At 43.2% G+C, this 144179-nt stretch overlaps 3 protein-coding genes across 3 annotated transcripts; 2 read left to right on the top strand and 1 right to left on the bottom strand.

The window, feature by feature from the left end:
• Positions 1–11456: 11456 nt before the first annotated feature.
• Positions 11457–53991, top strand: ddx41 (DEAD (Asp-Glu-Ala-Asp) box polypeptide 41). The gene is made up of 17 exons (NM_001140327.1): positions 11457–11604; positions 11939–12037; positions 12377–12527; positions 12732–12806; positions 17806–17866; positions 18883–19019; positions 19435–19507; positions 24174–24327; positions 28555–28691; positions 29586–29748; positions 36289–36420; positions 37103–37174; positions 40941–41037; positions 41195–41344; positions 45909–45980; positions 49627–49737; positions 53448–53991. The coding sequence occupies exons 1-17, from the start codon at positions 11578–11580 to the stop codon at positions 53582–53584; spliced, it is 1848 nt and encodes a 615-aa protein (NP_001133799.1). The 5' UTR covers positions 11457–11577; the 3' UTR covers positions 53585–53991.
• Positions 53992–54158: 167 nt separating this feature from the next.
• dok3 (docking protein 3) lies at positions 54159–86492 on the top strand. The gene is made up of 6 exons (XM_045717817.2): positions 54159–54766; positions 54969–55179; positions 55446–55546; positions 57994–58090; positions 80284–80453; positions 84390–86492. The coding sequence occupies exons 1-6, from the start codon at positions 54710–54712 to the stop codon at positions 85638–85640; spliced, it is 1887 nt and encodes a 628-aa protein (XP_045573773.1). The 5' UTR covers positions 54159–54709; the 3' UTR covers positions 85641–86492.
• Positions 86491–88578, bottom strand: atoh1b (atonal bHLH transcription factor 1b). Its single transcript, XM_014185826.3, has one exon. The coding sequence runs from the start codon at positions 88310–88312 to the stop codon at positions 87461–87463; it is 852 nt and encodes a 283-aa protein (XP_014041301.1). The 5' UTR covers positions 88313–88578; the 3' UTR covers positions 86491–87460.
• Between the last annotated feature and the right edge of the window lie 55601 nt (positions 88579–144179).

A 144179-nucleotide genomic window follows, 5' to 3' on the forward strand; every position in this document is an offset into this window, starting at 1 on the left:
GACACCACCACCATGTGTGGGCTGGTTATCTATACTGTCATAGACACCACCACCATGTGTGGGCTGGTTATCTATACTGTCATAGACACTATGTGTGGGCTGGTTATCTATACTGTCATAGACACCATGTGTGGGATGGTTATCTATACTGTCATAGACACCACCACCATGTGTGGGCTGGTTATCTATACTGTCATAGACACCATGTGTGGGCTGGTTATCTATACTGTCATAGACACCATGTGTGGGCTGGTTATCTATATTGTCATAGACACCACCACCATGTGTGGGCTGGTTATCTATACTGTCATAGACACCACCACCATGTGTGGGCTGGTTATCTATACTGTCATAGACACTATGTGTGGGCTGGTTATCTATACTGTCATAGACACTATGTGTGGGCTGGTTATCTATACTGTCATAGACACCATGTGTGGGATGGTTATCTATACTGTCATAGACACCACCACCATGTGTGGGCTGGTTATCTATACTGTCATAGACACTATGTGTGGGCTCGTTATCTATACTGTCATAGACATCACCACCATGTGTGGGCTGGTTATCTATACTGTCATAGACACCATGTGTGGGCTGGTTATCTATACTGTCATAGACACCACCACCATGTGTGGGTTGGTTATCTATACTGTCATAGACACCATGTGTGGGCTGGTTATCTATACTGTCATAGACACCACCACCATGTGTGGGCTGGTTATCTATACTGTCATAGACACTATGTGTGGGCTGGTTATATATACTGTCATAGACACCATGTGTGGGCTGGTTATCTATACTGTCATAGACACCATGTCTGGGCTGGTTATCTATACTGTCATAGACATCACCACCATGTGTGGGCTGGTTATCTATACTGTCATAGACATCACCACCATGTGTGGGCTGGTTATCTATACTGTCATAGACACCATGTGTGGGCTGGTTATCTATACTGTCATAGACACCATGTGTGGGCTGGTTATCTATACTGTCATAGACACTATGTGTGGGCTGGTTATCTATACTGTCATAGACACCATGTGTGGGCTGGTTATCTATACTGTCATAGACACCATGTGTGGGCTGGTTATCTATACTGTCATAGACACCACCACCATATGTGGGCTGGTTATCTATACTGTCATAGACACCATGTTTGGGCTGGTTATCTATACTGTCATAGACATCACCACCATGTGTGGGCTGGTTATCTATACTGTCATAGACACCACCACCATGTGTGGGCTGGTTATCTATACTGTCATAGACATCACCACCATGTGTGGGCTGGTTATCTATACTGTCATAGACACCACCACCATGTGTGGGCTGGTTATCTATACTGTTATAGACACCACCACCATGTGTGGGCTGGTTATCTATACTGTCATAGACATCACCACCATGTGTGGGCTGGTTATCTATACTGTCATAGACACCACCACCATGTGTGGGCTGGTTATCTATACTGTCATAGACATCACCACCATGTGTGGGCTGGTTATCTATACTGTCATAGACACCACCACCATGTGTGGGCTGGTTATCTATACTGTCATAGACACCACCACCATGTGTGGGCTGGTTATCTATACTGTCATAGACACCACCACCATGTGTGGGCTGGTTATCTATACTGTCATAGACACCACCACCATGTGTGGGCTGGTTATCTATACTGTCATAGACACCACCACCATGTGTGGGCTGGTTATCTATACTGTCATAGACACCACCACCATGTGTGGGCTGGTTATCTATACTGTCATAGACATCACCACTATGTGTGGGCTGGTTATCTATACTGTCATAGACATCACCACTATGTGTGGGCTGGTTATCTATACTGTCATAGACACCATGTGTAGGTTTGTATTATTTCAGCTTTTATTTCTTTCATCACATTTCCAGTGGGTCAGAAATTTACATAAACTCAATTAGTATTTGGTAGCATTTCCTTGAAATTGTTTAACTTGGGTCAAACGTTTTGGGCAGCCTTCCACAAGCTTCCTACAATAAGTTGGGTGAATTTTGGCCCATTCCTCCTGACAGAGCTGGTGTAACTGAGTCATGTTTGTAGGCCTCCTTGCTCGCACACGCTTTTTCAGTTCTGCCCACACATTTTCTATAGGTTTGAGGTCAGGGCTTTGTGATTGCCACTCCAATACCTTGACTTTGTTGTCCTTAAGCCATTTTGCCACAACTTTGGAAGTATGCTTGGGGTCGTTGTCCATTTGGGAGACCCATTTGCGACCAAGCTTTAACTTCCTGACTGATGCCTTTAGATGTTGCTTCAATATATCCACATCATTTTCCTCCCTCATGATGCCATCTATTTTGTGAAGTGCACCAGTCCCTCGTACAGCAAAGCACCCCCACAACATGATGCTGCCACCCCCGTGCTTCACGGTTGGGATGGTGTTCTTCGCCTTGCAAGCATCCCCCTTTTCCTACAAATATAACGATGGTCATTATGGCCAAACAGTTATATTTTTGTTTCATAAGACCAGAGGACATTTCTCCAAAAAGTACCATCTTTGTCCCCATGCGCAGTTGCAAACCGTAGTCTGGCTTTTTTTATGGCGGGTTTGGAGCAGTGGCTTCTTCCTTGCTGAGTGGCCTTTCAGGTTATGTCGATATAGGACTCGTTTTACTGTGGATATAGATACTTTTGTACCTGTTTCCTCCAGCATCTTCACAAGGTCCTTTGCTGTTGTTCTGGGATTGATTTGCACTTTTCGCACCAAAGTACGTTCATCTCTAGGAGACAGAACGCGTCTCCTTCCTGAGCGGTATGACGGCTGCGTGGTCCCATGGTGTTTATACTGGCACACTATTGTTTGTACAGATGAACTTGGTACCTTCAGGCGTTTGGAAATGAACCAGACTTGTGGAGGTCTACAATTTTTTTTCTGAGGTCTTCGCTGATTTCTTTTGATTTTCCCATGATGCCAAGCAAAGAGGCACTGAGTTTGAAGGTAAACCACCTCCAATTGACTCAAATGTTTAGCCTATCAGAAGCTTCTAAAGCCGTGACATCATTTTTCTGGAGTTTTCCAAGCTGTTTAAAGGCACAGTCAACTTAGTGTATGTAAACTTCTGACCCACTGGAATTGTAATACAGTGAATTATAAGTGAAATAATCTGTCTATAAACAATTGTTGGAAAAATTACTTGTCATGCACAAAGTAGATGTCCTAACCGACTTGCCAAAACTATAGTTTGTTAACAAGAAATTTGTGGAGTGGTTGAAAAACGAGTTTTAATGACTCCAACCTAAGTCTATGTAAACTTCCCTACTTCAGCTGTACACTGTCATAGACACCACCACCATGTTTACATTTTTTTATTTTTTTTTATTTTATTCCACCTTTATTTAACCAGGTAGGCTAGTTGAGAACAAGTCCTTTATTTAACCAGGTAGGCCAGTTGAGAACAAGTCCTTTATTTAACCAGGTAGGCTAGTTGAGAACAAGTCCTTTATTTAACCAGGTAGGCCAGTTGAGAACAAGTCCTTTATTTAACCAGGTAGGCTAGTTCAGAACAAGTTCTCATTTACAACTGCGACCTGGCCAAGATAAAGCAAAGCAGTTCGACACGTACAACAACACAGAGTTACACATGGAATAAACAAACATACAATCAATAACACAATAGAACAAAAATCTATATACAGCATGTGCAAATGAGGTAGGATTAGAGAGGTAAGGCAATAAATAGGCCATGGTGGTGAAGTAATTACAATATAGCAATTAAACACTGGAATGGTAGATGTGCAGAAGATGAATGTGCAAGTTGAGATACTGGGGTGCAAAGGAGCAAGATAAATAAATAAATACAGTATGGGGATGAGGTAGGTAGATAGATGGGCTATTTACAGATGGGCTATGTACAGGTGCAGTGATCTGTGAGCTGCTCTGACAGCTGGTGCTTAAAGCTAGTGAGGGAGATATGAGTCTCCAGCTTTAGTGATTTCTGCAATTCGTTCCAGTCATTGGCAGCAGAGAACTGGAAGGAGAGGCAGCCAAAGGAGGAATTGGTTTTAGGGGTGAGCAGTGAGATATACCTGCTGGAGCGCGTGCTACGGGTGGGTGTTGCTATGGTGACCAGTGAGCTGAGATAAGGCGGGGCTTTACCTAGCATAGACTTATAGATGACCTGGAGCCAGTGGGCCTGGCGACGAGTATGAAGCGAGGGCCAGCCAACTAGAGCATACAGGTCGCAGTGGTGGGTAGTATAAGGGGCTTTGGTGACAAAACGGATGGCACTGTGATAGACTGCATCTAATTTGCTGAGTAGAGTGTTGGAGGCTATTTTATAGATGACATCACCGAAGTCGAGGATCGGTAGGATGGTCAGTTTTACGAGGGTATGTTTGGCAGCATGAGTGAAGGATGCTTTGTTGCAAAATAGGAAGCCGATTCTAGATTTAATTTTGGATTGGAGATGCTTAATGTGAGTCTGGAAGGAGAGTTTACAGTCTAACCAGACACCTAGGTATTTGTAGTTGTCCACATATTCTAAGTCAGAACCGTCCAGAGTAGTGATGCTGGACGGGCGGGCAGGTGCGGGCAGCGATCGGTTGAAGAGCATGCATTTAGTTTTACTTGCATTTAAAAGCAGTTGGAGGCCACGGAAGGAGAGTTGTATGGCATTGAAGCTCGTCTGGAGGTTAGTTAACACAGTGTCCAAAGAAGGGCCAGAAGTATACAGAATGGTGTTGTCTGCGTAGAGGTGGATCAAAGAATCACCCGCAGCAAGAGCGACATCATTGATGTATACAGAGAAGACAGTCGGCCTGAGAATTGAACCCTGTGGCACACCCATAGACTGCCAGAGGTCCGGACAACAGGCCCACCGATTTGACACACTGAACTCTGTCTGAGAAGTAGTTGGTGAACCAGGCGAGGCAGTCATTAGAGAAACCAAGGCTGTTGAGTCTGCCAATAAGAATGTGGTGATTGACAGAGTTGAAAGCCTTGTCCAGGTCGATGAATACGGCTGCACAGTAATGTCTCTTATCGATGACGGTTATGATGTCGTTAAGGACCTTGAGTGTGGCTGAGGTGCACCCATGACCAGCTCTGAAACCAGATTGCATAGCGGAGAAGGTACGGTGGGATTCAAAATGGTCAGTAATCTCTTTGTTAACTTGGCTTTTGAAGACCTTAGAAATGCAGGGTAGAATAGATATAGGTCTATAGCAGTTTGGGTCTAGAGTGTCTCCCCCTATGAAGAGGGGGATGACCGCGGCAGCTTTCCAATCTTTGGGGATCTCAGACGATACGAAAGAGAGGTTGAACAGGCTAGTAATAGGGGTTGCAACAATTTCGGCAGATAATTTTAGAAAGAGATGGTCCAGATTGTCTAGCCTGGCTGATTTGTAGGGGTCCAGATTTTGCATCTCTTTCAGAACATCAGCTATCTAGATTTGGGTGAAGGAGAAGTGGGGAGGTTTGGGCGAGTTGCTGAGGGAAGCGCAGGGCTGTTGGCCGGGGTCGGGGTAGCCAGGTGGAAAGCATGGCCAGCCGTAGAAAAATGCTTATTACCATGAAAGATGCTTTCCTAACTGCCTGTGTATATTTGTTCCTAACTTCCCTGAAAAGTTGCATATCACGGGGGCTGTTATGGGTTGGTTATATATACTGTCATAGACACCGTGTGTGGAATGGTTATCTATACTGTCATAGACACCATGTGTGGGCTGGTTATCTATACTGTCATAGACACCATGTGTGGGCTGGTTATCTGGTACTGTCATAGACACCATGTGTGGGCTGGTTATCTATACTGTCATAGACACCATGTGTGGGCTGGTTATCTATACTGTCATAGACACCACCACCATGTGTGGGCTGGTTATCTATACTGTCATAGACACCACCACCATGTGTGGGCTGGTTATCTATACTGTCATAGACATCACCATCATGTGTGGGCTGGTTATCTATACTGTCATAGACACCACCATCATGTGTGGGCTGGTTAGCTATACTGTCATAGACACCATGTGTGGGCTGGTTATCTATACTGTCATAGACACCACCACCATGTGTGGGCTGGTTATCTGTACTGTCATAGACACCACCACCATGTGTGGGCTGGTTATCTGTACTGTCATAGACATCACCACCATGTGTGGGCTGGTTATCCACCCTGGTATTGTGCTCTCATGACCTCAATCGAACTGCTCTGATTGTGCCAACCTGTCCCCGCTGTATGACATCATCCGCTGAACCATCGCTGGTCATTCATTAACGGTTTGCAGGTTTCCTATTCCCGGGTTGCATCCCAAGAGCCCCATTGAGTAAGTCATGATGGCGTAGTTTATCAAACTATGTAGGAATCAACAGCAGTGGATGACATGGAACCCCATGGATCAATAGATTCAATACCTCACGTTGTACAATGCTATTGATGACATGAAATTAGATTTTTTTTTTTTTAAACAAAGAAAAAAATATTTATCTGACTATTGTGTTTAACACTTAGAATCATATCTTTACAAGATGTGTTTTAAATTAATGTAGTGTATGTGAACACCTGCTCGTCAAACCTCTCATTCCAAAATCATGGGTTTTAATATGGAGTTGGTCCCCCCCTTTGATGCTATAACAGCCTCCACTCTTCTGGGAAGGCTTTCCACTAGATGTTGGAACATTACTGCGGGGACTTGCTTCTATTCAGCCACAAGAGTATTAGTGAGGTCACTGATGTTGGGGCGATTAGGACTGGTTCACAGTCGGCGTTCCAATTCATCCCAAAGGTGTTCAATGGGGTTGAGGTCAGGGCTCTGTGCAGGCCAGTCAAGTTCTTCCACACCGAACTTGACAAACCATTTCTGTATGGACCTCGCTTTGTGCACGGGGGCATTGTCATGCTGAAACAGGAAAGGGCCTTCCTCAAACTGTTGCCACAAAGTTGGGAGCACAGAATTGTCTAGAATGTCATTGTGTGCTGTAGCGTTAAGATTTCTCTTCACTGGAACTAAGGGGCCCGAACCATGAAAAACAGCCCCAGACCATTATTCCTCCTCCACCAAACTTTACAGTTGGCACTATGCATTCTGGCAGGTAGCGTTCTCCTGGCATCCGCCAAACCCATATTTGTCCGTTAGACTGCCAGATGGTGAAGCGTGATTCATCACTCCAGAGAACGCGTTTCCACTGCTCCAGAGTCCAATGACAGTGAGCTTTACACCACTCCAGTCGACGCTTAGCATTGAGCATGGTGATCTTAGGCTTGTGTGCGGCTGCTCGGCCATGGAAACCCATTTCATGAAGCTCCCGATGAACAGTTCCTGTGCTGACGTTGCTTCCAGAAGCAGTTTGGAACTCGGTAGCGAGTGTTGCGACCGAGGACAGATGACTGTTACGAACTTCAGCACTCGACGATCCCGTTCTGTGAGCTTGTGTGGCCTACCACTTTGCGGCTAAGTCGTTGTTTACCCTAGACTTTTTCACTTCACAATAACAGCACTTACAGTTGACCCGGGACAGCTCTATCAGGGCAGAAATTTGACGAACTGACTTGTTGGAAAGGTGGTATCCTATGACGGTGAGCTCTAAAGTAGGGGCCATTCTACCGTCAATGTTTGTCTATGGAGATTGCATGGCTGTGTGCTCGATTTTATACAACTACTCGCAACGGTGTGTCTGAAATAGCTGAACCCAGTTGGAGTGTCTACATACCTTCACATAACTGCCATTTAGTTCATCTCCCATTGGTTGTTGGCGACGTTTCTGCTATCAGAGATTATATCTTCCCCCATGGTGGTCTGTGAAATAATTATGTACTGTGGCCATGTTCTCAACATTGTATGCATCTCAAATTGCACCCTATTCCCGATTTTTTTTTTATAGTGCACTACTTTTGACCAGGCCCCATTGGGTAGGGCACTATATGGGGAATAGGGTGCCATTTGGGATGTTACCCATGGCTGCCTCATACTGTTGTTTTGATCACTCACCTCCCTGCTGATACAGGATTGTATTCATTAGGTCTCAAACGGAAGACGACAGGAACAGACGACTTGGACTTGTCCAATAATAACCGACTGGTTTTGTTTTCAGTTGAAAAATGTCCTCAATCATCACCCGATCTCAATGTTTGTACATGAAATAAGTGATTGTAGGGCCTTTTACAACACATCTACAATGATGACCTGTCTCTCGAGGATTTCAACCATAGATGACCTGTCTCTCTGAGGATTTCAACCATAATGATGACCTGTCTCTCTGAGGATGGGTGAGGATTTCAACCATAATGACCTGCTCTCTGAGGATGGGTGAGGATTTCAACCATAATGATGACCTGTCTCTCTGGGGATGGGTGAGGATTTCAACCATAATGATGACCTGTCTCTCTGAGGATGGGTGAGGATTTCAACCATAATGATGACCTGTCTCTCTGAGGATGGGTGAGGATTTCAACCATAATGACCTGTCTCTCTGAGGATGGGTGAGGATTTCAACCATAATGACCTGTCTCTGCGGATGGGTGAGGATTTCAACCATAATGATGACCTGTCTCTCTGAGGATGGGTGAGGATTTCAACCATAATGACCTGTCTCTCTGAGGATGGGTGAGGATTTCAACCATAATGATGACCTGTCTCTCTGAGGATGGGTGAGGATTTCAACCATAATGATGACCTGTCTCTCTGGGGATGGGTGAGGATTTCAACCATAATGATGACCTGTCTCTCTGAGGATGGGTGAGGATTTCAACCATAATGACCTGTCTCTCTGAGGATGGGTGAGGATTTCAACCATAATGACCTGTCTCTCTGAGGATGGGTGAGGATTTCAACCATAATGATGACCTATCTCTCTGAGGATGGGTGAGGATTTCAACCATAATGACCTGTCTCTCTGAGGATGGGTGAGGATTTCAACCATAATGACCTGTCTCTCTGGGGATGGGTGAGGATTTCAACCATAATGATGACCTGTCTCTAAGGATGGGTGAGGATTTCAACCATAATGATGACCTGTCTCTGAGGATGGGTGAGGATTTCAACCATAATGATGACCTGTCTCTCTGAGGATGGGTGAGGATTTCAACCATAATGACCTGTCTCTCTGGGGATGGGTGAGGATTTCAACCATAATGACCTGTCTCTCTGAGGATGTGTGAGGATTTCAACCATGATTAAAATATTTCATAATACTCTGACCCTTCTGGGGTCGTACACCTCAGTGAGAACTTCTGCTTGTCACTCCGTATCTGATCCTGCAGTCCTGAACTTAGATGAGTTCCCTTTCTGATCACAAAACGATCGCTAGTTGAAGTGATGTTACGAAGGAAGTGGTGCTTCGATGTTTAAAGGCTTTCCGTCATATATTCTCTTCTTGGTTTTCTTTTTTCTTCCCGAAAATCTTTTAAGGTTTATATGCAACTAACTAGAAGACATTATCTGAAATGTGTGGAATGTGGATGTTTATTATTCCATTAGGCCTAAGCCAAGTTGGCTTCTTTTCTGTTTTATTTTTTATTTTTTATTATTCACTTTTGATACTGTGAAAACCTTTTTCATTCAGAAAGATTAAAACATTTTGCCGTTTTGACAAAATAAAGTGAGGTGTTTTGCTTTCCGAGTGGTTTTAGGTTTTAGGCTAAGGTCTCATGATATGATGCATCATGTAGGTGCCACTGTAGCTCAGTTGGTAGAGCATGGCGCTTGCAACTCCAGGGTTGTGGGTTCGATTCCCACGGGGGGGCCAGTATTTAAAAATGCAATAAAATGTATGCACTCTACTGTAAGTCGCTCTGGAAAAGAGCATCTGCTAAATGACTAAAATGTAAAAAATACATTTGTTTCAGAATTGTCTAATATCGATAAAGGTTATTTTAAACCAAAGTCATCATGTTAAAGTCCAGACTAGCGGAGGATGGCAGACACGGGGGGCCAGACTTGGTCTAGCTGACACCAGCTTTCCATGTCTTCCCAACAGTGTGTAGTCATGAGGGTGGCTACTCAAACTTCTTACTCCAGCCATATAGAATGATTGAGACCATAAGGCTGTTTTTGAGGGCTTCTACCATTTTAAAGTAGTCCACTGAGTGGGACTCTCCAACTTTTTGGGGTTGATTCCATGACCTTTATGAAATGAGTTACCTCATCAGTTGGTTAACATAACCTTTATGAAATAATGAAGCCTTTGTGTTTTTTTAAATTATTACATAAATTCTTATTTTCAGTGTTTATCCCAAAAAAAAAACTACAAAAACGCCATTCATTTTCCTCATAGCCTTTGTCCAACGAAACAATGCGGAGTTAATACCTACTCACAGCCGCCATAAGAGGAAGTACGGTCTATTGGGATGCCACAGATGGTACAATGAGCCAGATGTTTCACCGGATGTATAAATCTGAAGCATCCGGTTGGCGTCTCCACCTCACGACCAAATATGGTGATGAGGAAGCCCAGTGGCCGGCAGAGGGCGAACATGGATTTTGGCTTACATTCTGCTCATTTATGAAACATTTTAATGTCAATACAGTTTTCTGTTACCAAAACTAGAATATGTTACGAACACAGTGGACTAAGTTTTGTATACTTTACCCTTTTGCCAAAGTTTCAACAAATGTGCGTTGTTTAGGAGCGGAAGGGAGAATTTAGTTATTGCACTTCAAGCTCATGGACATGAACGAAGACGGAGCAACCGGAAGAATTCAGTTTGAGTTGTCAGGCACGGACAGACCAAAGACAGTACAGTATGAATTTAGGTTAAAACTTGTTCTCCAATAGAAATCCCCGATCACACTTGTAGGTGATGTCATGGCGAATTTCCCAGTTAAAGGTTAAATTAAAAAATCAGGGTCCAAAGATTATAGATATACTGACAAGATACATGTCTCTTCGCCTGAACAATGGGAGTCGTTATTCACAAAGCAGCACGGCGGGCAGTCCAGTGGCGGATACGTCTCATTATTGTAAACTTATTTTGAATATTCGGTGAAGGTTGTGACGTCCACCGCCTGTATTCAATGTATAGAGAAGTTACTAAGTTACTAGCTTCATGACATGCATAGCCTGGAGATATAACGCTTTTTTTCTCTCTCCCTCTCAACGTTGCCAGAATGTCACATTTTTATAAATACACTCGTAACAACTTAAGAATGACGAAACTTCAACTCGACCCAATAAACCTCACGTAGCAAATAAACCATTACATTTTTGTTGTTGTTGACACTCTCATTGACCTCCATACAAAAACTCCATGTTTTGCTGGGCGAAAAAAAAACGACACATGTTGGATGGAAACAGATTTTCCTTCGAGTTTTCTTCCTCTGTCAGATGTGCAGTCCGTTAAATCGTTAAAACCTCTGGATTTAGATACTCTGCGGTCAGACTGCACAAAGCGAAGATTTTTTACTCCGGAAACGTTTTTGACGCTGGTTGGATTTGTCGTTCCCTGCTCGCCGTACACAAACATTCTGACTACGTCTTTAGTGTTTTCTTACAGCGCAAACCTGAGGTATATTTTCATGTATTTGGTGAAATAAAGTTGACCAAAGTAGCATTTAACAGGCTACAGTAGCAACTCATAACATAACACAATAAAATGGAGACAGAACACCGGTCTAAAAAGGTAGGTGATGTTAAATTTGTATGGAAAATAAACCTAGCTAGCATTGTTAGCACACTATCTAGCTTGCTAGCTAGCATAGATCCCGCTGTAACTAACCCATTCATAGACGCTAGGCTCATTTTAAATCAAATGTTATTTCTCACATACACATGGTTAGTAGACGTTAATGCGAGTGTAGCGAAATGTTTTAGTAGCCAAATATACTTATTAACTAACTTACTCTATTCATCTGTGATGTAGCTTTGTATTTTGTTTGCTAACTAGCTAATCGTTTAGTTAGGCAGCTGAATAAACCACTTTCTTTGTAATTGTTGGTGTACTTTTGTTTCCACAGAGATCCTATGGGGAGGAGGAGAAGTCTGGATCCGATCATCCATCTGAAGAGGATGACTATGTCCCATACGTACCAGTCAAAATCAGAAAGCATAAAATGGTAAACACATTTTTTACATTTAAAAAAACAACAACATTTTTAGTCATTTTAGCAGATGCTCTTATCCAGAGCGACTTACAGTAGTGAATGCATACATTTCATAAAACATTTTCCGTACTTGTCCCCCGTGGGAATCGAACCCACAACTCTGACGTTGCAAACACCATGCTCTACCAACTGAGCGTGTGTGTGTGTGTGTTCCGCTGACAGACATAAATTAGCTTTGACTGGGCAGCGTCAGAATGATTTGTACTGTAGATCCACCAAACACAATGACCCATAACTTTCCCTCCCTTCCGTCTCTCCCTCCCAATCAACCCCGTCACTCTGTGCCCCCAGCAACTGAAGATGCTGCGTCTGCGAGGGAAGGTAGTAGAGGAGGAGCAGAAGGATAGTGGAGGAGAGCAGAGAGATGAGGATGAGGGTCTGGGACCGCGCTCTAACGTCTCCCTGCTGGATCAACACCAGGTCCTCAAGGAAAAGGCTGAAGGTAAGTGGTACAGTGGCAGTTTGAAATGTCATCATTTCACAGTTAGAATTGGCATGATCATTGTTCAGTGTGGTGAATTATGAGTTTTTTTTTGTCCATGGGTAGTAGAAAACAGAAGGTATACCGGTTATGCATTCTAAAATGTATCATGATCTTGACTTGTCTTTTTGTTAAATGCTAAAATATGTCTGTTCGTGTCCACAGCTCGTAAAGAGTCAGCCAAGGAGAAGCAGCTGAAAGAAGAACAGAAGATTCTGCAGAGTGTGGCAGAGGGAAGAGGTAATAGATGTTACTGTACATACTGACCCCTACAGAGGTAATAGATGTTACTGTACATACTGACCCCTACAGAGGTAATAGATGTTACTGTACATACTGACCCCTACAGAGGTAATAGATGTTACTGTACATACTGACCCCTACAGAGGTAATAGATGTTACTGTACATACTGACCCCTACAGAGGTAATAGATGTTACTGTACATACTGACCCCTACAGAGGTAATAGATGTTACTGTACATACTGACCCCTACAGAGGTAATAGATGTTACTGTACATACTGACCCCTACAGAGGTAATAGATGTTACTGTACATACTGACCCCTACAGAGGTAATAGATGTTACTGTACATACTGACCCCTACAGAGGTAATAGATGTTACTGTACATACTGACCCCTACAGAGGTAATAGATGTTACTGTACATACTGACCCCTACAGAGGTAATAGATGTTACTGTACATACTGACCCCTACAGAGGTAATAGATGTTACTGTACATACTGACCCCTACAGAGGTAATAGATGTTACTGTACATACTGACCCCTACAGAGGTAATAGATGTTACTGTACATACTGACCCCTACAGAGGTAATAGATGTTACTGTACATACTGACCCCTACAGAGGTAATAGATGTTACTGTACATACTGACCCCTACAGAGGTAATAGATGTTACTGTACATACTGACCCCTACAGAGGTAATAGATGTTACTGTACATACTGACCCCTACAGAGGTAATAGATGTTACTGTACATACTGACCCCTGCAGAGGTAATAGATGTTACTGTACATACTGACCCCTGCAGAGGTAATAGATGTTACTGTACATACTGACCCCTGCAGAGGTAATAGATGTTACTGTACATACTGACCCCTGCAGAGGTAATAGATGTTACTGTACATACTGACCCCTACAGAGGTAATAGATGTTACTGTACATACTGACCCCTACAGAGGTAATAGATGTTACTGTACATACTGACCCCTACAGAGGTAATAGATGTTACTGTACATACTGACCCCTACAGAGGTAATAGATGTTACTGTACATACTGACCCCTACAGAGGTAATAGATGTTACTGTACATACTGACCCCTACAGAGGTAATAGATGTTACTGTACATACTGACCAGGTAATAGATGTTACTGTACATACTGACCAGGTAATAGATGTTACTGTACATACTGACCAGGTAATAGATGTTACTGTACATACTGACCAGGTAATAGATGTTACTGTACATACTGACCAGGTAATAGATGTTACTGTACATACTGACCAGGTAATAGATGTTACTGTACATACTGACCAGGTAATAGATGTTACTGTACATACTGACCAGGTAATAGATGTTACTGTACATACTGACCAGGTAATAGATGTTACTGTACATACTGACCAGGTAATAGATGTTACTGTACATACTGACCAGGTAATAGATGTTACTGTACATACTGACCAGGTAATAGATGTTACTGTACATACTGACCAGGTAATAGATGTTACTGTACATACTGACCAGGTAATAGATGTTACTGTACATACTGACCAGGTAATAGATGTTACTGTACATACTGACCAGGTAATAGATGTTACTGTACATACTGACCAGGTAATAGATGTTACTGTACATACTGACCAGGTAATAGATGTTACTGTACATACTGACCAGGTAATAGATGTTACTGTACATACTGACCAGGTAATAGATGTTACTGTACATACTGACCAGGTAATAGATGTTACTGTACATACTGACCAGGTAATAGATGTTACTGTACATACTGACCAGGTAATAGATGTTACTGTACATACTGACCAGGTAATAGATGTTACTGTACATACTGACCAGGTAATAGATGTTACTGTACATACTGACCAGGTAATAGATGTTACTGTACATACTGACCAGGTAATAGATGTTACTGTACATACTGACCAGGTAATAGATGTTACTGTACATACTGACCAGGTAATAGATGTTACTGTACATACTGACCAGGTAATAGATGTTACTGTACATACTGACCAGGTAATAGATGTTACTGTACATACTGACCAGGTAATAGATGTTACTGTACATACTGACCAGGTAATAGATGTTACTGTACATACTGACCAGGTAATAGATGTTACTGTACATACTGACCCCTACAGAGGGAATAGATGTTACTGTACATACCTGACCCCTACAGAGGTAATAGATGTTACTGTACATACTGACCCCTACAGAGGTAATAGATGTTACTGTACATACCTGACCCCTACAGAGGTAATAGATGTTACTGTACATACTGACCCCTACAGAGGTAATAGATGTTACTGTACATACTGACCCCTACAGAGGTAATAGATGTTACTGTACATACCTGACCCCTACAGAGGTAATAGATGTTACTGTACATACTGACCCCTACAGAGGTAATAGATGTTACTGTACATACCTGACCCCTACAGAGGTAATAGATGTTACTGTACATACCTGACCCCTACAGAGGTAATAGATGTTACTGTACATACCTGACCCCTACAGAGGTAATAGATGTTACTGTACATACCTGACCCCTACAGAGGTAATAGATGTTACTGTACATACCTGACCCCTACAGAGGTAATAGATGTTACTGTACATACTGACCCCTACAGAGGTAATAGATGTTACTGTACATACCTGACCCCTACAGAGGTAATAGATGTTACTGTACATACTGACCCCTACAGAGGTAATAGATGTTACTGTACATACTGACCCCTACAGAGGTAATAGATGTTACTGTACATACCTGACCCCTACAGAGGTAATAGATGTTACTGTACATACTGACCCCTACAGAGGTAATAGATGTTACTGTACATACTGACCCCTACAGAGGTAATAGATGTTACTGTACATACTGACCCCTACAGAGGTAATAGATGTTACTGTACATACTGACCCCTACAGAGGTAATAGATGTTACTGTACATACTGACCCCTACAGAGGTAATAGATGTTACTGTACATACTGACCCCTACAGAGGTAATAGATGTTACTGTACATACTGACCCCTACAGAGGTAATAGATGTTACTGTACATACTGACCCCTACAGAGGTAATAGATGTTACTGTACATACTGACCCCTACAGAGGTAATAGATGTTACTGTACATACTGACCCCTACAGAGGTAATAGATGTTACTGTACATACTGACCCCTGCAGAGGTAATAGATGTTACTGTACATACTGACCCCTACAGAGGTAATAGATGTTACTGTACATACTGACCCCTACAGAGGTAATAGATGTTACTGTACATACTGACCCCTGCAGAGGTAATAGATGTTACTGTACATACTGACCCCTACAGAGGTAATAGATGTTACTGTACATACTGACCCCTACAGAGGTAATAGATGTTACTGTACATACTGACCCCTACAGAGGTAATAGATGTTACTGTACATACTGACCCCTACAGAGGTAATAGATGTTACTGTACATACTGACCCCTACAGAGGTAATAGATGTTACTGTACATACTGACCCCTACAGAGGTAATAGATGTTACTGTACATACTGACCCCTACAGAGGTAATAGATGTTACTGTACATACTGACCCCTGCAGAGGTAATAGATGTTACTGTACATACTGACCCCTGCAGAGGTAATAGATGTTACTGTACATACTGACCCCTGCAGAGGTAATAGATGTTACTGTACATACTGACCCCTGCAGAGGTAATAGATGTTACTGTACATACTGACCCCTGCAGAGGTAATAGATGTTACTGTACATACTGACCCCTGCAGAGGTAATAGATGTTACTGTACATACTGACCCCTACAGAGGTAATAGATGTTACTGTACATACTGACCCCTACAGAGGTAATAGATGTTACTGTACATACTGACCCCTACAGAGGTAATAGATGTTACTGTACATACTGACCCCTACAGAGGTAATAGATGTTACTGTACATACTGACCCCTACAGAGGTAATAGATGTTACTGTACATACTGACCCCTACAGAGGTAATAGATGTTACTGTACATACTGACCCCTACAGAGGTAATAGATGTTACTGTACATACTGACCCCTACAGAGGTAATAGATGTTACTGTACATACTGACCCCTACAGAGGTAATAGATGTTACTGTACATACTGACCCCTACAGAGGTAATAGATGTTACTGTACATACTGACCCCTACAGAGGTAATAGATGTTACTGTACATACTGACCCCTACAGAGGTAATAGATGTTACTGTACATACTGACCCCTACAGAGGTAATAGATGTTACTGTACATACTGACCCCTACAGAGGTAATAGATGTTACTGTACATACTGACCCCTACAGAGGTAATAGATGTTACTGTACATACTGACCCCTACAGAGGTAATAGATGTTACTGTACATACTGACCCCTACAGAGGTAATAGATGTTACTGTACATACTGACCCCTACAGAGGTAATAGATGTTACTGTACATACTGACCCCTACAGAGGTAATAGATGTTACTGTACATACTGACCCCTACAGAGGTAATAGATGTTACTGTACATACTGACCCCTACAGAGGTAATAGATGTTACTGTACATACTGACCCCTACAGAGGTAATAGATGTTACTGTACATACTGACCCCTACAGAGGTAATAGATGTTACTGTACATACCTGACCCCTACAGAGGTAATAGATGTTACTGTACATACTGACCCCTACAGAGGTAATAGATGTTACTGTACATACCCTGACCCCCTACAGAGGTAATAGATGTTACTGTACATACCTGACCCCTACAGAGGTAATAGATGTTACTGTACATACCTGACCCCTACAGAGGTAATAGATGTTACTGTACATACCTGACCCTATCACTGTCAATGGGGGCCACTGTTGTTCTAGTTCAGAATCACTTCAAGGGTGGACGTCAACAGGGGCTGTGTTGCAGGCTTTTATTCCAGCCCAGCTCTAATCGTTTGTTTCTCTTTCAGCTCTCATGTCGGTGAAGGAAATGGCTAAAGGCATCATCTATGACGACCCCATCAAAACAAGGTGAATGACACCGATGTTTTGACAGTACCTACCACAGACCGGGGGAAAAAAAGGCTTGTTATTTGATGTGTTTCATGTCATGCTGAAGGTTAATAATATAGCATAGCTTGACATGTTTAGTTCCCGTTGGTTGGCTCTGCGGTATCATCCAGTAACAATACATTCTATACTGAACTAAAATACAAACGCAACATGCAACAATTTCTAAGATTTTTACAGAGTTACACTTCGTATAAGGAAATCAGTCAATTTGAAATAAATTCATTAGGACCTAATCTATGGATTTCACATGACTGGGCAGGGGCGCTGCCATGGGTGGACCTGGGAGGGCATAGGTCCACCCCATGGGGAGCCAGGCCCAGCCAATCAGAATGACTTTTTCTGCACAAAAGGGGCTTTATTACTGACAGAAATACTCTTCAGCGCCTCTCCTCAGACAATCCCGCAGGTGAAGAAGCCGGATGTGGAGGTCCTGGGCTGGTGTGATTACACGTGGTCTGAGGTTGTGAGGCAGGTTGGATGTACTGCCAAATTCTCTAAAACGATGTTGGAGGCGGCTTAAGACGGCTTATAGTAGAGAAATTAACATTGAATTATCTGGAAGCAGCTCTGTTGGACGTTCCTGCAGTCAGCATGCCAATTGCACGCTCCCTCATAATTTGAGATGTCAGTGGCGTTGTGCTGTGTGACAAAACGGCACATTTTAGAGTGGCCTTTTATTGTCCCCAAGCACAAGGTGCACCTGTGTAATGATCATGCTGTTTAATCAGCTTCTTGATATGCCACACCTGTCAAGTGGATGGACTATCTTGTCAAGGGAGAAATGTTCACTAACAGGGATGTAAACAAATTTGTGCGCAACATTTTAGAGAAATAAGCTTTTATCTGCGTAATAAAACATTTCTGGGATCTTTTATTTCAGCTCATGAAACATGGGACCAACATGTTGTGTTTTATATTGTTGTTTAGTGTAAAATGTACCGTAAAGATAACATTATTGTTGTTGTTGTTTATAGTTGGTTGGCTCCACGGTACATCCTCAACATGCCCCCTGCGAGACACGACCGCGTCAGGAAGAAGTACCACATCCTGGTCGATGGTGACGGTATCCCTCCGCCGATCAAGAGCTTCAGGGAGATGAAGTTCCCACAGGGTGAGAGAGAGACACACACCACACACACACACACACACACACACACACACACCAAGTTCCCACAGGGTGAGAGACACACCGGACACACACACACACTAAGTTCCTACAGGGTGAGAGACCACACACACCGGACACACACACACACTAAGTTCCTACAGGGTGAGAGACCACACACACACACACACACACACACCAAGTTCCCACAGGGTGAGAGACACACCGGACACACACACACACTAAGTTCCCACAGGGTGAGAGACACACAGACACTTTCAACTTTCATTAAAAACCTTATTTTTTTCCATTTTTGTTTTGCACCCTTTTTATTAATGAAGTGGTGATATGTTTTTGTCGTGGTTAAAAAATGATTGACTAGTCATTCCTTCCCCAACCCTCTTTTACTATGTGTTCGCAGCAATCTTGAAAGGTCTGAAAAAGAAGGGAATTGTTCACCCAACACCCATTCAAATCCAGGGGATTCCAACCATGTGAGTACAGTAGTTAGTAAACCACTGTCCTCGTTCCTTATGATGTGTTAGTACAGTAGTAAACCACTGTCCTCGTTCCTTATGATGTGTTAGTACAGTAGTAAACCGCTGTCCTCGTTCCTTATGATGTGTTAGTACAGTAGTAAACCACTGTCCTCGTTCCTGATGATGTGTTAGTACAGTAGTAAACCACTGTCCTCGTTCCTTATGATGTGTTAGTACAGTAGTAAACCGCTGTCCTCGTTCCTTATGATGTGTTAGTACAGTAGTAAACCACTGTCCTCGTTCCTTATGATGTGTTAGTACAGTAGTAAACCACTGTCCTCGTTCCTTATGATGTGTTAGTACAGTAGTAAACCACTGTCCTCGTTCCTGATGATGTGTTAGTACAGTAGTAAACCACTGTCCTCGTTCCTTATGATGTGTTAGTACAGTAGTAAACCACTGTCCTCGTTCCTTATGATGTGTTAGTACAGTAGTAAACCACTGTCCTCGTTCCTTATGATGTGTTAGTACAGTAGTAAACCACTGTCCTCGTTCCTTATGATGTGTTAGTACAGTAGTAAACCGCTGTCCTCGTTCCTTATGATGTGTTAGTACAGTAGTAAACCACTGTCCTCGTTCCTTATGTGTTAGTACAGTAGTAAACCGCTGTCCTCGTTCCTTATGATGTGTTAGTACAGTAGTAAACCACTGTCCTCGTTCCTTATGATGTGTTAGTACAATAGTAAACCACTGTCCTCGTTCCTTATGATGTGTTAGTACAGTAGTAAACCACTGTCCTCGTTCCTTATGATGTGTTAGTACAGTAGTAAACCACTGTCCTCGTTCCTGATGATGTGTTAGTACAGTAGTAAACCACTGTCCTCGTTCCTTATGATGTGTTAGTACAGTAGTAAACCACTGTCCTCGTTCCTTATGATGTGTTAGTACAGTAGTAAACCACTGTCCTCGTTCCTTATGATGTGTTAGTACAGTAGTAAACCGCTGTCCTCGTTCCTTATGATGTGTTAGTACAGTAGTAAACCACTGTCCTCGTTCCTTATGATGTGTTAGTACAGTAGTAAACCACTGTCCTCGTTCCTGATGATGTGTTAGTACAGTAGTAAACCACTGTCCTCGTTCCTGATGATGTGTTAGTACAGTAGTAAACCACTGTCCTCGTTCCTTATGATGTGTTAGTACAGTAGTAAACCACTGTCCTCGTTCCTTATGATGTGTTAGTACAGTAGTAAACCACTGTCCTCGTTCCTGATGATGTGTTAGTACAGTAGTAAACCACTGTCCTCGTTCCTGATGATGTGTTAGTACAGTAGTAAACCACTGTCCTCGTTCCTTATGATGTGTTAGTACAGTAGTAAACCGCTGTCCTCGTTCCTTATGATGTGTTAGTACAGTAGTAAACCACTGTCCTCGTTCCTTATGATGTGTTAGTACAGTAGTAAACCACTGTCCTCGTTCCTTATGATGTGTTAGTACAGTACTAAACCACTGTCCTCGTTCCTTATGATGTGTTAGTACAGTAGTAAACCACTGTCCTCGTTCATTATGTGTTAGTACAGTAGTAAACCACTGTCCTCGTTCCTTATGATGTGTTAGTACAGTAGTAAACCACTGTCCTCGTTCCTTATGATGTGTTAGTACAGTAGTAAACCACTGTCCTCGTTCCTGATGATGTGTTAGTACAGTAGTAAACCACTGTCCTCGTTCCTGATGATGTGTTAGTACAGTAGTAAACCACTGTCCTCGTTCCTGATGATGTGTTAGTACAGTAGTAAACCACTGTCCTCGTTCCTTATGATGTGTTAGTACAGTAGTAAACCACTGTCCTCGTTCCTTATGATGTGTTAGTACAGTAGTAAACCACTGTCCTCGTTCCTTATGATGTGTTAGTACAGTAGTAAACCACTGTCCTCGTTCCTTATGATGTGTTAGTACAGTAGTAAACCACTGTCCTCGTTCCTTATGATGTGTTAGTACAGTAGTAAACCACTGTCCTCGTTCCTTATGATGTGTTAGTACAGTAGTAAACCACTGTCCTCGTTCCTTATGATGTGTTAGTACAGTAGTAAACCACTGTCCTCGTTCCTTATGATGTGTTAGTACAGTAGTAAACCACTGTCCTCGTTCCTTATGATGTGTTAATACAGTAGTAAACCACTGTCCTCGTTCCTTATGATGTGTTAATACAGTAGTAAACCACTGTCCTCGTTCCTTATGATGTGTTAGTACAGTAGTAAACCACTGTCCTCGTTCCTGATGATGTGTTAGTACAGTAGTAAACCACTGTCCTCGTTCCTGATGATGTGTTAGTACAGTAGTAAACCACTGTCCTCGTTCCTGATGATGTGTTAGTACAGTAGTAAACCACTGTCCTCGTTCCTTATGATGTGTTAGTACAGTAGTAAACCACTGTCCTCGTTCCTTATGATGTGTTAGTACAGTAGTAAACCACTGTCCTCGTTCCTTATGTGTTAGTACAGTAGTAAACCACTGTCCTCGTTCCTTATGATGTGTTAGTACAGTAGTAAACCACTGTCCTCGTTCCTTATGATGTGTTAGTACAGTAGTAAACCACTGTCCTCGTTCCTTATGATGTGTTAGTACAGTAGTAAACCACTGTCCTCGTTCCTGATGATGTGTTAGTACAGTAGTAAACCACTGTCCTCGTTCCTTATGATGTGTTAGTACAGTAGTAAACCACTGTCCTCGTTCCTTATGATGTGTTAGTACAGTAGTAAACCACTGTCCTCGTTCCTTATGATGTGTTAGTACAGTAGTAAACCACTGTCCTCGTTCCTTATGATGTGTTAGTACAGTAGTAAACCACTGTCCTCGTTCCTTATGATGTGTTAGTACAGTAGTAAACCTCTGTCCTCGTTCCTTATGATGTGTTAGTACAGTAGTAAACCTCTGTCCTCGTTCCTTAAGATGTGTTAGTACAGTAGTAAACCACTGTCCTCGTTCCTTATGATGTGTTAGTACAGTAGTAAACCACTGTCCTCGTTCCTTATGATGTGTTAGTACAGTAGTAAACCACTGTCCTCGTTCCTTATGATGTGTTAGTACAGTAGTAAACCACTGTCCTCGTTCCTTATGATGTGTTAGTACAGTAGTAAACCACTGACGTTGTCCTCGTTCCTGATGATGTGAACATGATTCCTGGCGATACAAAGCTATACGATGTTTAACTGGTTTCTTCGCTTCTCCGTTACTGTAAAGCTCTAAAACAATTCTAGTAAATAAGGCTATATCAATACGATGTGATTGGTTGGTCGGCTATATCAATACGATGTGATTGGTTGGTTGGCTATATCAATACGATGTGATTGGTTGGTTGGCTATATCAATACGATGTTATTGGTTGGTTGGCTATATCAATACGATGTGATTGGTTGGTCGGCTATATCAATACGATGTGATTGGTTGGTCGGCTATATCAATACGATGTGATTGGTTGGTCGGCTATATCAATACGATGTGATTGGTTGGTCGGCTATATCAATACGATGTGATTGGTTGGTCGGCTATATCAATACGATGTGATTGGTTGGTCGGCTATATCAATACGATGTGATTGGTTGGTCGGCTATATCAATACGATGTGATTGGTTGGTCGGCTATATCAATACGATGTGATTGGTTGGTTGGCTATACCAATACGATGTGATTGGTTGGTTGGCTATATCAATACGATGTGATTGGTTGGTTGGCTATATCAATACGATGTGATTGGTTGGTCGGCTATATCAATACGATGTGATTGGTTGGTTGGCTATATCAATACGATGTGATTGGTTGGTTGGCTATATCAATACGATGTGATTGGTTGGTCGGCTATATCAATACGATGTGATTGGTTGGTCGGCTATATCAATACGATGTGATTGGTTGGTTGGCTATATCAATACGATGTGATTGGTTGGTTGGCTATATCAATACGATGTGATTGGTTGGTTGGCTATATCAATACGATGTGATTGGTTGGTCGGCTATATCAATACGATGTGATTGGTTGGTCGGCTATATCAATACGATGTGATTGGTTGGTCGGCTATATCAATACGATGTGATTGGTTGGTCGGCTATATCAATACGATGTGATTGGTTGGTTGGCTATATCAATACGATGTGATTGGTTGGTTGGCTCTATCAATACGATGTGATTGGTTGGTTGGCTATATCAATACGATGTGATTGGTTGGTTGGCTATATCAATACGATGTGATTGGTTGGTTGGCTATATCAATACGATGTGATTGGTTGGTTGGCTATATCAATACGATGTGATTGGTTGGTCGGCTATATCAATACGATGTGATTGGTTGGTCGGCTATATCAATACGATGTGATTGGTTGGTCGGCTATATCAATACGATGTGATTGGTTGGTCGGCTATATCAATACGATGTGATTGGTTGGTCGGCTATATCAATACGATGTGATTGGTTGGTTGGCTATATCAATACGATGTGATTGGTTGGTCGGCTATATCAATACGATGTGATTGGTTGGTCGGCTATATCAATACGATGTGATTGGTTGGTCGGCTATATCAATACGATGTGATTGGTTGGTCGGCTATATCAATACGATGTGATTGGTTGGTTGGATATATCAATATGATTGATTGGTTGGTTTCCTCTGTATCTCTGTGTGTGTTCAGTCTCTCAGGCCGGGATATGATCGGTATCGCCTTCACTGGGTCAGGGAAGACTCTGGTGTTCACCCTTCCCATCATCATGTTCTCTCTGGAGCAAGAGAAGAGACTGCCCTTCTGTAAGAGCGAAGGTCCCTACGGTCTCATCATCTGTCCCTCAGTAAGTCCTTCACACTGTAATGTTACGATAGAGGTTAGAGAAGAGACTGCCCTTCTGTAAGAGTGAAGGATCCTGATCTGCTCATGAATACTTTCTCTTCCTTAGAAAATACATTTGACTGGTGAAAGAGATGAGGTTTCAAACCTGTTTTGGATTCTGATGTTCCTCTCCCTACAGAGAGAGCTGGTTAAACATGTTCCTCTCCTCTCCCTACAGAGAGAGCTGGTTAAACATGTTCCTCTCCCTACAGAGAGAGCTGGCTAAACATGTCCTCTCCCTACAGAGAGAGAGAGCTGGTTAAACATGATCCTCTCCCTACAGAGAGAGAGCTGGTTAAACATGTTCCTCTCCCTACAGAGAGAGAGCTGGTTAAACATGTTCCTCTCCCTACAGAGAGAGAGCTGGTTAAACATGTTCCTCTCCCTACAGAGAGAGAGCTGGTTAAACATGTTCCTCTCCTCTCCCTACAGAGAGAGCTGGTTAAACATGTTCCTCTCCCTACAGAGAGAGCTGGCTAAACATGTCCTCTCCCTACAGAGAGAGAGAGCTGGTTAAACATGTTCCTCTCCCTACAGAGAGAGAGCTGGTTAAACATGTTCCTCTCCCTACAGAGAGAGAGCTGGTTAAACATGTTCCTCTCCCTACAGAGAGAGAGCTGGTTAAACATGTTCCTCTCCCTACAGAGAGAGAGCTGGTTAAACATGTTCCTCTCCCTACAGAGAGAGCTGGTTAAACATGTTCCTCTCCTCTCCCCACAGAGAGAGAGCTGGTTAAACATGTTCCTCTCCCTACAGAGAGAGCTGGTTAAACATGTCCTCTCCCTACAGAGAGAGCTGGTTAAACATGTTCCTCTCCTCTCCCTACAGAGAGAGCTGGCTAAACATGTTCCTCTCCTCTCCCTACAGAGAGAGCTGGTTAAACATGTTCCTCTCATCTCCCTACAGAGAGAGCTGGCTAAACATGTTCCTCTCCCTACAGAGAGAGCTGGTTAAACATGTTCCTCTCCTCTCCCTACAGAGAGAGCTGGTTAAACATGTTCCTCTCCTCTCCCTACAGAGAGAGCTGGTTAAACATGTTCCTCTCCCTACAGAGAGAGCTGGTTAAACATGTTCCTCTCATCTCCCTACAGAGAGAGAGCTGGCTAAACATGTTCCTCTCCTCTCCCTACAGAGAGAGAGCTGGTTAAACATGTTCCTCTCCTCTCCCTACAGAGAGAGCTGGCTAAACATGTTCCTCTCCCTACAGAGAGAGCTGGTTAAACATGTTCCTCTCATCTCCCTACAGAGAGAGCTGGCTAAACATGTTCCTCTCCCTACAGAGACAGCTGGTTAAACATGTTCCTCTCCTCTCCCTACAGAGAGAGAGCTGGTTAAACATGTTCCTCTCCTCTCCCTACAGAGAGAGCTGGCTAAACATGTTCCTCTCCCTACAGAGAGAGCTGGTTAAACATGTTCCTCTCCTCTCCCTACAGAGAGAGCTGGCTAAACATGTTCCTCTCCTCTCCCTACAGAGAGAGAGCTGGCTAAACATGTTCCTCTCCTCTCCCTACAGAGAGAGCTGGCTAAACATGTTCCTCTCCCTACAGAGAGAGCTGGCTAAACATGTTCCTCTCCCTACAGAGAGAGAGCTGGCTAAACATGTTCCTCTCCCTACAGAGAGAGAGCTGGTTAAACATGTTCCTCTCCTCTCCCTACAGAGAGAGCTGGTTAAACATGTTCCTCTCCCTACAGAGAGAGCTGGCTAAACATGTTCCTCTCCTCTCCCTACAGAGAGAGCTGGCTAAACATGTTCCTCTCCTCTCCCTACAGAGAGTGAGCTGGCTAAACGTGTTCCTCTCCCTACAGAGAGAGCTGGTTAAACATGTTCCTCTCCCTACAGAGAGAGAGCTGGTTAAACATGTTCCTCTCATCTCCCTACAGAGAGAGCTGGTTAAACATGTTCCTCTCCTCTCCCTACAGAGAGAGAGCTGGCTAAACATGTTCCTCTCCTCTCCCTACAGAGAGAGAGCTGGCTAAACATGTTCCTCTCCTCTCCCTACAGAGAGAGAGCTGGCTAAACATGTTCCTCTCCCTACAGAGAGAGCTGGCTAAACATGTTCCTCTCATCTCCCTACAGAGAGAGCTGGTTAAACATGTTCCTCTCCTCTCCCTACAGAGAGAGAGCTGGCTAAACATGTTCCTCTCCCTACAGAGAGAGCTGGTTAAACATGTTCCTCTCCTCTCCCTACAGAGAGAGCTGGTTAAACATGTTCCTCTCCCTACAGAGAGAGCTGGTTAAACATGTTCCTCTCCCTACAGAGAGAGCTGGTTAAACATGTTCCTCTCCTCTCCCTACAGAGAGAGCTGGTTAAACATGTTCCTCTCATCTCCCTACAGAGAGAGCTGGTTAAACATGTCCCTCTCCTCTCCCTACAGAGAGAGAGCTGGCTAAACATGTTCCTCTCCCTACAGAGAGAGCTGGTTAAACATGTTCCTCTCATCTCCCTACAGAGAGAGCTGGCTAAACATGTTCCTCTCCTCTCCCTACAGAGAGAGCTGGTTAAACATGTTCCTCTCCTCTCCCTACAGAGAGAGCTGGCTAAACATGTTCCTCTCATCTCCCTACAGAGAGAGCTGGTTAAACATGTTCCTCTCCCTACAGAGAGAGCTGGTTAAACATGTTCCTCTCCTCTCCCTACAGAGAGAGAGCTGGCTAAACATGTTCCTAACCTCTCCCTACAGAGAGAGCTGGCTAAACATGTTCCTCTCCTCTCCCTACAGAGAGAGCTGGCTAAACATGTTCCTCTCCTCTCCCTACAGAGAGAGGTGGCTAAACGTGTTCCTCTCCCTACAGAGAGAGCTGGTTAAACATGTTCCTCTCCCTACATAGAGAGCTGGTTAAACATGTTCCTCTCCCTACAGAGAGAGCTGGTTAAACATGTTCCTCTCCTCTCCCTACAGAGAGAGAGCTGGTTAAACATGTTCCTCTCCTCTCCCTACAGAGAGAGAGCTGGTTAAACATGTTCCTCTCCTCTCCCTACAGAGAGAGAGCTGGCTAAACATGTTCCTCTCCCTACAGAGAGAGCTGGTTAAACATGTTCCTCTCCTCTCCCTACAGAGAGAGCTGGTTAAACATGTTCCTCTCCCTACAGAGAGAGCTGGTTAAACATGTTCCTCTCCTCTCCCTACGGAGAGAGCTGGCTAAACATGTTCCTCTCCTCTCCCTACAGAGAGAGCTGGTTAAACATGTTCCTCTCCTCTCCCTACAGAGAGAGCTGGCTAAACATGTCCCTCTCCCTACAGAGAGAGAGCTGGCTAAACATGTTCCTCTCCTCTCCCTACAGAGAGAGCTGGCTAAACATGTTCCTCTCATCTCCCTACAGAGAGAGCTGGTTAAACATGTTCCTCTCCCTACAGAGAGAGCTGGTTAAACATGTTCCTCTCCTCTCCCTACAGAGAGAGCTGGCTAAACATGTTCCTCTCCTCTCCCTACAGAGAGAGCTGGCTAAACATGTTCCTCTCCCTGCAGAGAGAGCTGGTTAAACATGTTCCTCTCCTCTCCCTACAGAGAGAGCTGGCTAAACATGTTCCTCTCCTCTCCCTACAGAGAGAGCTGGCTAAACATGTTCCTCTCCTCTCCCTACAGAGAGAGAGCTGGCTAAACATGTTCCTCTCCTCTCCCTACAGAGAGAGCTGGTTAAACATGTTCCTCTCCTCTCCCTACAGAGAGAGCTGGTTAAACATGTTCCTCTCCTCTCCCTACAGAGAGAGCTGGCTAAACATGTTCCTCTCATCTCCCTACAGAGAGAGCTGGCTAAAAATGTTCCTCTCCTCTCCCTACAGAGAGAGAGCTGGCTAAACATGTTCCTCTCCTCTCCCTACAGAGAGAGCTGGTTAAACATGGTCCTCTCCTCTCCCTACAGAGAGAGCTGGCTAAACATGTTCCTCTCCCTACAGAGAGAGCTGGCTAAACATGTACCTCTCCCTACAGAGAGAGCTGGTTAAACATGTTCCTCTCCCTACAGAGAGAGCTGGCTAAACATGTTCCTCTCCCTACAGAGAGAGCTGGCTAAACATGTTCCTCTCATCTCCCTACAGAGAGAGCTGGCTAAACATGTGCCTCTCCTCTCCCTACAGAGAGAGCTGGTTAAACATGTGCCTCTCCTCTCCCTACAGAGAGAGCTGGTTAAACATGTTCCTCTCCCTACAGAGAGAGCTGGCTAAACGTGTTCCTCCCCTCTCCCCACAGAGAGAGCTGGCTAAACAGACCCACACCATCATAGAATACTACTGTAAGCTGCTGGAGGAAGAAGGGGCTCCACATATGAGATCAGTCCTCTGTATAGGAGGCATGTCTGTCAAAGACCAGATGGAGGTGGTCAAACAGTAAGTACTCTCAACCAGTCAGTCAACTAGTCAGTCAACTAGTCAGTCAGTCAGTCAGCCAGCCAGTCAGTCAACTAGTCAGTCAGTCAGCCAGCCAGTCAGTCAGCCAGCCAGCCAGTCAGTCAACTAGTCAGCCAGCCAGTCAGTCAACTAGTCAGTCAGCCAGCCAGTCAGTCAACCAGTCAGCCAGCCAGTCAGTCAACCAGTCAGCCAGTCAGCCAGTCAACCAGCCAGTCAGACAGTCAGTCAGCCAGTCAGTCAGCCAGTCAACTAGTCAACCAGTCAGTCAACCAGTCAGTCAACTAGTCAGCCAGCCAGTCAGTCAACTAGTCAGCCAGCCAGTCAGTCAACTAGTCAGCCAGCCAGTCAGTCAACTAGTCAGCCAGCCAGTCAGTCAACTAGTCAGCCAGCCAGTCAGTCAACCAGTCAGCCAGCCAGTCAGTCAACCAGTCAGTCAGCCAGTCAACCAGTCAGTCAGCCAGTCAACTAGTCAGTCAGCCAGTCAGCCAGTCAACCAGTCAGTCAGCCAGTCAACTAGTCAGTCAGCCAGCCAGCCAGTCAGCCAGCCAGTCAGTCAGTCAACTAGTCAGTCAACTAGTCAACCAGCCAGCCAGCCAGTCAGTCAACCAGCCAGTCAACCAGCCAGTCAGTCAACCAGTCAGTCAACCAGCCAGTCAACCAGTCAGTCAACTAGCCAGTCAGCCAGCCAGTCAGTCAACTAGCCAGCCAGCCAGTCAGTCAACTAGTCAGTCAACTAGTCAGTCAGTCAGTCAGTCAGCCAGTCAACTAGTCAGTCAGCCAGCCAGTCAGTCAACTAGCCAGTTAACCAGCCAGTCAGCCAGCTGTGTGAGGGCCAGTTTGACCTCTGACCCTGTTGAACCCGGTGTTTTGTAGCGGCGTCCACATGATGGTGGCGACGCCCGGCCGTCTGATGGACCTGTTGCAGAAGAAGATGATCAGTCTGGATATCTGTCGTTATCTGGCTCTGGACGAGGCTGACAGAATGATAGACATGGGCTTCGAAGAAGACATCAGAACTATCTTCTCCTACTTTAAGGTATGGATATAAACTGGTTTAAACCAGTTGGATATAAACTGGTTTAAACTAGAGGTCGACCGATTAATCTGAATGGCCGATTAATTAGGGCCGATTTCAAGTTTTTATAACAATCTGTAATCGTTGTTTTTGGACACCGATTTAAAAAAATATATATATATTTTACACCTTTATTTAACTAGGCAAGTCAGTTAACCTCTTGAGGACCCCTTCGAGATAAAATCCCGTTAACGGGATTGGTTGGACAACAACCAGTGAGATAGCACGGCGCGAAATATATTTTTTTTTTTTAATTAAAAAAATTAAAATTCAGTATTATACGGCATTTTAAAGATACTCTACTCGTTAATCCAAACACATTGTCCGATTTCAAAAAGGCTTTACAGTGAAAGAAAAACATTTAGATTATTTTAGGATAGCACTTCAGCAAAAAAAAAACAAACACATTTTCCAAGCACGGATAGCCGTCACAAAACCAGATATACAGCTAAAATTAAACACTAACCTTTGACAATCTTCATCAGATGACACTCCTAGGACATCATGTTAGACAATACATGCATTTTTTGTTAGATCAAGTTCATATTTATATCCAAAAACCCATTTTTTTACATTGGCACGTGACGTTCAGAAAATGTTTTCTCCCCATAACATCCGGTGAATAGGCACATTAATTTACAGAAGAACTCATAAACGTTGACAAAATTTATAACAATTATTTTAAGAATTAGAAATAATCTACTCCTTTATGCAACCACTTTTGTCAGATTTCAAAATAACTTTACGGAAAAAGCACATTGTTCAATATTCTGAGTACAGAACTTAGCCTTCAATGCTAAGCTATACAGTTAGCCTACAACCACGGCGTCGACAAATCTCTAACAATATGTTCGAAATATTTTCTTACCTTTGCTGATCTTCGGCGGAATGCACTCGGAAGGGCTCCCACTTCCACAAGAAATGTTCATTTGTTCTGCAAAGTCCATAATTTATGTCCAAATACGTCCGTTTTGTTTACCCATCCAGAACACTTTACAATGCCAATGTGGCGTGGACGCAAATCCATAGACGAAATGTTCAAAAGTTCCATTACCGTTTGTAGAAACATGTCAAATGATGGTTACAATCAATCCTTTAGGGTATTTTTTTACGTAAAATTGCGATAATTTTACAACCGGGCAATAGGTATTCATCCCAGAAGAATAATAACAAACAGCGAAGTCACGTGCACGCGCGTCACGAGACACCTGTCCTCAGACTGGCCAGTGATTGACTGGGCCACAATTTTCTGCCCGGTAACAGGTGACGGATGAAACCAGTTCCTAAAGATTGTTGACAGCCAATGGAAGAGTTAGGAGGTGCAACGTAAATCCTATGTCACTGTAGTTTTTCAAGGGATTCAAAAGGAAAAACTACATTTCTAATTTCTCCCACTTCCTGATTCAATTTTTCTCAGGTTTTGGCCTGCCATATGAGTTCTGTTATACTCACAGACACCATTCAAACAGTTTTCTAAACTTTAGAGTGTTTTCTATCCAAATCTACTAATAATATGCATATTCTATTTTCTGGGCCAGAGTAGTAACCTGTTTAAATTGGGTACGTTTTTCATCGGACCGTTCATCCAGCCTTGAAAATACTGCCCCCTAGCCCCTCTAGTTTAAACCAGTTCTGGACACGAGGGGTATTTTAACCCCAGATCGCTCCTGAACACATTACAACATATCACTGTTTGTGTGTAGTGACGACTAGTGGTATGTTTTCTAACTGAACCAAACAGCAATGCTTTTAACATCACCCTTCATACCTCAACTAACCGGTGCCCCTGCACATTGACTCTGTACCGGTACACCCTGTAAATAGCCTCCACATTGACTCTGTACCGGTACCCCCTGTATATAGCCTCCACATTGACTCTGTATCGGTATCACCTGTATATAGCCTCCACATTGACTCTGTACCATAACACCCTGTAAATAGCCTCCACATTGACTCTGTACCGGTACCCCCCCCTGTATATAGCCTCCACATTGACTCTGTACCGGTACCCCCTGTATATAGCCTCCACATTGACTCTGTACCGGTTCCCCCTGTATATAGCCTCCACATTGACTCTGTACCGGTACCCCCTGTATATAGCCTCCACATTGACTCTGTACCGGTACCCCCCTGTATATAGCCTCCACATTGACTCTGTACCGGTACCCCCTGTATATAGCCTCCACATTGACTCTGTACCGGTACCCCCCCTGTATATAGCCTCCACATTGACTCTGTACCGGTACCCCCTGTATATAGCCTCCACATTGACTCTGTACCGGTACCCCCTGTATATAGCCTCCACATTGACTCTGTACCGGTAACCCCTGTATATAGCCTCCACATTGACTCTGTACCGGTACCAACTGTCTATAGCCTCCATATTGACTCTGTACCGGTACCCCCTGTATATAGCCTCCACATTGACTCTGTACTGTAATACCCTGTATATAGCCTCCACATTGACTCTGTACCGGTACCCCCCTGTATATAGCCTCCACATTGACTCTGTACCGGTACCCCCTGTATATAGCCTCCACATTGACTCTGTACCGGTATCCCCTGTATATAGCCTCCACATTGACTCTGTACCGGTACCCCCTGTATATAGCCTCCACATTGACTCTGTACCGGTACCCCCCTGTATATAGCCTCCACATTGACTCTGTACCGGTATCCCCTGTATATAGCCTCCACATTGACTCTGTACCGGTACCCCCTGTATATAGCCTCCACATTGACTCTGTACCGGTACCCCCCTGTATATAGCCTCCACATTGACTCTGTACCGGTACCCCCTGTATATAGCCTCCACATTGACTTTGTACCGGTACCCCCTGTATATAGCCTCCACATTGACTCTGTACCGGTACCTCCCTGTATATAGCCTCCACATTGACTCTGTACCGGTACCCCCTGTATATAGCCTCCACATTGACTCTGTACCGGTACCCCCTGTATATAGCCTCCACATTGACTCTGTACCGGTACCCCCTGTATATAGCCTCCACATTGACTCTGTACCGGTACCCCCTGTATATAGCCTCCACATTGACTCTGTACCGTAATACCCTGTATATAGCCTCCACATTGACTCTGTACCGGTACCCCCTGTATATAGCCTCCACATTGACTTTGTACCGGTACCCCCTGTATATAGCCTCCACATTGACTCTGTACCGGTACCCCCTGTATATAGCCTCCACATTGACTCTGTACCGGTACCCCCTGTATATAGCCTCCACATTGACTCTGTACCGTAATACCCTGTATATAGCCTCCACATTGACTCTGTACCGGTACCCCCTGTATATAGCCTCCACATTGACTCTGTACCGGTACCCCCCTGTATATAGCCTCCACATTGACTCTGTACCGGTACCCCCTGTATATAGCCTCCACATTGACTCTGTACCGGTACCCCCTGTATATAGCCTCCACATTGACTCTGTACCGGTACCCCCTGTATATAGCCTCCACATTGACTCTGTACCGGTACCCCCTGTATATAGCCTCCACATTGACTCTGTACCGGTACCCCCTGTATATAGCCTCCACATTGACTCTGTACCGGTACCCCCTGTATATAGCCTCCACGTTGACTCTGTACCGGTACACCCTGTAAATAGCCTCCACATTGACTCTGTACCGGTACCCCCTGTATATAGCCTCCACATTGACTCTGTATCGGTATCACCTGTATATAGCCTCCACATTGACTCTGTACCATAACACCCTGTAAATAGCCTCCACATTGACTCTGTACCGGTACCCCCCCTGTATATAGCCTCCACATTGACTCTGTACCGGTACCCCCTGTATATAGCCTCCACATTGACTCTGTACCGGTTCCCCCTGTATATAGCCTCCACATTGACTCTGTACCGGTACCCCCTGTATATAGCCTCCACATTGACTCTGTACCGGTACCCCCCTGTATATAGCCTCCACATTGACTCTGTACCGGTACCCCCTGTATATAGCCTCCACATTGACTCTGTACCGGTACCCCCCTGTATATAGCCTCCACATTGACTCTGTACCGGTACCCCCTGTATATAGCCTCCACATTGACTCTGTACCGGTACCCCCTGTATATAGCCTCCACATTGACTCTGTACCGGTACCCCCCTGTATATAGCCTCCACATTGACTCTGTACCGGTACCCCCTGTATATAGCCTCCACATTGACTCTGTACCGGTATCCCCTGTATATAGCCTCCACATTGACTCTGTACCGGTACCCCCTGTATATAGCCTCCACATTGACTCTGTACCGGTACCCCCCTGTATATAGCCTCCACATTGACTCTGTACCGGTATCCCCTGTATATAGCCTCCACATTGACTCTGTACCGGTACCCCCTGTATATAGCCTCCACATTGACTCTGTACCGGTACCCCCCTGTATATAGCCTCCACATTGACTCTGTACCGGTACCCCCTGTATATAGCCTCCACATTGACTTTGTACCGGTACCCCCTGTATATAGCCTCCACATTGACTCTGTACCGGTACCTCCCTGTATATAGCCTCCACATTGACTCTGTACCGGTACCCCCTGTATATAGCCTCCACATTGACTCTGTACCGGTACCCCCTGTATATAGCCTCCACATTGACTCTGTACCGGTACCCCCTGTATATAGCCTCCACATTGACTCTGTACCGGTACCCCCTGTATATAGCCTCCACATTGACTCTGTACCGTAATACCCTGTATATAGCCTCCACATTGACTCTGTACCGGTACCCCCTGTATATAGCCTCCACATTGACTTTGTACCGGTACCCCCTGTATATAGCCTCCACATTGACTCTGTACCGGTACCCCCTGTATATAGCCTCCACATTGACTCTGTACCGGTACCCCCTGTATATAGCCTCCACATTGACTCTGTACCGTAATACCCTGTATATAGCCTCCACATTGACTCTGTACCAGTACCCCCTGTATATAGCCTCCACATTGACTCTGTACCGGTACCCCCCTGTATATAGCCTCCACATTGACTCTGTACCGGTACCCCCTGTATATAGCCTCCACATTGACTCTGTACCGGTACCCCCTGTATATAGCCTCCACATTGACTTTGTACCGGTACCCCCTGTATATAGCCTCCACATTGACTCTGTACCGGTACCTCCCTGTATATAGCCTCCACATTGACTCTGTACCGGTACCCCCTGTATATAGCCTCCACATTGACTCTGTACCGGTACCCCCTGTATATAGCCTCCACATTGACTCTGTACCGGTACCCCCTGTATATAGCCTCCACATTGACTCTGTACCGGTACCCCCTGTATATAGCCTCCACATTGACTCTGTACCGTAATACCCTGTATATAGCCTCCACATTGACTCTGTACCGGTACCCCCTGTATATAGCCTCCACATTGACTTTGTACCGGTACCCCCTGTATATAGCCTCCACATTGACTCTGTACCGGTACCCCCTGTATATAGCCTCCACATTGACTCTGTACCGGTACCCCCTGTATATAGCCTCCACATTGACTCTGTACCGTAATACCCTGTATATAGCCTCCACATTGACTCTGTACCGGTACCCCCTGTATATAGCCTCCACATTGACTCTGTACCGGTACCCCCCTGTATATAGCCTCCACATTGACTCTGTACCGGTACCCCCTGTATATAGCCTCCACATTGACTCTGTACCGGTACCCCCTGTATATAGCCTCCACATTGACTCTGTACCGGTACCCCCTGTATATCGCCTCCACATTGACTCTGTACCGGTACCCCCTGTATATAGCCTCCACATTGACTCTGTACCGGTACCCCCTGTATATAGCCTCCACATTGACTCTGTACCGGTACCCCCTGTATATCGCCTCCACATTGACTCTGTACCGGTACCCCCTGTATATAGCCTCCACATTGACTCTGTACCGGTACCCCCTGTATATAGCCTCCACATTGACTCTGTACCGGTACCCCCTGTATATAGCCTCCACATTGACTCTGTACCGGTACCCCCTGTATATAGCCTCCACATTGACTCTGTACCGGTGCCCCCTGTATATAGCCTCCACATTGACTCTGTACCGGTACCCCCTGTATATAGCCTCCACATTGACTCTGTACCGGTACCCCCTGTATATAGCCTCCACATTGACTCTGTACCGGTACCCCCTGTATATAGCCTCCACATTGACTCTGTACTGGTACCCCCTGTATATAGCCTCCACATTGACTCTGTACCGGTACCCCCTGTATATAGCCTCCACATTGACTCTGTACCGGTACCCCCTGTATATAGCCTCCACATTGACTCTGTACCGGTTCCCCCCTGTATTGTTATTGTTATTTTACTGCTGCTCTTTAATTATTTGTTACTTTTATTTTCAATTTTTTTTACTTGTATATTTTTTTACTTAACACTTAACTTCTTAAAGCATTGTTGGTTAAGGATATGCATGTAAGCATTTCACTGTAAGGTACGTGTAACAGATTTGATTTGATTTGCAGGGCCAGAGACAAACTCTTCTGTTTAGTGCCACCATGCCCAAGAAGATCCAGAACTTTGCCAAGAGTGCCCTGGTCAAACCCATCACCATCAACGTGGGCCGGGCCGGCGCTGCCAGCTTGGACGTCATTCAGGTGCAACACACCAGCAGAAAAATAATTCATCCACTGCCTGGTCAAAAGTAGGGCACTACCTGGTCAAAAGTAGTGCACTACCCTGGTCAAAAGTAGTCCACTGCCTGGTCAAAAGTAGTCCACTGCCTGGTCAAAAGTAGTGCACTGCCTGGTGAAAAGTAGTGCACTGCCCTGGTCAAAAGTAGTGCACTGCCCTGGTCAAAAGTAGTGCACTACCCTGGTCAAAAGTAGTGCACTACCCTGGTCAAAAGTAGTGCACTACCCTGGTCAAAAGTAGTGCACTGCCTGGTCAAAAGTAGTGCACTGCCCTGGTCAAAAGTAGTGCACTACCCTGGTCAAAAGTAGTGCACTACCCTGGTCAAAAGTAGTGCACTGCCTGGTCAAAAGTAGTGCACTGCCCTGGTCAAAAGTAGTGCACTGCCCTGGTCAAAAGTAGTGCACTGCCCTGGTCAAAAGTAGTGCACTGCCCTGGTCAAAAGTAGTGCACTACCCTGGTCAAAAGTAGTGCACTATATGGGGAGTAGGGTACAATTTGGGACGCATTCTAATAACTTTTTTTAAAGCAGGTTTTCACAGGAATATCGTAAATGAAATAGGTTTGTGTACTTTTTGATATATATATATATATATATAGCTATTAAAATGTTTACATTGATTGTTTTTACATTGCATTTCATTTCAGGAAGTGGAGTATGTGAAGGAAGAGGCTAAGATGGTTTACCTGCTGGAGTGTCTACAGAAGACTCCTCCTCCGGTTAGTAACCAACCCCTCCTCCTAGTAACCAACCCCTCCTCCTCCGGTTAGTAACCAACCCCTCCTCCTCCGGTTAGTAACCAACCCCTCCTCCTCCGGTTAGTAACCGACCCCTCCTCCTCCGGTTAGTAACCGACCCCTCCTCCTCCTCCGGTTAGTAACCGACCCCTTCTCCTCCTCCGGTTAGTAACCGACCCCTCCTCCTCCTCCGGTTAGTAACCGACCCCTCCTCCTCCTCCGGTTAGTAACCGACCCCTCCTCCGGTTAGTAACCGACCCCTCCTCCGGTTAGTAACCGACCCCTCCTCCGGTTAGTAACCGACCCCTCCTCCGGTTAGTAACCGACCCCTCCTCCTCCGGTTAGTAACCGACCCCTCCTCCTCCGGTTAGTAACCGACCCCTCCTCCTCCGGTTAGTAACCGACCCCTCCTCCGGTTAGTAACCGACCCCTCCTCCGGTTAGTAACCGACCCCTCCTCCGGGTAGTAACCGACTCCTCCTCCGGTTAGTAACCGACTCCTCCTCCTCCGGTTAGTAACCGATCCCTCCTCCGGTTAGTAACCGATCCCTCCTCCTCCTCCGGTTAGTAACCGACCCCTCCTCCTCCTCCGGTTAGTAACCGACCCCTCCTCCGGTTAGTAACCGACCCCTCCTCCTCCTCCGGTTAGTAACCGACCCCTCCTCCTCCTCCTCCGGTTAGTAACCGACCCCTCCTCCTCCTCCACCGGTTAGTAACCGACCCCTCCTCCTCCTCCGGTTAGTAACCGACCCCTCCTCCTCCTCCGGTTAGTAACCGACCCCTCCTCCGGTTCTCTGCTCTTTAATCAAAAGGTAAGATGGTAGTGTTGTTGTGTAATCAGAAGGTAAGATGGGAGTGTTGTTGTGTGTTGTTTAATCAGAAGGTAAGATGGGAGTGTTGTTGTTTAATCAGAAGGTAAGATGGTAGTGTTGTTGTGTAATCAGAAGGTAAGATGGGAGTGTTGTTGTGTGTTGTTTAATCAGAAGGTAAGATGGGAGTGTTGTTGTTTAATCAGAAGGTAAGATGGTAGTGTTGTTGTGTAATCAGAAGGTAAGATGGTAGTGTTGTTGTGTGTTGTTTAATCAGAAGGTAAGATGGGAGTGTTGTTGTGTAATCAGAAGGTAAGATGGTAGTGTTGTTGTGTGTTGTTTAATCAGAAGGTAAGATGGTAGTGTTGTTGTGTAATCAGAAGGTAAGATGGTAGTGTTGTTGTGTGTTGTTTAATCAGAAGGTAAGATGGGAGTGTTGTTGTGTAATCAGAAGGTAAGATGGTAGTGTTGTTGTGTGTTGTGTAATCAGAAGGTAAGATGGGAGTGTTGTTGTTTAATCAGAAGGTAAGATGGTAGTGTTGTTGTGTAATCAGAAGGTAAGATGGTAGTGTTGTTGTGTGTTGTTTAATCAGAAGGTAAGATGGTAGTGTTGTTGTGTGTTGTTTAATCAGAAGGTAAGATGGTAGTGTTGTTGTGTGTTGTTTAATCAGAAGGTAAGATGGGAGTGTTGTTGTTTAATCAGAAGGTAAGATGGTAGTGTTGTTGTGTAATCAGAAGGTAAGATGGTAGTGTTGTTGTGTGTTGTTTAATCAGAAGGTAAGATGGGAGTGTTGTTGTGTGTTGTTTAATCAGAAGGTAAGATGGGAGTGTTGTTGTGTGTTGTTTAATCAGAAGGTAAGATGGGAGTGTTGTTGTGTGTTGTTTAATCAGAAGGTAAGATGGGAGTGTTGTTGTGTAATCAGAAGGTAAGATGGTAGTGTTGTTGTGTAATCAGAAGGTAAGATGGTAGTGTTGTTGTGTGTTGTTTAATCAGAAGGTAAGATGGGAGTGTTGTTGTGTAATCAGAAGGTAAGATGGTAGTGTTGTTGTGTGTTGTTTAATCAGAAGGTAAGATGGTAGTGTTGTTGTGTAATCAGAAGGTAAGATGGTAGTGTTGTTGTGTGTTGTTTAATCAGAAGGTAAGATGGGAGTGTTGTTGTGTAATCAGAAGGTAAGATGGTAGTGTTGTTGTGTGTTGTGTAATCAGAAGGTAAGATGGGAGTGTTGTTGTGTAATCAGAAGGTAAGATGGTAGTGTTGTTGTGTGTTGTGTAATCAGAAGGTAAGATGGGAGTGTTGTTGTTTAATCAGAAGGTAAGATGGTAGTGTTGTTGTGTAATCAGAAGGTAAGATGGTAGTGTTGTTGTGTGTTGTTTAATCAGAAGGTAAGATGGTAGTGTTGTTGTGTGTTGTTTAATCAGAAGGTAAGATGGGAGTGTTGTTGTGTAATCAGAAGGTAAGATGGTAGTGTTGTTGTGTGTTGTTTAATCAGAAGGTAAGATGGGAGTGTTGTTGTTTAATCAGAAGGTAAGATGGTAGTGTTGTTGTGTAATCAGAAGGTAAGATGGTAGTGTTGTTGTGTGTTGTTTAATCAGAAGGTAAGATGGGAGTGTTGTTGTGTGTTGTTTAATCAGAAGGTAAGATGGGAGTGTTGTTGTGTGTTGTTTAATCAGAAGGTAAGATGGGAGTGTTGTTGTGTGTTTAATCAGAAGGTAAGATGGGAGTGTTGTTGTGTAATCAGAAGGTAAGATGGTAGTGTTGTTGTGTAATCAGAAGGTAAGATGGGAGTGTTGTTGTGTGTTGTTTAATCAGAAGGTAAGATGGGAGTGTTGTTGTTTAATCAGAAGGTAAGATGGTAGTGTTGTTGTGTGTTTAATCAGAAGGTAAGATGGTAGTGTTGTTGTGTAATCAGAAGGTAAGATGGTAGTGTTGTTGTGTGTTGTTTAATCAGAAGGTAAGATGGGAGTGTTGTTGTGTCATCTGAAGGTAAGATGGGAGTGTTGTTGTGTGTTCTTTAATCAGAAGCTAAGATGGTAGTGTTGTTGTGTAATCAGAAGGTAAGATGGTAGTGTTGTTGTGTGTTTAATCAGAAGGTAAGACGGGAGTGTTGTTGTGTGTTCTTTAATCAGAAGCTAAGATGGTAGTGTTGTTGTGTAATCAGAAGGTAAGATGGAAGTGTTGTTGTGTGTTTAATCAGAAGCTAAGATGGTAGTGTTGTTGTGTGTTTAATCAGAAGGTAAGATGGTAGTGTTGTTGTGTGTTTAATCAGAAGGTAAGATGGTAGTGTTGTTGTGTGTTTAATCAGAAGGTAAGATGGTAGTGTTGTTGTGTGTTTAATCAGAAGGTAAGATGGGAGTGTTGTTGTGTGTTCTTTAATCAGAAGCTAAGATGGTAGTGTTGTTGTGTAATCAGAAGGTAAGATGGTAGTGTTGTTGTGTGTTTAATCAGAAGGTAAGATGGGAGTGTTGTTGTGTGTTCTTTAATCAGAAGCTAAGATGGTAGTGTTGTTGTGTAATCAGAAGGTAAGATGGTAGTGTTGTTGTGTAATCAGAAGGTAAGATGGTAGTGTTGTTGTGTGTTCTTTAATCAGAAGGTAAGATGGTAGTGTTGTTGTGTAATCAGAAGGTAAGATGGTAGTGTTGTTGTGTAATCAGAAGGTAAGATGGTAGTGTTGTTGTGTGTTGTTTAATCAGAAGGTAAGATGGGAGTGTTGTTGTGTAATCAGAAGGTAAGATGGAAGTGTTGTTGTGTAATCAGAAGGTAAGATGGGAGTGTTGTTGTGTGTTTAATCAGAAGGTAAGATGGTAGTGTTGTTGTGTAATCAGAAGGTAAGATGGTAGTGTTGTTGTGTGTTTAATCAGAAGGTAAGATGGGAGTGTTGTTGTGTGTTGTTTAATCAGAAGGTAAGATGGTAGTGATGGCGTTGTTCTCTGTCTCCCAGGTGTTGATGTTTGCTGAGAAGAAAGCAGACGTGGACGCCATTCATGAATATCTCCTGCTGAAAGGAGTGGAGGCTGTGGCTATCCACGGAGGAAAAGGTAAGATCACTAACCCCTCCTAGTCCTCCTACCTCAACCCTAACATGTCCCCTGCCCTAACATTGTGCCCTAGTGCTGAAAGGAGTGGAGGAAAATGGTTAAGACTACCTAAAATAAGAGGTGCTATTTCATTCCCTCTCTGCGATGCATTTTCCAGACCAGGAGGAGCGTACCAAGGCTATCGAGGCCTTTAAGGAAGGGAAGAAGGACGTGTTGGTAGCTACTGATGTGGCGTCTAAAGGTCTGGACTTCCCTGCTATACAGCATGTGGTCAACTATGATATGCCAGAGGAGATAGAGAACTATGGTAAGACTTCTCAATCAATCAACTGTTTTTACTATTTAACATTTGAGTCATTCAGCAGACGCTCTTATCCAGAGCAACTTACAGTTACCACAATGTGCTTCAGAGTAACCATGGCCCAGAGAGATGATAACCTGGCCTAGAGAGATGATAACCTGGCCTAGAGAGATGATAACCTGGCCTAGAGAGAGAGAGGGTAACCTGGCCCAGAGAGATGATAACCTGGCCTAGAGAGAGAGGGTAACATGGCCCAGAGAGATGATAACCTGGCCTAGAGAGAGAGAGGGTAACCTGGCCTAGAGAGAGAGGGTAACCTGGCCTAGAGAGAGAGGGTAACCTGGCCTAGAGAGAGAGAGAGGGTAACCTGGCCTAGAGAGAGAGAGGGTAACCTGGCCTAGAGAGAGAGAGATGGTAACCTGGCCTGGAGAGAGAGAGGGTAACCTGGCCTAGAGAGAGAGGGTAACCTGGCCTAGAGAGAGAGAGAGGGTAACCTGGCCTAGAGAGAGATGGTAACCTGGCCTAGAGAGAGAGGGTAACCTGGCCTAGAGAGAGAGGGTAACCTGGCCTAGAGAGAGAGGGTAACCTGGCCTAGAGAGATGGTAACCTGGCCTAGAGAGATGGTAACCTGGCCTAGAGAGAGAGAGGGTAACCTGGCCTAGAGAGATGGTAACCTGGCCTAGAGAGAGAGAGGGTAACCTGGCCTAGAGAGAGAGAGGGTAACCTGGCCTAGAGAGAGAGAGGGTAACCTGGCCTAGAGAGAGAGAGAGGGTAACCTGGCCTAGAGAGAGAGAGGGTAACCTGGCCTAGAGAGAGATGGTAACCTGGCCTAGAGAGAGAGGGTAACCTGGCCTAGAGAGAGAGGGTAACCTGGCCTAGAGAGAGAGAGGGTAACCTGGCCTAGAGAGAGAGAGAGGGTAACCTGGCCTAGAGAGAGAGAGGGTAACCTGGCCTAGAGAGAGATGGTAACCTGGCCTAGAGAGAGAGGGTAACCTGGCCTAGAGAGAGAGGGTAACCTGGCCTAGAGAGAGAGGGTAACCTGGCCTAGAGAGTCGGTAACCTGGCCTAGATAGAGAGGGTAACCTGGCCTAGAGAGAGAGGGTAACCTGGCCTAGAGAGAGAGGGTAACCTGGCCTAGAGAGAGAGGGTAACCTGGCCTAGAGAGAGAGGGTAACCTGGCCTAGAGAGAGAGAGGGTAACCTGGCCTAGAGAGATGATAACCTGGCCTAGAGAGAGAGGGTAACCTGGCCTATAGAGAGAGGGTAACCTGGCCTAGAGAGAGAGAGGGTAACCTGGCCTAGAGAGAGAGGGTAACCTGGCCTAGAGAGAGAGGGTAACCTGGCCTAGAGAGAGAGGGTAACCTGGCCTAGAGAGAGAGGGTAACCTGGCCTAGAGAGAGAGGGTAACCTGGCCTAGAGAGAGAGGGTAACCTGGCCTAGAGAGAGAGAGTAACCTGGCCTAGAGAGAGAGAGGGTAACCTGGCCTAGAGAGAGAGGGTAACCTGGCCTAGAGAGAGAGATGATAACCTGGCCTAGAGAGAGAGAGGGTAACCTGGCCTAGAGAGAGAGGGTAACCTGGCCTAGAGAGAGAGATGATAACCTGGCCTAGAGAGAGATGATAACCTGGCCTAGAGAGATGATAACCTGGCCTAGAGAGATGATAACCTGGCCTAGAGAGAGATGGTAACCTGGCCTAGAGAGAGAGAGGGTAACCTGGCCTAGAGAGAGAGAGGGTAACCTGGCCTAGAGAGAGAGAGGGTAACCTGGCCTAGAGAGAGAGAGGGTAACCTGGCCTAGAGAGAGAGGGTAACCTGGCCTAGAGAGAGAGAGAGGGTAACCTGGCCTAGAGAGAGAGAGAGGGTAACCTGGCCTAGAGAGAGAGGGTAACCTGGCCTAGAGAGAGATGGTAACCTGGCCTAGAGAGAGAGGGTAACCTGGCCTAGAGAGAGAGAGAGGGTAACCTGGCCTAGAGAGAGAGAGAGGGTAACCTGGCCTAGAGAGAGAGAGGGTAACCTGGCCTAGAGAGAGAGAGGGTAACCTGGCCTAGAGAGAGAGAGGGTAACCTGGCCTAGAGAGAGAGAGATGATAACCTGGCCTAGAGAGAGAGATGGTAACCTGGCCTAGAGAGAGAGAGGGTAACCTGGCCTAGAGAGAGAGAGGGTAACCTGGCCTAGAGAGATGATAACCTGGCCTAGAGAGAGAGAGAGGGTAACCTGGCCTAGAGAGAGAGAGAGGGTAACTTGGCCTAGAGAGAGAGGGTAACCTGGCCTAGAGAGAGAGGGTAACCTGGCCTAGAGAGAGAGAGAGGGTAACCTGGCCTAGAGAGAGAGGGTAACCTGGCCTAGAGAGAGAGGGTAACCTGGCCTAGAGAGAGAGGGTAACCTGGCCTAGAGAGAGAGGGTAACCTGGCCTAGAGAGAGAGGGTAACCTGGCCTAGAGAGAGAGAGGGTAACCTGGCCTAGAGAGAGAGGGTAACCTGGCCTAGAGAGAGAGAGAGGGTAACCTGGCCTAGAGAGAGAGAGGGTAACCTGGCCTAGAGAGAGAGAGGGTAACCTGGCCTAGAGAGAGAGGGTAACCTGGCCTAGAGAGAGAGGGTAACCTGGCCTAGAGAGAGAGAGAGGGTAACCTGGCCTAGAGAGAGAGAGAGGGTAACCTGGCCTAGAGAGAGAGAGAGGGTAACCTGGCCTAGAGAGAGAGAGAGGGTAACCTGGCCTAGAGAGAGATGGTAACCTGGCCTAGAGAGAGAGGGTAACCTGGCCTAGAGAGATGGTAACCTGGCCTAGAGAGAGAGAGGGTAACCTGGCCTAGAGAGAGAGGGTAACCTGGCCTAGAGAGAGGGTAACCTGGCCTAGAGAGAGGGTAACCTGGCCTAGAGAGAGAGAGGGTAACCTGGCCTAGAGAGAGAGGGTAACCTGGCCTAGAGAGAGAGAGGGTAACCTGGCCTAGAGAGATGATAACCTGGCCTAGAGAGAGAGAGGGTAACCTGGCCTAGAGAGAGAGAGGGTAACCTGGCCTAGAGAGAGAGGGTAACCTGGCCTAGAGAGAGATGATAACCTGGCCTAGAGAGAGAGGGTAACCTGGCCTAGAGAGAGAGAGAGGGTAACCTGGCCTAGAGAGAGAGAGAGGGTAACCTGGCCTAGAGAGAGAGAGGGTAACCTGGCCTAGAGAGAGAGGGTAACCTGGCCTAGAGAGAGGGTAACCTGGCCTAGAGAGAGAGGGTAACCTGGCCTAGAGAGAGAGGGTAACCTGGCCTAGAGAGAGGGTAACCTGGCCTAGAGAGAGATGGTAACCTGGCCTAGAGAGAGAGAGAGAGATGGTAACCTGGCCTAGAGAGAGAGAGATGGTAACCTGGCCTAGAGAGAGAGAGATGGTAACCTGGCCTAGAGAGAGAGAGATGGTAACCTGGCCTAGAGAGAGAGGGTAACCTGGCCTAGAGAGAGAGGGTAACCTGGCCTAGAGAGAGAGGGTAACCTGGCCTAGAGAGAGAGAGATGGTAACCTGGCCTAGAGAGAGATGGTAACCTGGCCTAGAGAGAGAGAGATGGTAACCTGGCCTAGAGAGATGGTAACCTGGCCTAGAGAGATGGTAACCTGGCCTAGAGAGAGAGGGTAACCTGGCCTAGAGAGATGATAACCTGGCCTAGAGAGAGAGGGTAACCTGGCCTAGAGAGATGGTAACCTGGCCTAGAGAGATGGTAACCTGGCCTAGAGAGATGGTAACCTGGCCTAGAGAGAGAGGGTAACCTGGCCTAGAGAGAGAGAGGGTAACCTGGCCTAGAGAGAGAGGGTAACCTGGCCTAGAGAGAGAGAGGGTAACCTGGCCTAGAGAGAGAGAGGGTAACCTGGCCTAGAGAGAGAGAGGGTAACCTGGCCTAGAGAGAGAGAGAGGGCAACCTGGCCTAGAGAGAGAGAGAGGGTAACCTGGCCTAGAGAGAGAGAGAGGGCAACCTGGCCTAGAGAGAGAGATGGTAACCTGGCCTAGAGAGAGAGAGAGGGTAACCTGGCCTAGAGAGAGAGGGTAACCTGGCCTAGAGAGAGAGAGGGTAACCTGGCCTAGAGAGAGAGGGTTACCTGGCCTAGAGAGAGAGGGGTAACCTGGCCTAGAGAGAGAGAGGGTAACCTGGCCTAGAGAGAGAGAGGGTAACCTGGCCTAGAGAGAGAGAGGGTAACCTGGCCTAGAGAGAGAGGGTAACCTGGCCTAGAGAGAGAGGGTAACCTGGCCTAGAGAGAGAGAGGGTAACCTGGCCTAGAGAGAGAGAGGGTAACCTGGCCTAGAGAGAGAGGGTAACCTGGCCTAGAGAGAGAGAGGGTTACCTGGCCTAGAGAGAGAGAGAGGGCAACCTGGCCTAGAGAGGGTAACCTGGCCTAGAGAGAGAGAGGGTAACCTGGCCTAGAGAGAGAGAGAGGGCAACCTGGCCTAGAGAGGGTAACCTGGCCTAGAGAGAGGGAGTACATGTTTCCCCATTTCTTCTCGTTAATCTGCTCATATCTCCCCTCAAGTGCACAATATTGTTACCCCAAAATCTCATGTATTCCCTCTCTATAATCAGACTGTGTTGTTTTGTGTTCCAGTCCACAGGATTGGTAGAACCGGTCGATCAGGGAAGACTGGGATCGCCACCACTTTCATCAACAAAGGCTGTGGTAAGAAACAAGCCACGTCCAGAGATGTAACCTCTCTTATCATCACTCAGTGCCTGGGCTTACCTCCACTGTACCCGCACCCCACCATGGAGGTTAACCTAGGCCCTGCGTGTCCCCAGGAACTCTCATTTGTTGACTTCTGTAATCGAAAAAGCCTTGGTTTCATGCATGTTAATATCAGAAGCCTCTTCCCTAAGTTTGTTTTACTCACTGCTTTAGCACACTCCGCCAACCCGGATGTCCTAGTTGTGTCTGAATCCTGGCTTAGGAAGGCCACTAAAAACCCTGACATTTCCATCCCTAACTATAACATTTTCCAACAAGATAGAACTGCCAAAGGGGGCGGAGTTGCAATCTACTGCAGAGTTAGCATGTAGAGTTCTGTCATGCTATCCAGGTCTATGCCCAAACAATTTGAACTTCTACTTTTAAAAATTAATCTCTCCAGAAATAAGTCTCTCACTGTTGCCGCCTGTTATAGACCCCCCTCAGCTCCCAGCTGTGCCCTGGACACCATATGTGAATTGATTGCCCCCCCATCTATCTTCAGAGTTCGTTCTGTTAGGTGACCTAAACTGGGATATGCTTAACACCCCGGCAGTCCTACAATCTTAGCTTGATGCCCTCAATCTCACACAAATCATCAAGGAACCCACCAGGTACAACCCTAAATCCGTAAACATGGGCACCCTCATAGACATTATCTTGACCAACCTGCCCTCTAAATACACCTCTGCTGTCTTCAACCAGGATCTCAGTGATTACTGCCTCATTGTCTGCATCCGCTATGGGTCCGCGTTCAAACGACCACCCCTCATCACTGTCAAACACTCCCTAAAACACTTCAGCGAGCAAGCCTTTCTAATCGACCTGGCCCGGCTATCCTGGAAGGATATTGACCTCATCCCGTCAGACGAGGATGCCTGGTCGTTCTTTAAAAGTAATTTGCTCACCGTCTTAAATAAGCATGCCCCTTTCAAAAAATTTAGAACCAGGAACAGATATAGCCCTTGGTTCACTCCAGACCTGACTACCCTTGACCAGCACAAAAACATTCTGTGGCGGACTGCAATAGCATCAAATAGTCTCCGCGATATGCAACTGTTCTTGGAAGTCAGGAACCAATACACGCAGTCAGTCAGGAAAGCAAAGGCTAGCTTTTTCAAACAGAAATTTGCATCCTGTAGCTCTAACTCCAAAAAGTTTTGGGACACTGTAAAGTCCATGGTGAACAAGAGCACCTCCTCGCAGCTGCCCACTGCACTGAGGCTAGGTAACACGGTCACCACCGATAAATCCACGATAATTGAGAATTTCAATAAGCATTTCTCTACAACTGGCCATGCTTTCCTCCTGACTACTCCAACCCCGGCCAACATCTCCCCCCCTCCGCAGCTACTTGCCTGAGCTTCCCCAGCTTCTCCTTCACCCAAATCCAGATAGCAGATGTTCTGAAAGAGCTGCAAAACCTGGACCCATACAAATCAGCTGGGCTAGACAATCTGGACCATCTCTTTCTAAAATTATCCGCCGCCGTTGTTGCAACTCCTATTACTAGCCTGTTCAACCTCTTTCGTATCATCCGAGATCCGTAAAGATTGGAAAGCTGCCGCGGTCATCCCCCTCTTCAAAGAGGTGACACTCTAGACCCAAACTGTTATAGACCTACATCCATCCTGCCCTGCCTCTCTAAAGTCTTCGAAAGCCAAGTTAATAAACAGATCACTGACCATTTCGAATCCCACCATACCTTCTCGACTGTGCAATCTGGTTTCCGAGCTGATCACGGGTGCACCTCAGCCACACTCAAGGTCCTAAACGATGACATAACCTCCATCGATAAAAGACAGTACTGTGCAGCCGTCTTCATCAACCTGGCCAAGGCTTTCGACTGTCAATCACCGTATTCTTATCGGCAGACTCAACAGCCTTGGTTTCTCAAATGACTGCCTCGCCTGGTTCACCAACTACTTCTCTGACAGAGTTCAGTGTGTCAAATTGGAGGGCCTGTTGTCCGGACCTCTGGCAGTCTCTATGGGGGTGCCACAGGGTTCAATTCTCAGGCTGACTCTTTTCTCTGTATATATCAATGATGTCGCTCTTGCTGCTGGTGATTCTCTGATCCACCTCCACGCAGACGACACCATTCTGTATACTTCTGGCCCTTCTTTGGACACTGTGATAACTAACCTCCAGATGAGCTTCAATGCCATACAACTCTCCTTCCGTGGCCTCCAACTGCTCTTAAACGCTAGTAAAACCAAATGCATGCTTTTCAACTGTTCGCTACCCGCCCGCCCGACTAGCATCACTACTCTGGACGGTTCTGACCTAGAATATGTGGACAACTACAAATACCTAGGTGTCTGGCTAGACTGTAAACTCTCCTTCCAGACTCATATTAAGCATTTCCAATCCAAAATCAAATCTAGAATCGGCTTTCTGTTTCTCAACAAAGCCTCCTTCACTCACGCCGCCAAACATACCCTCGTAAAACTGACTATCCTACCGATCCTCGACTTTGGCGATGTCATCTACAAAATACCCCCCAACACTCTACTCAGCAAACTGGATGTAGTCTATCACAGTGCCATCCGTTTTGTCACCAAAGCCCCATATACCACCCACCACTGCAACCTGTACGCTCTAGTCGGCTGGCCCTCGCTACATATTCGTCGCCAGACCCATTGGCTCCAGGTCATCTATAAGTCTATGCTAGGTAAAGCTCCGCCTTATCTCAGCTCACTGGTCATGATAACAACGCCCACCCGTAGCATGCGCTCCAGCAGGTACATCTCACTGGTCGTCCCCAAAGCCAACACCTCCTTTGGCTGCCTTTCCTTCCAGTTCTCTGCTGCCAATGACTGGAACGAATTGCAACAATCACTGAAGCTGGAGACTTACATTTCCCTCACTAATTTTAAACATCAGCTATCTGAGCAGCTAACTGATCGCTGCAGCTGTACACAGACCATCTGTAAATAGCCACCCAATCTACCTACCTCATCCCCATATTGTTTTATTTACTTTTCTGCTCTTTTGCACACCAGTATCTCTACTTGCTCATCATCTGCTCATCTATCACTCCAGTGTTAATCTGCTAAATTGTAATTACTTAGCTATTATGGCCTATTTATTGCCTTACCGCCTCACGCCATTTGCACACACTGTATATAGACTTCCTTTTTTTCTATTGTGTTATTGACTGTACGCTTGTTTATTCCATGTGTAACTCTGTGTTGTTGTTTGTGTCGCACTGCTTTGCTTTATCTTGGTCGCAGTTGTAAATGAGAACTTGTTCTCAACTGGCCGACCTGGTTAAATAAAGGTGAAATAAAAATATATAAAAAAGGAAGCAAGCTTGATTCTCTACATTTAGCCATGGTTTTGGTTTCCATGGTTTTGGTTTCCATTGCATGTTCTGGAGTTTGCATCCATGGCGTCTTAAAACAGATTTGTAGAGAAAACACCTGTATGATGCCCCTGGATTGTAACTGAAAATGTAAAAATAATAATAATAATAATAATTTACAACAGAAAATGAAAATGATGCTTGGGTAAGTCCAGGTAGTCCCTCGCTATTTGCAGTCCTTTTCTTCCTTTTGGTTCTTATTGAACACAACCCTGAAATCTTCCCTTCCTATAGATGAGTCGGTACTGATGGATCTGAAGGCCCTGCTGATCGAAGCCAAGCAGAAGGTTCCTCCTGTTCTACAGGTCTTGCAGACAGGAGACGAGACCATGCTGGATATCGGAGGTAACTATCCTAATCTCTTTCTGCTACTTACTCTCCCTCCTTCCTTTCTCTCTCTCTCTCTCTCTGTTGATATATATTTATCTCTCTGTTATATATTTATATCTCTCTCTCTGTTGATATATAGGTAAATATACTGCTCAAAAAAAATAAAGGGAACACTTAAACAACACAATGTAACTCCAAGTCAATCGCACTTCTGTGAAATCAAACTGTCCACTTAGGAAGCAACACTGATTGACAATAAATTTCACATGCTGTTGTGCAAATGGAATAGACAACAGGTGGAAATTATAGGCAATTAGCAAGACACCCCCAATAAAGGAGTGGTTCTGCAGGTGGGGACCACAGACCACTTCTCAGTTCCTATGCTTCCTGGCTGATGTTTTGGTCACTTTTGAATGCTGGCGGTGCTTTCACTCTAGTGGTTGCATGAGACGGAGTCTACAACCCACACCAGTGGCTCAGGTAGTGCAGCTCATCCAGGATGGCACATCAATGCGAGCTGTGGCAAGAAGGTTTGCTGTGTCTGTCAGCGTAGTGTCCAGAGCATGGAGGCGCTACCAGGAGACAGGCCAGTACATCAGGAGACGTGGAGGAGGCCGTAGGAGGGCAACAACCCAGCAGCAGGACCGCTACCTCCGCCTTGGTGCAAGGAGGAGCACTGCCAGAGCCCTGCAAAATGACCTCCAGCAGGCCACAAATGTGCATGTGTCTGCTCAAACGGTCAGAAACAGACTCCATGAGGGTGGTATGAGGGCCCGACGTCCACAGGTGGGGGTTGTGCTTACAGCCCAACACCGTGCAGGACGTTTGGCATTTGCCAGAGAACACCAAGATTGGCAAATTCGCCACTGGCGCCCTTCACAGATGAAAGCAGGTTCACACTGAGCACATGTGACAGACGTGACAGAGTCTGGAGACGCCGTGGAGAACGTTCTGCTGCCTGCAACATCCTCCAGCATGACCGGTTTGGCGGTGGGTCAGTCATGGTGTGGGGTGGCATTTCTTTGGGGGGGGCCACACAGCCCTCCATGTGCTCGCCAGAGGTAGCCTGACTGCCATTAGCTATCGAGATGAGATCCTCAGACCCCTTGTGAGACCATTTGCTGGTGCGGTTGGCCCTGGGTTCCTCCTAATGCAAGACAATGCTAGACCTCATGTGGCTGGAGTGTGTCAGCAGTTCCTGCAAGAGGAAGGCATTGATGCTATGGACTGGCCCGCCCGTTCCCCAGACCTGAATCCAATTGAGCACATCTGGGACATCATGTCTCGCTCCATCCACCAACGCCACGTTGCACCACAGACTGTCCAGGAGTTGGCGGATGCTTTAGTCCAGGTCTGGGAGGAGATCCCTCAGGAGACCATCTGCCACCTCATCAGGAGCATGCCCAGGCATTGTAGGGAGGTCATACAGGCACGTGGAGGCCACACACACTACTGAGCCTCATTTTGACTTGTTTTAAGGACATTACATCAAAGTTGGATCAGCCTGTAGTGTGGTTTTCCACTTTAATTTTTAGTGTGACTCCAAATCCAGACCTCCATGGGTTGATAAATTGGATTTCCATTGATTATTTTTGTGTGATTTTGTCAGCACATTCAACTATGTAAAGATAAAAGTATTTAATAAGATTATTTCTTTCATTCAGATCTAGGATGTGTTATTTTAGTGTTCCCTTTATTTTTTGAGCAGTGTATATATACAGTTGAAGTCAGAAGTTTACATTTGCCTTAGCCAAATACATTTAAACTCAGTTTTTCACAATTCCTGACATTTAATCCTAGTAAAAATTCCCTGTCTTAGGTCAGTTAGGATCACCACTTTATTTTAAGAATGTGAAATGTCAGAATAATAGTAGAGAGAATGATTTATTTCAGCTTTTATTTCTTTCATCACATTTCCAGTGGGTCAGAAGTTTACACTCAATTAGTATTTGGTAGCATTGCCTTTAAATTGTTTAACTTGGGTCAAATGTTTTGGGCAGCCTTCCACAAGCTTCCCACAATAAGTTGGGTGAATTTTGGCCCATTCCTCCTGACAGAGCTGGTGTAACTGAGTCAGGTTTCTAGGCCTCCTTGCTCGCACACGCTTTTTCAGTTCTGCCCACACATTTTCTATAGGGTTGAGGTCAGGGCTTTGTGATGGCCACTCCAATACCTTGACTTTGTTGTCCTTAAGCCATTTTGCCACAACTTTGGAAGTATGTTTGGGGTCATTGTCCATTTGGAAGACCCATTTGCGACCAAGCTTTAACTTCCTGACTGATGCCTTGATGTTGCTTCAATATATCCACATCATTTTCCTGCCTCATGATGCCATCTATTTTGTGAAGTGCCCCTGTCCCTCCTGCAGCAAAGCACCCCCACAACATGATGCTGCCGCCCCCGTGCTTCACGGTTGGGATGGTGTTTTTCGGCTTGCAAGCATCCCCCTTTTTCCTACAAATATGACGATGGTCATTATGACCAAACAGTTCTATTTTTGTTTCATCAGACCAGAGGACATTTCTCCAAAAGGTGCGATCTTTTTCCCCATGTGCAGTTGCAAACCGTAGTCTGGCTTTTTTATGGCGGGTTTGGAGCAGTGGCTTCTTCCTTGCTGAGCGGCCTTTCAGGTTATGTCGATATAGGACTCGTTTTTACTGTGGATATAGATACTTTTGTACCTGTTTCCTCCAGCATCTTCACAAGGTCCTTTACTGTTGTTCTGGGATTGATTTGCACTTTTCGCACCAAAGTACGTTCATCTCTAGGAGACAGAACGCGTCTCCTTCCTGAGCGGTATGACGGCTGCGTGGTCCCATGGTGTTTATACTTGTGTACTATTGTTTGCACAGATGAACGTGGTACCTTCAGGCGTTTGGAAATTGCTCCCAAGGATGAACCAGACTTGTGGAGGTCTACAATTTTTTTCTGAGTTCTTGGCTGATTTCTTTTGATTGTCCCATGATGCCAAGCAAAGCGGCACTGAGTTTGAAGGTAGACCTTGATATACATCCACAGGTAGACCTCCAATGGACTCAAATGATGTCAATTAGCCTATCAGAAGCCTCTAAAGCCATGACATCATTTTCTGGAATTTTCCAAGCTGTTTAAAGGCACAGTCAACTTAGTGTATGTAAACTCCTGACCCACTGGAATTGTGATACAGTGAATTAGAAGTGAAATAATCTGTCTGTAAACAACTGTTGGAAAAATGACTTGTGTCATGCACAAAGCAGATGTCCTAACTGACTTGCCAAAACTATAGTTTGTCAACAAGAAATGTGTGGAGTGGTTGTAAAACGAGTTTTAATGACTCCAACCTGAGTGTATGTAAACTTCCCACTTCAACTGTATTTGTTTCTCTCTGTTTTTCTCTGTTTCTGTTGATATATATATATAAACAGAGAGAAAGTGGTTTTTCAACCACTCCATATATATATATATCAACCATATATATCAACCACTCCATATATATATATATATATATCTGTCTCCGTTGAAATATTTCTCTTTCTGTTGAAATATTTCTATCGGTCTGCTTCTGCTGCTTCTCTATCACTCATTTCTCCTTTTCTGTTCACAGAAGTTACAATTTTATTTTATTTTTTTTAAATAGTTTATTGCTGTAAATATGATTTAGTAGCCCAGATGTCTGCCATGTCTTGGCTTGGTTCCTCCTCCATTCTAACCTACCTGTTGTTGTTGTTGCTACTACTCTTCCCCAGGAGAGAGAGGCTGTACATTCTGTGGTGGTCTTGGCCATCGAATCACAGACTGTCCCAAACTGGAGGCCATGCAGACCAAACAGGTCACTAATATTGGACGTAAAGACTACCTGGCACACAGCTCCATGGACTTCTGAATACTGTCACCTGCTTAATGCTTTGCCTGGTTTGTTATGCCAGGTACAATGGTTCGACCAATTGGGATTGTCCCCTAAAGGATTGTTCCAAGTGCACGTCAAATAGTATTTGACATATGATTTTGACCCAGCAGGTCTGTTTTGATATACATCATGACTCTGTGAGACTGACATGGTTGTGATGGCCTATCTTCTCAGAGCATTCATGGAATAGAGGAAGTAACATGTATTTTATGTATCAACCTTGTCCCCGGGGCTGGGTTAGACAGAAACGCTCTGTATGTATAAAAAAGTTGAACTATTTTTGTGCAACTCTCTATTTCTCTTATCTGTTTTATTATTTTCTGTTTTTGTATTAAAAATGTACATTTCTCTGCAACGTTAATAAATCAATTTTACGAACCACATCAGACTTTCCACTGTGCTCATTTTATTTTTATGGACAGTGGAACGATTTAGTAACTTCGGATTGTAGAAATGTGTGTTGAAATACCGCGGTGTTCGATAGAATTACCTTCAGAAAGGGAAGTGCGAGTGTCTTCCGTAACCATGGTGAAAACGATAAGAATTTTTACGTTGTGACTAAGAATGAGTTGAATCATCGCAGTACACTCTGTTACGATCTGTTTTAAATTTATCAAATATATTACTTTATTTATTTATTTTTCACATTTCTTTCTGCTAGTGCATGTAAAAAATAAAATAATAATTTTTAAAAAGTCAGATGGAAAGAAAATATCTTTCTCTGGTAAATGACGTGTTGTAGAAGGGAAGGAAGAAAAACTAGACCACTTCTGATCTGTAGGTTCACTATCGCTTCAGACTGCTGTGTCGACGTCGCTGGAACACAGCTGCAGTGGAGAGACAGGGGGAAGGGACTTGACTGTCAGTCGGTGGAGGTGCGAGTAACCACATTAACACAGACTGGGGAGACTGAGGAGGGTGCTGAACTCTGAGGTGCTGGTGGACAACCTAACTAACAGAAACTAGAACGAAGACTACAGAGTTTTACTAGAGGACAACCTAACAGACAGACTTGAGAGAGTACGTAGGCTACACTAGGGTGGAGGTCAAGGACTGTTTGATTATCTCACACACACAGAGAGAGAGAGAGAGAGAGAGAAAATGGAGGTGGTTTTCAAGGAGGGGATGCTCTACCTTAAGGGAAACAAGTTTGGAAAGGTGAGTGTTTTTACATAGATGCTGTATATTTGCAGGACTTTTACTCAACTGAGCTAATCGATGATCGTCTTTACTAATGTCGGAAGAAATGTTGGAAGGCTATTCTCATCTGATTACAAATTCAAGTGACGTTTATGAAAGTTGTTATAAACACTTATAAGAATAATTCATCATGATTGACTGCTGTATCCGTCCGCCACAGAAAACGTGGAAGAAAATATGGATGGTTCTCTACCCCCCTAGCGTTTTTGGCATCGGTCGAGTCGAATTTTACGACATCCTTGACGGAGGCCACACGTCCACCGGCTCCAAATCCAAGTCCGCCCAGAGTAGGAAGATTGTTCAGCTGTGTGACTGCCTCAGTGTTACCCTGGTCCCAGACGAGAGCTACCCTCCAGCTCTCCCTAACGATGGTATGGTGTTTTTAGTCCAGGACTAGGCTTAATCTGTCCATGAAACCGGTCCTTAATCTGTCCATTATATTGGTCCTTAATCTGTTAATATCAGTGTTTCCTAGAGTGTATACTCCCTGCAATCTGAGAAACAGTTGAACCCCTGATATAAGGCAGTTTAGTTGGTTTTAAATGTTGGTTTATTAAACTTATTGCCGCTTTAATTCTTTTTGTTTTTTTGTTTTCCTGAAATAAAATTGTTGATCTTTTGAACCAACGTCCTCCAGACTGTAGAGCGTTCGACCTGAACACGACACAGAGAAGATACATCCTGGCCTCAGAGAACTACCATGACTGGGTGGGGGCTCTCTGCCAACTAGCCTTCCAGGTAGGAGCCGTATGTGTTTTTAACCTTCCAGGAAGGAGCCGTATGTGTTTATAACCTTCCAGGAAGGGGCCGTATGTGTTTTTAACCTTCCAGGAAGGGGCCGTATGTGTTTTTAACCTTCCAGGAAGGGGCCGTATGTGTTTTTAACCTTCCAGGAAGGGGCCGTATGTGTTTATAACCTTCCAGGAAGGGGCCGTATGTGTTTTTAACCTTCCAGGAAGGGGCCGTGTGTGTTTATTATCTTCCAGGAAGGGGCCGTATGTGTTTTTAACCTTCCAGGAAGGGGCCGTATGTGTTTATAACCTTCCAGGAAGGGGCCGTATGTGTTTTTAACCTTCCATGTAGGGGCCGTATGTGTTTTTAACCTTCCAGGAAGGGGCCGTATGTGTTGTTAACCTTCCAGGAAGGGGCCGTATGTGTTTTTAACCTTCCAGGTACACAGGGAGGAGGGGACTATATAAATAGCCAGTATGACATTTATTTCTATTATATATATATATATATATATATATATTTTTTTTTTTAAATAAAAGGTGAATTGATTATGTATTCATAAGACAACATTAGAAGGGACTTGTATTCAGTGGCGGTTCTAGACCATTTCAACTGGGGGGGGGCAAGCTGGGGCCAGTTGTACTGTTAGAGGGGCCAAGTTACATTAGACGTTATTGTTGTCATATCGTTTTGCATGTGGTACCATACTGTTGTGTTCCATCCTAAAGCCGTCCCTCTAGAAAATGTGTGGGTTAAATTAGTGTTCCGCGTTGCCACTGTCTAATAACGGATGTAAATAATAAAAGAACGATAGCAAAAATTAGTTATGTAAAAATGATTTCATACTCCACATTTAGGGGTTGCCACAAGGGGGTTCAAAATTGTTGTCACAGGGGCACTGCCCCCCCCCCCCCCCCCCCCGAACCGCTAGTGCTGTATTCATAAGACACCATTAGAAGGGGCTTGTAGTGTTTGTCTCTCTGGTAACTCAGCCTGTAGCAAATGCGCCCTATTCCCTACAGGGCACCCTATTCCCTACAGGGCACCCTATTCCCTATAGGTCACCCTATTCCTTGTACTTCACTCATTTTGACCAGGACCCAATAGGGAGACATTTTGACCAGGACCCAATAGGGAGACATTTTGACCAGGACCCAATAGGGAGACATTTTGACCAGGACCCAATAGGGAGCCATTTTGACCAGGACCCAATAGGGAGCCATTTTGACCAGGACCCAATAGGGAGCCATTTTGACCAGGACCCAATAGGGAGACATTTTCAAGCAAACCCACTGGCAACAATGAGGAAGTAGTCTGGGTAACAACAGTTGGTCACCTCCTTACTTCTCCTTCTCTTTACTACTGCTTACACAAACCCTGTATCCCTCCCCTAGCTTCCTGTCACACCCTGTCTCCTTCCCCCGAGCTTCCTCTCAAACCCTGTCTCCCTCCCCCTAGCCTGTCTCCTCTCAAACCCTGTCTCCCTCCCCCTAGCCTGTCTCTCCTCCCCCTAGCCTGTCTCTCCTCCCCCTAGCCTGTCTCTCCTCCCCCTAGCCCGTCTCTCCTCCTCCTAGCCTGTCTCTCAAACCCCGTCTCTCCTCTCCCTAGCCTGTCTCTCCTCCCCCTAGCCTCCTCTCAAACCCCGTCTCTCCTCCCCCTAGCCTGTCTCTCCTCCCCCTAGCCTCCTCTCCTCCCCCGTCTCTCCTCCCCCTAGCCCGTCTCTCCTCCCCCTAGCCTGTCTCTCCTCTCCCTAGCCTGTCTCTCCTCCCCCTAGCCTCCTCTCAAACCCCGTCTCTCCTCCCCCTAGCCTGTCTCTCCTCCCCCTAGCCTCCTCTCAAACCTCGTCTCTCCTCCCCCTAGCCCGTCTCTCCTCCCCCTAGCCCGTCTCTCCTCTCCCTAGCCTGTCTCTCCTCCCCCTAGCCTCCTCTCCTCCCCCGTCTCTCCTCCCCCTAGCCTGTCTCTCCTCCCCCTAGCCTGTCTCTCCTCCCCCTAGCCTCCTCTCAAACCCCGTCTCTCCTCCCCCTAGCCCGTCTCTCCTCCCCCTAGCCTGTCTCTCCTCTCCCTAGCCTGTCTCTCCTCCCCTTAGCCTCCTCTCAAACCCCGTCTCTCCTCCCCCTAGCCTGTCTCTCCTCCCCGTAGCCTCCTCTCAAACCCCATCTCCCTCCCCCTAGCCGCCTCTCTAACAGTCATAAAACTAACTGGGCTCTTATACATCTAGGGTCATCTCCCCCCCTTTCCATGTAATCATATTGATTATGATTATAAAGAAAAACTGGTCGTAAATCAGAACGGTTACTCCTTATCGTGTGATCTAACCGCTTGACGAAGACTTCTGTGGAATCAGAACAATACTCTGTATGTCTGGGCTTCTCATTCATATATCTCAGCGTTATGTTTTAGCCCAACACTGCTGTTCTCTAGTATCATAAAACCCTCTGTTTGTTCTGCTGCAGAAAGAATCTGGACACACAGAGAGAGGAGAGAAGGAGAGAGGAGGTGGGGTGGGGATTCCCATGGAGGAGAATGAACTGTATGCTACCTGGAAGACAGGTACATAGAACACGCACGCACGCACGCACGCACGCACGCACACACACACACACACACACAGTATACACTATTTATACAGCAGTATGTGGGTTTAGCTATTTCAGCCACACCCGTTGCTGACAGGTGTATAAAATTGAGCACACCGCCATGCATTCTCCATAGACAAACATTGGCAATAGAATGGCCTTACTGAAGAGCTCAGTGACTTTCAACGTGGCACCGTCATAGGATGCCACCTTTCCAACAAGTCAGTTCATCAAATTTCTGCCCTGCTAGAGCTGCCCCCGGTCAACTGTAAGTGCTGTTATTGTGAAGTGGAAACATCTAGGAGCAACAACGGCTCAGCCGCAAAGTGGTAGGCAACACAAGCTCACAGAACGGGACCACCGAGTGCTGAAGCACGTAAAAATTGCCTGTCCTCGGTTGCAACACTCACTACAGAGTTTAAAACTGCCTCTGGAAGCAACATCAGCACAAGTACTGTTCCTTGGGAGCTTCATGAAATAGGTTTCCATGGCTGAGCATGCTAAGCGTCGGCTGGAGTGGTGTAAAGCTCGCTGTCATTGGACTCTGGAGCAGTGGAAACGCGTTCTCTGGAGTGATGAATCACGCTTCACCATCTGGCAGTCTGACAGATGAATCTGGGTTTGGCAGATGCCAGGAGAACCCTACCAGCCCCAATGCATAGTGCCAACTGTAAAGTTTGGTGGAGGAGGAATAATGGTCTGAGGCTGTTTTTCATGGTCCGGGCCCCTTAGTTCCAGTGAAGGGAAGTCTTAACGCTACAGCATGGTTTGTTGAGATCGGTGTGAAGGAACTTGACTGGCCTGCATAGAGCCCTGACCTCAACCCCATCGAACACCTTCGGGATGAATTGGAACTAGGGCTGTTGCAGTGACCGTATTACCGCCACACCCCGGATCGTTTAGTCACGGTAATTAGTCTTCTCCAAGCTCTGATGCTGCTGCTTGTCATTAGTAACCTACCAAACTAGCTAACTGCCTGGTACTCAACACTCTATTGTCCCTCTAATCACTTTGACATCAAAGCAAATGAAATCGAAAATCTAATCAAACACATCATGAGAGCCTATGAGCTCATGTTGCACAACATTTCTATAGGCTACGCAATTGCGGTAGAAAACAGAGTAATGGCCTCTAATAAAAAGAGGAGGATCCCGTCAGCTTTCTACAGGCTAGGCCTACTATATTTATTTCTCAACTTTCCTAATATTAAGCACATTGCTTATATTTACAACAGGAGTATAGCCTACCTGGCTGGCATGAAAATAAACCACGGGGAAAAGCGTCCTCCATTCGCTATTTAAGTGCATAGATGACATGTATTTTTTCCCGCTGCCCCTGTTTTGATACAGGTGCATGACAAATGGTCCATTCTAAATCAAAACAAATTTCACATATTATTTAGTATATGGAAAAACAATATTAAATCAAGAATAGTCTGATGGGGGACAATATTAGCCTGTCACTTGTGAATTATGTATTATCACTTGTGAATGGGTCCTGAGATCCTCAAAAGGTTCTACAGCTGCAACATCGAGAGCATCCTGACCGGTTGCATCACTTCCTGGTACGGCAATTGCTCGGCCTCTGACCGCAAGGCACTACAGAGGGTAGTGGGTACGGACCTGTACATCACTGGGGCTAAGCTTCCTGCCATCCAGGACCTCTACACCAGGCGGTGTCAGAGGAAGGCCCTAAAAATTGTCAAAGACCCCAGCCACCCCAGTCATAGACTGTTCTCTCTACTACCGCATGGCAAGCGGTACCGGAGTGCCAAGTCTAGGACAAAAAGGCTTCTCAATAGTTTTTACCCCCAAGCCATAAGACTCCTGAACAGGTAATCAAATGGCTACCTGGACTATTTGCATTGTGTGCCCTGTTTATCATATATGCATAGTCACTTTAACTATATATTCATGTACATACTACCTCAATTGGGCCGACCAACCAGTGCTCCCGCACATTGGCTAACCGGGCTATCTGCAATGTGTCCCTCCACCCACCACCCGCCAACCCCTCTTTTACGCAGTCACTTTAACCATATCTACAGTGAGGGACAAAAGTATTTGATCCCCTGCTGATTTTGTACGTTTGCCCACTGACAAAGAAATGATCAGTCTATAATTTTAATGGTAGGTTTATTTGAACAGTGAGAGACAGAATAACAACAACAAAAATCCAGAAAAACGCATGTCAAAAATGTTATAAATTGATTTGCATTTTAATGAGGGAAATAAGTATTTGACCCCCTCTCAATCAGAAAGATTTCTGGCTCCCAGGTGTCTTTTACACAGGTAACGAGCTGAGATTAGGAGCACACTCTTAAAGGGAGTGCTCCTAATCTCAGTTTGTTACCTGTATAAAAGACACCTGTCCACAGAAGCAATCAATCAATCAGATTCCAAACTCTCCACCATGGCCAAGACCAAAGAGCTCTCCAAGGATGTCAGGGACAAGATTGTAGACCTACACAAGGCTGGAATGGGCTACAAGACCCTCGCCAAGCAGCTTGGTGAGAAGGTGACAACAGTTGGTGCGATTATTTGCAAATGGAACAAACACAAAAGAACTGTCAATCTCCCTCGGCCTGGGGCTCCATGCAAGATCTCACCTCGTGGAGTTGCAATGATCATGAGAACGGTGAGGAATCAGCCCAGAACTACACGGGAGGATCTTGTCAATGATCTCAAGGCAGCTGGGACCATAGTCACCAAGAAAACAATTGGTAACACACTACGCCATGAAGGACTGAAATCCTGCAGCGCCCGCAAGGTCCCCCTGCTCAAGAAAGCACATATACATGCCCGTCTGAAGTTTGCCAATGAACATCTGAATGATTCAGAGGACAACTGGGTGAAAGTGTTGTGGTCAGATGAGACCAAAAAGGAGCTCTTTGGCGTCAACTCAACTCGCCGTGTTTGGAGGAAGAGGAATGCTGCCTATGACCCCAAGAACACCATCCCCACCGTCAAACATGGAGGTGGAAACATTATGCTTTGGGGGTGTTTTTCTGCTAAGGGGACAGGACAACTTCACCGCATCAAAGGGACGATGGACGGGGCCTTTTGAGTAAATCTTGGGTGAGAACCTCCTTCCCTCAGCCAGGGCATTGAAAATGGGTCGTGGATGGGTATTCCAGCATGACAATGACCCAAAACACATGGCCAAGGCAACATTAAGGTCCTGGAGTGGCCTAGCCAGTCTCCAGACCTTAATCCCATAGAAAATCTGTGGAGGGAGCTGAAGGTTCGAGTTGCCAAACGTCAGCCTCAACCTTAATGACTTGGAGAAGATCTGCAAAGAGGAGTGGGACAAAATCCCTCCTGAGATGTGTGCAAACCTGGTGGCCAACTACAAGAAACGTCTGACCTCTGTGATTGCCAACAAGGGTTTTGCCACCAAGTACTAAGTCATGTTTTGCAGAGGGGTCAAATACTTATTTCCCTCATTAAAATGCAAATCATTTTATAACATTTTTGACATGCGTTTTTCTGGATTTTTTTGTTGTTATTCTGTCTCTCACTGTTCAAATAAACCTACCATTAAAATTATAGACTGATCATTTCTTTGTCAGTGGGCAAACGTACAATATCAGCAGGGGATCAAATACTTTTTTCCCTCACTGTAAACTTTGATTTGATTTGAATGATGCCCATCATAAGAAACAATGCCTTTTTTTTGCCACTTGTTCGAACCGTAGTCTCACACCTCATGTAGCCTAGCCCATAGGCCTGTATGTTTTAATAAGGTTAGTATCACCCTTCATGTAGCCTAGCCCATAGTCCTATATGTTTTAATAAGGTTAGTAGCCCATAGTCCTATATGTTTTAATAAGGTTAGTAGCCCATAGTCCTATATGTTTTAATAAGGTTAGTAGCCCATAGTCCTATATGTTTTAATAAGGTTAGTAGCCCATAGTCCTATATGTTTTAATAAGGTTAGTAGCCCATAGTCCTATATGTTTTAATAAGGTTAGTATCACCCCTCATGTATCCTAGCCCATAGTCCTATATGTTTTAATAAGGTTAGTATCACCCCTCATGTATCCTAGCCCATAGTCTTATATGTTTTAATAATGTTTGTATCACAACTAAAGTGGCTAAATAACCAATTAAAATGAAGCACATTAATCTGCTTTACAACGGGTGTAGATCCTAACTGACATATATAAGCAGCGTGAGTTTCAACTTTGGGGAAGATAATTTTCACCATAAAAATGCTCCTTTATAATAAAAGCATTACATGTATAATTGCATTTGTGGTCGCTGTTGATAATGGTGTTTTCATAACCCCTTTAGTGGTCGCTGTTGATAATGGTGTTGATAATGGTGTTTTCATTACCCCTTTAGTGTGTCGCTGTTGATAATGGTGTATTCATAACCCCTTTAGTGGGTCGCTGTTGATAATGGTGTTTTCATAACCCCTTGAGTGGTTGCTGTTGATAATGGTGTTTTCATAACCCCTTTAGTGGTTGCTGTTGATAATGGTGTTTTCATAACCCCTTGAGTGGTTGCTGTTGATAATGGTGTATTCATAACCCCTTTAGTGGGCCGCTGTTGATAATGGTGTTTTCATTACCTCTTTAGTGGTCGCTGTTGATAATGGTGTTTTCATAACCCCTTGAGTGGTCGCTGTTGATAATGGTGTTTTCATAACCCCTTTAGTGGTTGCTGTTGATAATGGTGTTTTCATAACCCCTTTAGTGGTCACTGTCGCTAATGGTGTTGATAATGGTGTTTTCATAACCCCTTGAGTGGGTCGCTGTTGATAATGGTGTTTTCATAACCCCTTTAGTGGTTGCTGTTGATAATGGTGTTTTCATTACCCCTTTAGTGGGTCGCTGTTGATAATGGTGTTTTCATAACCCCTTTAGGGTGCTGTTGATAATGGTGTTGATAATGGTGTTTTCCATAACCCCTTTAGTGGGTCGCTGTTGATAATGGTGGTTTCATAACCCCTTTAGTGGGTCGCTGTTGATAATGGTGGTTTCATTACCCCTTTAGCGGTAGCTGTTGATAATGGTGTTTTCATAACCCCTTTAGCGGTAGCTGTTGATAATGGTGTTTTCATAACCCCTTTAGCGGTCGCTGTTGATAATGGTGTTTTCATAACCCCTTTAGCGGTAGCTGTTGATAATGGTGTTTTCATAACCCCTTGAGTGATCGCTGTTGATAATGGTGTTTTCATAACCCCTTTAGTGGTCACTGTTGATAATGGTGTTGATAATGGTGTTTTCATTACCCCTTTAGTGGTCACTGTTGATAATGGTGTTTTCATAACCCCTTTAGTGGTCACTGTTGATAATGGTGTTGATAATGGTGTTTTCATTACCCCTTTAGTGTGTCGCTGTTGATAATGGTGTTTTCATAACCCCTTTAGGGGTAGCTGTTGATAATGGTGTTTTCATAACCCCTTGAGTGATCGCTGTTGATAATGGTGTTTTCATAACCCCTTTAGCGGTAGCTGTTGATAATGGTGTTTTCATAACCCCTTGAGTGATCGCTGTTGATAATGGTGTTTTCATAACCCCTTTAGTGGTCACTGTTGATAATGGTGTTGATAATGGTGTTTTCATAACCCCTTTAGTGGTCACTGTTGATAATGGTGTTGATAATGGTGTTTTCATAACCCCTTTAGGGTGCTGTTGATAATGGTGTTTTCATAACCCCTTTAGCGGTCGCTGTTGATAATGGTGTTTTCTCGTTAATGGAACGTTCAGTTTACAACCTCCTACCATGTGCACATTGTTGCGTTTATAATGTGAAGAAATAACCTAATAGTTTATCAACATTTTAAGCTAAATGTTCTGATTTGTTACGTCAGGTCATTGCTTATAATTTTTTAATTTTTTTTATGCTCGTGGTTGTATTAATTTGAGGTGTATCGCATCCTACAACTGTCCCAAACGGTTTGGAATATTTATTTCTAGCACAGAATAGAATAGGTCGGTTTTTGTACTATGGAGGATAGTAGATTGACATAGGCTGGTGCTTTTGCTGTTCGTTAGGCTTACTCATCTTGTTGGCTGACGAAAAGTAAATGTGGACAGTTCTTCTAATATCTTAAACTATGAGGAACTGGACAAGGACGCACGCAGATGCATCCTGGATGTGTCCGTTTGAACTTGCAGCCGTTGAGAAAGACCCGATCGTGACGGAGAGCCGTTTCGGGGATTGCGCAGCACACTCCGGTAAAAGGGCGCAATGCAGCACTCCGTCCGCGAAAGGCATGGATTTTTTTTTTTAAAAGGGGGGGATGCCGCTGTGAAATTCGAGGCATTATCAAGTGCTTGTCAAATTGTGAATGAGAGACTATTGGAGTGTGTACGTCAAGACGTCATGACTTTAAAGCGCCTTTTTTCAAATCATCATTATAGTCTCATCATGCAGCCTTATAATGTATTAAACATCTAAACATACAGCCCAACGTCTGTAGAACAACTAAAGTTACATTAATAACTCTACATTAAGCATCTAGGAGGACCTGTTTCATTGTTAACCGCTCAACACAGAATAGCTGGGACCTGCTAAATGAACTAGTGTCGCCCACAGCCACATCAGGACCTGCTAAATGAACTAGTGTCGCCCCACAGCCACATCAGGACCTGCTAAATGAACTAGTGTAGCCCACAGCCACATCAGGACCTGCTAAATGAACTAGTGTAGCCCCACAGCCACATCAGGACCTGCTAAATGAACTAGTGTAGCCCCACAGCCACATCAGGACCTGCTAAATGAACTAGTGTCGCCCACAGCCACATCAGGACCTGCTAAATGAACTAGTGTAGCCCACAGCCACATCAGGACCTGCTAAATGAACTAGTGTCGCCCCACAGCCACATCAGGACCTGCTAAATGAACTAGTGTAGCCCACAGCCACATCAGGACCTGCTAAATGAACTAGTGTAGCCCACAGCCACATCAGGACCTGCTAAATGAACTAGTGTAGCCCACAGCCACATCAGGACCTGCTAAATGAACTAGTGTAGTCCACAGCCACATCAGGACCTGCTAAATGAACTAGTGTCGCCCCACAGCCACATCAGGACCTGCTAAATGAACTAGTGTAGCCCACAGCCACATCAGGACCTGCTAAATGAACTAGTGTAGCCCACAGCCACATCAGGACCTGCTAAATGAACTAGTGTCGCCCCACAGCCACATCAGGACCTGCTAAATGAACTAGTGTAGCCCACAGCCACATCAGGACCTGCTAAATGAACTAGTGTAGCCCACAGCCACATCAGGACCTGCTAAATGAACTAGTGTAGCCCACAGCCACACCAGGACCTGCTAAATGAACTAGTGTAGCCCACAGCCACATCAGGACCTGCTAAATGAACTAGTGTCGCCCACAGCCACATCAGGGCCTGCTAAATGAACTAGTGTAGCCCACAGCCACATCAGGACCTGCTAAATGAACTAGTGTAGCCCACAGCCACATCAGGACCTGCTAAATGAACTAGTGTAGCCCCACAGCCACATCAGGAGCTGCTAAATGAACTAGTGTAGCCCACAGCCACATCAGGACCTGCTAAATGAACTAGTGTAGCCCACAGCCACATCAGGACCTGCTAAATGAACTAGTGTCGCCCCACAGCCACATCAGGACCTGCTAAATGAACTAGTGTAGCCCACAGCCACATCAGGACCTGCTAAATGAACTAGTGTAGCCCCACAGCCACATCAGGACCTGCTAAATGAACTAGTGTAGCCCACAGCCATATGGCACAGCCACATCAGGACCTGCTAAATGAACTAGTGTCGCCCCACAGCCACATCAGGACCTGCTAAATGAACTAGTGTAGCCCACAGCCACATCAGGACCTGCTAAATTAACTAGTGTCGCCCACAGCCATATGGCACAGCCACATCAGGACCTGCTAAATGAACTAGTGTAGCCCCACAGCCACATCAGGACCTGCTAAATGAATTAGTGTAGCCCACAGCCACATCAGGACCTGCTAAATGAACTAGTGTAGCCCACAGCCACATCAGGGCCTGCTAAATGAACTAGTGTAGCCCACAGCCACATCAGGACCTGCTAAATGAACTAGTGTAGCCCCACAGCCACATCAGGACCTGCTAAATGAACTAGTGTAGCCCCACAGCCACATCAGGACCTGCTAAATGAACTAGTGTAGCCCCACAGCCACATCAGGACCTGCTAAATGAACTAGTGTAGCCCACAGCCACATCAGGACCTGCTAAATGAACTAGTGTAGCCCACAGCCACATCAGGACCTGCTAAATGAACTAGTGTCACCCACAGCCATATGGCACAGCCACATCAGGACCTGCTAAATTAACTAGTGTAGCCCACAGCCATATGGCACAGCCACATCAGGACCTGCTAAATGAACTAGTGTAGCCCCACAGCCACATCAGGACCTGCTAAATGAACTAGTGTCACCCACAGCCACATCAGGACCTGCTAAATGAACTAGTGTAGCCCCACAGCCACATCAGGACCTGCTAAATGAACTAGTGTAGCCCCACAGCCACATCAGGACCTGCTAAATGAACTAGTGTAGCCCACAGCCACATCAGGACCTGCTAAATGAACTAGTGTAGCCCACAGCCACATCAGGACCTGCTAAATGAACTAGTGTAGCCCACAGCCACATCAGGACCTGCTAAATGAACTAGTGTAGCCCACAGCCACATCAGGACCTGCTAAATGAACTAGTGTAGCCCCACAGCCACATCAGGACCTGCTAAATGAACTAGTGTAGCCCACAGCCACATCAGGACCTGCTAAATGAACTAGTGTAGCCCACAGCCACATCAGGACCTGCTAAATGAACTAGTGTAGCCCACAGCCACATCAGGACCTGCTAAATGAACTAGTGTAGTCCACAGCCACATCAGGACCTGCTAAATGAACTAGTGTAGCCCCACAGCCACATCAGGACCTGCTAAATGAACTAGTGTAGCCCCACAGCCACATCAGGACCTGCTAAATGAACTAGTGTAGTCCACAGCCACATCAGGACCTGCTAAATGAACTAGTGTAGCCCACAGCCACATCAGAACCTGCTAAATGAACTAGTGTCGCCCACAGCCACATCAGGACCTGCTAAATGAACTAGTGTCGCCCACAGCCACATCAGGACCTGCTAAATGAACTAGTGTAGTCCACAGCCACATCAGGACCTGCTAAATGAACTAGTGTCGCCCCACAGCCACATCAGGACCTGCTAAATGAACTAGTGTCGCCCACAGCCACATCAGGACCTGCTAAATGAACTAGTGTAGTCCACAGCCATATGGCACAGCCACATCAGGACCTGCTAAATGAACTAGTGTAGCCCACAGCCACATCAGGACCTGCTAAATTAACTAGTGTAGCCCACAGCCACATCAGGACCTGCTAAATGAACTAGTGTAGCCCACAGCCACATCAGGACCTGCTAAATGAACTAGTGTCACCCACAGCCATATGGCACAGCCACATCAGGACCTGCTAAATTAACTAGTGTAGCCCACAGCCATATGGCACAGCCACATCAGGACCTGCTAAATGAACTAGTGTAGCCCCACAGCCACATCAGGACCTGCTAAATGAACTAGTGTCACCCACAGCCACATCAGGACCTGCTAAATGAACTAGTGTAGCCCCACAGCCACAGCAGGACCTGCTAAATGAACTAGTGTAGCCCCACAGCCACATCAGGACCTGCTAAATGAACTAGTGTAGCCCACAGCCACATCAGGACCTGCTAAATGAACTAGTGTAGCCCACAGCCACATCAGGACCTGCTAAATGAACTAGTGTAGCCCACAGCCACATCAGGACCTGCTAAATGAACTAGTGTAGCCCACAGCCACATCAGGACCTGCTAAATGAACTAGTGTAGCCCCACAGCCACATCAGGACCTGCTAAATGAACTAGTGTAGCCCACAGCCACATCAGGACCTGCTAAATGAACTAGTGTAGCCCACAGCCACATCAGGACCTGCTAAATGAACTAGTGTAGCCCACAGCCACATCAGGACCTGCTAAATGAACTAGTGTAGTCCACAGCCACATCAGGACCTGCTAAATGAACTAGTGTAGCCCCACAGCCACATCAGGACCTGCTAAATGAACTAGTGTAGCCCCACAGCCACATCAGGACCTGCTAAATGAACTAGTGTAGTCCACAGCCACATCAGGACCTGCTAAATGAACTAGTGTAGCCCACAGCCACATCAGAACCTGCTAAATGAACTAGTGTCGCCCACAGCCACATCAGGACCTGCTAAATGAACTAGTGTCGCCCCACAGCCACATCAGGACCTGCTAAATGAACTAGTGTCGCCCACAGCCACATCAGGACCTGCTAAATGAACTAGTGTAGTCCACAGCCATATGGCACAGCCACATCAGGACCTGCTAAATGAACTAGTGTAGCCCACAGCCACATCAGGACCTGCTAAATGAACTAGTGTCGCCCACAGCCACATCAGGACCTGCTAAATTAACTAGTGTCGCCCACAGCCATATGGCACAGCCACATCAGGACCTGCTAAATGAACTAGTGTAGCCCCACAGCCACATCAGGACCTGCTAAATGAATTAGTGTAGCCCACAGCCACATCAGGACCTGCTAAATGAACTAGTGTCGCCCCACAGCCACATCAGGACCTGCTAAATGAACTAGTGTAGCCCACAGCCACATCAGGACCTGCTAAATGAACTAGTGTAGCCCCACAGCCACATCAGGACCTGCTAAATGAACTAGTGTAGCCCCACAGCCACATCAGGACCTGCTGAATGAACTAGTGTAGCCCCACAGCCACATCAGGACCTGCTAAATGAACTAGTGTAGCCCACAGCCACATCAGGACCTGCTAAATGAACTAGTGTAGCCCACAGCCACATCAGGACCTGCTAAATGAACTAGTGTAGCCCACAGCCACATCAGGACCTGCTAAATGAACTAGTGTAGCCCACAGCCACATCAGGACCTGCTAAATGAACTAGTGTAGCCCCACAGCCACATCAGGACCTGCTAAATGAACTAGTGTAGCCCACAGCCACATCAGGACCTGCTAAATGAACTAGTGTAGCCCACAGCCACATCAGGACCTGCTAAATGAACTAGTGTAGCCCACAGCCACATCAGGACCTGCTAAATGAACTAGTGTAGTCCACAGCCACATCAGGACCTGCTAAATGAACTAGTGTAGCCCCACAGCCACATCAGGACCTGCTAAATGAACTAGTGTAGCCCCACAGCCACATCAGGACCTGCTAAATGAACTAGTGTAGTCCACAGCCACATCAGGACCTGCTAAATGAACTAGTGTAGCCCACAGCCACATCAGAACCTGCTAAATGAACTAGTGTCGCCCACAGCCACATCAGGACCTGCTAAATGAACTAGTGTCGCCCACAGCCACATCAGGACCTGCTAAATGAACTAGTGTAGTCCACAGCCACATCAGGACCTGCTAAATGAACTAGTGTCGCCCCACAGCCACATCAGGACCTGCTAAATGAACTAGTGTCGCCCACAGCCACATCAGGACCTGCTAAATGAACTAGTGTAGTCCACAGCCATATGGCACAGCCACATCAGGACCTGCTAAATGAACTAGTGTAGCCCACAGCCACATCAGGACCTGCTAAATTAACTAGTGTAGCCCACAGCCACATCAGGACCTGCTAAATGAACTAGTGTAGCCCACAGCCACATCAGGACCTGCTAAATGAACTAGTGTCACCCACAGCCATATGGCACAGCCACATCAGGACCTGCTAAATTAACTAGTGTAGCCCACAGCCATATGGCACAGCCACATCAGGACCTGCTAAATGAACTAGTGTAGCCCCACAGCCACATCAGGACCTGCTAAATGAACTAGTGTCACCCACAGCCACATCAGGACCTGCTAAATGAACTAGTGTAGCCCCACAGCCACAGCAGGACCTGCTAAATGAACTAGTGTAGCCCCACAGCCACATCAGGACCTGCTAAATGAACTAGTGTAGCCCACAGCCACATCAGGACCTGCTAAATGAACTAGTGTAGCCCACAGCCACATCAGGACCTGCTAAATGAACTAGTGTAGCCCACAGCCACATCAGGACCTGCTAAATGAACTAGTGTAGCCCACAGCCACATCAGGACCTGCTAAATGAACTAGTGTAGCCCCACAGCCACATCAGGACCTGCTAAATGAACTAGTGTAGCCCACAGCCACATCAGGACCTGCTAAATGAACTAGTGTAGCCCACAGCCACATCAGGACCTGCTAAATGAACTAGTGTAGCCCACAGCCACATCAGGACCTGCTAAATGAACTAGTGTAGTCCACAGCCACATCAGGACCTGCTAAATGAACTAGTGTAGCCCCACAGCCACATCAGGACCTGCTAAATGAACTAGTGTAGCCCCACAGCCACATCAGGACCTGCTAAATGAACTAGTGTAGTCCACAGCCACATCAGGACCTGCTAAATGAACTAGTGTAGCCCACAGCCACATCAGAACCTGCTAAATGAACTAGTGTCGCCCACAGCCACATCAGGACCTGCTAAATGAACTAGTGTCGCCCACAGCCACATCAGGACCTGCTAAATGAACTAGTGTAGTCCACAGCCACATCAGGACCTGCTAAATGAACTAGTGTCGCCCCACAGCCACATCAGGACCTGCTAAATGAACTAGTGTCGCCCACAGCCACATCAGGACCTGCTAAATGAACTAGTGTAGTCCACAGCCATATGGCACAGCCACATCAGGACCTGCTAAATGAACTAGTGTAGCCCACAGCCACATCAGGACCTGCTAAATGAACTAGTGTCGCCCACAGCCACATCAGGACCTGCTAAATTAACTAGTGTCGCCCACAGCCATATGGCACAGCCACATCAGGACCTGCTAAATGAACTAGTGTAGCCCCACAGCCACATCAGGACCTGCTAAATGAATTAGTGTAGCCCACAGCCACATCAGGACCTGCTAAATGAACTAGTGTCGCCCCACAGCCACATCAGGACCTGCTAAATGAACTAGTGTAGCCCACAGCCACATCAGGACCTGCTAAATGAACTAGTGTAGCCCCACAGCCACATCAGGACCTGCTAAATGAACTAGTGTAGCCCCACAGCCACATCAGGACCTGCTAAATTAACTAGTGTAGCCCACAGCCACATCAGGACCTGCTAAATGAACTAGTGTAGCCCACAGCCACATCAGGACCTGCTAAATGAACTAGTGTCACCCACAGCCATATGGCACAGCCACATCAGGACCTGCTAAATTAACTAGTGTAGCCCACAGCTATATGGCACAGCCACATCAGGACCTGCTAAATGAATGAGTGTAGCCCCACAGCCACATCAGGACCTGCTAAATGAACTAGTGTCACCCACAGCCACATCAGGACCTGCTAAATGAACTAGTGTAGCCCCACAGCCACATCAGGACCTGCTAAATGAACTAGTGTAGCCCCACAGCCACATCAGGACCTGCTAAATGAACTAGTGTAGCCCATAGCCACATCAGGACCTGCTAAATGAACTAGTGTAGCCCCACAGCCACATCAGGACCTGCTAAATGAACTAGTGTAGCCCACAGCCACATCAGGACCTGCTAAATGAACTAGTGTAGCCCCACAGCCACATCAGGACCTGCTAAATGAACTAGTGTAGCCCCACAGCCACATCAGGACCTGCTAAATGAACTAGTGTAGCCCCACAGCCACATCAGGACCTGCTAAATGAACTAGTGTAGTCCACAGCCACATCAGGACCTGCTAAATGAACTAGTGTAGCCCACAGCCACATCAGAACCTGCTAAATGAACTAGTGTCGCCCACAGCCACATCAGGACCTGCTAAATGAACTAGTGTCGCCCACAGCCACATCAGGACCTGCTAAATGAACTAGTGTAGTCCACAGCCACATCAGGACCTGCTAAATGAACTAGTGTCGCCCCACAGCCACATCAGGACCTGCTAAATGAACTAGTGTCACCCACAGCCACATCAGGACCTGCTAAATGAACTAGTGTAGTCCACAGCCACATCAGGACCTGCTAAATGAACTAGTGTAGCCCCACAGCCACATCAGGACCTGCTAAATGAACTAGTGTAGCCCACAGCCACATCAGGACCTGCTAAATGAACTAGTGTAGCCCCACAGCCACATCAGGACCTGCTAAATGAACTAGTGTAGCCCACAGCCACATCAGGACCTGCTAAATGAACTAGTGTAGCCCCACAGCCACATCAGGACGTGCTAAATGAACTAGTGTCGCCCACAGCGACATCAGGACCTGCTAAATGAACTAGTGTCGCCCACAGCCATATCAGGACCTGCTAAATGAACTAGTGTAGCCCACAGCCATATGGCACAGCCACATCAGGACCTGCTAAATGAACTAGTGTAGTCCACAGCCATATGGCACAGCCACATCAGGACCTGCTAAATGAACTAGTGTAGCCCACAGCCTCATCAGGACCTGCTAAATGAACTAGTGTAGCCCACAGCCATATGGCACAGCCACATCAGGACCTGCTAAATGAACTAGTGTAGCCCACAGCCACATCAGGACCTGCTAAATGAACTTGTGTAGCCCACAGCCACATCAGGACCTGCTAAATGAACTAGTGTAGTCCACAGCCACATCAGGACCTGCTAAATGAACTAGTGTAGTCCACAGCCACATCAGGACCTGCTAAATGAACTAGTGTAGCCAACAGCCACATCAGGACCTGCTAAATGAACTAGTTTAGCCCACAGCAACATCAGGACCTGCTAAATGAACTAGTGTAGCCCCACAGCCACATCAGGACCTGCTAAATGAACTGGTGTCGCCCCACAGCCACATCAGGACCTGCTAAATGAACTAGTGTAGCCCACAGCCACATCAGGACCTGCTAAATGAACTAGTGTAGCCCACAGCCATATGGCACAGCCACATCAGGACCTGCTAAATGAACTAGTGTAGCCCACAGCCACATCAGGACCTGCTAAATGAACTAGTGTCGCCCACAGCCACATCAGGACCTGCTAAATGAACTAGTGTAGCCCACAGCCACATCAGGACCTGCTAAATTAACTAGTGTCGCCCACAGCCACATCAGGACCTGATAAATGAACTAGTGTAGCCCACAGCCACATCAGGACCTGCTAAATGAACTAGTGTAGCCCCACAGCCACATCAGGACCTGCTAAATGAACTAGTGTAGCCCACAGCCACATCAGGACCTGATAAATGAACTAGTGTAGCCCACAGCCACATCAGGACCTGCTAAATGAACTAGTGTAGCTCCACAGCCACATCAGGGCCTGCTAAATGAACTAGTGTAGCCCACAGCCACATCAGGACCTGCTAAATGAACTAGTGTAGTCCACAGCCACATCAGGACCTGCTAAATGAACTAGTGTCGCCCCACAGCCACATCAGGACCTGCTAAATGAACTAGTGTCGCCCACAGCCATATGGCACAGCCACATCAGGACCTGCTAAATGAACTAGTGTAGCCCACAGCCATATGGCACAGCCACATCAGGACCTGCTAAATGAACTAGTGTCGCCCACAGCCACATCAGGACCTGCTAAATGAACTAGTGTAGTCCACAGCCACATCAGGACCTGCTAAATTAACTAGTGTAGTCCACAGCCATATGGCACAGCCACATCAGGACCTGCTAAATGAACTAGTGTAGCCCACAGCCATATGGCACAGCCAGATCAGGACCTGCTAAATTAACTAGTGTCGCCCCACAGCCACATCAGGACCTGATAAATGAACTAGTGTAGCCCACAGCCACATCAGGACCTGCTAAATGAACTAGTGTAGCCCCACAGCCACATCAGGACCTGCTAAATGAACTAGTGTAGCCCACAGCCACATCAGGACCTGATAAATGAACTAGTGTAGCCCACAGCCACATCAGGACCTGCTAAATGAACTAGTGTAGCCCCACAGCCACATCAGGGCCTGCTAAATGAACTAGTGTAGCCCACAGCCACATCAGGACCTGCTAAATGAACTAGTGTAGTCCACAGCCACATCAGGACCTGCTAAATGAACTAGTGTTGCCCCACAGCCACATCAGGACCTGCTAAATGAACTAGTGTCGCCCACAGCCATATGGCACAGCCACATCAGGACCTGCTAAATGAACTAGTGTAGCCCACAGCCATATGGCACAGCCACATCAGGACCTGCTAAATGAACTAGTGTCGCCCACAGCCACATCAGGACCTGCTAAATGAACTAGTGTAGTCCACAGCCACATCAGGACCTGCTAAATTAACTAGTGTAGTCCACAGCCATATGGCACAGCCACATCAGGACCTGCTAAATGAACTAGTGTAGCCCACAGCCATATGGCACAGCCAGATCAGGACCTGCTAAATGAACTAGTGTCGCCCCACAGCCACATCAGGACCTGCTAAATGAACTAGTGTAGCCCACAGCCATATGGCACAGCCACATCAGGACCTAACATAAGGAGATCTCAGCAGATATAGCAGCAAAGGGGGGACCAACTCCATATTAATGCCCATGATTTTAGAATGAGATGTTGAACGAGCAGGTGTCCACATCCTGTTGGTCGTGTAGTGTAGATACAGTACATCTTGGCAATGCTTTCCAGAGCCTCCCCGCTACTGTTACTATGTGTTGTTATCACAGTAATCTGTACTGTAAGCGCTGAGTGTTTCGAAACAGGACACAGTATGGCCCAATGGAACAGAGAAGGATGAGACTGCTATTTTAGAAGAACTAACGCACAATGAAAAGGCCTTGTAAAACATTTTTAAAAAGAATGCATGATGAATAAATGATGGACGTTTTCTAGGGACCTTTCAAATCAAATCAAATTTTATTGGTCACATACACATGGTTAGCAGATGTTAATGCGAGTGTAGCGAAATGCTTGTGCTTCTAGTTCCAATCTAACAATTCCACAACAACTACCTAATACACACAAATCTAAAGGGGTGAATGAGAATACAATGGCTTGCGAAAGTATTCACCCCCCTTGGCAATTTTCCTATTTTGTTGCCTTACAAACTGGAATTAAAATTTATTTTTGGGTGGGTTTGTATCATTTGATTTACACAACATGCCTACCACTTTGAAGATGCAAAATATATTTTTTATTGTTAAACAAACAAGAAATAAGACACAAAAAACTGAACTTGAGCATGCATAACTATTCACCCCCCCAAAGTCAATACTTTGTAGACCCACCTTTTGCAAAATGTACAGCTGCAAGTCTCTTGGGGTATGTCTCTATAAGCTTGGCACATCTAGCCACTGGGATTTTTGCCCATTCTTCAAGGCAAAACTGCTCCAGCTCCTTCAAGTTGGATGGGTTCCGCTGGTGTACAGCAATCTTTAAGTCATACCACAGATACTCAATTGGATTGAGGTCTGGGCTTTGACTAGGCCATTCCAAGACATTTAAATGTTTCCCCTTAAACCACTCGAGTGTAGCTTTAGCAGCATGCTTATGGTCATTGTCCTGCTGGAAGGTGAACCTCTGTCCCAGTCTCAAATCTCTGGAAGACTGAGACAGGTTTCCCTCAAGAATTTCTCTGTATTTAGTGCCATCCATCATTCCTTCAATTAAGACCAGTTTCCCAGTCCCTGCCGATGAAAAACATCCCTACAGCATGATGCTGCTACCACCATGCTTCACTGTGGGGTGATGAGAGGTGTTGGGTTTGCGCCAGACATAGCGTTTTCCTTGATGACCAAAAAGCAAAATTTTAGTCTCATCGGACCAGAGTACCTTCTTCCATATGTTTGTGGAGTCTAACACATGCCTTTTGGCGAACACCAAATGTGTTTGCTTATTTTTTTCTTTAAGCAATGGCTTTTTTTGTAGCCACTCTTCCGTAAAGCCCAGCTCTGATGGAGTGTACGGCTTAAAGTGGTCCTATGGACAGATACTCCAATCTCCGCTGTGGAGCTTTGCAGCTCCTTCAGGGTTATCTTTGGTCTCTTTGTTGCCTCTCCGATTAATGCCCTCCTTGCCTGGTCTGTGAGTTTTGGTGGGTGGCCCTCTCTTGGCAGGTTTGTTGTGGTGCCATATTCTTTCAATTTTTTAATAATGGATTTAATGGTGCTCCGTGGGATGTTCAAAGTTTCAGATATTTTTTTATAACCCAACCCTGATCTGTACTTCTCCACGACTTTGTCCCTGACCTGTTTGGAGAGCTCCTTGGTCTTCATGGTGCCGCTTGCTTGGTGGTGCGGCTTGCTTGGCGTTGTTGCAGACTCTGGGGCCTTTCAGAACAGGCGTATATATACTGAGATCATGTGACACTTAGATTAAACACAGGTGGACTTTATTTAACTAATTATGTGACTTCTGAAGGTAATTGGTTGCACCAGATCTCATTTATGGATGTCATAACAAAGGGTTGTGAATACATATGTACGCACCACTTTTCTGTTTGTAATATTATTTTTTTTAAACAAGTTCTTTTTTTCATTTCACTTCACCAATTTGGACTATTTTAACGAGGTGGGACAAAGTCATTGTTTTACAAGCCACAAGTAAGTCTCAAGTCTTAGCACTCAAGTCCCAAGTCAAGACAGGCAAGTCCGAGTCAAGTCTCAAGTCAAGACCGTCAAGTCTCAAGTCCTAAACTTTGAGTTTCGAGTCCTAAACAAGTCATAATGTGCTCTTCACCAAATGTAATACCATTTCATATTTTTAACAAGAGTAACAGTTAGTATATTACATTTACGCAAATCATGAATACTTAAAAAAAAAAATCTATATATTTATTACTTTCCAAATAAACGTTATATTTCCATGGAAATGAGAAAGACCTCTCTCTCTCTCTCTCTCTCTCTCTCTCTCTCTCTCTCTCTCTCTCTCTCTCTCTCTCTCTCTCTCTCCTCTGCGGGAGAGGCGTGGTAGGCTGGGTCGGGTCGTGTGAGGTGGTGGCTGCATAGAAATACATCACCTACAATAGCCTTTGCTGTGTAGATTAGAGAATCGAGTACAGATCTATATATTGCATTTCTATCTGGAAGACTGTATGTGAATGCGGTGCCTCAGATGAAATAAGCCGCCGTTCTTCATTCATTATCAGCGGAGAAAGCTCAAAACTGCGGAGGACAGCAGAGAGGGGGGGATGGTGGGATTTGTGTGAAACACAAATCAGGAGGTTCAAGCACTCGCCGTAATCAACAGGTTAAGAAGAGTACACAACTATTTGAGGAGGCACTCTGCCACAAATGTGCTCATTTGATCTTGTCCAGCTCCAAACAGCGTGGTGGCGAGTCAATCTGCAAGTCTAATCTAGGCAAGCAGTGAGGAGAGCACATAACAATACAGGCTCCAGACATCACAAGCCAGGCAAAAAAATAAACTCATGAAACAAGTTACACACACTCATAAACACACAACTTCGTGTGATGGATCGCTGTCGGCTACATTAGCCACGACTTACCGTTCTTTGTGCAGCTTCAAAATGTCGAACAAAGTTGGATATGGTTGCGCCTCCGTCTGTAATTCTCTTCCCGCATGTTTTGCAAGTTGCGATCCGTTTTTTGTTGATACAGCGTTGTCTTTATATCTGAAAATAATAATTTTGTGTATCATCTTTCCAAGGGCTCCTTCTGAATTCATCCGCAGACGTTCCTCTGCACTGACACGCACATTTTGATTGGCCGCTGCCCGATTCAAACTGTAATCCATTAAATGAAGAGTTGATGCTCAGACCACTTTTTTTAATAGCATCATTTTTAATATTTAGGCTTCGGGGAGGTCGAGTCATAAGGCTCAAGTCCAAGTCAAGTCACGAGTCATTGGTGTTAAAGTCAAAGTCTAGTTGCAAGTCATCATATTTGTGACTCGAGTCCAAGTCATGTGACTTGAGTCCACACCTCTGCTATTTTGTGTATGGCCACTACATGCAATCCAGATAAAAATCAATTTAAATTACAGGTTGTAATGCAACAAAATAGGAAAAACGTAGAGGGGGATGAATACTATTGCAAGGCGCTGAATGTACATGTAAGTATATGGATAAGCGATGACCGACCGATAAAATACAGTATATACATGTGATATGAGTAATGTAAGATATGTGAACATTATTAAAGTGCCATTATTTAAAGTGGCATTGTTTAAAGTGACTAGTGATCGATTTATTAAAGTGGCCAGTGATTGGGTCTCCATATACAGTGGGGGAAAAAGTATTTGATCCCCTGCTGATTTTGTACGTTTACCCACTGACAAAGAAATGATCAGTCTATAATTTTAATGGTAGGTTTATTTGAACAGTGACAGACAGAATAAAAACAACAAAAAAATCCAGAAAAATGCATGTCAAAAATGTTAAAAATGATTTGCACTTTAATGAGGGAAATAAGTATTTGACCCCTCTGCAAAACATGACTTAGTACTTGGTGGCAAAACCCGTGTTGGCAATCACAGAGGTCAGACGTTTCTTGTAGTTGGCCACCAGGTTTGCACACATCTCAGGAGGGATTTTGTCCCACTCCTCTTTGCAGATCTTCTCCAAGTCATTAAGGTTTCGAGGCTGACGTTTGGCAACTCGAACCTTCAGCTCCCTCCACAGATTTTCTATGGGATTAAGGTCTGGAGACTGGCTAGGCCACTCCAGGACCTTAATGTGCTTCTTCTTGAGCCACACCTTTGTTGCCTTGGCTGTGTGTTTTGGGTCATTGTCATGCTGGAATACCCATCCACGACCCATTTTCAATGCCCTGGCTGAGGGAAGGAGGTTCTCACCCAAGATTTGACGGTACATGGCCCCGTCCATCATCCCTTTGATGCGGTGAAGTTGTCCTGTCCCCTTAGCAGAAAAACACCCCCAAAGCATAATGTTTCCACCTCCATGTTTGACGGTGGGGATGGTGTTCTTGGGGTCATAGGCAACATTCCTCCTCCTCCAAACACGGCGAGTTGAGTTGATGCCAAAGAGCTCCATTTTGGTCTCATCTGACCACAACACTTTCACCCAGTTGTCCTCTGAATCATTCAGATGTTCATTGGCAAACTTCAGACGGGCATGTATATGTGCTTTCTTGAGCAGGGGGACCTTGCGGGCGCTGCAGGATTTCAGTCCTTCATGGCGTAGTGTGTTACCAATTGTTTTCTTGGTGACTATGGTCCCAGCTGCCTTGAGATCATTGACAAGATCCTCCCGTGTAGTTCTGGGCTGATTCCTCACCGTTCTCATGATCATTGCAACTCCACGAGGTGAGATCTTGCATGGAGCCCCAGGCCGAGGGAGATAGACAGTTCTTTTGTGTTTCTTCCATTTGCGAATAATCGCACCAACTGTTGTCACCTTCTCACCAAGCTGCTTGGCGATGGTCTTGAAGCCCATTCCAGCCTTGTGTAGGTCTACAATCTTGTCCCTGACATCCTTGGAGAGCTCTTTGGTCTTGGCCATGGTGGAGAGTTTGGAATCTGATTGATTGCTTCTGTGGACAGGTGTCTTTTATACAGGTAACAAGCTGAGATTAGGAGCACTCCCTTTAGGAGTGTGCTCCTAATCTCAGCTCATTACCTGTATAAAAGACACCTGGGAGCCAGAAATCTTTCTGATTGAGAGGGGGTCAAATACTTATTTCCCTCATTAAAATGCAAATCAATTTATAACATTTTTGACACGCATTTTTCTGGATATTTTTGTTGTTATTCTGTCTCTCACTGTTCAAATAAACCTACCATTAAAATTATAGACTGATCATTTCTTTATCAGTGGGCAAACGTACAAAATCAGCAGGGGATCAAATACTTTTCCCCTCTACCGCTATGGGCCCGGCTCTGTCAGCAGCCCTATACAGGCAGGAGAGATCTCAGAGGCTCAGACACACAGGAGAGAAAGGTTTCTGCGTCAGCAGCCGCTTCCTTATCCAAATGTGTTTCATTTCAAAGTATTTTGCTTAGTGTCATTCTGTTGACTTCCCTGACAAGCTGAAGACTGCAGAAAATAATAGTTGTTGTGGAAATCATTTGAATCGCCTTGTGACTTTTGTGTTTAATCTATTTATATGCTTTTTATTCAAATAAATAAGTATTTTTTTGACTAGTCAGCATGTTAGAGTTTTGTGTTACAGACTTTGTGTAGGAACTAATCCTTACTTGAGATACTGTAAGAGCTACATAAATCTCCATGTATGAATGATGAACCCCTCCCCTCTTCCTCCTGCTGCTCCTCCCAGCCCAATACCAGGTGACAGTTAAGACCAATGAGGCATCGAGGAGATGTCAGCTGACAGGAAGTTACCTCCTCTTGCCAGAACGAGACGCCTTATTGCTCCAGGACCTCCAGACTGGTGCGACCGTCTACTGCTGGCCCTACCACCTCCTACGACGCTTCGGACAGGTCAAGGTAAAGGGTTAGAGGTCAGGGTGGAAGGTCAGAGGTAATGTCCAGTAGATTTTAGCTAGAGTTGTGTTGTATCTACCATAATCAGTAGAGTTGTGTTGTTTCCATCATAATCACTAGAGTTGTGTTGTATCTATCATAATCACTAGAGTTGTGTTGTATCTACCATAATCACTAGAGTTGTGTTGTTTCTATCATAATCACTAGAGTTGTGTTGTTTCTATCATAATCACTAGAGTTGTGTTGTATCCACCATAATCACTAGAGTTGTGTTGTTTCTACCATAATCAGTAGAGTTGTGTTGTTTCTACCATAATCACTAGAGTTGTGTTGTATCTACCATAATCACTAGAGTTGTGTTGTATCTACCATAATCAGTAGAGTTGTGTTGTATCTGCCATAATCAGTAGAGTTGTGTTGTTTCTACCATAATCAGTAGAGTTGTGTTGTATCTACCATAATCACTAGAGTTGTGTTGTATCCACCATAATCAGTAGAGTTGTGTTGTTTCTACCATAATCACTAGAGTTGTGTTGTATCTACCATAATCAGTAGAGTTGTGTTGTTTCTACCATAATCACTAGAGTTGTGTTGTTTCTACCATAATCACTAGAGTTGTTGTTTCTATCATAATCAGTAGAGTTGTGTTGTTTCTACCATAATCACTAGAGTTGTGTTGTTTCCACCATAATCACTAGAGTTGTGTTGTTTCCACCATAATCAGTAGAGTTGTGTTGTTTCTATCATAATCACTAGAGTTGTGTTGTATCTACCATAATCAGTAGAGTTGTGTTGTTTCTATCATAATCACTAGAGTTGTGTTGTTTCCACCATAATCACTAGAGTTGTGTTGTTTCCACCATAATCAGTAGAGTTGTGTTGTTTCTATCATAATAACTAGAGTTGTGTTGTATCTACCATAATCAGTAGAGTTGTGTTGTATCTACCATAATCACTAGAGTTGTGTTGTTTCCACCATAATCACTAGAGTTGTGTTGTTTCCACCATAATCACTAGAGTTGTGTTGTATCTACCATAATCAGTAGAGTTGTGTTGTATCTACCATAATCACTAGAGTTGTGTTGTATCTACCATAATCAGTAGAGTTGTGTTGTTTCTATCATAATCACTAGAGTTGTGTTGTTTCCACCATAATCACTAGAGTTGTGTTGTTTCCACCATAATCACTAGAGTTGTGTTGTTTCTACCATAATCACTAGAGTTGTGTTGTTTCTATCATAATCACTAGAGTTGTGTTGTTTCCACCATAATCACTAGAGTTGTGTTGTTTCTACTTTAATCACTAGAGTTGTGTTGTTTCCACCATAATCACTAGAGTTGTGTTGTTTCTATCATAATCACTAGAGTTGTGTTGTTTCTATCATAATCACTAGAGTTGTGTTGTATCTACCATAATCAGTAGAGTTGTGTTGTTTCTATCATAATCACTAGAGTTGTGTTGTTTCTATCATAATCACTAGAGTTGTGTTGTATCTACCATAATCAGTAGAGTTGTGTTGTTTCTACCATAATCACTAGAGTTGTGTTGTATCTACCATAATCAGTAGAGTTGTGTTGTATCTGCCATAATCAGTAGAGTTGTGTTGTTTCTACCATAATCAGTAGAGTTGTGTTGTATCTACCATAATCACTAGAGTTGTGTTGTATCCACCATAATCAGTAGAGTTGTGTTGTTTCTACCATAATCACTAGAGTTGTGTTGTATCTACCATAATCAGTAGAGTTGTGTTGTTTCTACCATAATCACTAGAGTTGTGTTGTTTCTACCATAATCACTAGAGTTGTGTTGTTTCTATCATAATCAGTAGAGTTGTGTTGTTTCTACCATAATCACTAGAGTTGTGTTGTTTCCACCATAATCACTAGAGTTGTGTTGTTTCCACCATAATCACTAGAGTTGTGTTGTTTCCACCATAATCAGTAGAGTTGTGTTGTTTCTATCATAATCACTAGAGTTGTGTTGTATCTACCATAATCACTAGAGTTGTGTTGTTTCCACCATAATCAGTAGAGTTGTGTTGTTTCTATCATAATCACTAGAGTTGTGTTGTTTCCACCATAATCACTAGAGTTGTGTTGTTTCCACCATAATCAGTAGAGTTGTGTTGTTTCTATCATAATCACTAGAGTTGTGTTGTATCTACCATAATCAGTAGAGTTGTGTTGTTTCTATCATAATCACTAGAGTTGTGTTGTATCTACCATAATCAGTAGAGTTGTGTTGTATCTACCATAATCACTAGAGTTGTGTTGTTTCCACCATAATCACTAGAGTTGTGTTGTTTCCACCATAATCACTAGAGTTGTGTTGTATCTACCATAATCAGTAGAGTTGTGTTGTATCTACCATAATCACTAGAGTTGTGTTGTATCTACCATAATCAGTAGAGTTGTGTTGTTTCTATCATAATCACTAGAGTTGTGTTGTTTCCACCATAATCACTAGAGTTGTGTTGTTTCCACCATAATCACTAGAGTTGTGTTGTTTCTACCATAATCACTAGAGTTGTGTTGTTTCTATCATAATCACTAGAGTTGTGTTGTTTCCACCATAATCACTAGAGTTGTGTTGTTTCTACTTTAATCACTAGAGTTGTGTTGTTTCCACCATAATCACTAGAGTTGTGTTGTTTCTATCATAATCACTAGAGTTGTGTTGTTTCTACCATAATCACTAGAGTTGTGTTGTTTCTACCATAATCACTAGAGTTGTGTTGTTTCCACCATAATCACTAGAGTTGTGTTGTTTCTACTTTAATCACTAGAGTTGTGTTGTTTCCACCATAATCACTAGAGTTGTGTTGTTTCTATCATAATCACTAGAGTTGTGTTGTATCTGCCATAATCACTGGAGTTGTGTTGTTTCCACCATAATCACTAGAGTTGTGTTGTTTCTATCATAATCAGTAGAGTTGTGTTGTTTCTACCATAATCACTAGAGTTGTGTTGTTTCTACCATAATCACTAGAGTTGTGTTGTTTCTACCATAATCACTAGAGTTGTGTTGTTTCTATCATAATCACTAGAGTTGTGTTGTTTCTACCATAATCACTAGAGTTGTGTTGTTTCTACCATAATCACTAGAGTTGTGTTGTATCTGCCATAATCACTAGAGTTGTGTTGTGTTGTTTCCACCATAATCACTAGAGTTGTGTTGTTTCTACCATAATCACTAGAGTTGTGTTGTATCTGCCATAATCACTAGAGTTGTGTTGTGTTGTTTCCACCATAATCACTAGAGTTGTGTTGTTTCTACTTTAATCACTAGAGTTGTGTTGTTTCTATCATAATCACTAGAGTTGTGTTGTTTCTACCATAATCACTGGAGTTGTGTTGTTTCTATCATAATCACTAGAGTTGTGTTGTTTCTACTTGAATCACTAGAGTTGTGTTGTTTCCACCATAATCACTAGAGTTGTGTTGTTTCTACCATAATCACTAGAGTTGTGTTGTTTCTACCATAATCACTAGAGTTGTGTTGTTTCTATCATAATCACTAGAGTTGTGTTGTTTCTATCATAATCACTAGAGTTGTGTTGTTTCTATCATAATCACTAGAGTTGTGTTGTGTTGTTTCTATCATAATCACTAGAGTTGTGTTGTTTCTACTTTAATCACTAGAGTTGTGTTGTGTTGTTTCTACTTTAATCACTAGAGTTGTGTTGTGTTGTTTCCACCATAATCATCAGTCCCTCCAGGATTTTGCGGCGGCAATATGCAATAATTTAGTCCAATTTGTCACAAAAATGTGCTGACGAGGAATAAGAGTTTATTGCCTTGTGGCTTGACTGTACCATATGCTGCGGTAAATGTGTGGTGATCGGTCAATTTTCAGCAATAATATTGTGATTATTTGACTGTGATTGGTCAATCCTGGAGGGACTGAGTAACCTTGTGTTGTGTGTGTGTGATTGACAGGGGGGCTTCAGCATCGAGGCGGGCCGTCGCTGTAGCTCGGGAGAGGGTCAATTCACCTTCCTGTCTAAGCATGCTCCTCAGATCTACAAGGCCATGGAAGATGCTCTTACCCTGCACAGCGAGATGGAGAATGAAGACACCAAAACCTCTATCCAGCCTCCTAGCAACTCATCCTCTCCACAACTTCCTCATTCTTCCTCCTCTCCTCATCCTTCACGTAACTCATCGTCTCCTCAACTTCCTCATTCTTCCTCCTCTCCTCATCCTTCACGTAACTCATCGTCTCCTCAACTTCCTCATTCTTCCTCCTCTCCTCATCCTTCTTGTAATACCTCCTCCTCCTCTTCCCATCACCCTCCTATCAAACACAGAGTCCACACCCACCCCCGCACCGACCTATCAGACAGACCCGCTGCCCCTCCTCTACCAATGAGAAACAACCTCTTACCCAGCCCTCCAATCATATCTCCTGTTACTGAACAGGTTCCGGGGCCTGAGCCAATGGCTAACTCTGATTGTGATCTGTATGCCACTATAGAGGACAACCTACTCCCCAGAATGAAACACCCGCCAGCCCCACTCAGGATGCAGCACAGCCTGCATCTCTATGATGAGGAAGAGGAGGAAGAGAGGTGTCACTCCCTGGATACTGTCGACCTGAACAAACTGAGGCTGGGTACAGGGCTGGGGGTGGGCGTGGGAGAGGGGTCTACTTATTATAACCTGAGAAGGGGTATTACTGGGAGGGCGGAGGAGGAAGAGGAGGAGGAGGAGGAGGAGGAGGAGAGGTGTCACTCCCTGGATACTGTCGACCTGAACAAACTGAGGCTGGGTACAGGGCTGGGGGTGGGAGAGGGGTCTCCTTATTACAACGTGAGAAGGGGTATTACTGGGAGTGCAGAGGAGGAAGAGGAGGAGAGAGAGAGGGAGAGTATGGTGGGTAGCTCACAGTGTATCTATGCTTTAGTGAGCAAGCCCTGTGAGACCCAGCCACTGCCTCTGGTCCGGTCCTTGCCTCAACCTCAAACCCAGTCCCGGTCTATGCCAAACCTCTCCCGCCTGCAGGCCCAGGCCCAGCTACAGGGGGAAGAGGAGATGGGCTCGGGGTGCTCCATCACACCCAACCAGGACCCTATCAGTTTTAAACAGAAGCTCTCTGACATCCTGGGTAAAGATCTGGCTAAGTTTCAGCAGCCCCAGCAGCCCTTAACCCCCCTGGCCACAGTGACACCAAGAGGCAGTGGATACTAATATCTACTGTTACTGAAAGACTGTGACTGTTATACCAGCTCTATCAGGTCCATCAGAACTAGAATACATGACTGTTATACCAGCTCTATCAGGTCCATCAGAACTAGAATACATGACTGTTATACCAGCTCTATCAGGTCCATCAGAACTAGAATACATGACTGTTATACCAGCTCTATCAGGTCCATCAGAACTAGAATACATGACTGTTATACCAGCTCTATCAGGTCCATCAGAACTAGAATACATGACTGTTATACCAGCTCTATCAGGTCCATCAGAACTAGAATACATGACTGTTATACCAGCTCTATCAGGTCCATCAGAACTAGAATACATGACTGTTATACCAGCTCTATCAGGTCCATCAGAACTAGAATACATGGGGGAGGTGACTTTGGGTCCCTGAAGGACTGCCAGTATTAAAAGTGCACAATTGAATCAAAAGTGTATTGTGTGCATTTGTAAATTGCATTTATTTCAACATTTAGCCTAGAAATCCCTCCAACCTCTCTACACCCCTTGGTCCCTGTGAAGCCAAAAGACTGTGGCTGTAATTATCATTAGTAGGACTCTATCCCTACCTAATCTCATCTACCCAGAACAATATCATGTAAGTTATGTAGTCTGTCCACAAGATATGCTATGAGAGAAAGAGAACAACCAGGGGTATGCAAAATATAGGATTCCATCAAATGTGTTGTCTGTGCATTTGTAAATTGCATTTTTATTTCAACATTTACATATTACGGATGTATCTCTTGCATTAAATTAAAATATATTGTACATATTGAGTTGAATAAGAGAAGGTTATACATTTAATTCCCATGCCAATAAAGTCCTTTGAATATACAGTGTTGAAGCTGTTGAAATTAAATCAGACAGAGTGAATTATTCTGGGAAAATTTAGAAGAAAAAAAAGTTCTAAATATTTATCATTATTTTTTTTTATTTTTTTTTTCCCTCCATCAAAAACTATTCTCGGAAGAAAACAAATAACAATACATTAATATCAAAGTATTTTTGTTTATATATATATATATATATATATATTTTTTTTATTATTATTATTAGATATGCGTGCAATCAGACCGTGAAACCAAATGTTCCAGATGTATTTAGTCCCTAAAGTGCAAGAAAGGAAAGAAAGCCCCTATGAGAAGCCATATTATCAGGTCCTTGTTTAAATACACAACGTCTTCAATACCCCACAATAGGCTAGGTCTTTTTATTTTATTTTACAGTGTTCATATCTAATAAATAAATATGGTATGATGAAACAGCCCTCCCTATGAGTAAAAAATGTTTGAAAATACACATTTTCAAACGTCTTGTGCCCACTGGGATATTCGTGTTCTTGTCTAAACGTAGGCTAGACTACCGTTTTAATCTAACCCAGAACATTAATAAACTTTTTAAGATACAAGCAGAGTTTGGGGAACATGTCAATTCGGGAAAGTAAACCGAAAATCTGACGCCACAATGTTTCCCATTGGCAAGCATTGGAATTTCAGTGTACTTCCTGAATTTAAAATGGAATTGACCCCAACCCCCCGGATATCCATATCTAATAAATAAACATGGCATGATGAGACAAGTGTTATTGTATAAATGTAGCCGAGAGTAGGCCTAGACTACAGTCTCAATCTAAACCAGAATATTATTCAACATTTCAAGGTTGGGCTACGTGGCTCTATTTTGGTGTGCGTTATTGTCTTCTAAAACACAAGACAGTTTCTATAAATAAATAAAAAATGAAACAATCCGTATGAAAACCAATCCTAAAAGAGGTCCTGTTGTGACCTTTAGACTCTAAATTGTCACCGTCTGCCGGCCTGTCCGTCCTCAAAGTCACTGTAATGCGACGACTCCCCATCACTCCCGTTAGAAGTATTAGACACCCTCTTATTCCCCGATCCTAGATCAGATTTAGGCGCAGACAGAATGATGAGGTGACCGACGGGGCCATTGTTCTCCTGATCTCCGACCAGTCTCTTGTTCTGAGGCTGCTGGGAGAGGGAGTCCTGCAGGGTGTTGCTGATCCCAGTCATCCCGCCACCACCACCCCGCAAGGGCTCTGGAGAGAGAGACCCCAGAAGGGTCCTCCTAGCCGGGATAAGGTGGTCTATGTCTGGTGAGGCGCATCCACTCCGTGACCCTCCCCGACCCTCTGGTTTCACCACCCCGGTAAGCAGCGCCGAAAGTTCCTGGATGTAAATCTGAGCCATCTGGAGAGTATCATACTTTGACAATTTATTATTATCGGACGGAATCACGCTCCGCAACGTGTCAAACGCCTTGTTCAGTCCGTGCATTCTCCGTCTCTCCCGGGCGTTAGCCGCGACTCGCCGGTGTTTCTGCGGGCCCGGGTGGTGGTCCTGCTGCGTACCGTTTCCTCCTTCTCCCTGGTCCCCAGGTACTGTATCCAGGTCCATCTCTATCGTGACACCACTGTCCGTTAGTTTACTCACCGACATGAGTTTCTCCAGTGAGAGATCCATGGAGCCGCTGTGCGCGTAATGGCCCGTTTCTCTGGTTGAGTATAGAGACTGTCCTCCTGGAGATGTTACCCTGGTTCTGGATGCGAGAGGATCCACTTTAGACTGTTGTATCAGGGGGAAGTCCTCGGTTGTGTAGTCTGTCCAGCCGGACAGTTCTGTTTTAGCTGTCATAACGGCTACAGACTTCCACGACTTGGTTGGAGAGGTATGTATGATGTGTTATTTCGCTCTTTCTTAGATAATCAATATTTGGAAAACACTGGAACGTGTCTTGAATATTCAGCGGTAAGATTTAGTTGGAGTTTCAGAGAGAGAGAGAAAAAAAAAAGTGAACAAAAAAAAAAACAGCGAAGAAAATCCACCAAAACCAGGTTTGGACAGCGTCTATCTTCAATGACCAAGGACGGCGCTAACAGTTGACTCACTTGTGACACAATCTCCTGGTTGTCCACCTCTGGATCCTGGCCGATCCTTCAGTACCACATCCCCCTCCACCCAACCCCGCCCTAGGAGGCACCCAGGTTTGGATGGCACGGCCAATGGCGTGGGTTGCCTCTTCACAACAAAAGAAAACAATTGGGTCAATCTAAACTTTTATTTTTTTTCTTCTGCAAATATTGTGCGTTGTAACTCAATCCTGTTGTTGTTGACATTTGGCTTCACTTGTCATCCGAGGTAATTCATTATTCTAAAGACGTTTCGTTTATGTCTTGGGAGAAAATAGTTTTATTTTTCATTTAACTTTTAAAATAGTTATTCGATTCCAGAAAATATTGGGGGACATTTAGGCCTCGTAAAAAATAAACAAATGATTTATGTTTTATCGAATACACATTTTTTCTAAGCGCTACTTTTTGGAGTCTTGTCAGTTTCACCTATAAACAGATACATTATGTATATGAATAGTACAGCCAATACACGACTCCGTGAGGGTGGTATAATCGCCTTGTCATCTCCCCAATACTTCATCTGAATATTGATCTAACTCTAGTTTGTGTTACTGCCAACATCAGTTGAAAATTTACCCCCACATCCTTATCCCTTAAACAATATAATTTAGAGCAGATAAGCAACGGAATTGGCTCGGGAGAAGCAGACTGACTCATAGAAGGACAACTGACATACATAGCAGAGTAATATATGTTGTAGTTTGTTCTCAAATAAACAGTAAAAATTGATAATCTCTGTGGATTATTTGCGTAATAAAAGTGGCCAGGTGGTAGACAGGGAGATGGACACACCTGTCTCGGTCACTGCCCGGATCACTGATAACAGATATGTCTGACTACAGGGCTGGTAGCTATAACCACAGCCATGAATCATTTAGTAGTATATAGGAGTCAATACAGGGCTGGTAGGTATAACCACAGCCATGAATCATATAGGAGTCAATTCAGGGCTGGTAGGTATAACCACAGCTATGAATCATTTAGTAGTATATAGGAGTCAATACAGGGCTGGTAGGTATAACCACAGCTATGAATCATTTAGTAGTATAGGAGTCAATACAGGGCTGGTAGGTATAAACAGAGCTATGAATCATACAGGAGGCAATACAGGGCTGGTAGGTATAACCACAGCAATGAATCATTTAGTAGTATAGGAGTCAATACAGGGCTGGTAGGTATAACCACAGCTATGAATCATACAGGAGGCAATACAGGGCTGGTAGGTATAACCACAGCTATGAATCATTTAGTAGTTATAGGAGTCAATTCAGGGCTGGTAGGTATAACCACAGCTATGAATCATTTAGTAGTTATAGGAGTCAATACAGGGCTGGTAGGTATAACCACAGCTATGAATCATTTAGTAGTTATAGGAGTCAATACAGGGCTGGTAGGTATAACCACAGCTATGAATCATTTAGTAGTTATAGGAGTCAATACAGGGCTGGTAGGTATAACAACAGCTATGAATCATTTAGTAGTTATAGGAGTCAATACAGGGCTGGTAGGTATAGCCACAGCTATGAATCATTTAGTAGTTATAGGAGTCAATACAGGGCTGGTAGGTATAACCACAGCTATGAATCATTTAGTAGTATAGGAGTCAATACAGGGCTGGTAGGTATAACCACAGCTATGAATCATTTAGTAGTTATAGGAGACAATACAGGGCTGGTAGGTATAACCACAGCTATGAATCATTTAGTAGTATAGGAGTCAATACAGGGCTGGTAGGTATAGCCACAGCTATGAATCATACAGGAGGCAATACAGGGCTGGTAGGTATAACCACAGCTATGAATCATTTAGTAATTATAGGAGTCAATACAGGGCTGGTAGGTATAACCACAGCTATGAATCATTTAGTAGTATAGGAGTCAATACAGGGCTGGTAGGTATAGCCACAGCTATGAATCATTTAGTAGTTATAGGAGTCAATACAGGGCTGGTAGGTATAACCACAGCTATGAATCATTTAGTAGTTATAGGAGTCAATACAGGGCTGGTAGGTATAACCACAGCTATGAATCATTTAGTAGTTATAGGAGTCAATACAGGGCTGGTAGGTATAGCCACAGCTATGAATCATTTAGTAGTTATAGGAGTCAATACAGGGCTGGTAGGTATAACCACAGCTATGAATCATTTAGTAGTTATAGGAGTCAATACAGGGCTGGTAGGTATAGCCACAGCTATGAATCATTTAGTAGTTATAGGAGTCAATACAGGGCTGGTAGGTATAACCACAGCTATGAATCATTTAGTAGTTATAGGAGTCAATACAGGGCTGGTAGGTATAACCACAGCTATGAATCATTTAGTAGTTATAGGAGTCAATACAGGGCTGGTAGGTATAACCACAGCTATGAATCATTTAGTAGTTATAGGAGTCAATACAGGGCTGGTAGGTATAGCCACAGCTATGAATCATTTAGTAGTTATAGGAGACAATACAGGGCTGGTAGGTATAACCACAGCTATGAATCATTTAGTAGTTATAGGAGACAATACAGGGCTGGTAGGTATAACCACAGCTATGAATCATTTAGTAGTTATAGGAGTCAATACAGGGCTGGTAGGTATAACCACAGCTATGAATCATTTAGTAGTTATAGGAGTCAATACAGGGCTGGTAGGTATAACCACAGCTATGAATCATTTAGTAGTTATAGGAGACAATACAGGGCTGGTAGGTATAACCACAGCTATGAATCATTTAGTAGTTATAGGAGTCAATACAGGGCTGGTAGGTATAACCACAGCTATGAATCATTTAGTAGTTATAGGAGTCAATACAGGGCTGGTAGGTATAACCACAGCTATGAATCATTTAGTAGTTATAGGAGTCAATACAGGGCTGGTAGGTATAACCACAGCTATGAATCATTTAGTAGTTATAGGAGTCAATACAGGGCTGGTAGGTATAACCACAGCTATGAATCATTTAGTAGTTATAGGAGACAATACAGGGCTGGTAGGTATAACCACAGCTATGAATCATTTAGTAGTTATAGGAGTCAATACAGGGCTGGTAGGTATAACCACAGCTATGAATCATTTAGTAGTTATAGGAGACAATACAGGGCTGGTAGGTATAGCCACAGCTATGAATCATTTAGTAGTTATAGGAGTCAATACAGGGCTGGTAGGTATAGCCACAGCTATGAATCATTTAGTAGTATAGGAGACAATACAGGGCTGGTAGGTATAGCCACAGCTATGAATCATTTAGTAGTTATAGGAGTCAATACAGGGCTGGTAGGTATAACCACAGCTATGAATCATTTAGTAGTTATAGGAGTCAATACAGGGCTGGTAGGTATAACCACAGCTATGAATCATTTAGTAGTTATAGGAGACAATACAGGGCTGGTAGGTATAACCACAGCTATGAATCATTTAGTAGTTATAGGAGTCAATACAGGGCTGGTAGGTATAACCACAGCTATGAATCATTTAGTAGTTATAGGAGACAATACAGGGCTGGTAGGTATAACCACAGCTATGAATCATTTAGTAGTTATAGGAGTCAATACAGGGCTGGTAGGTATAACCACAGCTATGAATCATTTAGTAGTTATAGGAGTCAATACAGGGCTGGTAGGTATAACCACAGCTATGAATCATTTAGTAGTTATAGGAGACAATACAGGGCTGGTAGGTATAGCCACAGCTATGAATCATTTAGTAGTTATAGGAGTCAATACAGGGCTGGTAGGTATAACCACAGCTATGAATCATTTAGTAGTTATAGGAGACAATACAGGGCTGGTAGGTATAGCCACAGCTATGAATCATTTAGTAGTTATAGGAGTCAATACAGGGCTGGTAGGTATAGCTACAGCTATGAATCATTTAGTAGTATAGGAGACAATACAGGGCTGGTAGGTATAGCCACAGCTATGAATCATTTAGTAGTTATAGGAGTCAATACAGGGCTGGTAGGTATAACCACAGCTATGAATCATTTAGTAGTTATAGGAGTCAATACAGGGCTGGTAGGTATAACCACAGCTATGAATCATTTAGTAGTTATAGGAGTCAATACAGGGCTGGTAGGTATAACCACAGCTATGAATCATTTAGTAGTTATAGGAGTCAATACAGGGCTGGTAGGTATAACCACAGCTATGAATCATTTAGTAGTTATAGGAGACAATACAGGGCTGGTAGGTATAACCACAGCTATGAATCATTTAGTAGTTATAGGAGTCAATACAGGGCTGGTAGGTATAACCACAGCTATGAATCATTTAGTAGTTATAGGAGACAATACAGGGCTGGTAGGTATAACCACAGCTATGAATCATTTAGTAGTTATAGGAGTCAATACAGGGCTGGTAGGTATAACCACAGCTATGAATCATTTAGTAGTTATAGGAGTCAATACAGGGCTGGTAGGTATAACCACAGCTATGAATCATTTAGTAGTTATAGGAGTCAATACAGGGCTGGTAGGTATAACCACAGCTATGAATCATTTAGTAGTTATAGGAGACAATACAGGGCTGGTAGGTATAACCACAGCTATGAATCATTTAGTAGTTATAGGAGACAATACAGGGCTGGTAGGTATAGCCACAGCTATGAATCATTACTAGGAGGGCAATACAGGGCTGGTAGGTATAACCACAGCTATGAATCATTTAGTAGTTATAGGAGACAATACAGGGCTGGTAGGTATAGCCACAGCTATGAATCATTTAGTAGTTATAGGAGTCAATACAGGGCTGGTAGGTATAACCACAGCTATGAATCATTTAGTAGTTATAGGAGACAATACAGGGCTGGTAGGTATAACCACAGCTATGAATCATTTAGTAGTTATAGGAGACAATACAGGGCTGGTAGGTATAACCACAGCTATGAATCATTTAGTAGTTATAGGAGTCAATACAGGGCTGGTAGGTATAACCACAGCTATGAATCATTTAGTAGTTATAGGAGACAATACAGGGCTGGTAGGTATAACCACAGCTATGAATCATTTAGTAGTTATAGGAGTCAATACAGGGCTGGTAGGTATAGCCACAGCTATGAATCATTTAGTAGTATAGGAGACAATACAGGGCTGGTAGGTATAGCCACAGCTATGAATCATTTAGTAGTTATAGGAGTCAATACAGGGCTGGTAGGTATAACCACAGCTATGAATCATTTAGTAGTTATAGGAGTCAATACAGGGCTGGTAGGTATAACCACAGCTATGAATCATTTAGTAGTTATAGGAGACAATACAGGGCTGGTAGGTATAACCACAGCTATGAATCATTTAGTAGTTATAGGAGTCAATACAGGGCTGGTAGGTATAACCACAGCTATGAATCATTTAGTAGTTATAGGAGACAATACAGGGCTGGTAGGTATAACCACAGCTATGAATCATTTAGTAGTTATAGGAGTCAATACAGGGCTGGTAGGTATAACCACAGCTATGAATCATTTAGTAGTTATAGGAGTCAATACAGGGCTGGTAGGTATAACCACAGCTATGAATCATTTAGTAGTTATAGGAGACAATACAGGGCTGGTAGGTATAGCCACAGCTATGAATCATTTAGTAGTTATAGGAGTCAATACAGGGCTGGTAGGTATAACCACAGCTATGAATCATTTAGTAGTTATAGGAGACAATACAGGGCTGGTAGGTATAGCCACAGCTATGAATCATTTAGTAGTTATAGGAGTCAATACAGGGCTGGTAGGTATAGCCACAGCTATGAATCATTTAGTAGTATAGGAGACAATACAGGGCTGGTAGGTATAGCCACAGCTATGAATCATTTAGTAGTTATAGGAGTCAATACAGGGCTGGTAGGTATAACCACAGCTATGAATCATTTAGTAGTTATAGGAGTCAATACAGGGCTGGTAGGTATAACCACAGCTATGAATCATTTAGTAGTTATAGGAGTCAATACAGGGCTGGTAGGTATAACCACAGCTATGAATCATTTAGTAGTTATAGGAGTCAATACAGGGCTGGTAGGTATAACCACAGCTATGAATCATTTAGTAGTTATAGGAGACAATACAGGGCTGGTAGGTATAACCACAGCTATGAATCATTTAGTAGTTATAGGAGTCAATACAGGGCTGGTAGGTATAACCACAGCTATGAATCATTTAGTAGTTATAGGAGTCAATACAGGGCTGGTAGGTATAACCACAGCTATGAATCATTTAGTAGTTATAGGAGTCAATACACGGCTGGTAGGTATAACCACAGCTATGAATCATTTAGTAGTTATAGGAGACAATACAGGGCTGGTAGGTATAACCACAGCTATGAATCATTTAGTAGTTATAGGAGTCAATACAGGGCTGGTAGGTATAACCACAGCTATGAATCATTTAGTAGTTATAGGAGACAATACAGGGCTGGTAGGTATAACCACAGCTATGAATCATTTAGTAGTTATAGGAGACAATACAGGGCTGGTAGGTATAGCCACAGCTATGAATCATACAGGAGGCAATACAGGGCTGGTAGGTATAACCACAGCTATGAATCATTTAGTAGTTATAGGAGTCAATACAGGGCTGGTAGGTATAACCACAGCTATGAATCATTTAGTAGTTATAGGAGACAATACAGGGCTGGTAGGTATAACCACAGCTATGAATCATTTAGTAGTTATAGGAGACAATACAGGGCTGGTAGGTATAACCACAGCTATGAATCATTTAGTAGTTATAGGAGTCAATACAGGGCTGGTAGGTATAACCACAGCTATGAATCATTTAGTAGTTATAGGAGACAATACAGGGCTGGTAGGTATAGCCACAGCTATGAATCATTTAGTAGTTATAGGAGACAATACAGGGCTGGTAGGTATAGCCACAGCTATGAATCATTTAGTAGTTATAGGAGTCAATACAGGGCTGGTAGGTATAACCACAGCTATGAATCATTTAGTAGTTATAGGAGACAATACAGGGCTGGTAGGTATAACCACAGCTATGAATCATTTAGTAGTTATAGGAGACAATACAGGGCTGGTAGGTATAACCACAGCTATGAATCATTTAGTAGTTATAGGAGACAATACAGGGCTGGTAGGTATAGCCACAGCTATGAATCATTTAGTAGTTATAGGAGTCAATACAGGGCTGGTAGGTATAACCACAGCTATGAATCATTTAGTAGTTATAGGAGTCAATACAGGGCTGGTAGGTATAGCCACAGCTATGAATCATTTAGTAGTTATAGGAGACAATACAGGGCTGGTAGGTATAACCACAGCTATGAATCATTTAGTAGTTATAGGAGTCAATACAGGGCTGGTAGGTATAACCACAGCTATGAATCATTTAGTAGTATAGGAGTCAATACAGGGCTGGTAGGTATAACCACAGCTATGAATCATTTAGTAGTTATAGGAGTCAATACAGGGCTGGTAGGTATAACCACAGCTATGAATCATTTAGTAGTTATAGGAGTCAATACAGGGCTGGTAGGTATAACCACAGCTATGAATCATTTAGTAGTATAGGAGTCAATACAGGGCTGGTAGGTATAACCACAGCTATGAATCATTTAGTAGTTATAGGAGTCAATACAGGGCTGGTAGGTATAACCACAGCTATGAATCATTTAGTAGTTATAGGAGTCAATACAGGGCTGGTAGGTATAACCACAGCTATGAATCATTTAGTAGTTATAGGAGTCAATACAGGGCTGGTAGGTATAACCACAGCTATGAATCATTTAGTAGTATAGGAGTCAATACAGGGCTGGTAGGTATAACCACAGCTATGAATCATTTAGTAGTTATAGGAGTCAATACAGGGCTGGTAGGTATAACCACAGCTATGAATCATTTAGTAGTTATAGGAGTCAATACAGGGCTGGTAGGTATAACCACAGCTATGAATCATTTAGTAGTTATAGGAGACAATACAGGGCTGGTAGGTATAACCACAGCTATGAATCATTTAGTAGTTATAGGAGTCAATACAGGGCTGGTAGGTATAACCACAGCTATGAATCATTTAGTAGTTATAGGAGTCAATACAGGGCTGGTAGGTATAACCACAGCTATGAATCATTTAGTAGTTATAGGAGACAATACAGGGCTGGTAGGTATAACCACAGCTATGAATCATTTAGTAGTTATAGGAGTCAATACAGGGCTGGTAGGTATAACCACAGCTATGAATCATTTAGTAGTTATAGGAGTCAATACAGGGCTGGTAGGTATAACCACAGCTATGAATCATTTAGTAGTTATAGGAGTCAATACAGGGCTGGTAGGTATAACCACAGCTATGAATCATTTATTAGTTATAGGAGACAATACAGGGCTGGTAGGTATAACCACAGCTATGAATCATTTAGTAGTTATAGGAGTCAATACAGGTGAAAGCATGTTCTTACTGTTGACTGTTTGTCACTCTGTATAAAAAGTGTCTGATAAATGACTGAAATGTCAAACATCCGTGATGGTGCTGAAGATAATGTCGATGACAGATAATGCATTTATTTTACCCCAATGGTGATAAAACATTATGACGATGAGGAAGAGACGATCGCCATCTTCACCCTCCTCCTATAGGCCATCCACCATAGGCCAATCAGAACCATCCTACTCCACCATCGCTGTCTGATCCATCTGTTCTACTGTATTTCATTGATTACATTTCAACAGATAGAACAGTCCATGGCTCCCTAGTCAGCTTCATAGCATCTCATAGCGGCGCTTTGAGTAAAGTGAAACCTCCTCACTCAGTCTACCTATCAGCTGGTGTTTCCGCTCCCTCTCTCTCTCTCTCTCGCTCCCTCTCTCTCTCTCTCTCTCTCTCCCTCTCTCTCTCTCTCTCTCTCTCTCTCTCTCTCTCTCTCTCTCAACGGCCCTGATCTGACGGAAGACTCCCCTGGAAAGAGGCATCAGAGCCCTTGAGAGTTGCTGACCGGGTAATATGATGACTGTGCCTATTTGACCTCCATAAAACGCTAAGTGATAAGGTGGGATAGGCTACTGTGGAGCCAGTCCTCCCCAATTAAGGTGCAACCAGCCTCCTCTGGTGGTTACTGCATCAAGGAAACAAACACAACCAAAAAAAACACATAAAACAGCCAAGGCCTCTATAATACAGTCTAATAGGTTATAAAACATACAGGCTCTATAATACAGTCTGATAGGTTATAAAACATACAGCCTCTATAATACAGTCTAATAGGTTATAAAACATATAGCCTCTATAATACAGTCTGATAGGTTATAAAACATATAGCCTCTATAATACAGTCTAATAGGTTATAAAACATATAGCCTCTATAATACAGTCTAATAGGTTATAAAACATACAGCCTCTATAATACAGTCTAATAGGTTATAAAACATACAGTCTCTATAATACAGTCTGATAGGTTATAAAACATACAGCCTCTATAATACAGTCTAATAGGTTATAAAACATACAGCCTCTATAATACAGTCTGATAGGTTATAAAACATACAGCCTCTATAATACAGTCTGATAGGTTATAAAACATATAGCCTCTATAATACAGTCTGATAGGTTATAAAACATACAGCCTCTATAATACAGTCTGATAGGTTATAAAACATACAGCCTCTATAATACAGTCTGATAGGTTATAAAACATATAGCCTCTATAATACAGTCTGATAGGTTATAAAACATACAGCCTCTATAATACAGTCTGATAGGTTATAAAACATACAGCCTCTATAATACAGTCTAATAGGTTATAAAACATACAGTCTCTATAATACAGTCTGATAGGTTATAAAACATACAGCCTCTATAATACAGTCTAATAGGTTATAAAACATACAGCCTCTATAATACAGTCTGATAGGTTATAAAACATATAGCCTCTATAATACAGTCTAATAGGTTATAAAACATATAGCCTCTATAATACAGCCTGATAGGTTATAAAACATACAGCCTCTATAATACAGTCTAATAGGTTATAAAACATACAGCCTCTATAATACAGTCTAATAGGTTATAAAACATATAGCCTCTATAATACAGTCTAATAGGTTATAAAACATATACAGTCTAATAGGTTATAAAACATACAGCCTCTATAATACAGTCTAATAGGTTATAAAACATATAGCCTCTATAATACAGTCTAATAGGTTATAAAACATATACAGTCTAATAGGTTATAAAACATATAGCCTCTATAATACAGTCTGATAGGTTATAAAACATATACAGTCTAACAGGTTATAAAACATATAGCCTCTATAATACAGTCTAATAGGTTATAAAACATACAGCCTCTATAATACAGTCTGATAGGTTATAAAACATATAGCCTCTATAATACAGTCTGATAGGTTATAAAACATACAGCCTCTATAATACAGTCTGATAGGTTATAAAACATATACAGTCTAATAGGTTATAAAACATACAGCCTCTATAATACAGTCTGATAGGTTATAAAACATACAGCCTCTATAATACAGTCTAATAGGTTATAAAACATACAACCTCTATAATACAGTCTAATAGGTTATAAAACATATAGCCTCTATAATACAGTCTAATAGGTTATAAAACATATACAGTCTAATAGGTTATAAAACATACAGCCTCTATAATACAGTCTAATAGGTTATAAAACATATAGCCTCTAGAATACAATCTAATAGGTTATAAAACATATAGCCTCTATAATACAGTCTGATAGGTTATAAAACATATAGCCTCTATAATAGTCTAATAGGTTATAAAACATACAGCCTCTATAATACAGTCTGATAGGTTATAAAACATATAGCCTCTATAATACAGTCTGATAGGTTTTAAAACATATAGCCTCTATAATACAGTCTAATAGGTTATAAAACATATAGTCTCTATAATACAGTCTAATAGGTTATAAAACATATACAGTCTAATAGGTTATAAAACATATAGGCTCTATAATACAGTCTAATAGGTTATAAAACATATACAGTCTAATAGGTTATAAAACATATAGCCTATATAATACAGTCTGATAGGTTATAAAACATATAGCCTCTATAATACAGTCTAATAGGTTATAAAACATATAGCCTCTATAATACAGTCTGATAGGTTATAAAACATACAGCCTCTATAATACAGTCTGATAGGTTATAAAACATACAGCCTCTAGAATACAGTCTGATAGGTTATAAAACATATACAGTCTAATAGGTTATAAAACATATAGCCTCTATAATACAGTCTGATAGGTTATAAAACATATAGCCTCTATAATACAGTCTGATAGGTTATAAAACATATAGCCTCTATAATACAGTCTAATAGGTTATAAAACATACAGCCTCTATAATACAGTCTAATAGGTTATAAAACATACAGCCTCTATAATACAGTCTAATTGGTTATAAAACATATACAGTCTAATAGGTTATAAAACATACAGCCTCTAGAATACAGTCTGATAGGTTATAAAACATATAGCCTCTATAATACAGTCTAATAGGTTATAAAACATATACAGTCTAATAGGTTATAAAACATACAGCCTCTATAATACAGTCTAATAGGTTATAAAACATATATAGTCTAATAGGTTATAAAACATATAGCCTCTATAATACAGTCTGATAGGTTATAAAACATACAGCCTCTATAATACAGTCTGATAGGTTATAAAACATATACAGTCTAATAGGTTATAAAACATATAGCCTCTATAATACAGTCTGATAGGTTATAAAACATATACAGTCTAATAGGTTATAAAACATACAGCCTCTATAATACAGTCTGATAGGTTATAAAACATATACAGTCTAATAGGTTATAAAACATATACAGTCTAATAGGTTATAAAACATATAGCCTCTATAATACAGTCTAATAGGTTATAAAACATACAGCCTCTATAATACAGTCTAATAGGTTATAAAACATACAGCCTCTATAATACAGTCTGATAGGTTATAAAACATATAGCCTCTATAATACAGTCTGATAGGTTATAAAACATACAGCCTCTATAATACAGTCTGATAGGTTATAAAACATACAGCCTCTATAATACAGTCTAATAGGTTATAAAACATACAGTTGAAGTGGGAAGTTTACATACACTTAGGTTGGAGTCATTAAAACTCGTTTTTCAACCACTCCACAAATTTCTTGTGAACAAACTATAGTTTTGGCAAGTCGGTTAGGACGTCTACTTTGTGCATGACACAAGTCATTTTTCCAACAATTGTCTACAGACAGATTATCTCACATATAATTCACTGTATCACAATTCCAGTGGGTCAGAAGTTTACATACACTAAGTTGACTGTGCCTTTAAACAGCTTGGAAAATTCCAGAAAATGATGTCACAGCTTTAGAAGCTTCTGATAGGCTAATTGACATCATTTGAGTCCATTGGAGGTGTACCTGTGGATGTATTTCAAGGTCTACCTTCAAACTCAGTGCCTCTTTGCTTGACATCAAGGGAAAATCTAAAGAAATCAGCCAAGACCTCAGAAAAAAATTGTAGACCTCCACAAGTCTGGTTCATCCTTTGGAGCAATTTCCAAACACCTAAAGTTACCACGTTCATCTGTACAAACAATAGTACGCAAGTATAAACACCATGGGACCACACAGCCGTCATACCGCTCAGGAAGGAGACGCGTTCTGTCTCCTAGAGATGAACGTACTTTGGTGCGAAAAGTGCAAATCAATCCCAGAACAACAGCAAAGGACCTTGTGAAGATGCTGGAGGAAACAGGTACAAAAGTATCTATATCAACAGTAAAACGAGTCCTATATCGACATAACCTGAAAGGCAGCTCAGCAAGGAAGAAGCCACTGCTCCAAAACCGCCATAAAAAAGCCAGACTACGGTTTGCAACTGCACATGGGGACAAAGATGGTACTTTTTGGAGAAAAGTCCTCTGGTCTGATGAAACAAAAATAGAACTGTTTGGCCATAATGACCATCGTTATGTTTGGAGGAAAAAGGGGGATGCTTGCAAGCCGAAGAACACCATCCCAACCGTGGAGCACAGGGATGGCAGCATCATGTTGTGGGGGTGCTTTGCTGCAGGAGGGACTGGTCCACCTCACAAAATAGATGGCATCATGAGGGAGGAAAATTATGTGGGTATATTGAAGCAACATCTCAAGACATCAGTCAGGAAGTTAAAGATTGGTCGCAAATGGGTCTTCCAAATGGACAATGACCCCAAGCATACTTCCAAAGTTGTGGCAAAATGGCTTAAGGACAACAAAGTCAAGGTATTGGAGTGGCCATCACAAAGCCCTGACCTCAATCCTATAGAAAATTTGTGGGCAGAACTCAAAAAGTGTCTGCGAGCAAGGAGGCCTACAAACCTGACCCAGTTACACCAGCTCTGTCAGGAGGAATGGGCCAAAATTTACACAACTTATTGTGGGAAGCTTGTGGAAGGCTACCCAAAACGTTTGACCCAAGTTAAACAATTTAAAGGCAATGCTACCAAATACTAATTGATTATATGTAAACTTCTGACCCACTGGGAATGTGATGAAAGAAATAAAAGCTGAAATAAATCATTCTCTCTACTATTATTCAGAAATTTCACATTCTTAAAATAAAGTGGTGATCCTAACTGACCTAAGACAGGGAATTTTTACTAGGATTAAATGCCAGGAATTGTGAAAAACTGAATTTAAATGTATTTGGCTAAGGTGTATGTAAACTTCCGACTTCAACTGTAGCCTCTATAATACAGTCTAATAGGTTATAAAACATACAGCCTCTATAATACAGTCTAATAGGTTATAAAACATATACAGTCTAATAGGTTATAAAACATATAGCCTCTATAATACACTCTAATAGGTTATAAAACATATACAGTCTAATAGGTTATAAAACATATAGCCTCTATAATACAGGCTAATAGGTTATAAAACATATACAGTCTAATAGGTTATAAAACATATAGCCTCTATAATACAGTCTGATAGGTTATAAAACATATAGCCTCTATAATACAGTCTGATAGGTTATAAAACATATAGCCTCTATAATACACTCTAATAGGTTATAAAACATACAGCCTCTAGAATACAGTGTGACAGGTTATAAAACATATAGCCTCTATAATACAGTCTAATAGGTTAGAAAACATACAGCCTCTATAATACAGTCTGATAGGTTATAAAACTTACAGCCTCTATAATACAGTCTGATAGGTTATAAAACAGCCAAGGCCTCTATAATACAGTCTGATAGGTTATAAAACATATAGCCTCTATAATACAGTCTGATAGGTTATAAAACATACAGCCTCTATAATACAGTCTGATAGGTTATAAAACATACAGCCTCTATAATACAGTCTGATAGGTTATAAAACATACAGCCTCTATAATACAGTCTAATAGGTTATAAAACATATAGCCTCTATAATACAGTCTAATAGGTTATAAAACATATAGCCTCTATAATACAGTCTAATAGGTTATAAAACATACAGCCTCTATAATACAGTCTGATAGGTTATAAAACATATACAGTCTAATAGGTTATAAAACATATACAGTCTAATAGGTTATAAAACATATAGCCTCTATAATACAGTCTGATAGGTTATAAAACATATACAGTCTAATAGGTTATAAAACATATACAGTCTAATAGGTTATAAAACATATAGCCTCTATAATACAGTCTAATAGGTTATAAAACATACAGCCTCTATAATACAGTCTAATAGGTTATAAAACATATAGCCTCTATAATACAGTCTGATAGGTTATAAAACATATAGCCTCTATAATACAGTCTAATAGGTTATAAAACATACAGTTGAAGTGGGAAGTTTACATACACTTAGGTTGGAGTCATTAAAACTCGTTTTTCAACCACTCCACAAATTTCTTGTGAACAAACTATAGTTTTGGCAAGTCGGTTAGGACGTCTACTTTGTGCATGACACAAGTCATTTTTCCAACAATTGTCTACAGACAGATTATTTCACTTCTAATTCACTGTATCACAATTCCAGTGGGTCAGAAGTTTACATACACTAAGTTGACTGTGCCTTTAAACAGCTTGGAAAACTCCAGAAAATGATGTCACAGCTTTAGAAGCTTCTGATAGGCTAATTGACATCATTTGAGTCCATTGGAGGTGTACCTGTGGATGTATTTCAAGGTCTACCTTCAAACTCAGTGCCTCTTTGCTTGACATCATGGGAAAATCTAAAGAAATCAGCCAAGACCTCAGAAAAAAATTGTAGACCTCCACAAGTCTGGTTCATCCTTTGGAGCAATTTCCAAACACCTAAAGTTACCACGTTCATCTGTACAAACAATAGTACGCAAGTATAAACACCATGGGACCACACAGCCGTCATACCGCTCAGGAAGGAGACGCGTTCTGTCTCCTAGAGATGAACGTACTTTGGTGCGAAAAGTGCAAATCAATCCCAGAACAACATCAAAGGACCTTGTGAAGATGCTGGAGGAAACAGGTACAAAAGTATCTATATCCACAGTAAAACAAGTCCTATATCGACATAACCTGAAAGGCCGCTCAGCAAGGAAGAAGCCACTGCTCCAAAACCGCCATAAAAAAGCCAGACTACGGTTTGCAACTGCACATGGGGACAAAGATGGTACTTTTTGGAGAAAAGTCCTCTGGTCTGATGAAACAAAAATATAACTGTTTGGCAATAATGACCATCGTTATGTTTGGAGGAAAAAGGGGGATGCTTGCAAGCCGAAGAACACCATCCCAACCGTGAAGCACAGGGATGGCAGCATCATGTTGTGGGGGTGCTTTGCTGCAGGAGGGACTGGTCCACCTCACAAAATAGATGGCATCATGAGGGAGGAAAATTATGTGGGTATATTGAAGCAACATCTCAAGACATCAGTCAGGAAGTTAAAGATTGGTCGCAAATGGGTCTTCCAAATGGACAATGACCCCAAGCATACTTCCAAAGTTGTGGCAAAATGGCTTAAGGACAACAAAGTCAAGGTATTGGAGTGGCCATCACAAAGCCCTGACCTCAATCCTATAGAAAATTTGTGGGCAGAACTCAAAAAGTGTCTGCGAGCAAGGAGGCCTACAAACCTGACCCAGTTACACCAGCTCTGTCAGGAGGAATGGGCCAAAATGTACACAACTTATTGTGGGAAGCTTGTGGAAGGCTACCCAAAACGTTTGACCCAAGTTAAACAATTTAAAGGCAATGCTACCAAATACTAATTGATTATATGTAAACTTCTGACCCACTGGGAATGTGATGAAAGAAATAAAAGCTGAAATAAATCATTCTCTCTACTATTATTCAGAAATTTCACATTCTTAAAATAAAGTGGTGATCCTAACTGACCTAAGACAGGGAATTTTTACTAGGATTAAATGTCAGGAATTGTGAAAAACTGAGTTTAAATGTATTTGGCTAAGGTGTATGTAAACTTCCGACTTCAACTGTAGCCTCTATAATACAGTCTAATAGGTTATAAAGCATACAGCCTCTATAATAGTCTAATAGGTTATAAAACATATACAGTCAAATAGGTTATAAAACATATAGCCTCTATAATACAGTCTAATAGGTTATAAAACATATACAGTCTAATAGGTTATAAAACATATAGCCTCTATAATACAGTCTAATAGGTTATAAAACATATACAGTCTAATAGGTTATAAAACATATAGCCTCTATAATACAGTCTAATAGGTTATAAAACATATACAGTCTAATAGGTTATAAAACATATAGCCTCTATAATACAGTCTGATAGGTTATAAAACATATACAGTCTAATAGGTTATAAAACATATAGCCTCTATAATACAGTCTAATAGGTTATAAAACATACAGCCTCTATAATACAGTCTGATAGGTTATAAAACATATAGCCTCTATAATACAGTCTAATAGGTTATAAAACATATAGCCTCTATAATACAGTCTGATAGGTTATAAAACATATAAAGTCTAATAGGTTATAAAACATATAGCCTCTATAATACAGTCTGATAGGTTATAAAACATATACAGTCTAATAGGTTATAAAACATATACAGTCTAATAGGTTATAAAACATATAGCCTCTATAATACAGTCTAATAGGTTATAAAACATATACAGTCTAATAGGTTATAAAACATATAGCCTGTATAATACAGTCTAATAGGTTATAAAACATATACAGTCTAATAGGTTATAAAACATACAGCCTCTATAATACAGTCTAATAGGTTATAAAACATATACAGTCTGATAGGTTATAAAACATACAGCCTCTATAATACAGTCTAATAGGTTATAAAACATATAGCCTCTATAATACAGTCTAATAGGTTATAAAACATATAGCCTCTATAATACAGTCTAATAGGTTATAAAACATACATCCTCTATAATACAGTCTAATAGGTTATAAAACATATAGCCTCTATAATACAGTCTAATAGGTTATAAAACATATAGCCTCTATAATACAGTCTAATAGGTTATAAAACATACAGCCTCTATAATACAGTCTAATAGGTTATAAAACATATAGCCTCTATAATACAGTCTGATAGGTTATAAAACATACAGCCTCTATAATACAGTCTAATAGGTTATAAAACATATAGCCTCTATAATACAGTCTGATAGGTTATAAAACATACAGCCTCTATAATACAGTCTAATAGGTTATAAAACATACAGCCTCTATAATACAGTCTAATAGGTTATAAAACATATAGCCTCTATAATACAGTCTAATAGGTTATAAAACATATAGCCTCTATAATACAGTCTAATAGGTTATAAAACATATAGCCTCTATAATACAGTCTGATAGGTTATAAAACATATAGCCTCTATAATACAGTCTAATAGGTTATAAAACATATAGCCTCTATAATACAGTCTAATAGGTTATAAAACATATACAGTCTAATAGGTTATAAAACATATAGCCTCTATAATACAGTCTAATAGGTTATAAAACATATACAGTCTAATAGGTTATAAAACATATAGCCTCTATAATACAGTCTAATAGGTTATAAAACATACAGCCTCTATAATACAGTCTGATAGGTTATAAAACATATAGCCTCTATAATACAGTCTAATAGGTTATAAAACATATAGCCTCTATAATACAGTCTGATAGGTTATAAAACATATAAAGTCTAATAGGTTATAAAACATATAGCCTCTATAATACAGTCTGATAGGTTATAAAACATATACAGTCTAATAGGTTATAAAACATATACAGTCTAATAGGTTATAAAACATACAGCCTCTATAATACAGTCTAATAGGTTATAAAACATATAGCCTCTATAATACAGTCTGATAGGTTATAAAACATACAGCCTCTATAATACAGTCTAATAGGTTATAAAACATACAGCCTCTATAATACAGTCTAATAGGTTATAAAACATATAGCCTCTATAATACAGTCTAATAGGTTATAAAACATATAGCCTCTATAATACAGTCTAATAGGTTATAAAACATATAGCCTCTATAATACAGTCTGATAGGTTATAAAACATATAGCCTCTATAATACAGTCTAATAGGTTATAAAACATATAGCCTCTATAATACAGTCTAATAGGTTATAAAACATATACAGTCTAATAGGTTATAAAACATATAGCCTCTATAATACAGTCTAATAGGTTATAAAACATATACAGTCTAATAGGTTATAAAACATATAGCCTCTATAATACAGTCTAATAGGTTATAAAACATACAGCCTCTATAATACAGTCTGATAGGTTATAAAACATATAGCCTCTATAATACAGTCTAATAGGTTATAAAACATATAGCCTCTATAATACAGTCTGATAGGTTATAAAACATATAAAGTCTAATAGGTTATAAAACATATAGCCTCTATAATACAGTCTGATAGGTTATAAAACATATACAGTCTAATAGGTTATAAAACATATACAGTCTAATAGGTTATAAAACATATAGCCTCTATAATACAGTCTAATAGGTTATAAAACATATACAGTCTAATAGGTTATAAAACATATAGCCTCTATAATACAGTCTAATAGGTTATAAAACATATACAGTCTAATAGGTTATAAAACATACTGCCTCTATAATACAGTCTAATAGGTTATAAAACATATACAGTCTGATAGGTTATAAAACATACAGCCTCTATAATACAGTCTAATAGGTTATAAAACATATAGCCTCTATAATACAGTCCAATAGGTTATAAAACATATAGCCTCTATAATACAGTCTAATAGGTTATAAAACATACAGCCTCTATAATACAGTCTAATAGGTTATAAAACATATAGCCTCTATAATACAGTCTAATAGGTTATAAAACATATAGCCTCTATAATACAGTCTAATAGGTTATAAAACATACAGCCTCTATAATACAGTCTAATAGGTTATAAAACATATAGCCTCTATAATACAGTCTGATAGGTTATAAAACATACAGCCTCTATAATACAGTCTAATAGGTTATAAACATATAGCCTCTATAATACAGTCTGATAGGTTATAAAACATACAGCCTCTATAATACAGTCTAATAGGTTATAAAACATATAGCCTCTATAATACAGTCTGATAGGTTATAAAACATACAGCCTCTATAATACAGTCTAATAGGTTATAAAACATACAGCCTCTATAATACAGTCTAATAGGTTATAAAACATATAGCCTCTATAATACAGTCTGATAGGTTATAAAACATATAGCCTCTATAATACAGTCTAATAGGTTATAAAACATATAGCCTCTATAATACAGTCTAATAGGTTATAAAACATATACAGTCTAATAGGTTATAAAACATATAGCCTCTATAATACAGTCTAATAGGTTATAAAACATACAGCCTCTATAATACAGTCTAATAGGTTATAAAACATATAGCCTCTATAATACAGTCTAATAGGTTATAAAACATATAGCCTCTATAATACAGTCTAATAGGTTATAAAACATACAGCCTCTATAATACAGTCTAATAGGTTATAAAACATATAGCCTCTATAATACAGTCTATTAGGTTATAAAACATATAGCCTCTATAATACAGTCTAATAGGTTATAAAACATATAGCCTCTATAATACAGTCTAATAGGTTATAATTTTAACACAAGGGAAAGTTTATGCCAGAGACATTTTTCGTGGACAATGTTTTTGTGTTGTATTTGTGTGTGTTTATGTGTGTTCACATGCGCCCTGTGTGTGTGTGTGTGTGTGTGTGTGTGTGTGTGTGTTTTCTTGCGCTGTGTGCACGGGCGCGGATGTTTACGTGCGTGTGCATGACAGGCGGTAGGCCTGTATTTTAGAGAAACTCCCCCCAGCCAGCGGGCTAATGAGACCAGTAGTCCGGCCTGAACAACAAGCAGGCACGCTCCTTCCACCCGGGGAGCCCATTCACTCTGCCTATTCATGAATATTTCATCTCTCCGGGAGAGGCACTCCTCACCGCCAGGTCGCAACAGCCTGCAGACCTGCCGAAATGTGGGCTGAGGCGCCCGGCTACACTCCCCATCTGCCGCCGGGAGACGCCGGGGGAGGCTGAGGGAGGCGGAGACCACGGGAGGTGTGAGGAGAACATTACAGAGGTCAATTTTTAGAAGACGGGGTGAAATATGATCGCGAGTCAAAACACAGGGGGGGGGGGGGGGGGCCTCTAGTCCCCATACCCTAACAGCAAGCCCCACCCCTACCTATACCCTAACAATAACCCCCAATTCCAGTAAGACGCCAACCCGCTTCAATAACTTTTATCAGAGTTTATCTTCTATCCCCTGGCCGTTAGAGTGTTATATAGCTGAAAACAACAACTGCTGCTCTCCTTCTCTCACAGATTATCCACACTGACTCTATACCCACTCAGACACAACCTACGCTGCTGCTCTCCTTCTCTCACAGATTATCCACACTGACTCTATACCCACTCAGACACAACCTACGCTTCTGCTCTCCTTCTCCCACAGATTATCCACACTGACTCTATACCCACTCAGACACAACCTACGCTTCTGCTCTCCTTCTCCCACAGATTATCCACACTGACTCTATACCCACTCAGACACAACCTACGCTGCTGCTCTCCTTCTCTCACAGATTATCCACACTGACTCTATACCCATCCAGAGGACTATACCCACTCAGACACAACCTACGCTGCTGCTCTCCTTCTCCCACAGATTATCCACACTGACTCTATACCCATCCAGAGGACTATACCCACTCAGACACAACCTACGCTGCTGCTGCTACAATGATTATTGATTTGATTTATTACTCCATTAGCCGCAGTTCAATGATCATTGATTTCCATTAGTATCGATCTATTTATACTGCTACTGGTCAATATTACTGCTGTTAACATGTATATATTACCATTAGAATATTACCAATAGTATATTACCAATAGTATATTACCAATAGTATGTATATATTCCTACTACAAGTCACTTTATATGTATAAACCCACTTCAACCACTCCAGGACCCCTGTACATTGAATAAGGTACTGGTACTGTTTATCCAACCACTCCAGGACCCCTGGACATTGAATAAGGTACTGGTACTGTTTATCCAACCACTCCAGGACCCCTGGACATTGAATAAGGTACTGACCTGTATAACCAACCAGTCCAGGACCCCTGGACATTGAATAAGGTTCAAGTATACCTGTATATAGTATACCTGTATATAGTATACCTGTATATACTTGAATTTTCGTGTTTCTTTAACTCTCATCGTAGTTGTAGTGTGGTTTCTATTGTTTTATATATTATTATAATCACTGTATTGTGGGAAAGAGCTCTCAAGGTTAGATTTTCACAGTACTGTTTTACACCTGTTTATCCTGTTCATGTGGGGCCTTGCGTAGGAAATGTATTCCTTCCCTACGCACGTCTTTCCATACTTCTCAGTCGTTGGTATTCAGACTTAACTTATACAGGTGCCTAAAAGGCTTTTGCAGGTGTGGTTCCCCATGCCCGGGCTGAATACATTCATTTCAACTACTAAAAACCCTTCACAATTTCTGGCCCAACAGATTGTCTGGTGGAGTTTTCATTTACTAGAGGTTTCAGGAGATGTATCTAAAACCAATCGCTTTTAAAAAAATGTTTTTTTTAAAAACCTTTAAGTAGAATTTACTGATCAAACTCACTAGACTATATGGAGAGAATGGGTTCACAATATTTGCGGATCAATTAAAGAAAGCCATCTAAAATATATAGTCATATTTGTCTCTGTTTCAACACCAATTGGTAGATTAAAAAAAATACTCTGCTCTTGCATATTATTTAAGGTTAGATTAAGTTTAGATATTAATTGTCACGTCCTGACCAGTAAAAGGGTTGTTTGTTATTGTAGTTTGGTCAGGGCGTGGCAGGGGGGGTGTTTGTTTTATGTGTTTCGTTTTTTGTTTGTTAATGTTCTATGTTAGTATATTTCTATGTTCGTTCTAGTTTTTCTATTTCTATGTTTAGTTTATTGGGTTGACCTTCAATTGGAGGCAGCTGTTCCTCGTTGCCTCTAATTGAAGGTCCTATTTAGTAGGGGTGTTTTTCCATTGGGAGTTGTGGGTAGTCGTTTCCGTGTTTAGCTGTGTGCCTCACAGGACTGTTTCTCGTCGTTTTGTTTTAAGTGTTTGTTTTGGTTTTTCTTCGTAATAAAAAGAAGATGAGCATACACATTCCCGCTGCGCCTTGGTGCAATCTTTACGGCGAGCGTGACATTAAATGCTAATTCTGAAGGTTAGACATGAACTCAAAATGGTTAAGGTAAAGGGTAGAAGGTTTGGGATAGGCTTAAAACAAAAACAAAAAACAACTTTCTATAGCTGGATTGGAATTTGTAACGTTTGGAAGAGGCAGATGCTTACGCCCGCCCACAACGCCCCTAACCGACGCTTAGTTGAAGGTAACAGCACTTACTGTTGCCCCTAGACATAATATACGAGTGTGAGCGATGCTGTAGCACATAATAATGAGGGAATTTATCATTGTAAACTGTTCTGTTCCTGCCTAATAACTGATCAAATAGCTCCGCTACCACAGATAACATCGATCTTCTCTAAAGTTAATGAGAGTGCTAAATTTTGGTTCATTTGGTCTAAACCTGGTGTTTAGATATCACCCGCAACATATCTCCCACCTTCTCTACCCCATGTCATCTCCGTAGCTCGGGGTGGAAGTGGTTAATGATAGGCTAGAGACATAGAACAAGGGGTGTACAAAACAAATGCATGAAATGAAATGTATGCATTCCCTACTGTAAGTCGCTCTGGATAAGAGCGTCTGCTAAAATGACTAAAATGTAAATGTAATGTAAAATGGGTGTAGTTGTATAGTCAGCCCACTGTTGTTCCCTGTACCTCCAACAGGCAGACCCTGTTGTTCCCTGTACCTCAGGCAGACCCTGTTGTTCCCTGTACCTCAGGCAGACCCTGTTGTTCCCTGTACCTCAGACAGACCCTGTTGTTCCCTGTACCTCAGACAGACCCTGTTGTTCCCTGTACCTCCAACAGGCAGACCCTGTTGTTCCCTGTACCTCCAACAGGCAGACCCTGTTGTTCCCTGTACCTCAGGCAGACCCTGTTGTTCCCTGTACCTCAGACAGACCCTGTTGTTCCCTGTACCTCCAACAGGCAGACCCTGTTGTTCCCTGTACCTCCAACAGGCAGACCCTGTTGTTCCCTGTACCTCAGACAGACCCTGTTGTTCCCTGTACCTCAGACAGACAGGCCCTGTTGTTCCCTGCACCTCAGACAGACAGACCCTGTTGTTCCCTGTACCTCAGGCAGACCCTGTTGTTCCCTGTACCTCAGACAGACCCTGTTGTTCCCTGTACCTCAGACAGACCCTGTTGTTCCCTGTACCTCAGACAGACAGACCCTGTTGTTCCCTGTACCTCAGGCAGACCCTGTTGTTCCCTGTACCTCAGACAGACAGACCCTGTTGTTCCCTGTACCTCAGACAGACCCTGTTGTTCCCTGTACCTCAGACAGACCCTGTTGTTCCCTGTACCTCAGACAGACCCTGTTGTTCCCTGTACCTCCAACAGGCAGACCCTGTTGTTCCCTGTACCTCAGACAGACAGACCCTGTTGTTCCCTGTACCTCTGTGATATTGTCTATTGTGTGAAAAGTGGAAGCATTTGATTGTTTAACGAGTCTTTAATTAAAAGAGAGTCAGGAAGGAGATAGAAACAATGCAGGTGCGCACGCCTGGGCAGCTGGCTGGCGTAGTGTGGTTGGCAAGGTCCTCTCTAGCTTGGTTCTACCGCACCGGGAGAAAGGAGCTGTCTCAGAAGGTAAGGTAGGTCTGTTCACCGTCCAATTAACGAATTAGGCTACTCAGTTGCGTAATTAGGCCTGGTACACTTGCAGTCAATCTTTAATGCAAAGCAGCTAAACCAATATAAAAAAAAGCAAATTAACACCTTGAATATTCAAATCATAAAACAACATTAATTGAAAAAACTTAAATGGAAATTAATTTAATCCAGTTGAAAGAAAATAGTTTAGTTTATGTTTATTATAATTTGTATTTATTTCTCTCTGTCTCTCATGTGAGGAGTGGGGTCATAATGAAGTCGGCCTATTTGAATCGTACAAGCAAGATTAGTTGAATCAACTAACGAATTTCAAGAGGAATGTGCTGATGATTTAAAGTTTTTAATAAGCAAATAACTACATTTAAGTACATTTCATTTGATTCCCCCCCCTTTTTTTTAATGCACTTTTCTCTCTAGTGTGTTCTGACATTAGAAGCATGAGATTTAGCAAGTTACTGTCACGCCCTGACCTTAAGAGTTCCTTTTTATGTCTCTATTTTGGTTTGGTCAGGGCGTGAGTTGTGGTGGGCATTCTATGTTCTATTTTCTGTGTTTTGTATTTCTTTGTTTTGGCCTGGTATGGCTCTCAATCAGGGACAGCTGTACTTCGTTGTCGCTGATTGTGAGCCATACTTAGGTAGTCCTTTTTCCCCACCTGTCCTTGTGGGTAGTTAACTTTGTCTTGTGGCACTTTGCCCTGTAAGCTTCACGGTCGTTTTGTATTGTTTATTGGTTTTGCTGGCGACATTCAAATAAAGAGGAAAAATGTACGCTCACCACGCTGCACCTTGGTCTACTTCATCCGACGATCGTGACAATTACTCACCCGTCTATTCATTTGGGGTGACATGGTGATCTAATGTTTTGACAAATGAAAATATTCTCACTCATCCATAATAATCTTATATGTAGACTAGCCTATCCTCTCTGTATCTGCAAGCTGTTGGTTAGAGCTCACATGTCAAGACCAGAGTAGACACAAAGAAAATGTGTTTTCCTCCCACCAGTGGTGTTTCCACCAAATCGTGTTACAGATTAAAAAAAAAAAGGAGTGAGTGATGAGGTAGTGCACACAAAATAAACTTTTTTTTTTGTTGCTTCAAGGAAAACTTTCAAAATACAGAAAAATGATCCATTTTACATCATATGATGCAAGATTTCTGTATTTTTTTGAAAGTTACATATCTTGAAAACTTGATCGCTGACATGCAAAACATTTGAGGACTATGTCAACAATGGACTAACGAAATACCAAACTATGGTTTTTAGGTGGAGTTTAACCTTTTAAGTTTTCATTAACCGAATGAAAATCGTAGCCTAGTTTAAAACCGCATGGTTTCCATAGTCGTAGTGGAAGGACCACACACACCATGTGATCGTGTGACTAAGTTCACTTCCATACGATGGTTATGATATAAGTATTTACACATAAAGGCATTTCCACTGCCATTTCTCTCGCATAATTAATTTTACCAACACAAAAAGATACCACCATGTTGAATGAATAAATTACCTCTCAGCATTTATACAAATGTACTGAAACTTTCCAAGATTTAAAAAAAAAAAGTATTTATATGGTATTAGTTTACTAGCCTAAAAACGGTGGATGGAAACGGGGTTATTGTGCATCATTCCATTGTTAGTTGACCTTTCTTTCCTCTGTCTCGTTCCTGCGGTTGTTCGTGAGGATCGCTAGCTATAGTGGACCGTTTCATGCTAATGTATTACCAGCTGTGTGATAATCTGGGACATGAAGCCTATTGGAATCATTATAGAACTCAGACCACACATAGCACTCTCAACCTGAAACCTGGAACACGCTTCACAATGATTGGACCATTGTCATCACAGTTCAATGATTAGTGAGGATCAGGGTAGAGTTATAGGACTACTGTTTAACCCCTATTACAGCTCCATGATTAGTGAGGATCAGGGTAGATTTACAGGACTACTGTTTAACCCCTATTACAGCTCCATGATTAGTGAGGACCAGGGTAGAGTTATAGGACTACTGTTTAACCCCTATTACAGCTCCATGATTAGTGAGGACCAGGGTAGAGTTATAGGACTACTGTTTAAACCCTATTACAGCTCAATGATTAGCTTTATAGGACTACTGTTTAAACCCTATTACAGATCCATGATTAGTGAGGACCAGGGTAGATTTATAGGACTACTGTTTAACCCCTATTACAAATCCATGATTAGATTTACAGGACTACTGTTTAACCCCTATTACAGCTCCATGATTAGTGAGGACCAGGGTAGAGTTATAGGACTACTGTTTAACCCCTATTACAGCTCCATGATTAGTGAGGACCAGTGTAGAGTTATAGGACTACTGTTTAACCCCTATTACATCACCATGATTAGTGAGGACCAGGGTAGAGTTACAGGACTACTGTTTAACCCCTATTACAGTTTTCTCACCTTCCAATATTTAATGGCTTGAACAATTGAATATGTCAACTTTTAGGATGAATCAAACCACTGTACTTTTGATTCACCAATATATTTCATGTGTAAAGGCTCTCCAAAACGTTATTTAAAAAAAAAATTAAAATATATTATTCTTAAATACTTTCCTATCCCAAAACAACGTGGAGTCAACAATGCCTAAAACTGAACAACTTCCAAAATCTGAGGTTTGAGAAACACGGATGAATATCTAGTTCTGACGTGAGACAGAGCTGATAGCAGCAAACCAGCGTTTGGATTAGATAAATAATCTATGTCTCAATTTAAAGTAGGTAAAGACATAATGAATTCATTAAACCTGCGTTTGGGAAAGATATATTATTAAGAGTAATAGTACATTCCAAGCGTTCCACTAATAGACTAAAGCTTTTCATTTAAGGCCTTTAATTTAAGATCAACCCTGAATGTTCAAGTCTTCACGGTGAGGTGGTCTGGCTGCGGTCTGGCTGCGGTCTGGTCGCGGTCTGGTCGCGGTCTGGCCGCGGTCTGGTCGCGGTCTGGCCGCGGTCTGGCCGCGGTCTGGCCGCGGTCTGCGGGTTGTGAAGGTAATGGAGAGAGTTATGACGTGTCACTGTGTGTTCATAGCTAAACTAAGTGAAGACTTCAAGTTAGCCAGAGATATTCTGTAACAAGGGCCACTGGGGTGTCTGATCTGTAGCGATCTGCACGTGGTGTGGGTGGCGTTGGTGGTGTGTCTCTGTGGTGTGTCTGTCTCTCTGTGTGTGTGTGTGTGTGTGTGTGTGTGTGTGTGTGTGTGTGTGTGTGTGTCTCTATTGTGTGTGTGTGTCTCTCTATTGTGTGTGTGTGTGTGTGTGTGTGTGTGTGTGTCTCTATGGTGTGTCTGTCTCTCTCTGTGTGTGAGTGTGTGTGTGTGGTGTGTGTGTGTGTGTGTGTGTGTGTGTGTGTGTGTGTGTGTGTGTGTGTGTGTGTGTGTGTGTGTGTGTGTGTGTGTGTGTGTATGTGTGTGTGTGTGTCTGTGTCTCTATGGTGTGTGTGTGTGTGTGTGTGTGTGTGTGTGTGTGTGTGTGTGTGTGTGTGTTTGTGTCTGTCTGTCTCTCTGTGTGTGTGTGTGTGTGTGTGTGTGTGTGTGTGTGTGTGTGTGTGTCTGTGTCTCTATGGTGTGTCTGTCTCTCTCTGTGTGTGTGTGTGTGTGTGTGTGTGCGTGTGTGTGCGTGTGTGTGTGTGTGTGTGTGTGTCTCTATGGTGTGTCTGTCTCTGTGTGTGTGTGTGTGTGTGTGTGTGTGTGTGTGTGTGTGTGTGTGTGTGTGTGTGTGTGTGTCTCTATGGTGTGTCTGTCTCTCTCTGTGTGTGAGTGTGTGTGTGTGTGTGTGTGTGTGTGTGTGACTGTCTCTCTGTGTGTGTGTGTGTGTGTGTGTGTGTGTGTGTGTGTGTGTGTGTGTGTGTGTGTGTGTGTGTGTGTGTGTGTGTGTGTGTGTGTGTTGTGTGTGTTGTGTGTGTGTGTGTGTGTGTGTGTGTGTGTCTCTATGGTGTGTGTGTGTGTGTGTGTGTGTGTGTGTGTGTGTGTGTGTGTGTGTGTGTGTGTGTGTGTGTGTGTGTGTGTGTGTGTGTGTGTGTGTGTGTGTGTGTGTTGTGTTTCCTTCAGATCGATTTAACGAACAACCTGAATACAGATTCAGGACACAGCTCTACGTTGCTTTTTCTATCCAGGAAATAACTATAATTAATATACACTTCTGTTCTGTAAAATACATTACACATTACACATGCCTGTTTATATACCGCTCTGTATAACTCTAAACACATATCTAATCTATGACAATAGAGTTGGAGAGAGAGAGAGAGACTGTTGGAAGTCAGTTAACTAAAAGAGCCAGGCTTCTATTGTCCCATGCCGGCATATGGCAGATAGAAGAACGCAGCTAGAACCAGCCCACCCTGAAACACACCACAATACCAGAGAAGCTGTAGCTGCCAGGGAATACAATACACACAGGAGAATACAAAAGAATAGATATACTTTAATTAACATTTTGATGGCTGTATGGCTACTTCCAGGATAAATAATGTATATATTATCCAAAGACTGGACATATGATCATGTAGCATGACTTTGTGGATAAGTGCAGTGTGATTCTGAAACATTTAAAACACAATTGGTTATATCTCTAAATATTTTTTCTATGTATAAATACAGTATGATATTTCTCTTATAGGCCTGCAGGAGATTTAAGAAGGCTATTGACTCAGTTGAAACAAAATTACTTTCACCTGTCATTTCATTCCGTTCCACTAGATGGAGCCAACACAGCATCTCTGCATCTGGTCCTCTGATCACATGAGAAGACCAGCCCTGAATATTCAACTCCATGAGGTTTATGTTTTCAATCAACTCCTTATCAAAACTGTTATTCAATACAAATCATGTCATGCTTCAGACCATTTTACATGATTATTGTGTGAGAGATTGGTGGTTCTGTCCCGGGGACAAAGAACGAGTGCGTTCCAAGTGGACCCTTATTTCCTTTCTAGTATACTGCTTTTGACCAGGGCCCTTTAGGCTGTAGTCAAAAGTAGTGTCCTCTTTAGGGAATAGGGTGTCATTTGGGATTCTCCCTGGGTCTGAAAGGCATTCAGCAGGAGACTGACTATCATCTGGAGTCGATGACAAACAGATACAGCCATTTGTTGACAAACAGATACAGCCATTTGTTGACAAACAGATACAGCCATTTGTTGACAAACAGATACAGCCATTTGTTGACAAACAGATACAGCCATTTGTTGACAAACAGATACAGCCATTTGTTGACAAAGAGATACAGATCTCTCTCTGTGTGTGTGTGTGTGTGTGTGTGTGTGAGAGAGATAGATAAAGCTGCATCATCATCAAGTCCTCTTGAATTCATGGGATTATTCTGTACATGCCGAGCTGCTTGTCAGACACCATCCTATCCCCAATGACACCCTATTCCATATATAGTGTTTTTGACCAAGGCCCTTAGGGATTTGTACAATCTCTGACAGACAGGGAGCGTGTATGTGGAGCTCACGGGTCCTCTGAAGGAGAGAGGAGAGGACAGGGTCCTCTGAAGGAGAGAGGAGAGGACAGGGTCCTCTGAAGGAGAGAGGAGAGGACAGGGTCCTCTGAAGGAGAGAGGAGAGGACGGGGTCCTCTGAAGGAGAGAGGAGAGGACGGGGTCCTCTGAAGGAGGGAGGAGAGGACGGGGTCCTCTGAAGGAGAGAGGAGAGGACGGGGTCCTCTGAAGGAGAGAGGAGAGGACGGGGTCCTCTGAAGGAGAGAGGAGAGGACGGGGTCCTCTGAAGGAGAGAGGAGAGGACGGGGTCCTCTGAAGGAGAGAGGAGAGGACGGGGTCCTCTGAAGGAGAGAGGAGAGGACGGACGGGTCCTCTGAAGGAGAGGAGAGGACGGACGGGTCCTCTGAAGGAGAGGAGAGGACGGACGGGTCCTCTGAAGGAGAGGAGAGGACGGACGGGTCCTCTGAAGGAGAGGAGAGGACGGGGTCCTCTGAAGGAGAGAGGAGAGGACGGGGTCCTCTGAAGGAGAGAGGAGAGGAGAGGACGGGGTCCTCTGAAGGAGAGGGGAGAGGAGAGGACGGGGTCCTCTGAAGGAGAGGGGAGAGGAGAGGACGGGGTCCTCTGAAGGAGAGGGGAGAGGAGAGGACGGGGTCCTCTGAAGGAGAGGAGAGGACGGGGTCCTCTGAAGGAGAGAGGAGAGGACGGGTCCTCTGAAGGAGAGAGGAGAGGACGGACAGGTCCTCTGAAGGAGAGGAGAGGACGGGGTCCTCTGAAGGAGGGAGGAGAGGAGAGGACGGGGTCCTCTGAAGGAGAGAGGAGAAGAGGGAAGTGTAGCTACCTCCTCGATCCTTTCTAAAGGCCGGTGGAAAAGGGAGAGACATTTACAACACATGGACACTTTCACCGAGGCTGAATCAAAAGTACTGTAAAAACCAAAAAAATACTCAGATCGTTTCGAAGCATATGTTATCGCTAGGTACAAATCCCATGACAAAGTACAGGGAGCTAGCGAATCGTTTTAACAGTTTATGACTGGGCTTCGTCTGCTTGTGAAAGACTGCGATTATGCAAACAAGGATGAGATGGTCAGGGACCGTATTGTATTTGTTATACAGTCGCCGCGAGTGAGAGAGAAACCTTTAAAATGTTGGGTCTGAGCTAACGATGGACAAAGCTATCGACATAGCCAGGTTTCACGAGCTAGCACAGGCTCAGATTAAAACCCATTTCGGGCAGCGGCAGGATGCGCATCACGTTAACACGCAGTCAGGCAGACATCAAAGCACATCTCTGATGCCCAGAGAGCGAGTTTCAGAACAGAGAGAGACAGAACTCCAAAACAGAGCGACACAGACTTTGGATACAAAGTGCATGGCGAACAGGAAAATTGCAGTGTACAGTGGCTTGCGACCACTGTACACTGGCCACCACCGTGCTTCACTGTGGGGATGGTGTTCTCGGGGTGATGGGAGGTGTTGGGTTTGCGCCAGACATAGCATTTTCCTTGATGGCCAAAAAACTCAATTTTAGTCTCATCTGACCAGAGTTCCTTCTTCCATATGTTTGGGGAGTCTCCCACATGCCTTTTGGCAAACATGTTTGCTTATTTTTTTCTGGCCACTCTTCCGTAAAGCCCAGCTCTGTGGAGTGTACTGCTTAAAGTGGTCCTATGGACAGATACTCCAATCTCCGCTGTGGAGCTTTGCAGCTCCTTCAGGGTTATCTTTGGTCTCTTTGTTGCCTCTCTGATTAATGCCCTCCTTGCCTGGTCCGTGAGTTTTGGTGGGCGGCCCTCTCTTGGCAGGTTTGTTGTGGTACCATATTCTTTCAATTTTTTAATAATGGATTTAATGGTGCTCTGTGGAATGTTCAAAGTTTCTGATATTTTTTTGTAACCAACCCTGATCTGTACTTCTCCACGACTCTGTCCCTGACCTGTTTGGATAGCTCCTTGGTGCCACTTGCTTGGTGGTGCCTCTTGCTTAGTGATGTTGCAGACTCTGGGGCCTTTCAGAACAGGTGTATTTATACTGAGATCATGTGACACTTATATTGCACACAGGTGGACTTTATTTAACTAATTATGTGACTTCTGAAGGTAATTGGTTGCACCAGATCTCATTTAGGGGCTTCATAGCAAAGGGGGTAAATACATACACACGCACCACTTTTCCATTTTCCATTTTTTAGATTTTTTTTAAACAAGTTCTTTTTTTCATTTCATTTCACCAGTTTGGACTATTTTGTGTATGTCCATTACATGAAATCCAGATAAAAATCTATTTAAATTACAGGTTGTTTAGCAACAACATAGGAAAAACACCAAGGGGGGGAATTAATACTTTTGCAAGGCACTGTACTAAATGTGGAAAATGAAATCACTTTGCAAAAGTGTGGAGAGCTTTCCGTTGGAAAAACAGTGAAGATAAAATGTCAATCAAAGAGTCAAATGCTGATGAAGTAGTGATTCACTGACCCAAGAAAAGTAATATCAGAGACAGAAGGTAGGAACACAAGGCACAGAGCTAAAGTTCAAACTAGACACTGGTGCACGAGTGAACGTTCCTCTGAATGAGTACCGCACATGACACAGCTACAGCCCACCACATGCAGACTGACTGGTTACAGGTGGTGAACAGCTCACAGTAAAAAGTCACAGCCACTTTCAAATGAAAATGCAAGAAAAATGACATGATGTTGGACTTTTACATCGTTGACACTAATGCACCTGCAGTACTAGGACAGCACCAGTGGAGACAGAGAATGGACCACATCAAGATAGTGTTATCAGGGACAGCACCAGTGGAGACAGAGAATGGACCACATCAAGATAGTGTTATCAGGGACAGCACCAGTGGAGACTGAGAATGGACCACATCAAGCTAGTGTTATCAGGGACAGCACCAGCGGAGACAGATAATGGACCACATCAAGATAGTGTTATCAGGGACAGCACCAGTGGAGACTGAGAATGGACCACATCAAGATAGTGTTATCAGGGACAGCACCAGTGAAGACAGATAATGGACCACATCATGATAGTGTCATCAGTGACAGCACCAGTGGAGACTGATAATGTCACCCCTGTGGTCTACCCACTGAGAAAGATTCCCCTTGCTCTCCGTGCCCGTCTGAAGAAAGAGTTGGAGAGCATGGAGTAATCTGACATCGTCACCAAGGTTACAGAACCGACAGATTGGGTAAACGCGTTAGCGGTGGTGGAGAAACCATGCACAGGCAAGCTCTGAGTATGTTTCAAGATACTTGAACATGGCTATCAGAAGCCACAATTATCCCTTTACCGACGCTAGATGGCATCACACACAAGCTAGCGGGAGCACACTACTTCAGTGTCATGGACGCCAGATCAGGCTACTGGGCTATCAAGCTCTCAGAAGAGTCATCTAAGCTCACAACATTCAACACACCGTTTGGACGCTACAGGTATCGACGCCTGCCTTTTTGGGATTATCTCAGCCCAAGATGAGTTTTAGCTAAAGATCGATGAGATGTATGAAGTCCTCAACAGAGTTGTGGCAATTATGGACGACATCCTTGTCTACGGTCGAACCAAAGAAGAACACGACAGTAACCTCTGTGCGATGCTGCCCTCGGTCCCGAGAGAGAGAGAGAGAGAGAGGAGTGTGACGGAACACAGTCGGCGCTACAGAGGTCAGCTACTTCGGACGTCATCTCACAGTGAATAGAAATCAAGATCCACAGAAGATATCAGCCATAAAGGAGATGGAGCCACCAAAGAACCGCACAGAGCTGGAAACATGCTACTCAGCCAAGAAGCACCCAGCTTCTCCAATGCTAACGCACACCTGCGTCAGCTGCTATAGCAGTCCAGTGAGTTCCTCTGGGACAAGCAACACAACATTTCTTTTCAGAAAGTGAAAGACTTGGTCACGAGAGGACCAGAACCAATACTTGCCTACTACGACCCCAACAAAAAAAGCTCGGACTCCAAGTGGATGCGTCCATGTACACACTCTCCTGGAAGTTTCTTACCTACAAGGACAGCAGCCTCAGCGAAGGTATGGACATGCAGGTGCACGTTGTGTACTGTACAGCAACTTATCCGTTAGTGACACAAAACTGAAGGAGATCTGAGCAGAAAACAGAAAAGTACACACATCTCAAACAGCTGAGGAAAGTCATACAGGATGGATGGCCTGAGGAGAGGAGAAAACGCCCTCAGAGCGTCTCAGAGTTCTGGAACCATCGTGATGAACTATCACAGATCAACGGAATCATTTTCAAAGGAGAGCCAATCAGCATTCCTATCAGTCTCAGAGAGGAGATTTTGACAAAGATCCATCCTGGACACATGGGCATGGAAAAGTTTAAACAGAGAGGACAGTGTTGGTAAATGCCCCACCTGTCTTGAACGACCCCCCCCCCCCCAAAACACCCCTACCTCAGTCTCTTTGAGTACCGCAATACTCCAGTTGATAAGTTCAAATCACCAGTCCACAATCATCTCCTTTGTCTTGAGTATGTTGAGGGAGAGGTTGTTGTCCTGGCACCACATGGCCAGTTCTCTGACCTCCCAATAGTCTGTCTCATCGTTGTCGGTGATCAGGCCTACCACTGTTGTGTCATCGGCAAACTTAATGATGGTGTTGGAGTCGTGCCCCTGAGAGTGCATCATCTGTGGATCTGTTGAGGCGGTATACAAATTGGAGTGGGTCTAGGGTTTCTGGGATAAGGGTGCTGTTGTGAGACATGACCAGCCTTTCAAAGCTCTTCATGGCTACAGACGTGAGTGCTACGGGTCGGTAGTCATTTAGGCAGTTTACCTTAGTGTTCTTGGGCACAGGGAATATGGTGTCTGCTTGAAACATGTTGGTATTACAGACTCAGACAGGGAGAGGTTGAAAATGTCAGTGAAGACACTTGCCAGTTGGTCAGCGCATGCTCGGAGTACACGTCCTGGTAATCCATCTGATCCTGCGGCCTTCTGAATGTTGACCTGTTTAAAGGTCTTACTCACATCGGCTGCAGAGAACGTGATCATAGAGTCGTCTGGAACAGCTGATGCTCTCATGCATGTTTCAGTGTTACTTGCCTTGAAGCGAGCGTAGAAGTAATTTAGCTCGTCTGATAGGCTCATGTCACTGGGCAACTCTCGGCTGTGCTTCCCTTTGTAGTCTGTAATAGTTTGCAAGCCCTGCGACATCTGACAAGCGTCAGAGCCGGTGTAGTGCGATTCGATCTTAGTCCTGTATTGATGCTTTGCCTCTTTGATGGTTCGTCGGAGGGCATAGCGGGATTTCTTATAAGCATCCGGGTTAGAGTCCTGCTCCTTGAAAGCGGCAGCTCTACCCTTTAGCTCAGTGCGGATGTTGCCTGTAATCCATGGCGTCTGATTGGGGTATGTACGTACAGTCACTTTGAGGACGACGTTGTTGATGCATTTATTGTTGACTGATGTGGTGTACTCCTCAATGCCATCAGAAGAATCCCGGAACATATTCCAGTCTGTGCTAGCAAAACATTCCTGTAACATCTGCTTAATTTGACCACTTTTTTTATTGACCAAGTCACTGGTGGTTCGTGCTTTAATTTTTGCTTGTAAGCAGGAATCAGGAGGATAGAATTATGGTCAGATTTGAATTATGGTAAGATTTGCCGAAATGGAGGGCAAGGGAGAGCTTTGTATTACATTTACATTTTAGTCATTTAGCAGACGCTCTTATCCAGAGCGACTTACAGTAGTGAATGCATACATTTCATACATTTCATACATTTATTTATTTATTATTATTATTTTTTTGTACTGCCCCCCCATGGGAATCGAACCCACAACCCTGGCGTTGCACACACCATGCTGGCGTTGCAAACACCATGCTCTACCAACTATGCGTCTCTGTGTGTGGAGTAAAGGTGGTCTAGAGTTTTTTTCCCTCTGGTTGCACATTCAACATGCTGGTAGAGATTTGGTAAAAACAGATTTAAGTTTCCCTGCATTAAAGTCTCCGGTCACTAGGAGTGCCGCCTCTGTATGAGCTTTGTTTGCTTATGGCCATATACAGCTCATTGAGTGCGGTCTTAGTGACAGCATTGGTCTGTGGTGGTATGTAGACAGCTACGAAAAATACAGATGAAAACTCTCTAGGTAGATAGTGTGGTCTACAGCTTATCATGAGATACTCTACCTCAGGCGAGCAAAACATAGAGACTTCCTTAGATATTGTGCACCAGCTGTTGTTTACAAATATACATAGTCCGCCACCCCTTGTCTTACCAGAGGCTGCTGTTCTATCCTGCCGATACAGTGTATAAACCCAGCCAACTGTATATTATCTTTGTCGTCGTTCGGCCACGACTCGGTGAAACATAAGATTTTACAGTTTTTAATGTCCCGTTGGTAGTTTAATCTTGCTCATCGGTCATCAATTTTATTTTCCAATGATTGCAAGTTGACCAATAGGACAGATGGCAGTGGGGGTTTACTCGCTCGCCTACGAATTCTCAGAAGGCAGCCCAACCTCTGCCCCCCTTTTTCTCCGTCTTCTCTTCATGCAAATGTCGGGGATTTGGGCCTGTTCCCAGGAAAGCTGTATATCCTTCACGTCGGACTCATTAAAGGAAAACGTTTCTTCCAGCTCCTGGTGAGTAATCGCTGTCCTGATGTCCAGAAGTTATTTTCAGTCATAAGAGACGGTAGCAGCAACATTATGTACAAAATAAGTCTAAAAAAATAATCATAATTCCCCCCTCATTATTTTAAGACATGAAGGTCAGTCAATCCGGGAAAATGTCAAAAACTTTCTTCAAGGGCAGTTCCATAAACCATCAAACCCTGGAATGAGTAGGTGTGTCCAAATGTATTCAGTTCGAAAAGGTGACAAGTCTAATGGTCACTTTCTGGTGACTGTAGTCGCATTCTTACCAGATACCTTAGATATTTATCTAGGTTGGGGCAAGAAATTCAATTTTTTTCAGAATACTAATGACCCTGTTAAAAATCCAGTATGTGGTTCTCGTATGGCGTCATTTCCTTCTCACAATTCGAAGGTGCAGGGCGGCATGTCGAGAACGTGGACAATTATGATGAGTGCAGGTGGAGAGATCACTTGAGATTTCAGATAAAAAAAATCTCAAGGGCGCAGAGGATCATGTTGAGGAGCTGAGAGAGTGTAAAGAGCTCAGACAAAAATGTTGTGAAAGTGGAATTGAGTGCAAGAAATTAAGTGTTGCGCACGCATCTCCCTGCTCACGGTATACTTTCCTACGCTCTCTCAAAATTCTTCTTCTTCTTCTTTGGTATAATGGCGTTCGCAACAATTATATGTGCATTCCGCCACGTACTGTACAGGTGGATAGTAAGGATCCAAAAAGGAAAAAAACTAAAATTCCATACAAACTATCAGTAACGAAATGTTAATTAGACTAAAATCAGCTGTTCTGTTTTAATCAGGTCCCTACACAGGCTCAGAAGGCGTCAGTAGTACTTGCAGTGATTCTGCCGTTAAGTCTTGGAGGCACAAAACCTTCTCGGCTGCAGATGTAATGATATCCAGCTTATTGGACTTTTTGGACACTTGTGCTGTACAATTAATAACTGTGGATATAAATGCTACAAAATCCTTCTTTTTTTTTTTTCACCATAAGTTTTATCCAGATCACTTGATTGAAGTATAACATTTGCAACTGGTTGTGGTGCATCCACCGTCATGTCTTTTTCAGAACTGTGGCCTCTTGCCCCTTTAATGCTCTTCACCGCCTCCACATAGAAGATTTGCTTTACAGCTCTGATCCTTGACACCGCAACCTCTTTCACCCTAACAGGGCAGTCAGGGAATTGTGGGAAATATGATCTCTACCACAGTTGCAACATTTTACATTCAAAAGACTCTTCAATAACATATTCCTTCTGTCTGCAAACACTTGACACATGGACAAACTTTTTTTTTTTTTTTTTACACATTTGCACGAACGCTCTTACAGCGTTTGTTATATATCCCAACTTTACAGAGGGTGGTAAATTCTCATCAAACATCAATAATCGAAGATATACTTTGATCCTTTCCCCCAATTCTCCATACAGGTTAATCCACGTGTACATTTACATTTACATTTTAGTCATTTAGCAGACGCTCTTATCCAGAGCGACTTACAGTAGTGAATGCATACATTTCATTTCAGTGCTGGCCCCCCGTGGGAATCGAACCCACAACCCTGGCGTTGCAAACACCATGCTCTACCAACTGAGCTACAGGGAAGGTGTATGAACTACTACTGGAATTTCTTTTGACTAAGGTATTGATTATCAATGTCCAACGGGACGCCAGAAATAACACCTTTTACCGGTGCCCTGCTCCGAAAATCAAAGCTGTTCACTTCATGCGTTGATATTTTCACGAGCCATTTATCTATAAAGATGATACAATGGCACCATAAGCAGCTAGTTAGCTCATTTACACATAATAGGATCATGGTCTGGGTATTGTGTCAGTTTCAATGCACCTGATGGATGATTCTAGCTTCCAGTTGAAACTGCTTGCATGATGGATGATTCTAGCTTCCTGTTGAAACTGCTTGCATGATGGATGATTCTAGCTTCCAGTTCAAACTGCTTGCATGATGGATGATTCTAGCTTCTAGTTGAAACTGCTTTCATGATGGACGATCCTAGCTGAAACTGCCTTGCAAAGAGCTAACTTCCACCATTAGCTGATTTCATAAATGTAGCTACCTAATGATTTTGTAACAGAAAAACAATATATTTGCTAGCTATATTTTAAAGACTTGCTACTGACTATTGAACACTTTTTGCCAAACGAGTTTGTTCCCCTGATTGTTTATTGATGAATTGGTAACTGAAAAAGTAGAAAATAGGCTGTTGTTTTGGTTTGGCTGATAAAAGAATAGACTTGTACACATTAGAATTGTATTAGTTAGCTAAGCTACTTGTTCATGTTGTTATTGCATTTCAGGTGGCGAGGGACTAAAATCACTAGAGCATGCTGACAGACCAGGAAGACAGCTGTTGTTACACAGCAGAGGTATTATAGTCAAATGCTTATGAACTGAATATTGTGTGAATTGCCCATTTAAAATCATTGGCACTAACAAAAGGGTTGGATTGTTCAGCAACGTGAGTGGTGAATGCTAACAGGGCTTTGGTGATGGAAGGTCTGTCTCGGAGGTGACTATGAATCTGTTATAAGCTTCTCCCATACATTGCATTATACACCCAGAATCTAATTCACCCGATACTGGTTTCAGCCAGACAAATATAAGGTGCACACCTCTTTTGCCCCTGGTAACTCTTCCCCCTGTTGATCACAGGAGTAATGAAGCCCTCACCTGTGACCTCCCACTGGCCCAGGGTCTCCAGTATTCAGCTTACTCCCAGTATTCAGCTTACTCCAGTATTCCGGTTACTCCAGTATTCAGGTTACTCCAGTATTCAGGTTACTCCAGTATTCAGGTTACCCCAGTATTCAGGGTCTCCAGTATTCAGGTTACTCCAGTATTCAGGTTACTCCAGTATTCAGGGTCTCCAGTATTCAGGTTACTCCAGTATTCAGGTTACTCCAGTATTCAGGTTACTCCAGTATTCAGGTTACTCCAGTATTCAGGTTACTCCAGTAATTCAGGTTACTCCAGTATTCAGGTATTCAGGTTACTCCAGTATTCAGGTTACTCCAGTATTCAGGTTACTCCAGTAATTCAGGTTACTCCAGTAATTCAGGTTACTCCAGTATTCAGGTTACTCCAGTAATTCAGGTTACTCCACTAATTCAGGTTACTCCAGTATTCACGTTACTCCAGTATTCACGTTACTCCAGTATTCACGTTACTCCAGGAACCATGTTTTTGGTGTATAGGGCTTCTCCGCTAATGATTTGAGTATTAATTCTTCAAATAGTATCGGTAGGGGGATGGACCTATAACAGAAAGGTTTGAAACCCGGGACAGGCGCTGGAAAAAAGGAGGGAATTGATCTGACAACTGGGTTCACATCCTAAAGATATTGCCTTACTGTTGGGGCCTTGAGAAAAGCCATTGACATCACAAAATGCTCTCCATCCACGACCACTGCAGCTTGACCCTGTGCTCGTCTTAACTGTGAGTGATGTGTGCCGTCATGCCTTACTGACATGGAGTGCTCCATGTTCCTGCTGGTAGCGGGCCTTAACCTCGATGCAAGGAAAAATGCCCTGCCTTGGAGTATGATCACATTTATCTCCATCAGACTCCTTGGAAATCAGATGACAAAAGAGCATGGTCCCCTGCATTGTAGTCAAGACAGCCACAGTTTACACAGGAGTGTACAGGTTTAGCATTCCCAGCACTAACACTTCACTCAACTAATTGTGGTCTAAATTGAAGACCATGATTATTTTTAATTAAATGTTTGTACTAGGCAGGTGTCACGACTTCCACCGAAGGTGGTTCCTCTCCCCGTTCGGGCGGTGCTCGGCGGTCGTCGTCGCCGGCCTACTAGCTGCCACCGATCCATGTTTCCTTTTCGTTTGTGTCTGTCTGTTTTTCACACCTGTGTTCATTTAATTGTTTTCGGGTGGATATATTTACACCCCGCTGCCTGCTAGTCTTTGTGCGGGATTGTTTGTATGTTTACTACGTTAGGGGTGCGTGTCTGCACCACAGGGTTTTCGCTTCTTTCGGTAGTGTTACCGTTTCGAGATTTTGTTTAGGAGTCGAGGTTTCTCCTCCGTGTGTGTAAGTGAGTTTCCCTGTGTGTGGTGACTTCGTTTTTGTGCGTTTTTTTTCCTGATGTTGTTACTGAGTCGGGACTACAATAATAAACGTTTGTGCCACTGGAACTTCCTTGCTCTCCTGCTCCTGATTCCTGCACCTCCCTCCTACTAGGAGGCTAACGTAACAGCAGGAATGAAAACGTGGCCACAGTTCAGTCTCTTTAGGATCCAGGAACTTTCTCAAAATTGGCAGGTTTTCCAGAAATCCTGGTTGTAGAATTCGAGATTTCCTGCTTATTCACTCACGATTCTGAGAATATTCCAACCAGGTTTTCTGGAAAACCAGGGAACTGGGTAAAGTTACCAGCTTTCTGGGACAGAAATCACCAATATCTGTATTATAGAAAGAGCTCGCTAAGGAACAATGAGATGACAATTCTGCATGATGATAGACAATAACGTGTTTGGATCTACAGGTAACTGACCCCTCTAAAAAAAACAGTGTCTGAATAGGGCGTTGAGTCACCGTGAGCCAGAACAGCTTCAATGCTGCATAGATTCTACATGTGTCTGAACTCTATCGGAGGGATGCGACACCATTCTTCCACAAGAAATCTGGTATTTTTGTTGATACTGGTGGAAAACGCTGTCTCAGGCACCGCTCCAGAATTTCCCATAAGTGTTCAATTGGGTTAAGATGGGGGCATTTTTATCTCATTGGGGCATAGCCATGGTAGCCAAAATAATAGCCTGCCCAGCATTTTTATACATGACCCTAAGCATGATGGGATGTTAATTGCTTCATTAACTCAGGAACCACACATGTGTAGATGCAGAAGTTTTCAATATGCATTGTTTCCCTCATTTACTCAAGTGTTTCCATTGTTTTGGCAGTTACCTGTATTTTTATCTAACATGAACAAGGAGATGTTCCTGGTGCTCGGGAGGTCCCTGAACTACAGTTCTACATCTATCTGGGTGTTATGTGCTTAAGTTTTTAAAATATAACTATCAAAATATAGTTTTTTTCTAGAAACCTATTCAGCTGATGGAGTTAGTTATCTAGTTAGCTAGCTTTTCCCCAGTTAGTGATCTAGCTAGCTATCTTTTCCCCAGTTAGTGATCTAGCTAGCTAGCTTTTCCCCAGTTAGTTATCTAGCTAGCTATCTTTTCCCCAGTTAGTTATCTAGCTAGCTATCTTTTCCCCAGTTAGTGATCTAGCTAGCTAGCTTTTCCCCAGTTAGTTATCTAGCTAGCTAGCTTTTCCCCCAGTTAGTTGTCTAGCTAGCTAGCTTTCCCCCCAGTTAGATATCTAGCTAGCTAGCTTTCCCCCAGTTAGTTATCTAGCTAGCTAGCTTTCCCCCAGGAGTTTCAACCTACCTAATCACCTTTTTATAGTCTTTATAGATATACACATAGTAATTTTCCCCTCGCATCGAGAGCTGGCTAATATAGCAAGCCAGTTGATAGTACAGCAGCTTGGATGAATGCAATATGTGAAAGTAGCTATATGGGCGACATTAGCTAGATAATTGAGTGATGAAATCCGAAGGAATGACATCACTTCAGAAAAAGGTTTATAGTTAAACTGGATTTACTGAGTCTACCATTACAGATATCCACTGTCCAATCATTACATAAATGAGATCATCAAAAACATGTTGAAATAGCATTAGGCTGAATTAGCTAGCTTTCCTACCTGAGAAGAAGCGACTTGCTGGGGGTCCAACATGTTGCAATGTGGCTACTGGCTAGGTACCAACCTGGGGAGGCAAACGTTGCGTTCTATTTATCTAGCTAATCAATGGCATTATAACAAAAAGCAGTGCTATGATCGGTCAATAAGGCTGCCAATCATATTTGAATAACATGTCACTGTAGATTTGCGAACACACAGAGATCATATTGTGCAAGCACAGGTGGATTTCAAGAGAGCGTACGCAAGTTTACCGTGAACAGGGAGATGCATACTCAAAATTAATTTCTTGCTCTCAATTCCACTTTCTGGGCACGCAACATTCTTCTCTGAGCTCGCTATCTCTCAGCTACTCAACATGATCCTCTGCAACCTAGATATTTTTATCTCAACTCTCAGCGCGCGCTCAACATTATCCTCAGCGTTCTCCACGCGTCCTCAACATTATCTTCAGCGTTCTCCACGCACGCTCAACATTATCCTGAGCGTTCTCCACGCGTCCTCAACATTATCCTCAGCGTTCTCCACGCACGATCAATATTATCCTCAGCGTTCTCCACGCGTGCTCAACATTATCCTCAGCGTTCTCCACGCGTGCTCAACATTATCCTCAGCGTTCTCCATGCACACTCAACATTATCCTCAGCGTTCTCCACGCGTGCTCAACATTATCCTCAGCGTTCTCCACGTGTGCTCAACATTATCCTCAGCGTTCTCCATGCACACTCAACATTATCCTCAGCGTTCTCCACGCGTGCTCAACATTATCCTCAGCGTTCTCCACGTGTGCTCAACATTATCCTCAGCGTTCTCCACGCACGGTCAACATTATCCTCAGCGTTCTCCACGCACGGTCAACATTATCCTCAGCGTTCACCATATTCCTCCCTGCTTCTTTGAAAGATGAGACGGAAGTGATGCCATATTCTCAGTAACAGACGGAAGTGATGCCATATTCTCAGTAACAGACGGAAGTGATGCCATATTCTCGGTAACAGACGGAAGGCTCATGACGAGAGGCGGGGAGTGGGTTGTGTACGTCCAAGTTGATTTGTGAAATTTCATTAAGATTGGTGTTATATACAGAACATTAAGAACACCTGCTCTTTCCATGACATAGACTGACCAGGTGAATCCAGGTGAAAGCTATGATTCCTTATTGATGTCACCTGTTAAATCCACTTCAATCAGTGTAGATGAAGGGGAGGAGACAGATTAAAGAAGGATGTTTAAACCTTGAGACATGGATTGTGTATGTGTCATTCAGAGGGTGAATGGGCAAAACAAAATATTTGTGCCTTTGAACAGGGGTATGGTAGTAGGTGCCGGGCACACCGGTTTGTGTCAAGAACTGCTACACTGCTGGCTTTTTCACGCTCAACCGTTTCCCATGTGTATTAAGAATGGTCCACCACCCAAAGGACATCCAGCCAACTTGGCACAACTGTGGGAAGCATTGGAGTCAACATGGGCCAACATCCCTGTGGAACACTTTCAACACCTTGTAGAGTCCATGACCTGAAGAATTGAGGCTGTTCTGAGGGCAAAAGGGGGTGCAACTCAATATTAGGAAGGTGTTCCTGGTTTTCCTAATGTTTTATACACTCAGTGTATGGGAATAGGTTACCATTTGGGACACAGTCTTCTGCCAGAACTTTCTGGAAACAACATCTCCACCCCGCTGATCCTCAACACTGGGTCCCCACAAGGGTGCGTTCTCAGCCCCCTCCTGTACTCCCTGTTCACCCACGACTGCGTGGCCTCCAACTCAATCATCAAGTTTGCAGACGACACTACAGTGGTAGGCTTGATTACCAACAACGACGAGACGGCCTACAGGGAGGAGGTGAGGGCCCTCGGAGTGTGGTGTCAGGAAAATAACCTCACACTCAATGTCAACAAAACAAAGGAGATGATCGTGGACTTCAGGAAACAGCAGAGGGAGCAGCCCCCTTATCCACATTGACGGGACAGTAGTGGAGAGGGTGGAGAGTTTTAAGTTCCTCGGCGTACACATCACTGACAAACTGAAAAGGTCCACCCACATAGACAGCGTGGTGAAGAAGGCGCAGCAGCGCCTCTTCAACCTCAGGAGGCTGAAGAAATTTGGCTTATCGCCGAAAACACTCACAAACTTTTACAGATGCACAATCGAGAGCATCTTGTCGGGCTGTATCACCGCCTGGTACGGCAACTGCTTCACCCACAACCGCAAGGCTCTCCAGAGGGTAGTGAGGTCTGCACAACGCATCACCGAGGGCAAACTACCTGCCCTCCAGGACACCTACACCACCCGATGTCACAGGAAGGCCAAAAAGATCATCAAGGACAACAACCACCCGAGCCACTGCCTGTTCACCCCGCTATCATCCAGAAGGCGAGATCAGTACAGGTCTATCAAAGCTGGAACCGAGAGACTGAAAAACAGCTTCTATCTCAAGGCCATCAGACTGTTAAACAGCCATCACTAACATTAAGTGGCTGCTGCCAACATACTGACTCAAATCTCTGGCCACTTTAACAATTAAAAATTGGATGTAATAAATGTATCACTAGTCACTTTAAACAATGCCACTTTATATAATGTTTACATACCCTACATTACTCATCTCATATGTATATACTGTACTCTATACCATCTACTGCATCTTGCCTATGCCGTTCGGCCATCACTCATCCATATATTTATATGTACATATTCTTATTCATTCCTTTACACTTGTGTGTATAAGGTAGTTGTTGTAGAATTGTTAGATTACTTGTTAGATATTACTGCATGGTCGGAACTAGAAGCACAAGCATTTCGCTACACTCGCATTAACATCTGCTAACCATTTGATATGATTTGATATAATTTGATTTGATATATGATTTGATTTGATATGATTTGATATAATTTGATATGATTTGATTTGATATAATTTCATTAGATTTGATATGATTTGATATAATTTGATATGATTTGATATAATTTGATTAGATTTGATATGATATAATTTGATTTGATATATGATTTGATATGATTTGGTATGATTTGATATAATTTGATATGATTTGATTTGATATAATTTGATTAGATTTGATATAATTTGATTTGATTTGATATAATATGATTTGATTTGATTTGATATAATTTGATATGATTTGATATAATTTGATATGATTTGATATAATTTGATATGATTTGATTTGAAATAATTTGATATGATTTGATTTGATATAATTTGATTTGATATGATTTGATATAATTTGATTTGATATGATTTGATATCATTTGATTTGATATGATTTGATATAATTTGATATAATTTCATTGGATTAGATTTGATATAATTTGATATGATTTGATATAATTTGATATGATTTGATTTGATATAATTTGATATAATTTGATATGATTTGATATGATTTGGTATGATTTGATTTGATATAATTTGATATACTTATATAATTTGATATAATTTGATTGGATTAGATTTGATATCATTAGATTTTCTGCCACCTGATTGTGTTAGTATTCCTGATGGAGAGAAGCAGCTTTGATAATAGAACGTGTTTTCACCTGACCAATCTCCTGACGTGCACCAGACGACCAGAGAACCTGTCCAACTCCCTCCACTAGATGGCAGTAGCGCGCTCCTTAGTACATGAGACCACAGACCTTCAACCTTCAGAGAAGCCTCTCTTCTTCTGTCCATTGACCTCCGTGACATTTACCCTCCAGGAGAACATGGTGGAAGAGAAGAAGAGTGAGGTCATGGAAGTGTGTGTATATGAATCCCATGCTGCTGTTTCGGGGGTTTCCTTTAGTTTCCATATGACCTCCATATGACCTCCATATGACCTCCATATCTCCACTACTAGCTCAGTGCTGCAAAATCATTTACCTTCAGTTATCATTCATCACTCTCTCTCTCTCTCGCTTTTTCCTCTCTCTCTCTCTCTCTCTCTCTCCACTTTTTCCTCTCTCTCTCAATTCAATTCAAGGGGCTTTATTGGCATGGGAAACATGTGTTATCATTGCCAAAGCAAGTGAAGTAGATCATCTTTCTCTCTCTCTTTCTCTCTCTCTCTCTCTCTCTTTCCTCTTTCTCTTTTTCTTCTCTCTCTCTCTCTCTCTCTTGTCTCTCTCTTTTTCCTCTCTCTCTCTCTCTCTCTCTCTCTCTCTCTCTCTCTCTCTCTCTCTCTCTCCATATGAGGACAGACAGTTTAATCATCAAGGAATAATCTAATGTAAACAAACACATTTTCATAAAAGGTTGTTATTGTCATTTGATCAATGCTCTAACGGAGGTTGGAACTTAATACAGTACGATACAACTGTAAACACGTTTTTATTCCTAATTCTGCGTCCTGTTATTTTAGTTCAACGTTTTATTGATAGTTGTTTATCCTGTGATTTATACGGTGATGATGAGTGAGATGTGATTATTTCATCCGTGAGTCTGACAGGCTCAACAGGTTACGGTATTGGTATTAATCAGCAATCTGTCACACAGACACTGTTCCTGTTTAACACCCAGCTGAATTGGATTTCCTATAAGAAGACTCAATAATGAGAATGAAAATCTTTTCATCACTCAAAAGACCCAGAGGGTTTTTTTAAATCTGTATAGAAATAACCATCGTTATGAAGAGAGCAATCTAGTTCTTCTCCTGCACCTGTCTGATAATTGGACGAAGTGAAGGAGAGAATTGTTCCCATGCTGACACTGGGAGATGGTGTCTCTCTCTCTCTCTCTCTCTCTGTCTCTCTCTGTCTCACTCTCTCTCTCTCTCTCTCTCTCTCTCTCTCTCTCTCTCTCTCTCTCTCTCTCTCTCTCGCTCTCTCTCTAAGTGAGGATTAGCCTGTTTTATGTGATCTGCATGGTTCCATCTCGTCCTTACAGCTTCCTGCCAGCAGGGGGGGAGGCAGGGGAAGGAGGGGGAGAAAGCTCTCCTCCCCATCCTCCCATCTCTGCCTTGCTGCTGCCCGCTAGATGAAGAAGGATGAGACAGTGATGTCATCAATCTCCAAGTACAGTATTTATAGGAAGTAGATGTGTGTATCGGCTGGTCGGTTCGACGGGAGGCTAGAAATAGAAATGAATGGGAGAGAGCCAGGAGGTAGAGATGGACGGAAGCAGAGAGTGAGGAATAGGCATCTTTGATGGAAGACGTTAGCCTATTGCAGGGGTATTTAAATCTGACCCTACGAGGTCCAGATTACTGCTGATTTTCTGTTCAACCTGATCCTTAATTACACCCACAATTCTCTGATTACAGGGGGGGGGGGATGAAACAAAGCAGTGGAAGTGACATCGAGGTTCAGATTTGAATTTAAGCGGCTTTATTGGTTGGTCGGATCCCAGTTGGGTTTCTTTCCCAAGTTTGATCTGTGACATCATCGGAGTGACATCATCAGGGTCTTATCCATAGAATTAGGAATTAGAATTCTACACTCTTAGAAAGAATGTTTCCAAAAGGGTTCTTTGTGGAGGGATAGGGTTCTATCAATAACTGTTTTGATCTGAAGAACCCTTTTTGGAAGACGAGGGTTATTTCTAAGGGAAAGGGTTCTACCTAGAACCTTAAACATCAACAGAACCGTTTTGGGAATAAAGGGAGGCAGGAAGGGTTCATTGGAAGGCAGGAAGGGTTCATTGGAAGGCAGGAAGGGTTCATTGGAAGGCAAGAAGGGTTCATTGGAAGGCAGGAAGGGTTCATTGGAAGGCAGGAAGGGTTCATTGGAAGGCAAGAAGGGTTCATTGGAAGGCAGGAAGGGTTCATTGGAAGGCAAGAAGGGTTCATTGGAAGGCAAGAAGGGTTCATTGGAAGGCAGGAAGGGTTCATTGGAAGGCAAGAAGGATTATTTGGAAGACAAGAAGGGTTCATTGGAAGGCAAGAAGGATTATTTGGAAGACAAGAAGGGTTCATTGGAAGGCAAGAAGGATTATTTGGAAGACAAGAAGGGTTCATTGGAAGACAAGAAGGGTTCATTGGAAGGCAAGAAGGATTATTTGGAAGGCAAGAAGGATTATTTGGAAGGCAAGAAGGATTATTTGGAAGCCAAGAATAATTATTTGGAAGGCAAGAAGGGTTCATAAAATATATTTAGATTTGTTTAACACTTTTTTGGTTACTACATGATTCCATGTGTGTTATTTCATAGTTTTGATGTCTTCACTATTATTCTACAATGTAGAAAATAATAAAAAATAAAGAAAAACCCTTGAATGAGTAGTTGTGTCCATAATTTTGACTGGTACTGTACATAATTATTGTCATAATTGTTTTATTTTAAATGCTAATAAGCCCGGTGGAACCTTTCATAGACGGTTCTAGGAAGAACCCTCAAGACAAAATGGTTCTTTATAGAACCCTTCATAGAGGGTTCTAGCAAGAACCTTAAGATGATACAGGGGGTTCTATGAAGAACCCTACATAGAGGGTTGTAGGTAGAACCCTTTGCAAAGTGTTCTACGTAGCACCGAAAAGGGTTCCCCAATTTTAGAATAAGGCTCTAACGTAACAAAAAGGTGGAAAAAGTCAAACGGTCTGAATAATTTCCGAATGCACTGTATTATTTTGACAGAGGTAATTAACTGGAAATTGATCAGCACAGGACCATGTTTAAAACACAAGTGATTCTGAGCTTATGTCAAAAATTACACAGGTGAGCTAACCGTTACAGAAATCAGGAATGCAGACAGGCTCTATCTGAGCTACTGTGTTTAACACACCACCACGATTTGTGATGTTGGGCACCTGCTGACCAAAAAAATGACGTTATTATTATTATTATTATTATTATTATTATTTTTATGACAAAACAGCTCAGTCAAGCTGGGGCTCTTGTAAGTATAAAAGCACAGCTTGGTTTCATTTAATAATAATGGGATAATGTCTTAATGTGGTGTGTGAATAATCCAATACATTAACTTGAATGTGGTTTAAATCACATTATTGTGGAAGCACCTCCTCTAAGAGTATGAATGAGGCTGTTTGAGAAGGTTTGAATCCAAAGCAACCTGCCTACACACAGCTTGAAGTACAATAGACCAACATAGCTAGTGTAGTAGGTCAAAGCTGTGTGCTGTAAAACCTTGGTAGAGCATGGGTGGAATAGGTATTGTGGTGCTCGTGAATTTCCTTTCTTTTTCGGCTTCAGACTAATGCCTATTTCTCACTTACAATGTAGTTTTGTTTTGTTTTTAATCATATAATAGCACTGAGCTTTCTAAGAAAACGCAAATGTCGACGTTTAAAAACAGAATGATGTCTGTGAGTATAACAGAACTCATATGGCAGGCAAAAACCTGAGAAAAAATCCAACCAGGATGTGGGAAATCTGAGGTTTGTAGTTTTTCAAGTGATTGCCGATCCAAACTACAGTGTCTGTGTGGTCATTTTGCACTTCCTAAGGCCTCCACTAGATGTCAACAGTCTTTAGAACCTTGTTTCATGCTTCTACTGTGAATGGGGAGAGAATAAGAGCTGACTCAACAAGTGGACTGCCTGAGGCCAATGAGTTGTTTACTGCACGGCGCACCGTTCCTTCTTTTTCCTCTGTAATGAATACGCTATTGTCCGGTTGGAATATTATCGAAGATTTATGATAAAGGCTTGATTGTAAACATCGTTTGACATGTTTCTACGAACGGTAATGGAGCTTTTTGACTTTTCGTCTAGGGTTTTGCGCTCGCGCATTATGCCTTTGGAATAGTGATCTGAACGCGCGAACAAAACGGAGGTATTTGGACATAAATATGGAGTTTATCGAACAAAACGAAAATTTCCTGTGGGAGTCCTGGGAGTGCATTCCGACGAAGATCAGCAAAGGTAAGTGAAGATTTATAATACTATTTCTGAGTTTTGTTGACTTCAGAACTTGGCGGGTAACTGTATAGCTTGCTTTGATGGCTGAGCTCTGTACTCAGAATATTGAACAATGTCCTTTCGCCGTAAAGCTGTTTTGAAATCTGACACAGCGGTTGCATTAAGGAGAAGTGTATCTATAATTCTTTGAATAACTGTTGTACATTTTATCAACGTTTTTGATGAGTATTTTTGTAAATTGATGTGCTCATTCACCAGTTGTTTTGGAGGCAAAACATTTTCTGAACATCACACGCCAATGTAAAATGGGGTTTTTGGATATAAATATGAACTTTATCTAACAAAACATACATGTATTGTGTAACATGAAGTCCTATGAGTGCCATCTGATGAAGATCATCAAAGGTTAGTGATTCATTTTAGCTGTATTTCTGGTTTCTGTGACGCCTCTCCTTGCTTGGAAAATGGCTGTGTGGATTTTCTTGTCTAGGTGCTGCTCTAACATAATCTAGTATTTTGCTTTCGCCGAAAAAGCCTTTTTGAAATCGGACAATGTGGTTGGATTAACGAGAAGTTTATCTTTTAAAATGGTGTAAAATAGTTGATTGTTTGAGAAATTTGAATTATGAGATTTTTGTTGTTTTGTATTTCGCGCACTGCTATTCCATTGGCTGTTGGCGAGGGGTTCCGCTAGTGGAACGTCTGTCCTCAACAGGTTTTAACCAGAAACCGTGGATGGATGGCGACACTCGTGCAAAACTGAAAGCGTGAACCACCGCATTTAACCATGGAAAGATGTCTGGGAATATGACTGAATATAAACAGTGTAGTTATTCCCTCAGCAAGGCAATCAAACACGCAAAATGCCGGTACAGGGACAAAGTGGAGTCACAATTCAACGGCTCAGACACGAGACGTATGTGGCAGGTTCTACAGGAAATCACAGACTACAAAAAGAAAACAAGCCACGTCACGGACACCGACGTCACACTTCCAGACATACTAAACATCTTCTTTTCCCGCTTTGAGGATAATACAGTGCTAACAAGGACTGCGCCCCCCCCTCTCCTTCTCCGTGGCCGACGTGAGTAAAATACTTAAACGTGTTAACCCTCGCAAGGCTGCTGGCCCAGACAGCATCCCTAGCCTCATCCTCAGAGAATGCGCGGACCAGCTGGCTGGTGTGTTTGACACATATTCGCTCCCTATCCCAGTCTGTTGTCCCCACATGCTTCAAGATGGCCACCATTGTTCCTGTACCCAAGAAGGCAAAGATAACTAAACTAAATGACTACCGCCCTGTAGCACTCACTTCCGTCATCATGAAGCACTTTGAGAGACTAGTCAAGGATCATATCACCTCCACTTTACCGGCCACCCTAGACCCACTTCAGTTTGCATACCGCCCCAACAGGTCCACAGATGATGCAATCGCCATCACACTGCACACTGCCCTATCCCATCTGGACAAGAGGAATACCTATGTAAGAATGCTGTTCATCAACTACAGCTCAGCATGTAACACCATAGTACCCTCCAAGCTCATCATCAAACTGGAGGCCCTGGGTCTCAACCCCACCCTGTGCAATTGGATCCTGGACTTTCTGACGGGCCGCCCCCAGGTGGTGAAGGTAGGAAACAACATCTTCACTTCGCTGACCCTCAACACTGGGGCCCCACAAGGGTGCATGCTCAGCCCCCTCCTGTACAACGACTCGTTAATCATAAGGCATACACCCCTGCCCTTCTTCTTACCAGAGAGTTGTTTGTTTCTGTCTGCGCGATGCGTGAAGAAACCGGGTGGCTGTACCGACTCTGACAACATATCCCGAGTGAGCCATGTTTCCGTGAAACAGAGAATGTTACAATCTCTGATGTCTCTCTGGAAGGCAACCCTTGCTCGGATTTCGTCTACCTTGTTGTCAAGAGACTGGACATTGGCGAGTAGTATACTTGGGAGCGGTGAGCAATGGGCCCGTCTACGGAGCCTGACCAGAAGACCTCTCCGTCTGCCCCGCCGTTGTTTTGGGTTGCCTGCTGGGATCCGATCCATTGTCCTGGGTGGTGGACCAAACAGAGGATCCGCTTCAGGAAAGTCATATTTCTGGTCATAATGTTGGTGAGTTGACCTCGCTCTTATATCCAATAGTTCCTCCCGGCTGTATGTAATAAGACTTAAGATTTCCTGGGGTAACAGTGTAAGAAATAATACATAAAAAAAACAAATACTGCATAGTTTTCTAAGAATGCGAAGTGTGGCGGCCATCTCTGTCAGCGTTGGATGTGATATCCTCTGTGTACAACGTAAAACACCAAATAATGCATGCAGAGCAGAATTAGGCCGATACCCGCTAATTATCAGAATCCAGAAAAGAGCCGTTAAATTCTACAACCACCTAAAAGGAAGCGATTCCCAAACCTTCCACAACAAAGCCATCACCTACAGAGAGATGAAGAGAAGAGAAGAGCCCCATAAGCAAGCTGGTCCTGGGGCTCTGTCCACCAACACACACAGACCCCACAGAGCCCCAGGGACAGCAACACAATTAGACCCAACCAAATCATGTGAAAACCAAAAGATAATTCTTAATTAACAAAAAAACAGAGCAAAGTAGAACGCAATTTGGCCCTAAACAGAGAGTACATAGTAACGGAATACCTGATCACTGTGACTGACACAAAATGTAGGAAATATTTGACAGGCTATGTGAAACACTGCCCACAAAATGAGGTGGAAACTGAGCTGCACTTCCTAACCTCCTGCCAAATGTATGACCATATTAGAGACACATATTTCCCTCAGATTACACAGAGATCCACAAAGAATTCGAAAACAAACCCAATTTCGATAAACTCCCATATCTACTGGGTGAAATACCACAGTGTGCCATCCACAGCAGGAAGAAAAGGTCAACCAGTGAAGAACAAACACCAGTATAATACAACCTATGTTTATTTGTATTTATCTTTACAACACTGTATATAGACGTAATATGACATTTGAAATGTCTTTATTATCTTATAACTTTTATCAGTTAAATGTTTACTGTTAACATATTATCTATTTCACTTGCTTTGGCAATGTAAACATATGTTTCCCCATGTCAATAAAGCCCCTTAAATTGAAATTGAATTGATACATACAGGCCAAAATGAAGGAAACATTTGAGTAGATGAGGGTTCTATTATGATGTGGGGTGAACTTCCTTGGCATGTTTTAGGGTCCACTGAACCCCAAGGTAAAAGCCAGTAAACACACAGCCATTCTGAGTGATCACCTTCAACCAGCCTCAATTAGTCAGGGCATGGACTATAAAGTATCGAAAGCGTTCCAAAGGGATGCTGGCCCTTTGAAACGGCTGTCCTTTGGGTGGTGGACCATTCTTGATATACACGGGAAACTGTTGACTGTGGGGGAAAAAAAACCCAGCAACGTTGCAGTTCTTGACACACACAAACCGGCACGCCTGGTACCTACTACCATACCCTGTTCAAAGGCACTTAAATATTTTATAATGCCCATAGCCACTGTGCTTCTACACCTGCATTGCTTGCTGTTTGGGGGTTTTAGGCTGGGTTTCTGTATAGCACTTTGAGATATCAGCTGATGTAAGAAGGGCTGTATAAATACATTTGATTTGATTTGATTCACCCTCTGAATGGCACACAATCACAATCCATGTCTCAATTATGTCAAGGTTTAAAAATCCTTCTTTAACCATGTCTCCTCCCCTTCATCTACACTGATTAAAATAGATTTAACAAGTGACATCAATAAGGGATCATAGCTTTCACCTATATTCACCTGGTCAGTCTATGTCATGGAAAGAGCAGGTGTTCCTAATGTTTTGTACACTCAGCGTAGTGCACTATTTTGACCAGAGCCCTATGTGCCCTGGTAAAAGTAGTCCACTACGAAGGGAATAGTGTGCTCTTTGGGATGCTGTCTGTGCGACCTAGCTCATTGGAACAGGTGCAATTGCATTGTTCTAGTTTAAAAGCCACTATTACATCACAGTGCACAATCACAATATAGCCTGTGTTTTATGGGATAATTATAGATATTATAAAACCACTGGAGAGTAGAATTATTGTTCAAATTCTTCCTGACACACTGGGGAATCTGTTTAACAGGGTATCTTGTATACCAGCGTTTCTTAAACTATGGGTCGGGGCCTAAAGTGGGCCCTGGGCATGTGACAGGTGGGTTATGGGTTATGAGGATCCATCTATAATTACACTATTTCTTCTTCAGTTAGGTTTCTAGCTTGTACACAAACTGTCTTACACCAGCTTTTTACAAAAGACACAGCAGTACAGAGTAAGTTATCACAGCTTCTTACAAAGGATACAGCAGTACACAGGAAGTTATCACAGCAGTACACAGGAAGTTATCACAGCCTCTTACAAAGGATACAGCAGTACAGAGGAAGTTATCACAGCTTCTTACAAAGGATACAGCAGTACACAGGAAGTTGTCACAGCCTCTTACAAAGGACACAACGGTACAGAGGAAGTTATCACAGCAGTACACAGGAAGTTATCACAGCTTCTTACAAAGGATACAGCAGTACACAGGAAGTTATCACAGCCTCTTACAAAGGACACAACGGTACAGAGGAAGTTATCACAGCAGTACACAGGAAGTTATCACAGCTTCTTTTGAGAAGGATACAGCAGTACAGAGGAAGTTATCACAGCAGTACAGAGGAAGTTATGACAGCTTCTTACAAAGGATACAGCAGTACACAGGAAGTTGTCACAGCTTCTTACAAAGGATACAGCAGTACACAGGAAGTTGTCACAGCTTCTTACAAAGGACACAGCAATACACAGGAAGTTATCACAGCAGTACAGAGGCAGTGCTAGTTAGTGATTGAGAACTAACGCCCAGTCCAGTCTACTCTCTGAGTCCACTGTGAGTAGTGGTTGAAAACGAATGCCCAGTCCAGTCCACTCACAGATCACAACAATGAAATAAGTCGTGTTGTTTAGGTATTGGTCGTGGATGTACCACAGCAGCACTAGTCTGCCAAAATAACACACCCAATCAGCTTGTGAGTCTCAGGATGTGTCCCACCCAATCAGCATGTGAGTCTTAGGATGTGTCCCACCCAATCAGCATGTGAGTCTCAGGATGTGTCCCACCCAATCAGCATGTGAGTCTCAGGATGTGTCCCACCCAATCAGCATGTGAGTCTCAGGATGTGTCCCACCCAATCAGCATGTGAGTCTCAGGATGTGTCCCACCCAATCAGCATGTGAGTCTCAGGATGTGTCCCACATGGCCTCCTATTTCCTATATGTTCCCTGGTCAAAAGTAGTGCACTATTTAGGGAATAGGGTGCCATTTGGTACACAGTCTATGCTTTTAGATGGCGTACTGATGAATAAGATACACGCTTCTGTCCTTTAGTTGTGAGGGGAAGGAGGAGAAATATCACATCGCATTAACTGTTAAACTGATTTCCATTATCCATGAATCATTTATTTTACCATTTCGGTCGGTTTCGGGCACATTCATAATTTTCTCAACAGAGAGAGGATCCACAGAGAGGGGATCCACAGAGAGGGGATCCACAGAGACTGGATCCACA

This window comes from Salmo salar, chromosome 05 (genome assembly GCF_965601325.2).
Source record: "Salmo salar chromosome 05, fSalSal1, whole genome shotgun sequence".
Lineage (NCBI taxonomy): Eukaryota > Metazoa > Chordata > Actinopteri > Salmoniformes > Salmonidae > Salmo > Salmo salar.

What these genes read in the sequence shown, in the direction of transcription:
- atoh1b (XM_014185826.3), bottom strand. Translation starts at nt 88,312, where the DNA reads ATGACAGCTAAAACAGAACTGTCCGGCTGGACAGACTACACAACCGAG.
- ddx41 (NM_001140327.1), top strand. Translation starts at nt 11,578, where the DNA reads ATGGAGACAGAACACCGGTCTAAAAAG. An exon ending in GACGACCCCATCAAAACAAG is followed by an intron (nt 17,867 to 18,882) that starts GTGAATGACACC and finishes TGTTGTTTATAG; the next exon opens with TTGGTTGGCTCCACGGTACA. An exon ending in GTCTCATCATCTGTCCCTCA is followed by an intron (nt 24,328 to 28,554) that starts GTAAGTCCTTCA and finishes CTCTCCCCACAG; the next exon opens with AGAGAGCTGGCTAAACAGAC.
- dok3 (XM_045717817.2), top strand. Translation starts at nt 54,710, where the DNA reads ATGGAGGTGGTTTTCAAGGAGGGGATGCTCTACCTTAAGGGAAACAAG. An exon ending in GTATGCTACCTGGAAGACAG is followed by an intron (nt 58,091 to 80,283) that starts GTACATAGAACA and finishes TGCTCCTCCCAG; the next exon opens with CCCAATACCAGGTGACAGTT. An exon ending in GACGCTTCGGACAGGTCAAG is followed by an intron (nt 80,454 to 84,389) that starts GTAAAGGGTTAG and finishes TGTGATTGACAG; the next exon opens with GGGGGCTTCAGCATCGAGGC.